A 122,970-nucleotide genomic window follows, 5' to 3' on the forward strand; every position below is an offset into this window, starting at 1 on the left:
AATTGATGGGATGCAAATTGCCATTGAATAAATTTGCATACTTAACAATAAAAATTTATAGTGCATCATGAAATTACTAATAAAAAAGATATAGGATAAAATTTAATTTACTTATGTCCAAACTAATTCACATATAAAGCACCAATGAATACTTTCAACGTTTTCTCATATTTTAAAAAGGTATCTGAACAACTCAAAACTATCTTAAAAAGTCTTTTTTGTAGCTTTAGTAATTTTAGTAATACATGATTTATGTAAATAAAAACTAAACTAATCACAACAGTTTAATATATCACATTTTATTTAAAAAAAATTATTTGCTAAAAATTAGTAATTTGAAGATGTGAAAATACTTTTACTATATTGTCATTATTTAACTCGGGGAAGTAATTTGTTAAAGACATTAGTCATTAAGCATAAATGGTATTGCATTTTGTTGTAATATTGGACATCTGATGCATAATATCATAAAATATTTTACTTACGTTATTTCACTGAATAGTTACGGATAGATTTAGGTAAAATTAAAAACTTTTTGTACACACAAAATCTTAATTAAAAAACATTCTGTAAGCAATTAATAATAATTATCATAGCATACTTATTATTTCCAGCCCCTTTACAAACAACTGCTCTTTCAAGGATACCTATAAGTTTAAATAAATCTTCTTGGCAGTATAACTTTTGAATGTTAAATGAAACAGCAATTCCTTTAATAGAGGCCTAAAAGAAAAGTCAAACAAGCTTTATATTGATCTACAGGTTACAATTTTCCTAAAGAGTTTGGTACAATATTGCTACTGTCCAGTGGCGTAGTTTTGATGAATGTTCGGGGGGGGTTATCTACTTTTGACACACACATACAAATTATATATATATATATATATATATATATATATATATATATATATATATATATATATATATATATATATATATATATATATATATATATATAATATATACCTATCAGGCAATATCTCGTTTCAATAAATTATAAGATGCATATAAAGCAAAATCATTAAAATATATAAATATTATCAAGTACTAGTATATGGTACATATATTTTAGCAAATAAATTGATAGGTGTTACAAAAAGATGTTTCGATGTTTAGATTCTGAAAAGATGTTAATAACATTATTTATATCTACTTCAATTTCCCGATGTATGCTTAAATGAGCCAGTCCGTTCAAACGAGTTTCTTTTGTGGAGTTTCTCAAATATGATTTAATTCTTTTCAAAGTCGAAAAGCTGCGTTCTACACTGGCAACAGTAACAGGTAAGGTAGCTCCTATTTTTAAGATGTTGTAGACGTGTGGAAATAAAAGTTCATCACAGAAGTTTATTGCGTCTATAAATGAATGGGGCCTTTCTGCGTCTGAAGGTTGAGTACAACGTTGCTTCCACAGTAAAACTTCCTTAACAATAATATTAGCAGCTGCAACTTCTGATATGTCCGGCCATGTCGTTAAAATTTCTTCCAAACACCCTTCAATTTGTTTTTCACTCAATTTTACTACTGAAACGGGTAAAATGTTTTGAATACTTGTGAGTACTTTTCGATGGGCAGCAAATCTTATATTTAATTGGCAAATAATGTGGTCTAAAGCAGGAATAAATATCAATTTCCTGTAATAATCTTCGGGAGAACATGCAGGATAATTTCCTCTATTCCTCTGTTTTGCTGAAAGGCGGGGAATTTTGAGCTCTTCTCCAACTTCGTCAGCAAATTCAGTCGCATTTTCAAATAAAGATTTAAATTTTGATTCGGCGTTTTCACGTGCACTCTTAAACAGGTTTATTAAATCATCTGCCATATCCACAGCGGATACTAAATCAACCTTTACTCCTTGTAAGTATGTTGATAGCCTGTGAGTAAAGGAAAAAAGCTCATGGATCACTATCAAAGAAATAATAAAATTCCCACCTTTTAAAGACTGTAACAAAATGTACGCTTTCTTTGAAGACTCGTTGTCTCCTGATTCCTGAATTTTTTCCAGAGAGTAAAATATTGGAATAAAAAGTTCTTTGAACGTAATAACTGCATCAAGTCTTTCTGTCCACCTCGTCTCACACAATTTCGTTAAACGTTGCTTTTTAACCTCATTATTTATTTCATTAATTTCATTTCGTAAAATGGCTTCCCTTTTGCATGAATGCCTGAAAAAGTAAATCACTTCTTTTATAACGCCTACGGCATTCCTCAAATAGGAATTAGCACATGTATCGCTTAAGGCTAAGTTAAGAGAATGGCTTGCACAATGAACGTATAAAGCTTGTGGATACATCTCCTTAATACGAGCTGCACACCCTTGCAACTTTCCGCTCATTGAAGACGCGCCATCATATCCTTGACCTTTTAAAAACTTCAAATTTAAATTTAATTCTTTGCAAGTATTGATTAATTTATTTGATAATCCTCTTCCAGTGACGTCATCAACTTGCACAAAAGTCAAAAAGTCTTCTCTCAAAACTAGTCCTTGCTCGGTTTTTTCTAAATATCGGGCACACAATGATAATTGTTCAACCCCGCTAACGTCTGGAGTTTCATCAGCTAATATGCTGAAGCATTCAGACTTGTTGATCTTAACAACAAGCTCTTTTAAAATAGTCCTTCCACAAATTTCAATGAGCTCATTTTGGATTTGAGGACTTACGTAGCGGCTTTTAGAAGCGGCTTCCCTTCGAGCAAAATGCTGCCTTAGACTTTCATCCCCCGCTGCCATTCGAAAGCGCAGTAGAGATCTAAAATTTCCATCATTGTGGCATGGAGCTTTCATCGTTATCGGTCCGGAGTCACAATGACCACGGCAAGCTAATTCTTGTTTGCCTATTAAAATTATAGTTTCGATGATTGATGTTAACACTTTTCTATTTTCTTTAATTGTGACTTGTTTCGCAGTGTCAAGTTGAAGATGTACGTTAGGAATTTTATTTTCATTAATGCTTATAAAATGTTGCCCAGACACGCATGCATTTTTGTGATAGACTAAATTTTGATGATAATTAAACTTCTCTTTAGCGTTTTTCCATTTATTAAAAGGCTTTTTCACAAGAGAATTTGGCACTGTATGGCTCCCCTTACCTACTTCTTCACTACAGAAGAAAAAACAATATCGACAAAATGCACCGTCTAAATTTCCTGAATATTCTAACCAAGGGAATTCTAACAGCCATTTTCTTTGAAATTTTAATTTTCTTTTTCCACTAGTAGGAAACTTAAATGATTCATTTGGCATACAACGATTTTTTAAAATTTCCCATTTTTCTTCATCAGTGTATTTTTTACTATGCTCTAAACGCGAAATATCTTTTAACATCGGATCACTTCCACTTTCGATAACTGATTCATTTAAAACTGCAATGAAAATTATGTTTTTAATGAAAATGTGAAACAAAGGAAAGTTTTAAAAATTAAAGCAAATTTGAAACTTGAAAATATAAAAAAAAACTTTTAGTATTGAATAAGAAAAGCCGTTCATACGATTCGCATTTAAAATTGCTAACAAAGTAAATAATCACCTCAAAAACGAAATGGGCAAAGCTGTTAGAAACGGAAGAAAAGAAGCACTATTTATGTATACGTTTGAAAAAAAAAACGATTTGTAACGCTTATAATTTGGAAAAAATATTTGATGGGTAAATAAAATGTTTATAATTTTGTTTCAACTCGATATTTAAGTGTATAATTGAAGGAATCTAGAATAGAACTATACATATTTATAAGAATAATTGAAATGTAAAAAAAAAATATTCTGAAAGATAATTCTTTCAAATATGTAAATGTTTATTATATACGATTATTCAATTATTTTATATCTTTCGGCATGTCCAATATGAAATAATTTTAAATCAAGCAAATAGAACAGAATTAAGTGTAATAAAATAATTTAAAGTCAACAAAAAAAATATTATTTTTATTTTGCTTTTCTTTATGCTGAGGAAATTAAAATTTATAATAATGAAAATTCTCTTTTCAAGAAAATACGTTATTAGCAAAAATCAGAAGAAAGTTAAACTGGAATAATAAAATTTGACAAAAAAATATTGCTTACCTGCTGTTTTTGAGTTATTTCCTGAACTCGAACAACATTCCATATTAGTGAAACAATCGTTTATCGAAACGGAGTCAATATCTTTGTCATTATTTGTTTCAATTCTTGGCCTTTTAATTAGCCAACGATCCATGATTATAATCGAAAGAATCAATCACTAACATAAACTAAAATTCTTTTTTCCCATCTCTTTTATTTTTACCCCCTAACGCTGGAGATTGGTTGAGACAGCGGCCTTGAAATTGATCTCGTCAGCAATATTACTCGCGTGGTCACGTGGAAAATGAAAAAGAAACTAACAATTGTTTTTTGCATAGAGAAGAATATTGATACTATTTTTATATTTATTATTAATTTTTATTATTAATTTTTATTTCTTTATTTAAAAAAACACTTGTAAATTAAATTGTATTTATTTTTATAGAGTTGTCCATTTTGATTAAACAAGTTACGAATAATTTCGGGGGGGGTTTTGTCCCCCAAACCCCCCCCAAAACTACGCCACTGCTACTGTCATAAATAATCTAAAACTGGTAAAATATTTTTTTAAAAAAGTCAATATAACACTTGACATGTAAACTAAAAATAGCATGAAAAGCATGTGAAAAGAAATAGTAATAAGTAAACAAAAGACTGAGTCTATAATGCTTTTTTGGAAGCTGCGCTAAAAAATACTATGCAGACCAGCAATTAAAAGTATTTTAGAAGCAGTTACTTCAGCCATCTACTTTTTTTAAAAATTTTATTAAAAATTAAAGCACACTTGTATAAAGAATTAAAGCACATACTTTTGGAATAAGATCCTCTCTAACTACTATACTCTTCTCTACACAGTCATTATTCCAAAGAAGAAAAGCAACAAAATCTGTTGCTATTGATGTCGACCATGAGGAATTTGCAAGTGGAGACTTAGCAGCCTTTTTCAGTTCATTATAAGAAAAGGGCACAACATCCTCAGAAATTGTACTGATATTGTTTTCATCTAAAATTAACATTAATTATAACAAAGTATATATAGTAATCTAAATTCCAGGCAATTAAGTTAATGATTATTTAAAGCAAAATGTAAAATTACCAGTTACTGAAGATATCCGCACCAAATTTACTGGCAATGTTTCCAATCGAGCTCTTTTGGATGGTGGCTTTCTAACACTTGTGGAATCAGACAAATAATGAGGAAGATTGGGAAAAATAGAAGGTACAGCATCCTTCTTTAATAGAGGTCTATCCCTTTCAGTTTTCCATATCTACAAAAATAATGCTTAATAAATAAGAAGGGTACATTAAAGTACGAAAATGAAATAATTTAAATATGAATACGAACTGAGCCATCGGCCAATTTCACTTCATAATGAGTTTCAATTTCACTTGTTTTGAAGTGTAAAGCACAAACAAAGTCCTTGGAAGTTAATTCTCGATCACTTCGTGGAATAGATCTCTTCCACTTATCTAGTAAACCAATATCCTATAAGAAATGTAACAAATAAAATGTTATACCACAACTACTTCTTAGGGAAAACATGAAATTTTATACAATAATTAGGATGACAAAGAAAGAGCCTGAAATGCTATGCCAATGAGAATATTTTTTTTTATCTCTTTAGTATTGGCCATGAAGACTTGACACTCAGCTTTATCCTTTTTTTCGAAATTTGAAATCCTAGGATAAGTTTTGCTGTCAGAATGAAAGGAACTAATTTAATTAACCAATCAACTACTCAACTACTCAAAATAACTAAGCTATTAAAAATCATAATAATTAAGCACTTTATTAAATGTTGCTTGCATGATAATGATAATTCGAACAATATTTTTAATAATAAAGGTTATAATCACTATTGATTGATTTATCTATTCTGCTTTAAAATACAAAAAAAAAAAACTACTGAAATACATAAAATATGTATTTATTTTTAAAAAAAGGCTAACTTAATATATAAAGTTAATTCATTTTAACAAATATAAAGAAACCTGAATTAACTGAAGATTGAACTCAAAAGGTGTAATAAATTTAAACTTGTCAAAATCAAATTAATTAATTTAACAATTAAATTAACATTGAAATTAACAAATAAACAGATTTATAATTTTGATATTTAACAAATAAATTTGTCAAATATCAAAATTACATTAAATAAATTAATACATAAATGAGGTAAAAATGCTGTGTTTTGAATATGAATGGTTTAGGTTAATTTAAAATATATATAAAAAGTATGAAATGAAATTAAATTTAACAAGATTTACTGTTCTAGAAAAGTGGTATTAAAATTTAAACAGATAAATAAATTATTGCATAATAAATATTAAATGGTAATGGACAGAATGTTTCATGTAGTCAGAACAATTTCAATTGTGATGTAATCAAGAAATTTTTATGAAAACAACATTTTTCAACAACACATGTTTAAAAAAAAAGTTAATAAAATTTTTTTCAACACTCAGCAGAACATAGAACCAGAGGATATAAATATTTTAACGAAAGAAGTTTACAAGGATAAAATCATAACAGCCATTACCTGATATCATCCTTTAAGAAAAGGCAATATAAAGAAAGCAAATTCATACTTTACCAATTCAAGTGATAAATCTGATATTGTACTGAAAGAATGAAAACCCTATCAATAAACTAAATTATATTAAATGAGCTATTAACTTTTATCATTCTGTAAAGTTATTAAGTTTTATTATTTTAGTACAATTAATAGTAAATTAAATATAATTATTGAATTTTATTTAATTTAAGCTACTATAAATACAAAAATATTCATTTACATACAAATGTTTTAATTTAAATAACATTTATCTTATGTGCATAGTATATATTTTCCTTAATTAATCACTTCTTCGTTATTTTAATTTTGAATCTAAGACATCTGATCAGTTTATCATTAAATGCAACATATTTGTTATTTTGTATTTTTCAATTTTAAATTATATTATATATATATATCGTATTGTATTTAACGTCAATATATATATTTTATTTTTCAAAGAAGTTCATCACAAAACAATCATAGCAAAATTTTAAACAACAGCTTCGTTTCATCTCCAAATGCGATACAGCTAATAAAAACAGTTTTGAAATCGAAACTACATAATGATTAATGATCATCAATTCATGACGTATATACTATATCAATATATGACGTATAATCATAACTAAATACATATTTAAATAGCACGTGGACATACCCTTGGTGCTTGAAAAAGACTGGGTACTTTTTTCCCATCTTTTATTGCTTCTCTTCGTTGTTTCACATACCCGGTGTTACATCCTGTAGAAAAACACACTCTCGGCATTTTGAAATTGTGAATTTTATTTCAAAATTTAAAAAAAAAATTCAATTAATAAAGAAATTATATAGTAACACAGCGACTATTCAACGCTAACGCATGGAAAGAATGTGTGGAATGTCCTTTTCTTGATCCCTGAGAAGTAATCAGCGCCACTTTTTGAGCAGCAAACCGGTTTAAAAATGGCCAGCTGCTTTTCAAACTTCCGGAGGGGAAAGTAAACTGTAAATATCCGAAAGTAAATATCCGACAATGAAAAAATTTCGGCAAAGTCGGGATTTTGAAATGTAAAAAAAAAAAAAAAAAAAAAAAATGCCGACTCAACCTGAATTTGCCGACTGGATGATATCGCTGGGGGGGTGAGACACCCCTCTCACCCCCCCGTTAGGGACGGGCCTGCTGATAACCCATACAGATAGTTCCAAAATTTGGCTGACCAATGTAGTGGGATCATAAAAGAGATTAAGATGATGAAAACTTACAATAGATCATGGAGTAGTTAAGATGGTGAAAATAGCGGAAAATACACGCTGATGATTTTATCATTACTTATGATAATTTTTTTTAAATTTTTCGTATTAAATTTTTTTTACGCTAGTCCATTTCAAAAACTATACCTCATACTTGAAAATATGCATTATATTTGCCCATCTCTAAAAATATACGTTATACCTAATGTTTTTTTAAAAGTTTTTTTAAAAATGGCAGTTAATGATACAATAAAAAAAATATCTAAAAGTTTGCTCTAAACTGGTAAAATAAAAGATTTGCATCAGAGAAAAGATTACAGATCAGATTTATCAATGGCGTTGTTAAAAATTGTCAATGGCATTATTTTTTAATCAATGGTATTGTTAAAAATTGTCAATTGAAAAGCTAAAAATTGTCAATGGTGTTGTTTCTTAATCAATGTCATTGTTAAAAATTTATAATTTTTTTAAAATCAATTTTAATGAATGTTATTTAACAAAAAAAAAATCACAATACGTAGGGATTCATAAAACGTTACTTTTTTTTTATTAAATTTAATTTATCAAAAAAATTTGCTTCTCGATGAATATTTTTGATTATTGTTCATCTTTAAAATAGTACCTTACTTTCATGGGTTGTGAAGTTTTCTAAAAAAATAGACTGACCAATTAACAAGATTATTTAAATTAATTAGTAACCGGGGGGCTTTTTGTTTTCTTAGGCAAATATCTTTTTATTCTATTCGATTTTTAAAATGGTATCTTTATCTTTAACTTTTTTTTCTTAAATGGCTGTGGTATTATTTGTGGTGAAAAATTATATGAATGAATAATTGAATATAATGAATTTGGTAAAAAATTGGCTTACTAAGTTAAGTTATAATGATAAATTGAATAAAAAAAATTTAAAGTTTTTATATAGATTCAAAACAAAAGCATTTGAGGAAATATGTTTAGATTTGAGGCTTTTTACCTTCAAACAGGTTTTGAGGACAACTGCTGAAATTCAAGAACAGTCATCCAGAACAGGCATTCAGAACAGGCAGCATTCTCACCGAATATGATTACTGCATCTCCGATTAGCAGGGGGGAAAATATGAGAACCTCATTGGTGAAAGGTATTTTCGCATGAAAAACTCACCAATTAAGTTAATTTTTCTCTCTCTGGTGATCGGAGGAGCGACAACCGCATTTGGTGTGAGTGCTTCGTTATGAATGGAGAACGCAAACTGAAAATCTCGTAGTTGCATGGTAATCAGACTGACTAGATTGAATGTAGTAAGAATAAGTTCCATCCTTGGCATACAAATAGCTAAGGATCTTCTTATTCTGGTGGCCAAGGCTTTATCACATGTTTTTAAATTTTGTAAGGATCATTCCCACTGCATTGTCAGCGATGTAAGCAGATTTTATCAGATTTTTATAGTATAGCGTGGAGGGCCATTTCCAGAGGAGCACGAGCATCAAGGGCCAGTCTCAATGCATGCGATTTTTCGCATGCATGAAACAAAACAAAAAAAAAAAAAACGATCCGCATACTGAAAAAAAGCAGTTGAAAATTTTAATAATGCTGAGAATCTGAATGAATCACTTCTATTAATATGTACTGATCAGATTCACGATCTTTGAAGTTTCTCTCGCAAGTCCACTGTGTTCTTTTCCTGCTCAGTTGTATGTAAATCGTTAAGCAAATACAACAACCTTTTTCCTTTCATCAATAGTACCGGCGTTTGAATGACCACATGTTTTAAATTTTCAGAAGTATTATTTTAATTAGCCACCGATTGCAGTTTTTCCGCGTGGAACTAAATCTGCGAAAAAAGAAAAAAAAAAGTTTTATAAGTTTGTTTGATGTCTTCCCTTCAGATGTTATTTTTCATTCTTGATTTCATTACAATCACACCTCGCATAAAAATTATTTTGCTGGTGCTTGTTTATGATTTCAATTATTTGTCAAATTAAATAGATTTGACCAGACGCAAAACTTTATGAACTTAAACACGTGCATAGTTTTAGTTTTAGTTTTGCTATCTCGAAATTTGACACCCCACCATAAGGCTAGATGTTTGTGTCTACAAAAAATAATTTATTGACTGTAAAATAAAAGCTTTAAGAACCTCTAATTATATATCAAATAAAAAATAAGTTTATTATTCACTTGAAATATTAATTTTTTGAAAACACTATTTAGTCATAAGAAACGAAATTTAAAGGTGCAATTTGATCAATGTTATTTAATATTTTCAAAAAAGAACTTTGAAAACGACTACCCTTTTTTTAATTTAAATTTTACATTGTTTTATATCAAGGGTCATTGATATAAATTTTATTTCCCTTAATTTTATAAATTGGGGTTGACGAATTCTTCATCAAATTGCAGAACAGGACCGCATACATTCACATCCGGGACATACACTGTAAAGATTACTGTTATGGCGGCGATGTGTTGGTCATAAGTATTAATAAACTTTATATAGTGATCCATACTTTTATTTTCAAATACATTGAGGCTTTTATTTTCCAAAACCTAGTGTTAAATGTCTTCAAATAATAAGAAACATGCAGAATGTAGTTCACAATTCTAAATGTGATAGCCTTAGAGACAGTGAAATAAACGAATCTATTAAAGACCATTCTAGGTCTTCGTCACCTCTAAGTGGTAATCTAAACGTAGAAAGGGGACCAAGCGTCACATCTCTTCAAACTCATTTTATGGCCGAAGTTTCCGAAAGTGAGGAGGACGATGTTTCGGATGTAAGTTGATTAAATAATTGTTTTTACATGTCGCGATGAACCTAAAACGTAATACATATAGTTAGTAGGCTTAAGCTATGTTTACACTCCTCACCGTAACAGATCAGATGTTTTTAAGCTATTATTAAGTGCCTTGAATAAGAAATCTTACTGATAATAATCTATAATATTCAATAAACATATATTCTTTCAATTATATTTACTTTTACATGTTTTCATAAGGTGTGACGTAAGCGAGCACAGCCCTCATTGTAATGTTGACCTCAACATTAAGTAGTTAAGTTAATACGTATTGATATTTAGAATAACATTCCTTCAAGAACAATATATTATACGATTATTTCCCTGTATCTCCTTCTAGTTATTTTTAAAGTTTTTCATCTTAATCAGTTCTTAATATGTTGATGCAATTATATTTTGTTGACATAAGCTTCCACTCAGCTTGTTGTTTTTTTTTTCTTAATAAAAGTTAGCGAATTCAGTTTCTTTAAAAATTTTCTGATAAAATCTCGTAAACTAATCAGAGTTCATTTCCTGCACTAAATGAGGTTTGAATATTAAAATACATCATTGGTTCTCAAGTGTTACAAACATTTTACCTTATTCACTATTTCATTTACAATTCGCTTAAATTTTAAAGATTTATAAATTCTATGAAATAAATATTTTATTGTTTCACCAGGCAAACACTTTTTCGTACTCAAATCACAATAAATAATTCTTTAATATTTTTACACACCCTTGTGATGACCTCACTTGTTGTCTTAAAATTAAATGATTACTATTCATTAAACTGATTTCTGAATAGGTTAAGAATGTTCTATAAGTCTAATTACAGTACTAGCTTGAATTTAAACTGAATTAAAGATTGTTAATTCTTATAAAATTACTTTTTTTAAAATATAATCTGTGATTGTACCAATTGAATATTTAATTAGTCAATAATTATGTGGAACCAATTTGTAACTGTAAAAACCATGAATGTTTTACACTTATGATAGCAATTGATAAGAGTATTTTGTAGACAAGGCACTAAATTGTGTAATTTGAAAATGTTAAATCATTGTTACTAAAAATAGAAAATATTATTATTAATTATTGCTAGTTTAATAATTATTGTTAATTTAATAATTTATTGTTAGTGCCTTTAACATTTATAAATTCAGTAAAGATTTTTGTTCAGGTAACTGTAAGGGAGGGCAAACCTGAGGTTTAGTTCTTAAGTTCTGGTTCGAAGGGGTTGCAAACTTATAATCAATATTATTGTGTATAAACTGTGTAAAGTGCATGAAAATCAGAGTGTAAAAAATCATGGATATTCTTCATTAATTTAAATTTTTATTTATTTTTATTTTTTCTAAACTGAATTATTGTGTGGTATTGACTGTCATAATATTTATAAAGAAAGTTTGTACATTTATGTTGAATATTTATATAATCATACAATAAATAACACTAAATTGTTTCTAATATAGCAGAATGGACTAAATTGTTTAAACACCTTTCCTGAAACAGTTTTGTTAATAGTTTAAATAGCTCTTAGAGAAATATTACACTATTAAAAATTCACTGTTTATTCTTTGTTATTTGTTGTTAGTAAATGTTTATCACTTTTAATTTGAATTTCTTTTCAAAAGGTTTTCAGATTTTTTAAATAAGTCTCTTTTTACTGATCTTAAAAAAAAATTGTTCCTCTAATTATTTTCAAACGCCAGTTTAAAATCTTATGAATAAATTTTGGGGAGATTTCCGTACCTTGATCTGTGGCAGAATAATTGGCAAGTCTTGGAAACTTCCGGGCAGCGGTCCGCAAGAAACTTAAAAAAAAAAATCACAGAATGGGACCAACTTGAAAGGTATAACTTGTAACAACCCCCAAGCAAAGATCTACATGTTTTTTTTTAAAAGAAATTTGCCAGTTTAAAATCTATTTGTAGTTAGCGTTACAGATCTCGATGCAGAAATATCCCCTAAATTTTAACATAGGTTAAAGATAGCTAAACATTTATACTGTTTTTATGAGCACATGTTAAGAATTTTTTGAAGTACAAAGGAACGGTGAAAGGAAAACAAATTTCAAAAAGAATATACTATGAATATTAATAAAGGTGACTTTAAATAACATTGGAAAACTTCTGCAGAGAGGTTTTGTTTTGGTTCAAATTTTAAATGTTTTTATTAAAATCTACTAATTACTATCATTCTGCAATCTTTATATTACATAGGATTTTCTTTTCCAATTTAAAGCTTGTTTTTTAATGTTATTTTTATCTGAATATCTGTGCTCTTTACATCAAAAATAGGAAGAAGAAAAAATGGGTGTAATATTTCATTCATGAAAGGGAAAATTAAATCCTCTGCCCACTTTTTTAGCATTATTAGTTACATTTATTTTATTATACTAAATATGCTCTTGTTAATTAAATGTCAATTAAAAAAACCCATTATGTATAAATATTGTCGACATTAACATTTTTTAAAAATCATTTTAGTATGGTTTGATCTTTGTTTACCTTAAAGACCTATTATCGGTATAAATCTTGACAATGCCAGATACAGAACTTACCTCTGTATATTATGTGTCACTTTCAAATTCCAATTACTATATTATTTTTAATAATTTTAATATGGTAGATGATTGTCTCAACATAAGGAAAAATTATTTAAATATGTAATCTTTAAGATTATTGATATTTGGAATAAGTTAAAAGGTTAACTCTTATCTTGATAATTTTACCCCCCCCCCCCCAATTAGTTATAGGTTGTTAAATCAAATTGGGCAATATCTGAAATTTTTAGTCATATTAACCCCTTGACGTACAAAGACGTAATTTGTTTCTGATGTCAAAATAATAATTGACGTGCCTTAGACGTCTTCAACACAGAGATGCCAGCTTGCTCCCGACAGCAAATAAATATTTTAAAGTGATAGTTTACCAATTGTGATTCTTGGTTTAATAAATTCAATTTAGTAGATTTTTATCGACCACTATTTCTAAATAATTCGTAGGCTTATATAATTTACCTCTTTTTAGTAATAAAATATATTTATTTTTTGTTGTAACACTAAGTTTGACGTTTTGTTATTCAAATAAAGTATTTTGAACAAGATACAAAGCTACATTTGAATGCCATAACAACCGATAAATAAATAGTATTTCTAGGTGCATTACTTTTGTGTTTAATGATATGTCAAGGAGTTAAGTGGCTGTCAAAGAAATCCATATTTTTTTAAAATTTTATAAATGTACAGTACAGAACCCTTTATCCGGAAATCAGAAAACCGGTAAACAAAAAAACCAGAAGGAAATTCGATAAATTTTCCCGCCATTTAAAAAAAAATTATTTTTTTTTTCCTCCTATGATTTTAGGATTTTTCTTTCTTTTTTGAAAAATGTTTACGTTACCATCATTTTAGAAATAATCATTAGTGTATTACTTCATCGTTTATTCTTCTTTTTAAGATTATTTCTAAATATGTATTTTTTTCAGTTGGGTTTAACAATAAAAAAACTGCTTTTTGTAACAATTCAGAAAACCAGAAAAATCAGTTATCCGGAATAGCGGTAGTCCCGATCGTTCCGGATAATCGGTTCCCTACTGTATATTATTATTAAAGTAGAGAAGTGAAGTAAATACTCATTGAAGTGCATTATATAAAGACAAATTCTGTTGCATAAGTATATAGTATAATTGTACATTTTGATTTTTGCATGATTTCTCATAAGCCACTTCAGTTATTTTACGTCTGACACAAAAATGCATAATTATTTGTTCTGAGTAAATATTAGAGTTAAAGAAAATGACTTTTTTGGAACCACGTAAAAGAAATATATAAATAATTACCAAAAGTTAACTGTACAGTTATGATCCAATTATCTGGGATTGATGTGATATATATTTTCTGGGTATCTAGTTTTTCTGGATTACTTGAAAACAGCAATTTATTATTTACAAGTCTGATTTTCTATGCTAGATAATATTTTTAAAAAGGACTTTCTTTATTATTAATTCAGGGACGGCCATTTCTGCATGTCTGATGTGCCGTTTTTGAACGAATGAATATGAAATACATAGTAGATATATGCAAAGCAATCTCACAACAGTGTATAAGTAGGGTCAGTGAGGTTAGGGCTCTACAGTTTTGTAATTAATAGCATGATTATGGCAATGTGGTTGGTATTGTCCTTCGAGCACTTTTAATGTAGTATATTTATTAGAGGTGCACAACCTTTTACAGAGAAGTGCTTATAGCGCAGAAGGTTGACAAACGAAGGGCCACGCTCATGTTAGGTAGTGTTGGCAGCAAATATAATTTTTTATGTAAATATCGGTGTTCTAAGAAATAAATTTTTTTATCAGTTAATCTCAGTAATGTTTTTGCAGAAAATGAAATACGTTTAATGATTAGAATTTATTAAAAGATGAAATAACATGCTTTTTTCCCTTTTTATCAATAATTGATATATTAAAAAAATATAAATTCTAACAAGGGGAAGAAAAAAAACTAACACTTACAAAGTGAATGAAAGAGTAAAAAAAATGCATACATATTTTGATGAATAATATAAAATTGAATTAAATATTTTAATTAGGAAAATTTATAGGGTTTGAATAGAAACCAAAAATTAAAGTACAATATAAGATTCCATATTTATTTAGTATATTACACTTTAGGCATTATTTTTATTTCTTGAATTTTTAGAGGTTTCATGAATTTTAAATTCAACTTTTTCTTTTTATAAAAAAAAATTCTCTTAGCTACAGACATTTTAAAACCAAAATACAAACAATGACCAATTTAAAAATTTGAGTTTTGCTCCACTTTTCTAATTTTTCTTGTTGCAATAAGAAGAAATATTGGATATATTTTATGAAATATTGGGATTTCAAATACGATGCCATCAGTGCAAATGGATGGCACTGACTGCCAAAAAGAAAAACGATGGAAAAATAACTTATATTTATGTTTTATGTTGAAATATGCACAAATAAATTATGTATAAAAGTGATTATTTAAATGCATGATCAATAACTTATGTGTCATAACATCATATTTAAAAATAACGGGATCGTCAAATTCTCACTAATAAGCATCACAATTGCAAAAAAAGCTTTAATTTATGATTTTTTAAAGCAACTCGAATGAATCATGTCTATAAGTAACTATTTAAATGCATGATTTAAAACCACCAATGAATGTATCGTAAAAACTGCTAATAAAAATAATTGAAAAATAACTTGGATTTTTGATAACATTTTCTGCACACATAGGTCATGGACCAAAAACTTTCTGCAACATGTCACTGTATAAACTCATTGATGAATAAAAATTTCAAAGCAAAAAAATTTTTGCACAAAAATATTTTATACTTTTACTGTTATTATAAAAATGTCAAAAGGAAAAACTAAACCATTGCAACAAAGATATGATGACTTTGTCTCGACAGATTTTAAAATAGTGGTTTTTCTTTAGAAGTGATGCAATGGAGAAATGCATCTGAATAACTTTCAAGTAAGAATAAGAGTTAGACTTTTTGACAAAACATTGCTACTAACTGTATATGGTATATATCATAAATGCCTAGGACGAGTAAATACCTAGTAGACAGGGCATTTATGAGTGGGTATTTCCCCAGGTATTTACAGTAAATACCCAAAAATTAGGTTTTTTTTAATTTTTTGTTTTTTTTAAGCATATAAACCTGATTTGTCTTGCTTCTAGTTCTGAGAATAACTACATACAAACATTAAATTTTCAATAAAGTTGAGAATTTTCCAGGCATTTATGAATTTTGGGTATTTACCCTAATTTATTAAGACCTGGGTATTTTACATCTATATCAGTGGTTTCCAACTTACATGAGGCGGGGGACTGCAATTAAAAACACCAGTCAAATGGCGGTCCGCAACTTTATTAAAATAGGACTCTTTTTAAATTCCTAGACTTTTCAGATATTTTCTTAAAATTGTAAAGATTAAGTAATAATATTGAAGAATTATTATTTTTAAAGTTATAATGGGTGAGTGCCACTTAGGGATGTAACGAATATTCGGCCACTATTCGGTATTCGGCCCTTTTGCCGAATATTCGGCCTAGCCGAATACTGAAGTTATTCGGCCGAATAATGAAGTATATGCTATTATTAATTATTTAGATTTGTGAAAGCCTTATTGTTGGCATCAAGATATTTAAAATATTACAAAAAATACATCAAGTTGTTAAATTTTATTTAAAATATGCAAAGTTTAAAAAAGCAAATTTGTTAATATTTATTTCATTTTTAATTTAAAATTTGAAAATTATTTAATTACAAAATTAAAATTTCAAAAGTGAAACTTTTAAAAAGTTCTCAATTTTCTGAGTTTTAATAATTTTTCTGACAAAAAAAATAGTTAAGAATACATTTAACAGTAGTAAGTAATGACTTCTTATCTTAAATAAAATAGCATATAAATTACAAGTATAACTACAACTAAAATATGCTATTATTAATTATTTAGATTTATAAAAGCCATATTGCCTTGTTATTGGCATCAAGATATTTAAATTATTACAAAAATAAATCAAGTTGTTAAAATTTTTTTGAATAAACAAAGATTAAGAAAGCAATTTTGTTAATATTTATTTAATTTTTAATTTAAAATTTGAAAATTACTTTAATTACAATCAAAAGAGAAATTTTTAAAAATTAAGTATTCGGCCACCGAATATTCGGTATTCGGCTATTCGGCCCCATCACTATTCGTTACATCACTAGTGCCACTACATATTAGCTACTCTTGCATTAGTTTGTATTAAAAATTTTCTAACTTTAATTAAAAAACTTTAAATTTTGTTAACTGTTTTAGGTTGAATCATTCATTTTAGAACAAGGAGATATCGATGAAGAACCAGGCTTAGACTCCTCCAAGTTTCTTCTTCGTGATGATGTATCAGAATCTGGCATTGATGTTGAAACTCAATGTCGCATTGAAGCTTTATTAGAAGCAAGTAGCCATTTGTTTGAAAATGGCCAATTAGATGCAGCTGGTATGTTTTCGTGCATATTTTTTTCAACTGTGTAAAAGTTATAAAATTTAAACTTTGCAAGCTTCAGAATTTGTTTTTCTTCTGTTCAAAAAAATAGAAAATTGCAGTTTGAAAATATATATATACAGTGGAACCCCGATTTTACGTTGTCCGTTTCGTACGTTATCCCGCTTCTTACGTCATTTTCTGCTGATCCGTGAAAATTGCCTATACCGATAATGTTAAAAAATCCCGGATTTTGCGTTGCCCCTTTTATGAAAATCCCGCTTGATGCGTCTTTCTACAAACAGATCAAAAAATATTTTTTATTCTATTCGAAATGGTTTTACTCATTTTTCCGTGCTAGCATACCAAATGAGATTTTCAGTCGGTTTTGTTTGAGTTCGAAAGCTATAGCATTTTTTCCCATTTTCGAAACCTCAGTCATCATGTTCTTTTCTCGAAAGAAGATGTCGAAACGAAAAAACTTTTCTCTGGCCGAAAAGGCTGAAATCATCGAAAAAGCTAAAGAATTTTACGGCACTAAAGTTGATCGTGCTAAATCTTTGGGTATTGCTTATTCAACTTTGCAAATGATTTTAAAGCAAGAAGCTTCAGTAGAACTAAACTCTGAAAAACTCGGAAAAAATACCAAGAAGAGAAAAACCCTTAAAACATCTCCGTATGATGAGTTAGAAAACATTTTAATGAACTGGTTCAAGGAAGCCAGAGCAGCTAAGATTCCTATAAATGGATCCATCCTGAGAGAAAAGGCGCTTGAAATTGCTGAAAGGCTTAAACTCCAAGGTTTCAGTGCATCAAATGGCTGGATCGATCGATTAAAAGAAAAGGAACAATTTATGCTTCAAATCTATATGTTGCGAATCCGATAGTGTGGCTTTGACAACTGTGTAACAGTGGAAAGAAGAAATTATGCCAAATTTATTAAAGGGCTATAATCCAAGTGACATATTTAATGCGGACGAAACGGGATTGATTTTCAACCTATTGCCAAACAAGACATTGACAATTAAAGTTGAAAATTGCCATGGAGGAAAGCTTTCAAAAATGCGCTTTACTGTTTTGCTCTGTGCAAATGCCGATGGAAGCCAAAAGTTAACGCCTCTTGTAATCGGTAGAGCAGAGAAACCACGGTGTTCCAAAAATATCAAAAGTTTTCCTACCGATTACACTTCAAACAAAAAAGCATGGATGACACAAGCATTATTTAAAAATTTTCTTCGAAAACTGGATAAGAAAATGAATTTTCAAAAGCGCAACATAATTTTATTCCTAGACCAATGCACTGCTCATTTAAACCTTAATTTGAAAAACGTGCGAATATAGTTTTTTCCAGCTAACTGTACGAGCAAACTTCAACCACTGGATTTAGAAATTATACGATCATTTAAAGAGTGTTGCCGGAAGCAACTGGTTAGAAAATCTCTAATGTTTCTTGATTCTGGTGACTTTCAGGATGCTTCTAAGGCAAAAATTAATGTTCTTGAGGCTCTTAATTTGATATCGTCAGTTTGGAACAGTGTCGACCGAAAAAGCATTATCAATGGATTCAATAAAGCAGGATTTTCAATATCGGAGGAGGAGAGCGCTGTTGTTTTAGAAGAAGAAGAAGGTAGCGTGTCTGAAGTTGAGGACCTTCCAGAAGTCGATGAAGCATAACATCGACTGTGACACAGATATCATTACTTCAGAAATCCCTTTCATAAGTGATTTAATGCCTGATTCCGACAATAGTGCTGATGACGATAAAGATGAAATAACAGAAGACGTGCCGACAGCTGATCAAGCGATATAAAGCATAAAAACTCTAAAACAATTTTTACTTGCAAATGTAAATCAAGAAGCAACTTTGCAAAGAATTGTTAGCATTGAACGAGCTGTATACGAAATTGTAGCTAAAAACGAAAAGCAAGTAAAGATTACTCATTTTTTCCATTAATTTAACTGGTAGGTGTCAATTTTTAAAAATATGCATAGATTTTTCTTAACCCCGATTTTACGTTATTCCGCTTCGAGCGTTTTTTATCGCTAGTCCGACAAAAAACGTAAAATCGGGGGTTTCACTGTATATATAAATTAAAAACTATTAATTTTTATGTATATCTCCATTTCTCTATTATCCCTGGGAAGCATCATCAAATCATACAGCATATCTACTATTCAGACTGATTTGCGGAAAACTTTTTGAATTTAGAGTATTCTTTTCTTTTTTTCAGAATTATATCTTCTAGATTTTTAGTTATACTATCTAGTGATTCTGCTCGTATGTTTTGACTCATCAAATACACTAAAAATCGTGGTGGGGACGCGAAAAATAAGTTACGACACATCCCTAGTGCCATGTAATTTTCCAGCATGAAAAATACCCGTTAGCACATTTATAGAGGCAAAATTAAAATCTAACTTTGAATAATTGAAAAGAATTTTTTCCCTTTGTTATTAATAACCAAAAGAGAAAATTATAATAATTCTGAGTATCAAATTGCAGCTTTGCTTTTTCTTGCAGCAGATGTTTGAACAGTCCTAATTTAAAAGCGTGATGGTTCAAATATTGATTTGAATTTCTTTTGTCTATCAATAGATAAAATATTATTATGAATATAAAAATTTAAAAGAGGGATTAAGAAGCTAAGAATTCATAATTTAAATGGGGTTCTACTTGTAGTTAAATAGAACTCAGTAATATAGTAATATTAACTCGTCATTGGTCAACAGTGTTTGCAAGTGCAATGACGGGTTAACTCGTCATTGCACATGCATAATCTATTTTAATTTATGAAACCCAGGACGATATATAATATTGTTCATTCATTAAAATGTTCTACTTTACTTCAATATTAAATTGCGAAATGAAAACCAAATACCTGGCAAAGTTACTGTGTAAAATTGCAGGTGTGTTAACAAAAGAATATATCCTCTTTATTTTATATATAAATGTATTTAAATTTTTTATTGGATCAATGCTTGTATTGCAGCAATAAAATGAACTCCGTGAATAAAAGAAGAGGTTAGAAAATGTCTAGTTATACTTTTTAATTATATAATTGCAGAATTTAATTTTATAATTGCAGAATAAGTTTTTGGAAAATTTTGATAGTGAATTAAGTGATTAAATGTTTTAATATTTATTAATAATACTGATAATATGAAAATGATTAACCAATTCTTTTATTATAAAATTTCCCTCAGAGATATCTGTTATAGAACTGAAATAGACTTTTTGCAGTTAATGTAATTATCAATTTAATATATCAGGATATCTCGTGATATATTGACTACCTATTTCTCCAAATATTACTTAAATAAGTAGCTGTATTCTTTTGAATTATGGAGTAATATAAAGGTGATTGAAAATGTAAATTATAATTAAAAACAATAAATAGTTAAAAGTAAAAAAAGTTTAGTTTTGCGTAAGTGGGCAAATGTGTGATAAAATTATAAAATGAAGTATCTTTCTTAATTTCAAATGAATGTCTTTTTTGTTTATTTATACAAATGCTTCTAAGTTAAGACGAATACAAATGTTTCTCTTAGATTTTTGTAAATGCTCCATTTGTTACTCATCAATTATTTTCAGGCCATTTGAAATCTTAAATTATTGATTATTAAAGTAGTGTAATAAATTAATAAATTTGTTATTTTTTATTTTAATTTTATAATGTGCAGTAAAATGTAATTCAAATTTCTTCCTGTATTCTTCCTAACGTGAAAGTTTCCACTACTTTATGCATCTTTCATATTTTTAAGTTTGGGTGACCACAGAACAGAAGAATTAGGAACAAGAAATATCAGAGAATGTGATTAATTTGATCTTTAATAAAATAATTTGATCTTTCATATCATTTTATTTTCCCTGAATAATTCCTTTTAGCATTTCAATTAAATTTTCTGAGGTAACCTATAAGTCCGTATTTTATTTTTATTTTTAAAGTTCTCTTTTAAAAGTTTCTTTAAAAAGCTGTTTTTGACAATTATTTATAATGAACAGTATTAATATAATTATATCAGTCCTATCAGACCCGATATCCTGATAAAATTGATTAATGAAACAAAATGAAGTACATTAAATTTGAAACTTAATTTAATTTTTAATAATTTTTTTTTCATTTAGAGGCGTTGATAATTTTGAACATTTATTAATATTTCAAAAAGTTGATTTGCACAGTGAACAACTTATGAATAAACAGTATAAAAACATTAAACAAAAATTGACTTATAAAAATTAAGTTTTGGCTTTATTGCTTTGATATACAAATTTTGAAAATTTAATTAATACTTAAAAAGAGAAAAGGGTATTTTTCTGCATTACTTAATGAGAACTTTGCATTGTTCTTATATTTATACCTATTAGGAAATGAGGAAAGCCATAAATTTAGCACATTAGCTATAGATCTTAAACAAAGTAGCAACAATGAGGGACCATTGTATATAGTAATTCAGAAATAAAAGGGTCTGTATGCTAGAGGGGACAGCTACCATATTATATTTTTTGTGACCAGTAAAAACTTGAACTATTCCAGGTTATTATTTTAATTGGTCCCAAACTTAAGTTTCTCCCTGAAATTGTTTTGGTTCTAATTTTGATATTTAATGAAATAACTTATAGGTTAAGTAAGTCAATTTGCATCAAGATTCGAGTTTATCTCAAAAATTTCGTAACGAGTGAAAATACTCGTAAATAGGGTTCTTAGCTATCTTGGTATTGATTTTCCTGATAAAAAATATATTCTCCTAATTGCCTTTATTATTAGCTTATTGTATTGATATTCCAGATTTTTGTGTCTCAAATCTGCATAGGATAGTTTCTTTTCTTTTTTTAATATTCACAATTATTGATTTATCTTTCTTCCGATTTTAAAAATGATTAATTCCTATCATATCATAGAATTTTAATCACAGATTTCAGTAATCATATCATAGAATTTTCATCACAGATTTCAGTAATCATATCATAGAATTTTCATCACTGATTTCAGCAATCATATCATAGAATTCTTTTTAATGACGAATAAACTAAATTCCACTAAATTACACAACTGTAATCTGGCATATTCCCTGTAAAATTAATTGTAATACACTATAATGCAACTCCGCTTTAAAACTATATCATTAGAGAGGTTTTAAACTAGATTATAAATTTTAAATTTAATATTAGTATGAAGACTTTTAATAAATTGATAGATTATTTAAAAATTATTAAGTGTTCAATGCTTTATTGATAAAGTTATGCTGGAATCTTTTAAATTTTTCTGTTAAGTTAACCTTTCTATTTTAAATTTCACTCAAAAATTATTGAGGAATGAATTTAGTCTCTATAATTTTTATTTGATAACACTATGAGTACGAGCAGTATTCCTTATATGTGTTTTAGCTCTGATTATTTTAAATATTTTTTAATGCTTAATATCTTATATTCTTTTATGTTGTAGTTTAGTATGTGAAACAATTTTTATATTTAATTATTAAAAATTTTTGAAAAGAGCAAATAGCTTAAGAATTAAGTTATTAAAATAATTGATTAAAGACTTATTTACTTAATAATCTTTCCTCTCCTTATGTATATCATGTTTTTTTTTCCTGAGAACAGGTGATGGTCTGTGTGAAAAAAATTTAGAACATTGTGCCGAGAGGCTGTATTGGGGAAAGTTTCGAACAAGGTATTAAAATGATTAGTTTTTCTTTATTTTTAACATAACTTTTATTTCAGGTTTCGAAATGATTGCTTTTTCGGATGACTTATTAACAAATCAGGAGGTTTTGAAGAAGTTGTCTTCCACTGTAAATTGTGCTTTAGACGAAGCTGCGGTTATCCTTAGTCGAATGAGACCATGGTAGGTTGCATTTGTTAATAAACATGCATTCATGCGAGGGTTCGGACAATGCTGTTTCGTTTAAAGACAGTTTTGTTATCGTGAATCAAATTGGCTGATTTGTTTTTTCATTCTTAACAGCATGCTTGTAATTATTTTAATATATTTAAACAAATAATGAATGTGTCAGGACATTTAATTGATAGGAAACTACATGCCAACTAACGAGTTTAACTGGAAGACTTAATCATTTATTTGATTGTGAAAAAAATATTTAAATAGATTTTTTCATGGTCCGGTTATTTAATTTTAAAAATTATCGCTTTAAAGTTAATAACTATTTTACTTTAATTTACAAACTACATGCTGAAGTCAAATTATTCCTGGCTTAATTTTTTAAACGTTTTATGTCCGGAAACTGATTTAATTTTTTTAAAACGCTTTATTATACCTTATGAAACTGGTTGTGAGCTTGCGTTCATTCTATGCTTTACAGTTTGTTTGTCCCCATGTTTTTTTTTTTAAACTGTAAGTATTGTTCAGAATATATCTTTCTTAAACCTCATCATTTATACATATATATTTAACTCAAGATAACTAAGGAATTGTTTCATAGACTACTATCTTTTTTCAGTTTTGGGTTACTTTAACATTTTAAGTTTCAAATATTTATAACTTTCAACTTCCATCTATAATTTTAAAAAATGTAAGTCTTTCCCATCATCCACATTAAATTGCTTTGGATAATATATATAAATGTATAAAATAAAAATTTTCAAATTGTAGTCTATGAATCAAATGATTAGTTAAAGAGTAACTTATATTCAAGTTCAGTTATCTAGGATCAATATGCTTCTCAGACCTCTCATACATCCTTCTACACTGGAAAACTTTTTTAATTTCTCATTAATAATGTTTGATCTAATAATAACAGCGTTTGTATTCCATGTAATTTTTGTGCTTGTTTACAATGCTTGTAATGTATATTTGCATTTTATTTTTTTAGTAGCTGTGAAATTTGTGTGAAGTCTTGTGTTTTTGTCAAAAGAGTGATTGTGAGAATTTTTTTTCATAAATGCTTACTAAACCAGTGAATTTTCTATGTTTAATTTTTTATGCGAAATTAATATCAATAAAAGAAATGCATTTATTCTTGCTCAATAATATAAATTGCTTGTTATTGTAGCTCAGTAGAATAAACTAACTTAAAACGTTGACTTAAAATGCTAAGCGTAAAATCAAAATGCTATTAAGTATCTGAAAATAGTTTATTAATTATTTGCTAATTTCACTTTAGGTAAAATGATATGTCTGTCAAACTTAATGTTTAGAAAAACTAATGACTTAGAAACAGAATTTATTTTTTACAGACTATACCACCACTCTCTGTTATGCTTTTCATTAACTTTTTTTTTCTTTCGTATATGCTTTTAGATATTGTTTGATTAAAGCACTGTTCTAGAAAGTGATAATTTTTTTAATTGTTTAAATATATTTATCTCAGCTTTTGTAGCTTTTCTTTAAGTGGAAAGGGGTTCTGGCGATTTTATTTTTCTTAAAAAGACAGCAAGGTACACCACAGAACAATGAAATCCTCTGCAGAAAAATTTTCATTTAGAGGTGAACTATTAAGATCTGTATCCTTGCAGAATAACTTATAACCATAGCACAATAAAAATTTCATATAGTGTTAATAGTTTTTATTTTTTTTATGTTGACAATTACAATTATATATTTTTTGCAGTTTGTTTGTAAAATAAAATTATTTGACATTTAAGATAAATGGAAGTTTCTTATTAATTCTTGATAATACCCTCAAAACATTTGTCATTATGGAATTCTTGTAACAGTACATTGAGTATATTACCAATATTGACTTAGTCAGTCGTTGGCAGAAGTGAGTTATTAAGTCTTTATATGTCTGTCCCCTTTTTTTTTTTCAAAAAAAAATTTCATCTGGTCTCATGTCAATATAGCATTGGTATGTTGCTAAAGGCTATGTGTATTAGATTCAGCTCCCTCTTTTCCCCAAAAGACTACATATGTTTAAATGACTAACACATAATCTTTTACTAGATATTGACTTGGTCACTTTTTCCAGTTCAGTCACAATATGTCTGTGCATTTCTTGGTGATTTTAAACAATTGTCTCTAGTTAAATTATTTTATTAGCGTTAGACACCATTCTTAACTTTTCTTCCTATAACCGAGTTTTTTTTTTTTTTTAAAAATCTTTTTTCAATTAAATCTTGTCTAAATTCTTGTCTTATCTTTTCTAATCTTTATTCAGTTTGTAAAATAATGTGTAGAATTTTTCCTGAAGTATATAAATTATATATAATATAATTATTAATTATAATATGAAATTATATGTTATAAATTTTTATGTAAAACTGTATTTGAGACAGGTGGTGCAACTTTTAGAGACATTGTATACACACTTTAGTATGGCAATTATGCTATAAATCTCAAGGCAGCATTAAAAAAAAGGGGGATGGATTTTTTTAAACATAATTTTATTTAATTTCTGTCATTCTTATTTTTTAACTTTGGATATATTCCTGATGCCTTTCTAATATTTCTCAAATAGGCATATAACAATTTATTTTAGTTTAGTTAGTTTTTTAATTAAATTTGTTAGTTAGTTAGGTAACTTTATATTTCTATTGCCTTTTAATCTCCCCAGTGCACTATTTCTAAGTTGACAAATCCTATCTACCAAAAAATATGTTATATATCAGGGATGAGATTCTTCCGCGGATTTCCGCTTTTTTTTAGATTTTTCCATTTTTCCCGCTAATTTCTGCTGAAATTTTTTTGAACAAGTTAAAATATTTTATGAGGAATTTAATTTTCCTCGGAGCGAAAGCATTGAAGTCCTCATTCCTCCCTCTGAAGTTTCTCAAAAAATCATTTCCTTGGGATAAAACTGGTTGACCTTTATACAGAGATGAGAATTTTTCGCTTTTGCCTTTCGAATTTCAGCCTTTTTATCAAAAACTCGGATTCTCTAAAAGTTTTTTTTTTTTTTTTTTTTTGAAAATAAATATCCCGCGTTTTTTTTTTTTTTTTTTGAAAATTCAATTGTTAAAATAAAATAATCATATTTATTTACAATTTTCAAAGATAAACAAAAAATTCAAACTACATTCTAGCTGCTAACCCACCCTTCCGTATTTTTACTTATTTTAGCTATTTTCTCTTCACAGAAAATAAGATTTTCCGTATTTTTATTCGTCCGCCAGATACCTCGTATTTTTGCAATTCAGCCGTCATGACCCTGTTGTCTGCCGTGAAAGCAAACAAAAAATAAATAAATAAATAAAATAATAGAGGTGGATTTGGGGTGCAAAAAATTTATTTGCTCATTCACATAATCTTGTAAATTTTTATTTCTTATGTCTAAACAAAAACAATACAAACAACCCTTTTAGAAATCCCAAGTCCAGTCCCTCGCGATTTTAATATCAATCATCGATTTCGTATTTACCTGATTTAAAAGTTGCGCTATGCGATTCTTATTTACGCTATTCAAGCATCGCACATTATGATTCTTAGTTACGAGATTTAAAAATCCAATATCGCGTTTTGCATTTATGCATTTTTAAAATCGCTATTTTATTATCAAACATCGATTTTCATGTTTGCCTGATTTAAAAATTGAAAGTTGCGAGTCTTATTCAGGCGATTTAAATATCGTACATTGCGATTCTTATTTACGAGATTTAAAAATCCAATATAGCGATTTGTATTTACGCTCTTTTAAAACCCTATGTAGCGATTCGTATTCACGCAAGCTTAAAATCCTATGTCGTGACTCGTTTTTGCGGTTGTAATATCAAACATCGATTTTCGTATTTATACGAAATCCAATCCAATAAAGTAATTTGTATTTACGCTTTTTAAAACCCTATGTAGCGATTGGTATTCATGCGAGCTTAGAATTCTATGTCGTGATACGTTTTTGCGGTTGTAAAATCAAACATCGATTTTCGTACTTTAAACGTGTTTTAAAAATTAGACATTGTGATTTGTATTTGCGCGGTTTGAAAATTATGCATCGTGATTCGTGTTTACGTGCTCTAAAAATTACGCATCATGATTTGTATTTCTGCATACTTTAAAATTCTATATAGAGTTTCATATTCACGTGATTTAAAAGCCTCATATCGGGATTCATATTGTCTCAATTTAAAAATAAGGCATGTGATTAATATTTATATATTCATACAATTTTAAAATTAATCATCAGGATTTATAATCACATGGTATAATCACATGGTTTAAAGATCTCACTCTTTTTGACAAATTTTTGTGTGTGTATATATATATATATATATATATATATATATATATATATATATATATATATATATATATATATATATATATATATATATATATATATATATATATATATATATATATATATATATATATATATATATATTCATTCTTGGATTTCCTCTTTTTTACTTTCTGACTACTCTCATCCCTGTATATATGCAACACAAAAAAGGTGACATTTCAGTTTAAATGTATTGTGTTGTCTTAACCTACTTTTATTTTGATTATGCATTTTAAATTGATTAATTTTTAATATAAAAATAACACATTTTTATATTTTGTCTATTTTTACGCATGTATTAATTACTCCAACTCCATGCTAAATTTTCAACTGTAATGAAAGTTACTTTTGAGATGAGCATACTTAATGGTTCACTATTTTAAATATTATGCTAGATAAGAAATATAATCATGTCATCTGTCTATATCACGCATTGGTTTTTTACCAATGTCACTCTGTAAAAATTAAAGTTAATTTGCGTATAACACCTACTTCAATCCTACCTAAACTCCATTTTTCTCCCCCTCCTATAAAAGAGTAAAGGAGAAAAATAGAATAAGTTCATTATGCTTTTCCTTCAATGTATAGTATTTTCAACAATAGACAATTATGTTATTTATTTCATTTATTTTCTAGTATATTTAAAATACAATTTTAGTGTGAAATGAAAAATAATAAATATTGATAAATGAACATCACTTTAGTTCTACACTTGCTGAAGCTTGCAGTCATGGTGATATTACAACTGTAAAAAAGCTGCTCAGTGAAGGCAAGAATATTAATGAAGTGACTGAAGAAGGTGAAAGTCTATTGTCGTTAGCATGTTCTTCTGGCTATTATGAACTTGCTCAGGTAAATTTTTATTTCATTTTGGTTTAACCTGTACTGTCTTTTATTCTATTTTAAGCATGGACAATACTCGAGCCGCATATGGTTCTGTTACGCTAAATTGTCCATCTCAAGGGATAATTTTATCTTTCTATTTCAACTTTCATTTGTAATTGCTTGCATAAAAAATGCAAAATAAAATTAAATTTTGAGGGAACAATAGAAAAACCATGTAAGAAATGTATTTGAAATCACCAGTAAAGATAATTTCACCAAGATGTAATTTTGGTCTTTTATTAGAATAACTAGTCTATGGCTTGTATGATGTAGTTTTGGTCTTGTATTAGAGTAACAAGTCTATGGCTTGTATAAACACTAGTCTGGTCCTTCATCATTATGTTGTCCAGTGCATGAACAGTTTACAAGACAACGATAAAATAAAACAAAACAAAGAATAATGATATTTTTATGCTTTATGACATCAGATAGATTTTCGAATTGAGGATATTTTGCACAGTAAGCTGAAAGTTCATTTGAATCTACAAATGTTTGTAAAATTGGTGAAGTTTATATAACTGAGTTTTATCTAGAATATATAGTGACATTTTTCACAGTATAGCAAATTTGGCACTTGACCACTAAACTCTACAATTCAATTTTAAATATAAGGTACCCCAATCTTTAATTGAAATAGTTTTTTTTTTTTTTTAAGAAATTAATTTTTATATTTTTGTGAGAAGAAATTCATTACAAAATTTATGTATGAAGTATTTTAAAAGGAGTGCACTTGGAAATAAAAAGTAATCATATATTTGTTGTGTGGAATTTAGACTCTAAGTCCTATTTGCTGCCTCATCGTGGCGCATGGATGCCACTAGGTGGAATGGACATAGTACGTCGGAAGTTAAATCCTGGTAGGGCCATCCGAGATCTGAAGGCCTTTCCATTATGCCCAGCTAAAGCATATAGGCAAAGGAGCTAATCAGTCTTCTTTCTTCTGGTCTTTTGAACTGAAAACACTGCCCTCCTCTCATCTTCATGAGTTCATGATCAGTCTTGCAGATTTCTTAGTTGTATGAATCTAGAACTCAGACTTATCATTACACGCGCATTTGGTGCTTGAATTTGATCTAGCTGGTGCTGGATTGAGAAGAATTGACAAAACCTAGGATAAAAATTTTTAAAAAAATTGCTGTTATCAGTATTTTTAAAGCATTTGTATAACACCACAAGTTAATCTTTATTTAACTCAGCTTTTAATAGTTTCCAATTTTGCCAAAATTTGTTTTCTTCAAGCATATACTAAATCTTAGATATAAGACACCAATGGTTGTCCTCTTAGTTTGCTTGATATTATCTGTCATTTATTGGATAAGCTATTTTGTTTTATAATTTCTTTATTTATATTTTAATAATAAATAATTTATATTATTAGTTACTGCTTGCGATGAAAGCTAATGTGGAGGATAGAGGTTTGAAAGACATGACACCTTTAATGGAGGCTGCAAATGCTGGACATCTAGATATAGTTAAGCTACTAATTCAGCATGGGGCTGATGTTAATGCCCAAACATCTCAAGGTTCTAATTTAATTCATTGTTTCTTAAATATGTAAATACTGTTCAGTAGTAGGTAATAACACATGCATATGTATTTCAGAGAAAAAATTGAAAAGTTCCAAAGTAAAAAATCAAGAAATCAACATGAAAGCTCAGCAGGAGATGCATGGTGCTATGCCACCTATAGTTTGTCCGGAAGGTAATACGCCGCTGATGTTTGCATGTGCAGCAGGCCATGAAGATATTGTGAGGGTTTTACTTGATGCTGGTGCTAGAGTGGAAGATCACAATGAAAATGGTCATACACCTTTAATGGAGGCTGCCAGTGCTGGTCATGTAGAAGTTGCAAAACTTCTGGTTGAAAGAGGGGCTAGCATAAATACACATTCTAATGAGTTTAAGGAAAGCGCTCTCACTTTGGCCTGTTACAAAGGTTTGCTGTTTCTTATTTATTCAGTTTTATAATTAGATATTAATACATTAAAGATTTTAATGTTACTGAAATGTGAAATGCATTTCAGTACATAGACAGACATATACATTTCATACATAGAAATGTATAGTAGAACCTCCAAAATCATAAGTCAATTTTAAAAAATCAATGGAATCAACCGTTTAGATTTACATGCAGCTATCTACAAATAATTTTTTCACATTGGTAGCAAAGGAGTACAGCTATCTAGAGAAACTTTTTAGTCAGAGCTCTTCCTAGGAATAAAAAAAGTCAGGGCACTTTCTCACAGAAAAGGGCACTCACTTAACACTGTAAAAATTAATTAAATTGTGTAATATTATGTAATAACTGAATTTGATCCTCAATAATTTTTAACTTAACCCTTTTTATTTTATATATATATATATATATCTCAAAAGTAATTCTAAAACATCATAAACAAATATTTTGTAGTTTATAAAAATTATGTTAAAAGACAATCTCTGAGCAAAAATTTTTTTCATAAAAAAGTAAACTGAAGAAAAATTTGCTAATTGATAAACAACTTGAAAGCTTTTTTTATAATTCAATCTGAAAATTATGAAGAAATAAACATATAAAAGTGCATTTTTTTAAAAAAAATATTTATTTAAAAAATAATTTAAAATAACTTAAAATAACTTAAAACATTCATTAATATACTCCTTGAAAAAAAGAGAAACTTTTGAAAATTTAACCAATTAAGAATAACCCTAACAAATAAATATTTGCAATAGTAATCAGAATTAAACCTATAATCACATATAATTTTACCTGTCTGTAATTATTATTTAAACAGTGAGTTATTAATTTTTAAAAATGGAATATGAGTAAAAAGGCAGTTCTTTTAAGGGATAGCGCTTATTTTCACAAAAAGGACACATTTATAGGGATCAAAGGTCAGATAGGACAGGTCGCCCTATTTAAAACATTGTGTTAGTAATGTAAGTACTACTTTATGAGTACCACTATCAAGGTAAAAATACTAGGGAGCTTGAGCCTTGCTCTCTCTTACTTGCCAACTAAATTTTCAGTTGGTAACCCCAGTGGCTGATAGATTCCAATGACTTCATAGTCACTTTTTTTTTGAAACCTAATTAGTTGGTGTCTGATCCTTTTAATTTAATTGCCACTTTGCAAAAAAATTTTTTATATGGATTAAATTTGATTAAAAATAAATAAATCCATATTAGAAATAATCTTTGGCTATAAAAAGTTAATTCAACAATAAAAGTAATATAAATATGTGTCAAAACTTAATTGAACTTACTGACAAAATTCATTTAATGTATACATTACAACTTTTCATTCACCTTAATTTTACCACCACAAATTGATAGATTCTGAAGGATCAAAATTTTGAATGGTGACAGTGGTCATTTTAATGAAAATTCTGTTTTCCAGAGTCTCTTTCTACGTTTAAGTAATTTTTATCATTACACTATTTCTCAAAGATATGCCGGCAAAAAGTTACCTGTTTATTTTAAGTCTCCAATTTTTTGTGTTGACTCGCCACGTGGTGAGTCGTTACTTTTAGGTCTATTGCTAAGCAATAAAACTGCTCAGGTCTTTTTAGAACACTTTGCTTGCTTTCTCCTTAGTTGTTTAATACTCCAATTTTTATAATTAATATTTTTTATTGATGATTTTCATTATATTAGAGGCTACACTTTCTGCTCTTTATTGCCTGCCAATCCTCGCATGAATATTTATGAATGAATAACTGTTCATGTTGCTTCGCTTGCTTGTTTAACCTGCTAAAAGACTGACTATTGAAAAGCAAAATATTGGAGTGGATTAATATTCACTCTTAAGGAACCACAATTTATTTACTCGAAAATATGTTGAAAAATTTAGTTGGACTTATTGTTTATAACTTTGGAGAACATAACTGTAGAAAAATTATAATTTTTCTTCTAATATATTTTTTTAAATGAAATCACACAGTATTAAAAATATCCTTGATTTTGGCATAAAATAACTCAAAAACTAATGTTCTCTTGTTTAAATTATAAAAAATTTATTCAAATGCAAATTATTTTCTAATTCAGCATTTGTATTTCTCCTATTTATTTTTAGAATGAACATTTTGATTATGTATATTGTTGTATTTTTAATTTTGCTAAATAACTTGAAGTTTAGTTGAAAGAAATACTAAATGTTTACTGTCTTTTAACTGGGACTTGTTAGCTGTGGGTGATTAAATTTTTTATTTGGATCAGCTGTTTTTTTTGTTTTTCACCTTATTTTATGAAGTTAATCATTTTAATGTATGTCTTAAATTATCTATTTTGCAGCTCGATTAAAGTTCATTTCTTTCTACAGGTCATTTAGAAATGGTTAGGTTCCTTTTGGCAGCTGGTGCTGACCGTGAGCACAAGACTGACGAAATGCACACAGCATTGATGGAGGCATCGATGGATGGGCACGTGGAAGTTGCTCGTCTATTGTTAGATTCTGGCGCGCAGGTTCGTTATGAAGTTCATTATTAGCTAAGTTAATGTGCTATCTAAGACAAATGAGGCAACTTAACTTTCTGCACTTGTTAGTAAAGTATATTTATTTGCATACGTATTTGCTCCATTTGACCTTACTACTATTATTCCTATAATTTCATTATTTATCAATAAGTAATAATGCAAGTTTTGACCTTTAACAATGTTTTAAAATTTTGTGATTTGTAAGGTAGAAAATTAGCTACAAAAAATATTTTGAAAAATAAATAAATGCGAATTTTGCATTTTTTGAATATTTTTTAATAATTAATCCTAATATTGAACTTGCAGATCATTTTAACTTGATAATTTTTTTTCTTCACACAACTTCTTTGAAAATTTACCATCACATAAATTTAAATGTAATCGTATCTGTATTTTGTAAATTTAATATATTTGTTTCACACTAGTAGTGTAAACTTTTAAATTTAATGAGTTTAAGATTAGACAATTAAATGTCTACTTTGAAAGTACAAGATCTACGAACTGTTGCACAGATAATCCATACTGTATATATTGGCTTAAACCAACTAAGAATGCTAGAATTTAGTTATGGCCAGTTAAAGTTTAGTTATTCTGTCTTGTATTAGTAACTATGGATAATTGAAACTTATGGGTAGCTCATCGAATTAACTTGATTTAATGTTTATAGTTTCCTTTTCTGATATTAATTTTTATGATGATTAAATTTTATGATGAGCAAAATAATTGCGTTTTTTAGGTTAACATGCCTGCTGACAGTTTTGAATCACCATTGACCTTAGCTGCTTGTGGCGGTCATGTCGAGCTTGCAATGTTGCTTCTCGATAGAGGGGCAAACATTGAAGAAGTTAATGACGAAGGTTATACACCATTAATGGAAGCAGCTAGAGAAGGACATGAAGAGATGGTTGCTTTACTTCTAAGTCAAGGTGAGTCATAGAAAAACAGTTCTTAATAAGAAAAAAAAATACAGTTGAACTTTGATCCAACGTTCTTTTTCCGTAGGTCTATTCTTGTTTTAATGGCCCCGTCACAAATGTTACTCTTATTATGTTTTTATATCGTGTTCATGGACAATTAAATGGCCTTGTGTGCCTTCAAAACTGCATCCGCTAGCTCCAATACATCATTACTGTAGAGGATCTCACGAAGTTCTGACCATACCCAGTTGTAAAACATATGGGTAAGGGCTGGGCACTCGAGAATGTGATCTGGGGTAAGTTGGATATCGGTGCGGTTCTTGCAGGGAATATAAGTTCTTATTTTGTAGGGAAGAATTTTCATCCCTTAAAGTGGTTTGTTCTTAGTCTTGTAATTATTGATGTTAAGATTCTGAAACAATCAAAGTCGGTAATGAGGGGTTTCCTGAAGGAATGGGGCAGAAGTCTGTGTCTTGCAACTGCATTTGTGTCTGCAAGCGTGATGGTGGTGCAAGGTTGGTCGGCACCTCTGCCTTCCTTGGCCAAGGAATCCGCACACTCGTTTCCCTCAGTTCCCTATTCACGTGCGCCGGTATCCATTGCAGCAAGCAGGATTTCCCATTGCCGTGCAAGCCTTCAAGTAGGACATTTATAGCAGAGATGACGTTGATTTCACCGTTGTTGATTGCCTCTAAGGCAATCAACAACGCTTTTGAGTCAGAGAAGATTACCAATCCCTCAGTTGGGTCTGAAATCTCCTGATTGGTCATATAAAATGTGAGTGCCTTCTTAATCGCATGAAGTTCACTGGTGAAGTTTGAAGCAATTAAGCCTGAGTTGATTTTATGCATATATTTTATCTCCATTTGGAAGAAGGAAGAGGATGCCAGCACCTTCTTTGTTGAGGGTTTTATCAGATGAGCCATCCGTATATACAATTGCTAAGTTATCCTGGAAGAACTTCTTTATCGTCTCAAAGCCTTTTTGTCTTAATGTAAGTGGGTCTTCTTTTTTAGAGCATGGTTGTAGGAGGTTCAGATTAATCTTCGTTTCCTTTGGTGACTTTCTGGGAAAAAGAGGCTCCTGCAAGAAGTCCAGGGTAGAATATTCAAACTTTATTTGGCTCCTGATGTCTCTATCAAGTTGGAGCATTGAAGATCTTTTAAGCCTTTTCGTACCTTTCCATTCGTTGAACACTCTGGTGGAGACATGATTATTATTGTAGCAATTTAGTTTGTTGGTGAACTTAATAGTGGCCAGATTATACCTGCACTCCAGAGGAGGCAGGCCGCATTCCTGTTCGGCTTTTTCGGAGTTAGTTGAAGAGACTGCGCCAATAAAAATTTTTGCTCCGCGATGTCTTATTATGTTAACACCTATTAAGTTTGTGTTTTTTGGAACTGACAGAATCTTTGCACCTAGACAATTTTCCGACATTTGAAAAAAAAAGTTTTGAGAGAAGGTGTTAAAATGGACAAATTTAACCAAGGTCACTTCTGGATGTTTTTAATGTGATGCAAAGGTAAAAGTGTGTGGCGGTTAAAAGAGAAAATGGGTCATTTACACTGAAAAGGTATAAATAGACTAAAAAAATTTCTTAAATTTAAATAATTAAAAAAGCGATAAAAATTACATAAATGCCTTTATTTATTTTTGTTATAAGTCCTTATAATAATGGTCAAGTTTTCTATTTTATTTTTTACAAGATTTAAAATATTTTAAATTCTGCCTTGTCCACGGAGGAGATGTAATAGTCAACGGAGGAGACATTTTATGTTATAAAATATAAAATGTCAATGAAGACTAATTCATTAATTATTGAGCACAACTGATATGAGTTTAACATTAATAAGTAAATAATAAAATATTTCATTATTAGAGATAGAGCTACTTCCGATTAATCATGCTGCTATGAAAGGAAACATCCATTTTTAACCTAGGTGTACAATTTCTTAAGTAACTCTTACTGAATATTAATAAATTAAAATGTAAAGACTATTGAAATAAAAATTCAGACTCCACATGAAAGTTGAATGTTGAAGGGTACTCTTTTGTGACCATTTTATGCAAGTTAAACATACTGTCATCCAAATAACGTTTTTGTTTTTTCTCTTTTCTTGTTATTGTTTCTTTTTTCCCTGGGCACAAACGACTAGCTCTATCAATTTCTAGAAATTTAAGTACATTTAATCAAGATTTTTCTGTTAAATCTTTTTCTGATACAAAGTTTAAAGTTTCTTGCTCTTTTTTTTTTTTTTTTTTTTTTTTTTTTTTTTTTTTTTTTTTTTTTTTTTGCTTTCTTCAAACAATATAGGGTTTTCTTTTAATTTCTGTCTAGCTTGTCTCATACTAAGTTTTTTCTGTTCCCTTCTCTTTTGCATTTGAACATTTGATTGCTTTCTTTTCTTAAATTTTGGTTTTGCAATTTTCTTCCAAAAATTTGAAGAGAAAAAAAATGTTAAACATCACAGAAATTATTTAGAAAAATTGCCAATATTTACTTCTCCGATAAGAAAAAGTTAAACATAATTGATTTTCTTTAAAAATAGAAACAAATTAACGCATTTGTTCCATTTAAAAAAATATCAATTAAAAGAAAATAGTTTTTTAATTATTAAAATTTTATTATGGTTATCTAACACATTGTCTCTTACTTTGACTGTGTCTTCTCTTTCGTGGACTTGTTATGTCCACGGAGGAGACAAAAACTAATTCTTGAATTTCTCTGATTTTTAATTTTAAAGTTAGAAAAATGGGGCAGTTCTTTTTGTTAAATATACTATTTTTGCAATCTGAAATTCATCTATCAAAAATAAAATAATTTTCTCTTACCTTCTTTATGATGTCCACGGAGTATACGGTGTGAACTTTGCCAAACCCCAGTTGAACACAACAATCCAAAACTGACACCAAAGAGAACGAAAACAACTAATATTTAACATTAGAAAATGGAATTTTTACCCCTCCTAGCTGCTGTCTTATAGGGATTTCGCATATGCTGCCCTTTATTGCATATTTACAGAACTATATTAATTGTCCACGGAGGGAGACATCATTTTTGATGGACAAAGTTTACTAGTCATTTATTTTACAAAAATAAATTTTTTTAAAAAAATATTAAATAAAAAGTTACTACAAACATTTAACTAGTGTAAGATTTCAATTCCGTAAGATTATTAACTCTTCATTTTAATAAACAGAGACAGAAATAATTTATAACACTTATGGAATTAAGCGCGCCTATCTTGGCGAGTGGGGGCCATTTTTGGGAGAGGAGATGTGGAGTTGGGTCGAAGAAGTTGAAATGAGAACACGGACTTTTGAACGTTCTCTCGCTCGAGATTTTTATATATTATTTCATGTGTTGAATATGTGTGTGTGTGTATTTGTTTGTGTTGTGGAAACGAAGAGTTTGAATAAATAATAGTTTCCAACCTGGACTATTTATTTGTGCCACACATTACAGACAAGTATATTTATTGGAGGTTCTACCGAGATCGGGAGAAAGAAGGTATGTGTTCTCAATTGTTTCACATCCCAGGCCATAATATTTTTCATGAATATTGAAATATTTTCGAATAATTTTTCCAACCTGGAAAAAAAATTAACACACCAGTGTTGCAGAGAAGGGAATGTATTGTGAATGTTTATTTTTCATGAATATTGAAATATTTTCGAATCATTTTTCCAACCTGGAAAAAAAAAATTAACACACCAGTGTTGCAGAGAAGGGAATGTATTGTGAATGTTTATTTTTCATAAATATTGAAATATTTTCGAATAAATTTTCCAACCTGGAAAAAAAATTTAACACGCCCGTGTTACAAAAAAGGGAATGTATTATGAATACATGTGTATTGTGAATGTTGATATTACATGGATATTGATTAAGTTTAAGTTATTCTTATCATAAGAATTAATAATATCTTGGTATTCTCAACTTGAGAATTTTTGTTTTTATATGGTATTTGTTCTGATATTGTATGTTACTAAAAATAGTGATTTTCATTGATATGAAGGGGATGTGGATTTGAATTGTTTATATGTAGGAAGAAAATGGTTAAGAACGTCAGTTCTAAACCTATTCGTTTGACATTGATTTAGATGAAATATTTTAACGAAATCTGGTTTTCATCTAGTGTAGATTTATTTTATTGATAGTAGGCTCACATTTGTGCAGCAGAGATATATATAAATAGTTATGTAAAGCTATATAATTCAGTTTGAGTGCTTTTAATTGTTCTTAAGCGAAACTCATTTTAGAATTAAGAAAACGAAATATAGACTCTTTGATGCGTCAGCCTTGTTGGCGCCAGCAGAAATATATGAGAATTCGTTTTTGTTTTTTCTTTTCCTCTATTCAGTTGAGAGGGGGAGGAAAGGAGACTGTTTATGTTAAGAGTAGCCGATTGGCGAAGTGAGTTATTTATGTAGTAGAATTGAATTCATTTTTATAGTTGTAAAGGAGAAGAGCATTAATTTCTTTTTATAGAATTTAATATTAAGCTGTGATATTTTTTTCTTTCTCTCTTACGTTCAAGTGGAGAGATAAATGATCTTTTTCCTCTTATTTTTGTAAACCAATTATAGTGGTAGTTATTAGAATTTTTAAGTCTTACTTTTTGAATTATTTACTTGATTTATTATTGTTATAGTAAGATCTACTTATACATTTGTAAAATGTCTTTTTTAAGTAAGGCTAAAAAGTGTGATCTGTTTGTGATCGCGGAAGAATTGGGAGTAGAGGTTTCGGAGGACCTTAAAATAATTGGTTTAAAACAAAAGATAGTTAGTAGTGAAAACTATGAGGAAGAATTTGTTAAAAATTTATGTGAAAGTACGATAAATACTAGGATTGAAAAAGAAAGGTTAGACAAGGAAGAGAGAGATCGGGAATTTGAATTAAAGAAACAGGAAAAAGATCGGGAATTCGAATTAGTGAAACAGGAGAAGGACAGAGAATTCGAATTAGAAATAAAACGGTTTGAACTCGAATGTCTTAAAACAAAACAGGATACCAATGTTTCTACATCAGTTGTAGATTCTACTTTTAGTCAAAATTTTCAAAAGCTTATGCCAAAATTTAACATAAAAACAGATGATATAAGTTTATTTCTCGAACTGTTTGAGAGACAGGTTAAGGTGTTAAAAATTCCTGCAGACAGGTGGGTGTCATATCTTATCGGTACACTACCGACAGAAATAAATAATTTAATTGCTCGAGAGTCAGAGGAATTAACTCGTGAGTATCCAAATGTTAAATCTTTGTTACTAACAAGATTTAAATTAAGTGCCGAAAAATTTAGGCAATTGTTAGTAAAATCACAAAAGAATCCCGATTCAACGTGGTATGATTTCTATCACGAATTAAGCACTTATCAGGATGGGTGGCTTGCAGGCCTTAAAATTGAAACTTTTCAAGAGCTCAAAGACTTAATGTTAGTAGATCAGATTAAAAGAAGGGTTCCGATTGAATTTAAAGAGCATTTTCTTGAAGAATGGGCCTCTATAAAGTCGCCTAAAGAATTTGTAACAAAGATTGAGGAATTTGAGGATGCTAGGAAAACCATTAATGGGAAATCTAAACCTGGCGACCCTAGAAACAAAACTATGTATAAGTCCAATAGAAATAATAATTTCGGGGATTATAAATACAAAGATAAAAATTTCTCTTGGAGGAAAAATAATGAAACGCGTAGTTCTGCAAGTAAACCAGATATTTCTTTTGACCAAAAAAGGAAGTTAAGATGTTATGAATGTGGTTCTATGGAACATCTCTGGCCACAATGTCCTAACCTTAGAATTCCGAAATCTGAGGCAAATAGGATCGAAACAAGATCAGATAAAAACTTATTAGATCCGTACACTTTTGAGGGTAAAGTAAATGGATTCAAGATGCCCATTCTCAGGGATACAGGAGCAACTGTTGATGTTTGTCAGAAATATGTCAGTAGGGATAGAATGACAGGAGAACACGTTTGGGTTAAACATGATAACAACTAAAGCTGTAGTTGTCGGAAATGACTTAGATCAGGGACGTTATCTTTTAGGAAACGAAACTGCGTCTCTTTTTGAACAATCTGTGGGAAATGGTGGTTCAAAAATTGAAACTGTAAATGCCGTTATTACAAGGTCTCAAAATCAACAGATTAAAAATCAGGAAAATTTAGTCGACAAGGAGTTAGACGTCGAAGAGGAAAACGTTGAACTTGAAGAGAGTGATTCACAAGATATGGACGTTTTACCTCAGTTAGATAAAAATGACTCGACTCTAGATGTTATTAAAATAGACTCTAGTACTTTTATTGAAGAACAGAAAAAAAGCAAAGAGTTAGTACCATTATTTGAGTTAGCTGAAAATGAGGATAATCAAACTGATTTTAAAATAATTAATGGGGTTTTAGTGAGAAAAAAAATAGATAAACTGGGGTTTGAAAAAAATCAGATCGTTGTTCCGGAAACACTTAGGGAGCAAGTTAAAAAGATAAGTCACGAAGACACATCTTGTCATTTAGGGATCAATAAAACGAAGGGCAATTGTTATAAAGATATTAAAGAATATGTTAAGTCGTGTGATGCTTGTCAGCGAGTAGAAAAACCATTCGACCAAAAGAAAGCACCGTTAATGACTGTACCTATAATATCGGAAGTTTTTTGTAAAATTAATGTGGATGCATGTGGACCACTGCCAACGTCTACACAGGGCAATAAGTATCTTATTACAGCAATGTGTTTATCTTCGAAATACCCTGATGCTATTCCAGTACAAAATTTAACTTCCAAATCAGTTGTAAACGCTCTTTTGTTGATATTCAGCCGGATGGGTTTCCCTAAAGTAATTCAAACCGACCAGGGCAAGTATTTTACGAGTGCTTTAACGGTAGAATTCCTTGAGAGGTTTGGGGTGAAGATTGTTAGGAGTTCTGTTTACCATCCACAGAGTAATCCAATCGAGCGCTTCCATCGTTCTATAAAACGAATTCTGAAAGTTTTATGCATTGAAGCTGCTCCTGACTGGGAAAGTCAAATACCTCTTGCTCTTTTTGCATTAAGAACTGTAACGCATGATAGTACCGGGTTTAGTCCTTCTGAGCTTGTGCATGGAAATAATCTTAGGACTCCCAACGCATTATTGTACGAAAAATGATTAGATCCTTCCGACGAGGAGAATACGGTAGTACAATACGTTTTTGAGTTAATAAATCGCTTAAAACGAAGCCAGGATTTAGCTAAAGAAAAAATGGAAGAAACTAGGGACAAAAGGAAAAATTGGTACGATCGTAATGCTGTTAAAAGGGAATTTCAGGAGGGTGACTCAGTGCTTGTCTTTACCGTAAATCGACCTCATAAATTAGTTCCTCAATGGAAAGGACCAGGTCGAATTGAAAAAAAGTTATCAGAGACAAATTATGTAGTTAGTTTTGAGGGTAAACAGGAATGAAATAAAGTTTATCACATTAACATGCTAAAGTCTTATTGTAAAAGACCTGAACTAGTTAATATAGTAGATCTTACGAAGAATGAGTCCTTTGAGTCTGAAATTGATGCAGACTTCCCTTACATGTTATCCGATCCTAATGTGTATGATTTTAACGAAATAGTTGAATCAAATAATTTAAATGCAAGGCTAAATGAGGAACAAATCAACCAATTAAAAAAATTGTTATTTAAGTATCGTAAAATGTTTTCCAATATTCCTGGGAAAACGCAGTTAGTTGAGCACGATATTGAACTAACTAGTGATAAAAGAATTCAACAAAAACCCTATAGAGTGACACATCGTCAAAATGAATTGCTTAAAGCGGAAATTGAGAAAATGTTAAAGTATAATATTATAGAACCAGGCGATTCTGATTATATATCCCCAATGATCTTAGTTGAAACTCCGGGTAAGGAACCTAGGCCCTGTATAGATTATCGTAAATTGAATGAAATAACGCTAACTAAATTTTATCCTATTCCGAACATTGAACAGCGAGTAGAAACTGTAGCAGCTGCCAAATACATCAGTTTAATTGATTTAACCAAAGGATATTGGCAAATTCCGTTGAGCAGTAGTGCTCAGAAAAAAGCCGCTTTTGCCACAATGTTTGGAACTTATAGACCTTTGCGTATGCTGTTCGGGCTCAAAAATGCCCCATATCACTTTAGTAAGATGATTAGTGACATTTTAAAAGGGTGTGAGGATTTCGCAATTCCTTATCTTGATGACATTGCGATATTTTCGCAAACTTGGGAAGTGAATAAAGAATGCTAACTTGACTATAAAAATAACTAAGTGTAAATTTGTGCAAGAGGAAGTAAAATATCTTGGGCATGTTGTTGGTAAGGGAAAACATTCACCCGCGGAACTTAAAGTGAAAACTATTCAAAATTTTCCTATACCCACTTGTAAAACAGAAATTAGGGCTTTCTTAGGTTTGGCTGGGTATTACCGTCAATACATTCCTATGTTTTCGGTGATAACTGCGCCACTCACGGAACTGTTAAAGGGTAAAAATAAAAAAGGGAAAGTTGTGTGGAATGAGGAATGCACTCAAGCATTTAATTCTTTAAAGGACAAACTTGCGAATAAGCCTATTTTACATGCGCCAGATTTTTCAAAACCATTTATTTTGCAAACAGATTCGTCAGATTTAGGATATGGGATTATCTTAGCTCAAAAAGATGATGAGGGAAATGAACATCCGATTTTGTACTTAAGCAAAAAATTCACATCAGCTGAGCGAAAATATTCCACAACCGAAAAGGAATGCGCTGCAATCTTATACGGTGTTAAAAAGCTGAAGGGATATATTGATGGGCAAACAGAATTTTGTATCCAAACAGATCACAATCCTCGTGTTTGGCTGAAAAAGAATGCCGGACAAAATCCGCGACTTCTTCGCTGGTCTTTGGCATTGCAATCGTATAATTATACGATAGAACATAAAAAAGGAAAGGATAACTCTAACGTTGACTGTTTAAGTCGAAATCCTTTATACAAGGATTGATAAGGAATATTATTTTTTCTTATTGGTTTACATTCATTCTAAATTATGTTTTATATTGTTTAATATTCATATTAACATGTTTTGTATTCATATTTAATTGTTTTGTATTTATAATCAAATGTTTTGCATAGATTTCTGTATTTAACTAAATTGTTTTATGTAGTAAGTGCATGTACATAAATGTTGAAAATTTTTGTTAGCAAGATTTCATATGCATATTATACTTATATCCTTCTATATTCTACAAACTCTTGAACTTATAGCTACATATGTATATGAAGAACTAAACGTCCCTTAGATGGTAAAATTTTATCTTATGGCCTGGTGATGATGAGAGAACTCCCTACCTTACTTCACCAAAGGGAAAGTTTTTCTTCCTTTGCTTTCCCCTATGTATCGGGAAAGGCAAAGTCTGGTGGTTGGAGGAGTTTGTAAGATTTCAATTCCGTAAGATTATTAACTCTTCATTTTAATAAACAGAGACAGAAATAATTTATAACACTTATGGAATTAAGCGCGCCTATCTTGGCGAGTGGGGGCCATTTTTGGGAGAGGAGATGTGGAGTTGGGTTGAAGAAGTTGAAATGAGAACACAGACTTTTGAACGTTCTCTCGCTCGAGATTTTTATATATTATTTCATGTGTTGAATATGTGTGTGTGTGTATTTGTTTGTGTTGTGGAAACGAAGAGTTTGAATAAATAATAGTTTCCAACCTGGACTATTTATTTGTGCCACACATTACACTAGGTAAAACTACAAAAATGATTAAAATAACATTTAAATTGTTTAACAGGCATTAAAAATTATTTTGTGCTACAGACGTGGGGACGTCCACGGAGGGGATTTTGAAGTCATGTTTATTAAAAAATAGGAATGAAATATTAAATACATTTAGCAGAAATGCATATGATTTGTTAGTTAAGAATTTCACGAAAAATGATAAAGAAAAATATTAAGAAATCTGCTGTATTTCCTAATATTTATTACTAAGGGACTTAAAAAAATCACCTTTTTGTGAGAATGACCCAAATAATTTTCTTTTTTTTTTTTGGGCAGAGTTTTTTTTGTTTGTTTTTAAGTTGCAACTAAAAGGAAAAAACAAATTTATACTGTTGAAGAAAGAATTCACATATCATTGAAGAAGTAGAAAAGCATTTATTTGAGAAAAAGACTAAAACATTTAAACTATTTGCCATTAAATTCTATAATTTCTAAAATAAAAAAAGATTAAATAAGGAAGCAGGTTGAGAAATATGGAACTTTTGCACAAAAAAAAGAAGAAAAAAAAACTGGTTAAGAATAAACATACTTCTTCTTCCTTCCTTATCCCCAAAGTTAGCAGGGCTAAACAATATCCATGAAACTCATAACCCGGAGGAAGTCGACCACCAAAAGTGGGTTATTCAGAATGTCCCCTTTGTCTAGACCAAGACAGTCCAGGATATGTTGGGGAGAAGCCTGCATGTTGTGGCACCTGGGTCAGTTTGGGTAGGTTTTAACACTACCCTCGAAAGAAAGGGACTTAAGGTGGCTGCTGATAAGCCTGGTAAGTGCCGTCTGTTCCTTGCGATTGCACCGAATGTTGAGTGCACCTCCTGGATGGGTGCTCTTGTACCAGTGATGTTTAGGGGGTATGAGCCAGGAAACATTGACTTCTTTTTTCTTTTTTGATGCCAGTTCCATGAAGGTGAGTGAACTTGGACTCATCAAAGTTTCTTCTGTCCCCTCCTTAGCCAGTGTGTCGGCGATGTCATTGCCCAGTACCCCAACGTGAGAAGGGATCCATTGGAGGTGGACTTCACGCAATCGTGAGAGGGTTTTAAGTTTGTGCAGGATTGAAGCTCCTGTTTTGTCACTCATCTTCCTCCAATGCGATAAATACTGTATGGAACTGAGACTGTCAGAGAGAATCCAGAATAAACATACTAAGATATAGAAACTCTTCTGTACTAGTATCAGCAAGTTCGAGGATCATAAATTCCAATTGATGGAATGATTCTTCAAGGAAAAGCCTTAGAAATCGCTGCTCTGAAAGTTATGAAACGTTTCACAGTGTGTAATATATGGATTTGATGCTTTAAAGAGTGACATGGGTTAAAATTTAAGAAATTGTGTTGTGAAAGTAGATCTGTTGATCATAGTGTTATTGGTTGTCTAGTTTACTGGTATTAATTCAAGGATATAAAACTCATGACATTTATATTGCAGTTAATATTGGCCTTTTTTACTAATACTTGTCATACTGTACTCTGGTACTGAAAGGTGAAGCTTGTCACGGAGGCAAAAATTCTAAAGGAAGAGTTTTATTATTACAAATAGTGATGGGAGTGATAAAAAAACGCTGATTTTAATCGGAAAGTTGGTAAAACCGAGATGTTTTCAAAGCATCAGAAGCTTAGCAGTGACTTATCATTCTAATTCAAAAGCATGGACGGCAAATAGATTTTTTTCTCTCAATTCCTGACTGATTTTGACCATTTAATTGGGGAAAAAAGAAATATTATATTAATTGACAACTGTTCAGCACATTCTTGTTGTTAGTCAACCCCATAGGAAACCCTACATCAGGTCCAAAAGACATAGTCGCCTGAGAGCATCGTAAATCTTTTTCTGCTCAACCAACAGAGGCACCTAAACAATTAAGAAGGTAAGCAGGACTAGGGGGAAGGGAACAGAAGCAAGGAGAAAAAAAAACTTTTCCCCATTCTAAAACTTCATCGCACTTTATTGATGCTTTTTCCTTAAGAAATGTAAGTCATTTTCTTACCCCTAATTGCACTAGCCTGTTTCAATCGTTTGAATCAACAGCTTGAACGGAATTTGAAATCGAAATAGTTTTAAAAAAAAAAAATTTTCCCTACCAATTCAGAAAAAGAGTGTCTGCTTTGTAAAGATTAAAAACGCTTTAGCGTACTGTTCCTTTCCTGTTCAGTTAAGAGTGTTTGCATTTTGAAGAAGTTACATAATTATTTATTCATAGTAGATTCACAGAGAGTTAAAAGAAAGGCATCCTTTTAGTAGGAGTGTCTGCAATGTGAGGTTCCATTGTACAAGTGATTAAAAGAATACTTTTAATTTTAGGTGCCGATATCAATGCTCAGACTGAAGAAACACAAGAGACTGCTTTAACATTAGCTTGCTGTGGTGGCTTTTTAGACGTTGCTGATTTCCTTATCAAGGCCTCAGCAGATATTGAATTAGGGGCTAGCACACCACTAATGGAAGCTGCACAAGAAGGACACATCGAGTTGGTTAGATACCTAATTACAGCCGGCAAGTTTCAACTATCTATCCTCTTTTTTCGAATCGTTGTTACTACAATAAAATTAGTGTGTACTGAATTTCAATTTTGTTTGTAGGTGCTAATGTTAATGCGACAACAGCTACAGGTGACACTGCATTGACTTATGCTTGTGAAAATGGCCACACAGATGTAGCTGATATGTTACTCCAAGCTCATGCAAAATTAGTGAGTATTCATAAACTCAGTAAAAGGAAAATACTGCTTGAAAACTTTTTCTGCGGCAATATTCGTTTGTAAGTCTGAAACTTTTCTAGTCAAAATTTTAAAATCAATATTAACTTCTATCCCGATTTTTCTTTTCTTTCAATATGGATTAGAAAAAGAAAAAGCTGAATTAGTTTCATACTTGAAAAGTTTTGTTATTATGAAAAATTGCTTTGAAAAATGTATAGAATGTCAAAATTGCTTTGAGTTTACCTTAAATTTTTTACTGTATAGATCATTTTTTTTTTATTTAGATAATATTTATTCCAAAAATTAGGTATGAATATAAAAAATTTCATGGTATGGGTTTGAACATGAAAAATTTATAAAAAGTTTCATTCAAAGGAAGTTATTTTTTGAATTATTTATTTTCAATACGTTTAAAAAGTTCACTTTAGCAAAACTCATGTAACAAAGTTTTAATGGAGAAATTACAATTAGGGGTAATTTTTTTATTTTTTTTTTATTATTATTACTCAATTGAAGTAAATCTAGTAGACTGATTGCAATCTAGCAAACTTTTTGTTAAGTCTTTTTAATCTATTGATTAAGTATGTCCATATATAGTATTAAATCTAGTTTTTCTTATTATCTAAAGTTAGTGCTTACCCTGTTAGCAGAATTAATGTGAACTGGTAGCAGATATTGCAGATTTATTTTTACCTTGCAGAGTAAAAAAAATTGAAACATACAAATATTTAATCGTGGGCTCTGCAGATAACTCTTTATTTTTCAATGGTGTTCCAGATCTGCAGATTTTTGAAATTGTGGTTCTTACCTGTTATTTATGTATTTTAGCTGTTTTCAAATATTAGTGCATATTGAACTAACAATACTTCTTTCATATTTGTATAATATCAGGTTTAATAATTGAATTATATCTTAATGCATATACTTTTTATTTCCATTTAGGAACATGAATCTGAAGGAGGCCGTACACCTCTAATGAAAGCTGCTAGAGCAGGTCACCTGTGTACAGTGCAGTTTTTGATATCCAAAGGTGCCAATGTCAATAAGCAGACCGCTAATAATGACCATAATCCTCTATCTCTGGCTTGTGCTGGTGGCCACATTTCTATTGTTGAGCTTCTTCTGGCTCATGGAGCTGACCCAACTCATAAGCTTAAGGTAAATTATTAGTTTTTATGTCAGTTTCTTTTAGTTTGTCCCACTGACAACAATTATTAAAGCCATTTATTAACCTGTCAGCAAAGTCTGTAACAACCATAAAGTATTATAAAGTTTAAAATGTGTAGAAGCTAAAAGAACAGGGAATAAACAATGAGAAAAAGCAGAAATCTGCCTCATCCTTGATCATATTCAAAAAATTAATATGGGAATTTTGTATTTTTTAAACTTGTTTATCTTGTTTAAACTTGTAAATGTGTTTATTCTTTGAAATGTTATTTTTCTACCATTTTTCCTTTTTTTTTTTTAAGTTTTGGAGAGTTTATTTTTTTTTCTCTTTTAAAATTATAATTTGCGTTCGATAAGACATCGATAAACAACACTTTTTAGCTGATCGAGAAAATCTGGAAATTCTGATACCCGGAATAGCGATGGTCCCAACATCCTAGATAATTGGTTCTCTACTATATACAGCAAATTTGGACTTGCAGGTCTCTGAAACTAGCTAACTGTTTTTGCGACAAAGAAGACTTATTTTATTAGTTCTTCATTAAAGAAATAAATTTCTCAGTTAAGAAATTTTTAAATTTTTCGTTTCAGAAATGATTAATTTTGCACTGAATGTTTGTTGACCTTTCTTTTTTTAAAAACTTTTCAATCAAATTTTCTTTGTATATGTAATAAATAAGTATGTTATTTTAATACTCAGGATTTTATTCAACAATGTTCTCATTTGGATAAAAATTACTGTATGCTTTGTTTTTAATTTATTGATTGTAAATTTTTAGGACAACTCTACAATGTTGATTGAAGCTTCAAAAGGAGGTCATACTGCTGTTGTGCAATTATTGCTAGATTATCCCAATAATATGACTTCACCTCCTCCACCTCCTGATGTATCGCAGATTCCTACTTCACCTCTTGAAAATTCTGAGGTAAAATTATCATTCTCTTTTATAAATTATAATGTTAATATAAAAAATTGTATTTTATGTGATTTACATAGGATTTATCATATATTATTAAAAATTTACTAGTATGGACAAAAGATTTATTAATGTGGAATATATATAATAATTTATCATATATTAATCAAGATAGACTAATATGGATCAAAATCCACTACTAATTTTTCACATCTTTGAGATTATGTTTAATGATTATATTAAGTTAGATGTTCAGAATGCGTTCAAAATTCATTGAATTTTTTTTTAATTCAAATATTTTTATTGATCATGTATAGCATTATTTTCTCAGCACTTTTTCTCTTTTGGGACTATATGAAAATTTAAATTCAGTAACTTTATTTAGGCTCTAGATTGAAATCTGTAAACTTAAAGTGCTTTTAAAACTTCCAAATGCTCAACCCCTATGCAAATGTGCATTGAAATTTTCTTACTATTCACTACTTCTACATCGCTGCCAACTATTCCGGTTAGACTGTATTTGTTCAGATTTTTTAGCCTTGTTTCGAAAATATGATTTTAGATCAAAATGTTCAGATTTTTCAGTATTTTAGTGCCTTTTTATTCCCTATACTGATTTTCTTTCAACCCAGGGCTGATCTTGAAACTAGACACAGGGCATGATTTCTCTGTGAATATCGCAGGAGCTAATTTTTTCTCTGACTTTCGTGAATCAGAACTTTATAATCCGATGAAATTTTGAAACTTTAGCTAAATCCTGTTAACGAGGTATTGATTCTTTTGGTTTGGCAGGTTTTCACCATTTTGAATGTTTGGAACTGCGCTGCAATCTGCTAACATGGCAACTTTTGTATCAGTCCTCAATTTTCATATTTACCTGATTTAAAAGTTTCGACTCATATTTACGCAATCTAAAGATCATGCATTTTGATTCACATTTACACAATTTGAAAGCTCAATATTGCAATTTATATTTTCACATTTTTGAAATGCAATATCTTGATCCATATTCATACGATTTCAAAATCCAATATCACGATTTTCGGTAAGAAGATAGTTTTTAATTGAATTAGTTACTTTAAAGGTGTGATATTCTTCATTAGTAAGTAATTTAAGTTGAAAGTTAGTTCAAAAAATTATGTCAAATGTGAAACATGTATGCTTTATTAATAGATATCTTAATTTTGATTTTTTGCACATTAAATTTTCAAGGTTTTGCACTTTCTGTCACAATTAATTGGTTTATTGTACTTTGTGTTCCTATTTTCGTTTTTAATAAGTTGACAGCTATGATGTTTTGTTGAATAACTTGGAGAAAACCAATGTTTTGATGTAGGAAAGTCTGCAACTTTGAAAAAAACTAGAGCTATCACCTAAATGGTTAAATTTGGTAGCAATCTAGAGAGTATCAAAGAAAACTTGTTTAGAAATTTAGCATCTTCAAAACTAGTTTTCTACTTCTTTTTTTTTTTTTAACTATGCCCCTTTACTTAATGGCCGAATTCCGTGAATCAAAGAAAATGAGTGCTTTTTCAGTTGTTTAAATTTAAAAAGTTCATTTCATGTAGTTTGTGAATAATTTTTCTAAAGACTAAAGATATCCCCTATATCTTTTTGAGTAAAAAAACAATTAAATGATAAATGAATTTGTACTAAACTTATATTTGTAATATATGTTATATACTGTGCTGATAATACAAGTTCAATTTAGGTAGACAGGTAAATCCATTAGGAATGTTCTTTAAATGCTAAATTAAAAATTGTTATTTAAGATATAAATCTTTATTATAGTTTGTTTCATATTATAGAATCATTTTAGTATTGAAAAAGAGAATTATCCAAATAAGAATCATGTCACATAGAAACTATAAGGGAACAATCATAGTTCCATGTGACATCATTAAAGCTCACGATGTCACATGGAACTGGGATTATTCGAAAAGTCAATAGTAGAGAATACTTATGAATTGAAAATTGAAGCACTCACCATTAGTTCTGTGTGATTAATTTATTTATGTTTAGTAGTTACATTGAATTGATTTTTCAGTTCAAAGCAAGATTTTGAAAATATTTTTAAAAATACTTTGCAGGCACCCAGAGTTCCGCCACATGGAATTCCAATGTTCTGCCCTCAAGACTCTGAAGCTACAACTATAGCAAATAATTCATATTTAGCTAATGTGCAAGCTGGTAATAGAATTTTTTTTTTTTTTTTAATATTTGAAAGTGTATTTCTAAATTTAATGTTTATTCTTTTTTAATCGTCCTAATTTTCATTTTAATTACATTTCTATCTATGTTCTCCATAGACACTAAGAGCAAATAAATATTCATGCACACTCAATATGTGATGTAAAAATGATTAAATGGTTTCCAATCAAAATAAGAAGATGAACTTAAGTATCGAGAAATCACCTAAGTTCATATAATCTAATCATGGGTCTACATATTACTTTATTCAATTTATTACACGAGTAAAATTTATGAATTTGTGGTATAAATATTTCATAAAATGTTGTTGTGTATGCAATTTCAGTTTTAAGAGTACTAGGCATATTATGGATGAAAGTTTCTGCTTACACGGGTATGTACACTCCGGGAATATCAGGAATTCTGAATTCCCATAGTGAATTCTGAAATTTATGAATTTGTGGTATAAATATTTCATAAAATGTTGAGTTGTGTATGCAGTTTCAGTTTTAAGAGTACTAGGCATATTATGGATGAAAGTTTCTGCTTACACAGGGTATGTACACTCCGAGAATATCAGGAATTCTGGGAAAAGGAAATAGGTTTTTTAAGGAGTTATGGGAAAACTGAATTTTTCTTTCTTTTAAGGTTGCACAAAATAAACATTAAAAATTATTAAAATCAATGACTTAATAGACAATTACGTTGTAGGTTACCAACTCCACATTTTATGACTGACTTGCTATTTCTAGTTTCATCTCTCACCTTCCGAAATCTAGCCAAAGAATTCAACTGAATGGAGGGGCGAACTTAAAATTGCCTTTTCCTCAAAAGTATATTTTGTTATCCTTTTTTGTTTCCCCCCCTTTTTACGTCAATCCAATCCATTATCATTGCGTCTCTGGAAATCTGATTATCATCTACATATCGTCATAAAACTCACTAATATTTAATTTCCCATAGCAAGCTGATGAGTGGAAATTTCATGTCTAGTTGTATGTTGTTACGAAATTCTTAAAACATAATTTTCTTTAGCTATTACTTTTTTATTCTTTCTGAAAAATAAAATTTTAAGTTTCTCTTTTAAAATGCAGAGCTATTAAAAAATCATATTTTCATATTTACTAATTTTATTTTGTGATATTTTTATAGCAATGAACAAGAATATAAAGAAAATAGTCCGGTTCAGAGTTGATAAATATTCATGTAAAAATTTATATGTTAAACGTTGAAGCTAAAAAGCAATTTGGTAAATGAACTATAGGATTTCAAATCTTTCAGTTAAAACATTTGCTGCTACCATGATGGTTAAAAGATGGAGTTTCAAAAATAGGGTTAGGGGCTTTGCCTTGTTTGGTTAATGTGTACTGTGATCCGCATAAAATTTATTCCATTTTTCTTATTTTTTTGCAAAGCTTATTATTTTACATAATTTCTTAAATTTAGCATTCTTTTCTTTATCTCATGCTTTGTTTCTGCCCATCTTTCTAAATTATATTTGTTTGTGTGCTTAACTGGTTTGTGAATTGACCTAATTTAATCTTTTTCTGTTCTAGTTCCCCGCATTCAAGACCTGTTGCGTGAGTCTTTACCAACCACGACACAAGCTATACCAAAACGGAAGACTGCTGAAAGAAAAACTACCCTAGTTAAAAATAATGAGGCCCCCTCCTCCTCGTTTTGTGAAAATGCTCAAAGGTACCATTATCGGAATAAAAGTAATGCAGCTGCTCAAGCCAATTCTTCATCAATCCAAGCAGAAACTAATTCTAAATGCATAATGGAAAATGAGCTGAGTTCAATAGGGGGAGGGGGAAATATTGATACCATTGAGGAGACTGAATTAAAACCTAGCGAAAGACTCGAAAACTGTATAAATGCAATGATGAAGAAGGCTGAAATGTTACATCCTTGTCCAAGTGAGCAAATAGTACAGAAGCAGCAAATTCTTGAGGAACTTCAAAGGGTTGAAAGAGAACTCCAAGAAAAAGCTCAAGCTCAACTCTTACTAACTCAGCATCATCAAAATTTGCACCCAATAGGTGCTACTATCATTGGTGCACCTTTAACAGCTGTAACCAGTAACTCTGTGAATTCATTCACAGCTGTTCCTGGTTCCCGTACCCAGCAACTTTTAATTAATAGCGGAACTGTAGTAGACTTTGAATCATTAGCTTCTCTTACAGATATCTCTTCTGTTTCAAGTCAGTTAGGTTTAAATCTTCAATCCACTACTGCAACAACTAGTGTTCCTTTTTCACCCGCAGCTCTTCATGCTCAACAGTTACTGTACCAAAATCAGCAAAAAGCTCTCCAACAACAACTATCCAATGCGACTACAACCACGACACCAGCTGCTGAGTATTGTAAAGCCAGAGTTGGCAAACCAGTAAAGCAAGTTAAAAACAATATCCCTAAACAAATGCAGCAACAGGTACCTCTGCAGTCACAGCCTAACCAAATAGGACCAAATGAAATAAAGTCTGAATCTGAGACAAATTTGGTAGAGGATATGGAAAAAATGAACTTGAGAAATATTGTTTTGAATGAGCAGCAACAGCAGCAAATTCAGTTACAACAGCAGTTGCTTCACCAGCATACACAACAGCAGTTTGTTCTCTCTGAATTCACTCAGAATCTTACCCTTAAAGGCACTCAGTATTGTGAAGGTGCCATTGCAGGAATAATGCATGCCATGGGAGGAATTAAACTAACGTCAGATAGTACCCAGACTCATGCTATTCCAATGTACGACCCGGTGACTGTTGGGAAAGCTCTTCTACAACAACAGCAGCAGCATTTAGTTCAACACCAGCAACTAACGCAAGTCATTCAACAAGAATCTAAAAGACAGCAGCAACAATTACAACAACAGCAAACTCTCCAACAACAGCAGCAGAATCTACAGCTACAACAGCAGCAGCAACACTTTGAAAAAAATATTAAGCTGATCAAAGCTAAAACCAACCAAGTACAACAGCATTCTCTGTTGCATGTAAACCCTTCTCCTTTAGCTACACTAGTTCAAGCAACTCAAAGTCATCCGAATTTAAAGCAACAGCTTACTTCTCATTGTGGGGGAGAAGCTTGCACTCTTGTTGGAAACATTCCTATTGACGGGTCTGGTTTTTTGGCATTAAGTGGAACTACTACTCCAGCTTTTCCTGTATCTATAGCAGTACAGCCTGTTAGTCATACCCTTCCAATAACAACTAGTTGTGGTGAACCTTTTCCTCATAATTTCCAGTTCACTAGTGACAGCAGTGGATTGATGGTTGCAGCACCTGCCAGAACTCTTCACGATACCTTAGGAGAAATCATGTCTGGTAGGTTTTGTTTAATTTTATTTCAATTTATTCTATGAACCATTAATTTATTCTATCCTCTATCTATTTCAGCATGTCACAACTTGTTGGCAACGTCTGTTAGACGCTGCAATATAGCGATACATAATTAAATAACATGTCTTTGAATATTGTTTCTTTTCTATCAAAACCATTTAATCAAAAAATTTTAGATCAATCTAAAATATATATAAAAAAATAATTAAAAAATCTATAAAAAAATAATTAAAAAATCTATAAAAAAATAATTATAAAAAAACTGCTTTTATAACATTAAAATAATGTAGATAGACTTAACCGTTTAAATGCCAAATTATGAAGTGGGTGGAATTGTTATAAATCCTTCTAAATAATCAACAAATTTTAGCAAAAGGAAATCTGTTACATAAATTTTTTAAATGTTCATAAGTCAGAACATTATTGTCGAAAGTCTAGCTACTTTCCTTATGTAATTTTAAGAAGAAAAAAAAATTAAATATATTTTGGTAATATTTTGGTTATATTATTATTTAGAATATGTTTTTCTTATAGGTCCCACTACACAGCTAGCAGGGACTCACATGAATTTGATGCAGCAATCTGTACCTTGTGTCGAAAGCTGTGTAAATCTGACTGCAGCTGGAGGCAAGAGCCGTAGCTTATCGATGTCTTCTTTACCTAGTGTCAATCCATCAGCTTCCTTGCCAATGACCTTCCATTCAGTGACGCCATCAATTATGCCTTATGTTCCAGCTCAAGTGTCTGCAACGAGTGAATGTATCTCGCATCTTCCACATGTGCATCCAACTGTGCCTCCCCCTCAACCAACATCTCAAGCACCCCCTACCTACCCTCCTCTCGATTTAAATTCTCAAACGGATAGTAATCATGACACGGCACTTACTTTAGCGTGCGTTGGGGGACACGAAGACCTCGTAAGTTTACTTCTTACGAGGGGAGCCGATATTGAACATCGCGACAAGAAAGGGTTTGCTCCTCTGATGCTCGCTGCAACTGCTGGTCATGCTGGAGTTGTTGAAATTCTTCTGAATAATAATGCCGATATCGAAGCTCAGTCTGAAAGGACGAAAGATACAGCTCTGTCTTTGGCATGCTCTGGTGGTAGATATGAAGTAAGTTAAATGTATTTATCATTAACTTCCCCACTTAAATTTATTGATTCTTAATAAATTTTGTACAATTACAATCGCCTTGAGCCGCAATGGCTCAGGGGATAGAGTGTTCACCTTCCAATGAGGTGAACCGGGTTTAGACCCCGGCGATGACTGGTCCATGAGAATTCCGCATCCGGCTTGCACCGACCACAGTGCTGACGTAAAATATCCTCAGTGGTAGACGGATCATGGGTTAGAATCTGCTTGCTGTCAGGCTAACCGTGGGAGTTTCTCGTGATCTTCCTCTCCATGTAATGCGGGTTAGTTCCATCTAAAAGTCCTCCACAAAGGCAAATTTCTCCCCTATACTTGATCCTGGAGTTCCCTTGCCTTCTGGATTGGGTTCAAAATTACAAGGCTATGGAGTTGAACATTAGTAGTCGTAAACCCAAAAATTGGGTCAGCTATTCAACAACGGTTATAAAATAAAAAATAAAATAAAATTACAATCGCCTTCAGGGTTGCACCGAAATAAATACTGAACAATCTATTTTCGGCTTCAGTGCAGCGGAGTAAGAAGATAACTACATCCAAGAATGAACAATGGTTTTACCAGCCCTAGAACAAAGTTTATTATGGGTTCCTTTCTTAAAGAACAAAAAGCCTTATTTAATATTTGGTAACATTTTTTAAGACCCTTTATGCAAAATAGTAGTTTTTAAGTGGATGTAAAGAAATTCTCTACAATTTTCCTTTAAAAAAAATAATTAGTCTATAAACTTTGTGTAAGGAATTTTGATCTGGCTTTTAGCAGTCCTGTTCCTCCGGACAATTGTCAATCTCCTACCCCCTTGAATACAGTCTTGACCACATCACATGTAAATTACATGTGTAATTTTCTTAACTTATTGTAAAATTTAAAAATCTGCTACTTTTTCTCTGAAATTCTAGTTTCCAAATTTTCTGTTGAGTGTACCCTTCTTACTCCAATTTTCTTGATTCAGTGTAACCATTTATGCATAATACATTTTACTCAAACAGGTTGTTGATATTCTACTTGCGAGGGGAGCTAACAAAGAGCACCGAAACGTATCCGACTACACCCCATTAAGTCTGGCTGCTTCTGGTGGTTATGTTAACATCATCAAACTCCTCCTAAGTCATGGTGCTGAAATCAATTCTAGGTTCGTATTTGTTTCTGTCTTGCACTTACTTTTTTATATCTCTTATTTTATTTAACCTTTTAACCTGCATGTATTTAACTGCTCGTTGTTTAAAACGGTTTTCTTGCATTTTAATATTTCTCACTTCAAGGTGCCGAAATTGTCTGTTTTGCAGAACTGGAAGCAAACTTGGCATCTCTCCCCTCATGTTGGCGGCCATGAATGGACATGCCCAAGCTGTCAAGCTTTTATTAGACATGGGCAGTGATATCAATGCCCAGATTGAAACAAATCGTAATACTGCCCTCACACTAGCCTGCTTTCAGGGGAGGCATGAAGTTGTCAGTTTGCTCCTGGATCGGAAGGCTAATGTGGAACACAGAGCTAAGGTGAGTATCAACTTTTTATCTATCTGGTCATTGCAAAACTTCATGTCTAATTTGAAATCAAATAAAATAGAACACATTTTGATAACAAACAAAATTATTTTGAGGGATAACATATTTTCAATTTCTATAACTACACAAAAATTCTTTTTTGAACAAACATTTTGAAATTTTTGTTCAAAGATAACGAACCATAAATATTGTTTTTTCCCCAGTTTGATTTTTTTTAAACATTATTTTGCTGAGAACAAAATATTTGAAAATTTGAGTACAGATAATTTTGGTGTTTTAGCATTAATTTTCAAGCCAAAATTCATTCAAAAAATTTTTTTGTTTATGCCTATGTTTTTGCAGTGCCTTTTTTATGTAGAAAAACTGATGAAAAAAAATGCCATTTTTATTAACTAAATGTGAAGATTTAATTTTGATTTTAACACTAAGTTGAAAATATGAGCTGCTCACATTACTTCTTTGCAATACCTTGTTGCTCCCATTCCTCTGCAGTTTAAATTGAGTGCAATCATCTCATATGACATAAAGTTAAAGTGTGGCTATTTTAATTTAATTAATTTTATTAGTTTAAAATAATTAATCAGCTTCCCTCTAATGGTTTATTTCTAACAGTATTGAAAAAATTAAATGTTTGTGACTAAGAAAACATTTAAAAATTGCTATTAGCAATCATTGCATAAATGCTGTTCTTGTTTAGTAACATCTTCATTAACAGATGCAAAGTAAAAAATTAAAAACAAACAGGATGCATAGCATTTTTAAAAATTGCTTAAAAGTGCCTATTTTCGATTTTAATTTTTTAAAAGTGTGTTATTTTTTTTATTTTCCAAAAGGATATATTTTTACCCTAATCCTAATTATATTTTTTAAAAGTACTTTAAAATTCTTTTTAAGTGCTTAAATGGTGCTTATTTTTTGTTGAAAAATTTGACTATGCACCCTGACAAAGGTATACGGTGTGCATTTGAAAAACAGTACTATATTTTTTAGAGTACTTGCTTTGCCTTCATGAAAAATTTAAAAATTAACTGATTGTAGAATTTTTTTTAAAGCCAAAAAATATTGAGCCCTTATATTATCTCATCCTAAGTGCAATGCCCTGATAAGTTATAATGCTATAACTTCAAAGTTTGAAAATAAAGTTTGTAGCATTTCCCAATCCATCAAAAACTACGTAATTTTATGATATCAGAAAGTTTTAAACCCACTATGGAGATGTTTTGCATTAGCTAAGTAACTGTTGTTTCATGTGGATGGTAAATTTTTTTCCCCAGCATAATTTGTTGTTTCTATCGAAACCCAGTTTCTGAAAATAGGTTGTAGTCTTGTGGAATTTAAAATTGCAGTACTTAAATTTAGGTGGAGAGGAAAAGTAACCAAGTATGAGGTGGAAAAAAATTTGGAATCAATATTGTTTAACTATGTAATTTGCAAACAGGCTCAATTCTTCGTCCTTGATTTTTTTAAAGTTAAATCACCAAATCATTGACATAAATATTAAATGAGCAGCTGCTAACAGCCCTTTGACATAGTCCTATTTTGCTCTGTTTGTATTTGGAATCTTTTTCATTGAGAGTTTGAATACATCTTTGGGTTAAAAATCTTTTATTCTAGTTGATCATTTTATCTCTGATACCATAAACATGAAGTTTCTCAATAGCTTCCTTCTCCATATAGTATGATAGGGCCCCATTATAATTGACATATATTGCTAAGGATCTATTGTTTGAGATTCCTCATCTTCCTCACTCAATGAAAAAAGAAAGCCTGCACCCAAAGTTATTACCACCCAGGAGGCACCTGCAATTTTAAGGTTTCACGGACATGAGTAACATCAAGACCAAAAGAAAAAGAACACTGAATGAAGCACTGAGAACATTGAACGATTGGTCAAAAGACAATAATATGTGTATTAATGTGTCAAAGACAACTTACCAAACTTTTTCCTTACCACACATAAATTTTGATTTTAACTTCTATATAAATACCACTCTCAGTGAGAGTAATAGCACCACTTACTTAGGAGTGATCCTGGATAACAAACTGAATTTTGGAGAACATATCAAATACATTTTAGAAAAAGTAGAGGAAAAAATATCACTTGTGAAAAGACTTGCAGAAGTCTTATGGAGTTGTACTCTAAATAGAACTTATAACGCATACGGAAAACCATTCCTCAAATATGAAAGAAAAGTACTAATCACAGCCCCTAAGACTAAAATAGTCTTTGGAAAGGGTACAAAACAAAGCACTCTGAATTATCACAGGTGCAGTAAAAACCACTCCAATATTGGCCATGCAGAAATTGTACCAGCAACTTTCCTATTACCGTAGAAAGAAAGAGACAATATCTAGGAACATTCCTTAGATTAAAAACTTCATAGAAGGCAAGCTGGATCACAGCTAAAGGAGCAAGCACATTAAAAACAGATCTGCAATCGAAAGTTCTAAAAAAATTGCTGAAGGTAGAAAAATTAATGGACGTAAATACAAACCTAGTAAACTCTCTTAGCTACATGGAAATAGACGTATCTAGAAATAGACAATTTGAACAAGAAAGATTCACTAGATCCAATTTTGAGAGCCACTTCCTTATGCGTGTTGGATGAAAAAGACACAGAACCTGAATGGATTAGAATTTTCACTTATGGCTCCAAAATAAGACCAAAGCTGGAGAATATAGCAAACTGTTTTCAAGCCACACTGCCGTAGGAAAACCTGTCTAGTTTTGACGCTGAAATACATGCCATCTCACAAACAATGAACAGCATTTTAGAAAATGTCCTACTTCTTTACTAAGGCCATAATTTTGGTACACTCAATAGCTGCAACACAAGCAGTTACGATGAGCCATCGAACCGAATCTTGTATCATCTCTCATTTTAAACAAACAATCATGTCCCTTAGTAATAATAAACTAATAGCATTTCAATGGATCCCGTCACACGTATAGATGGTAATGAGCAGACTCTTTACCAAAGATGGGTACAAAGAAAGACCACTTAACCTTGCCACTTTCTTACAAGTTCTTTAAAGAAGCAAATTTACAATAAAATTAATACAACACACAGAACAGAGCAAGAATTTCTATCCAAAGGAAAACGTTTGAAAAAGCGTTGAAACGTTGAAACGTTCTATTGTCATGCATCCTGTATGGAATCTATTGCTAATTTAATCTATTGCTCTTGAAACAGGTCAAGATTGTTTAGCTAACATCTAAACAGCACTGGCATCCTTCCAACAGGTGAATGTCAAATCTACAGAGTAGGTAAAATGAATGCGGAACACATATCATGTTCACGACTCTATAAAGAATCTCAAAGAAGAGGCAATATTCTCAAGTTATATTCGAACTTCAGTGAAGTTCACTTCAATTTTACTATTCTTAATATCAAGTGTTCTCTTTTATTGTTCACATATTTTTATTGTTGTATATTCTTATTATTCATGGATTCTCGCTTTTTGTATTTGTTGGAAGTATTTTATATAGATTGATTTCTACTAAAGCCATATGTTTAATAATCTATGTATAGTTCATAACTGAAAATAATGAATTTTCTGTTATAAAAAATTCATAGATACTGAGAAATATTTGAATAAAATAAATAATTCATAGATACTGAGAAATAATTGAATAAAATAAGAAATAATTCATTGATACTAAGAATTAATTCAAGAAACTAAATTAATTTTGATAGACTTTTTTTTAATCCGTTTCAAAATAAGCATGTTAATATTAAAATAAATTTGAATGTATGTTAGTGTATAGTGTAATATTATTTAAAAGAAAATAACATCACTGATTTAATGATGTTGTATTAATAACATTCTTTTATCATTATTTAGCTTATTATGTACAGCATTTTAGTGGAACCTAAATTATGCTAATTTTTCAGTTAGTTGTCAGTGGCCGGAAGACACTGACTTAGTAGCCATTTCCCCCTCAAACCCATTGAGTCGTGACGACCAATGTCAATAGGCCCTTTTAATTCAATAAAGAGTTTTTGCAAACTTTTCTTTAAAAAAAAAAAAAATCTTATCATAATCTACGGCAATAAAAGTTTATTTTAACAATAAAAATAGTATAAATGTGTAACAAAATTTAGTCAAACATACTGCCTTTAAAGAACTCAATGTACATGTATTTGGATAGGCAAAATACATTCATTGTATACATTACAACTTTGAAATATGTGAATTGTTAAAGAACTCTCTTTCCACATGAATTTTTCCACTAATTAATGGATTCTGATTCAAAATTTTGAATGGTGACATTGAAAATTCCGTTTTCCAGAGTCTCTTTCTGCATTGATGTAGTTTCATCTTTAAGCTTTTTTTTTTCCAAAGCAATGGAGGAAAGTGACCAGTTGTTTATTTAAGTCTTCTTTCTTTTTTTTTTTTTTTAACTTGCCATATGGCAAGTGGTTATTTTCAGGTCTAATCTTTAGTATGTCCTGTTCTTTAAATAACTTTTTTCTCTCTCTTCTAGACTGGATTAACACCTTTAATGGAAGCTGCATCTGGAGGTTACGTGGAAGTAGGTAAAGTTCTGCTCGATAAAGGAGCTGATGTCAATGCTCCACCTGTGCCTTCTTCTCGAGATACTGCACTAACAATTGCTGCAGACAAGGGCCATTATCGATTTGTTCAACTTTTACTTGAAAGGTAACATTTATTTATTGTGTCTAACTAGGACAGGGTTCCCACGGTGTTTGAAAAACCTTGAAAAGTCCTTGAATTTTGTTGGAAAAAATCAGTGTCCCAAAAAGTTCTCGAATTCCATGATAAGGTCCTTGAAAAGTTTTTGATTTTCTCGGATTAATTTTGAAAATAGTAATAATGTTTTCTACTGAAATAGCGAGAAAGAAAGAAAAAGAAATTTCAAGCAAAATGATAGAAATCTTGACCACTCCCCCTCTTTTTTCCGTTTTCTTTACTGTAAGAATAATTCAAGGTCGGAGCCTCGGAGTCTGATCTAAGTTTAGAAAATACCCTTATCCTTATTTATTACCGCTCTCCTGTGACTGGATTACAAAATACGAGCAGGGTGTAGGGATACCAATGGGGAAAAGTAAATATTGAACGACACAATGTCTAATATTAGGCTCGTTCTAACCTTGTGTAGAATGCACTAATTTTGAATTGTGTGGTTTTTGAAACTTTTATTCTATTAACTATCATATGAAAATGAAGTCTTATTTCGATTTGTAGAAAACGAAAGGAGTTTGCCGAAATTCGGATACTTTTTTCTTTTCCAATTCTGAAAATCGGGTAATTTCTGATATATACAATTTAAAATGCTATCAAATATGAAATGGTAAAGAAATTTGCACTAATGCAATTTTTGAAAAGCTCCAATGAGTAAATTCTTGAAGGTGAAAGGTAAATACATTTTTTCCCCCTACATATGTTTTTTACCCAGATTATTGTTCACCTTAATGATTAGTAAATCGGAATCCCTAGCAAATAATTTTTGTTTTTGTACGTAGTTTTAGTTACCTCTCTATGCAGCGCTTCTTCGAATTTTAAATATGATGGTTACATTAAATTTATTTAACTTTTTTGTTAATTACGTTCAGATTTTTGCTTTTCATTTTTACCTTTAATAGGTAAAATTTGTTCTTCAGATTCTGTTAATTATAAATCAAACATAGTGATTCGCATGAAAATGATTAACAAATCACATGTCTCATTAAAGTTATTTGTAATAAAGAATCATATTGTTGAAATCAAAATTGTATTTAATTATTGTATCCAAATTTCACTCTAAATTTATGATTTATTTAAGGTGTGTTTTCTGAACATTATTGTTTATCATTTTTTTTTCTGCATAACAATCTAATTAAAAACTCTTTTTAGGGACGCTACTGTTGAAGTAAAGAATAAGAAAGGAAATTCACCTCTGTGGTTAGCAGCTAATGGTAAGTAAAATAAAAAAATTTCAGTTGCAAAATTTCAGTTGCAAATTTTTTTTGTGTTATTAACATTTTTTTAATTTTGTTTCTAAATGCATAAAATTAATATTAAGATTAATTTAACTGGGTCCCCATTTGTATATTTTCATTAAATTAAATTTTCAGTACATCTCATATCTCTAAACATCCATTTTTAGGTGGGCATTTAGAAGTTGTTCAACTCTTATGTGCTAACAGTGCAGATATCGATAGCCAAGATAATCGTAAAGTTTCCTGCTTAATGGCTGCTTTTCGCAAAGGGCATGTCAAAGTAGTAAAATGGATGGTTAAGCATGTGTCTCAATTTCCATCTGATCAGGAAATGGCCCGATATATGAGCACCATCACTGATAAAGTAAGTTTTTTTTTTTAATCCTTTTGCCCTTCTTAAATTGCAGCAAATTATTTTGCTTCAAACTGAAAATTTAGCTGAATTTAATTGTTTAATATGAATAAATTATTAACTGATATAGATAATTGATTACATTGTACCTCAAGTTATGGCAAATAATCTTTGTTTAACTACAACATTTTAACTGTCTTAATAACACCCTTTTATTTTATTTTGTGATGGTTGTTGAACAGCCGACTGAATTTTCAGTTTACGATTACCAATGTTTAACTTTGTAGCCTTGTAATTTTGAACCAATCCTGGAGGCAAGGGAACTCCTGGGGTAGAAACTTGCGTTCGTGGAAGACTTTTTGATGGAACTAACCCGCATTTGCCTTTTTACGGAGAAGAAAACCTCCCGCGGTTAGCCTGACGGCAAGGGGACTCTAACTCACAATCTGTCTACCACTGAGGATATTTTATGTCAGCACTGTGGTCTGTGTGAGCCAAATGCAGAATTAGTGTAAGTCAGCCATCGCCGGAATTCGAACCCGGCTCAACTCATTGGGACTCGAGCGCAGTATCCCCTGAGCCACCTCAGCTCTGATAACATTATTAAAAATATATTCTCACTCCATATTGTTATCACAAGTATATTGAGATGTCAATGAAACATGTTATATACATAAATAGATGGGATGCGAACATGTTTAGTCTCTAGCATATTTGCATACAATTTTCTGTAGATGGCACCCCAAAATGGTTTTAAAGAAATTCTCTAGGATACTCTTGCCTTAATTAGCTAAAGTGCATTGGCATGACTGATGTTCTATCTGTTTTTGTTGATAAATTATCTTATATCTTTTAACATCATTTATATCATTCTATTTTGTATTATTTATGTATTAAATATCTGGTGAATTGAATTATCTTTAACTAAATTGCCTGATTGATGCAAATAACATATTTTGGCATATTTTTGTAACTGAATTTTGCATATATCCATTTCACAGAAAAAATTATTCTATTCTGACCCTTTACAGTACTGCTTTCTCATTTTGTTGACTTACGTGTTCTCTATAAAATTGGTAACTTTTCTAAGTACTCTCTTCACTATCATTACATGTTTTTCATTTTTATTTGTAGGATCTTCTTAAAAAATGTAGCCAGTGCGTTGATACGATAAGAATCGCAAAAGAGAGGCAAGCAGCTGAAGCCAATAAGTTTGCTAATAGTCTGTTGGAAGAAATAGACCTTGAGAGATGTCGTGAAGAAAGCAGAAAAGCAGCTGCAGCAAGACGCAGAGAGCGTAAAAGAAGGAAGAAGAGGGAAAAGCAGGAGCAGGTAAATGTTTGTGTTCAGATCATCATATGCTGTACAAAAGAGATTGGGGTATTTTGGCAATTTGTTGAACTTTTCTGTCTTTGAACAATATTTCACATTAAAATATTTATTTTCATTATTTGCTTAAAATACTCATGAGAAATTTTTAAAAAAAATATGCATATGACACATTTTGTATTAAAATTATATTTTTCAAAAAATGAAATATAGGTAAAATGTCATTATTGCCCTATGTCCCAAGTGTTAAAGATTAATGCAAACATATCCTGATATGGTATGTCTGTCTATTTGAATAAGTATAATCAATATTCTTAGACTAATTTGTATGCACACATCATTTTGTGTATGGATCCATAACTTTTGTGTAATTACTGACACAAATATAAAAAGTGCCAATAAAACACTCTAAGCACTAGTTGATAGTAGGGGCATAGCCAGTTAACACTAGTTGAATGAAATATAACTTTCAGATTACAAAAAATTATCTTCTCTACTGAACAGTTAAGCTTAATTGTAATACCATTACTTTTAGTGTCAATAAGCATAATTTCACCTTAAAAGAATCCGATGGGGACTTAACTGAATACAAATACTGGTTCTGATTTTCTTCTAAAATATGCCTAGTAAGTACAAAATTTTCGATTTCCACTAAATATAATTTTTATAAAACATGAATGATTAAATGGAAGAAAAAGGAATAGTTTTTCATCTATTTGTCAACAACTATCATTTTATGGTTAATGTCACTGTAATTACTGTCTCTACATGAAATACACTCAAAGGGGATGTTATTTACCTGAGGGTTTATAATTACTTAACTATTTGAATAATTTTTAATGTTTTTGATTATGTTATAACATATTTAGTTTCTTTCTTTTTTGTCAGATTTCACATAGTAAAAGAACATAATTATTTGACAGCAAGAACATTGTTAGTAAACATAAGAATATACAATTTTAAAACTCAAGTGCAAATTAATGGCTTATTAATGTTATTGAGATAAAACAATCTACTTACAAGTGTTTAGATACTTATACTTTTTGTATTCTGTCCCAACTTTTGATTGATTCAGAATATCAAAATATAATTTAAAAAATAAAAACAAGAGTTTTAGTTTTTAAACTGTTGTGTGTTTTTTTTTTACAAAATCTGGTTCTAAGGCAATATAATGTTTTTACAATGAAAAGTAAAGAAAATTCTTAATGTTTCTTAAAAATTCTAGATTTAATCTATTTTAAAAAATACAGCGGATTACTTTATTACACTGTTCTATTTATAGATCAATATCTTATCTTGACTTTGGAATTATATGCTGATGAAGCATCTTATTGTGGGTCCAGAGTAGTCAACGATCATCGAGCTATATCAGTCCCAAAATTGTCTTCCATTTACTCATTTAGTTTAATAAAGATAAAGATTAGTTGATAAAATATTTAAAGATAAAATTAGTTCAAAAATGTTTGATTTAAAGATCATGTTAATAAAATTTTTTTTAGTTGAATTGAATAAGGAATGTTTTTTTTCTTCTTTTTTTTCTTCTTTTTTTTTCTTTAAATCACTTTCAACAAACCCTGATTCCTACATAAATTTTTTTAAATTTCTGATATTCCCATTTAACTCTGATATTCTCTGATAGTCTCATTTACGTCTGATATGATTGTCCTAAGATATTTTTTAATTTATTTTCTTATCAACCAATTTAATTTTAAATTAATTCTAATATTTTATGTACATTTTGTGATTTTATTTATTTACTGAAGTTAATATATAATATAACGATCTTTTACTTAACACTATTAATTACATTTGCACATTGCTATGGAAACTTATATGGTTTTGTGCATTAAAAAAAATTAATTGCATCAAAATTCTTTTTACAGAATTGACAGTAATGTGCTGTTGCAGAATTTTTACACTTATTAACTAGTAGGACAACATTTTAAGTTTGTGGGATCTGAAAAATTCAAAGTGATAAAAAGTCTTTAGATAACAAATTTCAGTAAACTTTAAATTTTGTAATACTTTAAAAAATTCGATTTTTAAAATATGCATAAATTAGTGCTTGTAAACCTGAATTAACAGTCAAAATATTAAATTCTTCTTAAAATGTTATTATTTGCTTTCTTGCCATTGATTACTCTTGTACTTTATTGAGAAATCCACTTATTTATTCTAAAATTTGTGTGTAGATGCGAGCTGCGAAAGCTGCTGAGGAGGAGTCGAAAAAGTCCGAAAAGAGTGATTCTCAACACAAAAATCAACTTAACCATCAAAGCGACCAGTCTGATGTAGAAGATGAAGAGGATGAAGATGATGATGAAGAAGAGGAGGAAGATGAAGAAGAGAAAGATGATGAAGAGAGTAGAGTTGTAAAACCAAGCACAAGTAAGAAACCTCTTCATTAATAAGAGTTTTTATTTGGTTTTTCTGTTCTGAGATGTATATTTTGAATAATTTGATTTTCTTATTCTTAAGAATAGCAAAACTCATTAAAAAAAAAAACCCTTCTAATATCTCAAAACTGTTATAATCATTGACTAAATGTGTAAAAAAGGGGTTCTAAAACAGTTAAAGGTTAAAATTGCAATTCTAATCATATTAAGAATTACCCTTTTATCAACTTTTTTTCATTATGAACTTAAAAATTCTTATTCTTATCATTCTTACACAGAAACTTTGTTATGTCAATGGCAATTATTTTGTAATTGAATATGGAAGTAAAGTAAAAGGTTCTAAATATTGATTTCATAGCCACATTGTTGACCACTGACAAGTATCGTTTTTGGTTAACTGTGCGACAGAATTTTTTCAAGCTTTCTGCAACAAATCTCTGTAACACTTTAGGATATTTTTAATAACAAATATGTATATTACTAACTTAAAAAGATTATATTAATTATATTAAAAGCACTTTGTGGTTACACAAAGAAAAAAATTCACCACGCCCAGATTGAAATTTTATGTAATTTTTTTAGTTGTAAATGTAAGATATTTTTGATCTACATGTAGAAGAATACGTATTCTAACATTATGAGCCATATTCACCCTCTGAGATGGGGTCTGTTGGCATGTTATTGACAATATTTAAAAATTTGATTTTGATGACATTGTCTTAAAAATTAAAAACATAACTTGTGAAATCGCTGACAGTAATAACGAAAAAAGATTAACAAGAAATCACACTCCTCAAAAAGGGGCTACTTAAATGTGTGTTTTATTTCATGTTTCGCTTATCTGAATCTTTAAAAACTATGTTTAACTTAATATGAATAGCAGTAAAAAAAATTGAAACACCTCATGGATTTACGATATTATCGATATAAATGGAACAAGTAAAGAAGTTAAATTTTTATGACTCTTGAATTTGTTTCTGAAGTTTTATGACTTGGTTATTATAAAAAATAAAAATTTTTGTTACGAAATTTTAATAGGGTTAACTAGAAGTCGTATTCTTATTTATTATTTTTAAAAATTAGTAAATAAGTGTATATGAGTATATAGTGAAATATAAATATATAATATAATAAGTATAAATATGTAATAGTGAAGTATAAATATCTTATTTATAAATATGAAGGAGATAATTTGTTTCAGGGATTTTAATTGTTCTCTTTAATCAGTTTATTTTAAATGATTTTAGTCCATATTTAATATTCACCTCTTTGTGTGCTTTGTAACACTTCGCCTATGACTGGGGAGCATCTATTTGATTGCCCCTCTCTTGATATTCGTTCCTGTGACGACTTTCGTGCCCTCTCTCTTTCTGGAGCTACACTTCACTATTCTATTGGACTGCAAGGCGCCTTATTTCTAAGAAGACAATGGCGGGCGTAATTTTTTTTTAAAAAAATTTATGTGCACAGAAAATGGTAAACCAAGAAATCATTCAAAAAAAAAAATTTTTTTTTAAAAAAAAAGTTAGTTACATTCAAAACTAGAGAAACACTTTATTAAGTACTGAACCAAATTGTAATTTTCAAGAGAATATTAAATCTTAAGATATGTTCTTTATAAGAAATTATACCAATTTAATAAGTAATGGCATTTTGAAATAAAGGAATCTTAAAATTCGAATTGAAATTATTAAATATATTTATAAATAAATATTATTTTTTTTAATTTGTAAATTTATATTTTATTTAATATAGTAATTCCTTTAAATTGGTATTGTAATTTAATTCGTAATTTTGAAAACCTGCTTCAGTTTTGTAACTGCACAAAGTTAATTTTTTTTTCTGAAACTGCTGTGACATTTCTGCAAACTATGATTATACGTATTTGTATACATTTTATTAACTTCCATTGTCACTTTTTTTCAGATTTTGAATCGTCAAAGACAACCCTCAACAGCCCAAGTAAAGGAAGAATTACAAATTTACCAAATAATGAAGATAAATTAAAAGAATCTATCTCAATTAGCCAATTCGATAATCAGAACCAATCAAATCAAAAATCGGGTAACGAGATGTCTAGGTCTGAAAGGCGTCGTGAAAGGGAACGAACCAAAACTCAGGATAAAAACAAGAGAAATATTGTAAATAAGTCCTCAAATTCTGATAGCAACAAAAGCTCAAATGAGATTGTTGTGACGGAGAAAATTATACCTAAAGTTACTGAAACAGCTGTGATAAACATTTCCTCAATTTGTTCTAGCAACCGAAATAGTAAAAAACGGAATCAAAAGCAAGATGTCACTGTGATCTGCACAACTATTGTAACTGTACCCTCTGTAACTACCTTGAAAAATTCCACTACTACTTCAACGCCTCTCAATACTTCAAGTTCTAATGTGGAAGTCAAGAGCCAAACTTCTAATCATAAGCTATACAAGTCCAAAGATGGTCTTATGAATGGCATAAGTAGCAATGCAGTTTCTGAATATGAAGAACTTAGAGCACTATTTTCTTCCCCACGTCTAAAGAGCAAGAGTGCGGTAGAAAAGCTAAGTCTGTAAGTATTTTTTAATTCGTGAATGTAAAGTGTTTTTTTTTCTTTCTTATTTTAATGATTTATTCAAAAATATTCACATTTCATTGTTTGTTAATATTTTTCTGAAGCACCCTTTTTATTTTTTATAACTGTAGGCTTATTCATTAATTTGTATGTTTATTATGTTTTATTTCTGTATATTTTCGTAATTTTAGAGAATTTTTCTTTTGTAGTATTATTCTATATGTTATCTATGACTAACTATGTGAAAATCAATTAGCAATAACTGCCAAAAAAAATCTATTGAATCGTGATAAACATTCAAATATGCAATTTGAATTTTCCATATTGTCAGATATAATTGGATATTTAAAAATCTGTTAAATTCAATATCAATGAAAATGCAATCGAAACGCTACATAAATTAACGATTCTATCTGCATAAATTAAGCGTGTGAAAAAAGTTTGTATTTAAACTGTATTCAAATTTTGAGTATAGAAGTAATATCAACTAAGAAATAGCGCATTTGAAAAGTATCATGGAAATTGGTAGAGCTGTCAAGTAAAAGAATAAAATATTATGAAATCGTCACATTAAAAGTAAATTATCAAATATGTTATTTGAGTTCCTCATGTAATAAAATTGTATAAAAAGTATCAGGCTTTGCTTTTTTATAAAAATGAGAAAATTTGTAGCAATAACTGTTAAAATAAAGTTTGATACATCGTATAGATTAACGAGGATATCGGCAGAGTCTGAGCGTGTGATTCTTTTAATTTGCAATACAAACTTTGCATCCCGTAATAATATCAGTATTTTTTTTAAAAATCGAGAGAATATCATAATAACTAAGCAATAAAAGAGTTTGGGATTTCAAAAAAATCAAGTAAAAATTGAAAACAATAGTTGCTGATAAAAATTATCAAAACACTACATATATTTACGATGGAATCTGTGCCAGTTGTGCGCAATAAAGTAAAGACAGATGCTTGATTTAAAATTTTCATTAGCGTAAGAAAATAAAATTATTGGATCGATTTTATTTCAACTCAATTTTAGAAAAATAGGAGGGTCAAGTGTATGGAATTGATTCATTAATTATTTTGCTACAAATGGGAATTTGCAACAAAATCCTCACTCACAGTCATTTTTTATTAAAAGTAAAATATGGTGTTCATGAAGGAAAGAACTATATTTCTAGAGCAAAATATCTTTTAAACTTTCGCAATTTCCATTTTCTTTTATATATCTGTATATTATCTAATCGAAATTCTAGCTAAAGCTGGTAAATATAATTTTTTTTATTCTCAAATAAGAATAGAAAAACCACTAGCATTTCTTTCCGTTCCGATGCACAAGAAAGGCTTTTATGAAACGACTTCAGCAGAAGAAAAAAAAGCTGCAGCAATTTTTATTTTATTAATCTTTAGTTATCATTAATCTCAAATGAGAATAGGAAAATTACAAGCATTTTTTTCTCTCCAAAGCTCAAGAAATAAATCTTTTGAATATAATTCTGAAGAAAGAAAAATCTTTCGAAAATTTCTTTAGAAAAGAAAACCAAAGTTTTCTTTTCTTCATTATCCTTTATTTTTCATTGTTATTAAATGAGAATAGAAAAATGACTAGCATTTCTTTCCCCTCTGATGTGTGAGAAAGGCATCTTTTGATTATAAATCCGAAGAAAATTTATCTTTCAAATTTTTCTGCAGGAAATTTGCCAATTTTGTTGCTTTTAAAGGAAAATCTTATTGCCAAAATTCTGCAATGTTTTGAATCAGTGTCACTGAGTGAAATCTAAAGTTAAGGAACGGAAATGTTAAATAATGTAAAATGAAAGTCCTTAAAAAAGTTATCAGTTTTATTTACCTCTATGATTTCATAAAAAGAAAAATTAGAAGGCTAATTATTAAATTTTATGATCAATTAATTATTTTTATCATCGCTGACCATCCTTACCCCTAACACTTTTTTAATTACTAGAATACCAATGTGACAGTTGTGTATGTTAAATATACAAATATAAACAGATAATTTTAGTCAAATTTTTTTTTAAATAAACGTTAAATTTTTATGCCTGTCAATATATGAAAATTGTTGTAGGGACTCTCTGGAAGAATTAGCAGCACTTGATCTTCCAACTGATGTAACTCTCTCAGCTGGCTTAAGGAGTCCATCTGCACCCAATCTGCCATATACTATTAAATCTTCCCTAACAAGTAGTGCTTCTCCTAAAAAATGGCAAAAACGTGATGAAGGATGGAAAGAAGTTGTTCGCAGGTAAGTTAATACCTACTACAAATGTCTATGTTTACATTAGTACAGTGTGACCACAGAACTGGGTGAACAGGAAATTTTATCTATCTGAAAAATCAGAAAATTTGATAAAAATGCCACTCCAACTCGAAAAAGTTGCAGAAAAGAAACTAGCCGGTAGAGTTGATTGTATTCCGGATTTACCCCGGAATTCCGGTTTTTTTGTAAGATCATTTCAAAGCATGGGATTTTTTAACATATTTCGTGTAATTCTGCGCATTTTAAGGCCTGCCGAGTTTCACAATCTAAAATTTCAATTTAGAAACTTTCGCTAAATTTCGTTAAAGAGATGTTTTCATAAATATTATTCTTCTGCCAATTTTTTTTTTTTTAGGTTTTAATGTTTATTTGAAATTACATCAGAATACGTGATTTTAATATCTAACATTAGTAATCGAATGAACCGGGATAATAATACTAATGTATTATTATCATGTGATTAGTATATATTCACGTGATTTCAAAGTTACATATTGATATTTGTTTTTACATGCTTTAAAGATTATGCATCGCAATTTGTAATTTCGCGTTCTTAAAATTCAATATCGTGAAACATATCGTGATTTTAAAATCAAATAATGAGATTCTTGGAAGAACTAAGTTTTTCTTAAATTAGTTACTGTAAAGGTGTAATATTTTTCATTGGTGAGTAATTTAATTATAAACTTTGGTTTAGAAAAATTATAATAAGTAAATATAGTTTGTATTGTGGTATCGAGCTTTTGCACGTGAAATTTTCAGAATTTTTCACTTTGCCTTACAATCATCCCTGACTAGTTTAATTTAAAGTACCTTAAAGTAGAATAATTTTTTCAGAAAAAATTTTACGAATTCTAAAACAGATTTTTTGATGTCCAATTTTAAGATCAATTTATTTCTTAAAATGCATACCTTTGTTGACTGTATGAAACTATGTAAAAAAATTTCTTTTTTTTTTAAAAAAAAGTTTTTTTTCTTCAAAAATTGATTTGAAGGTAATTAGAAAATACTGTATTATTTAAATTAAAAGTTGTTGTTCAGGATACAGTATTTCATTGGAGATATTAACTTAAAATGACAATGTTTCAAGCTGCGATTAAAATTTACTCTTACAGTTACCTTTATTCCATCTTTAGTAGCAACAACATGAAAGAAATGCTCTCGAATGCAAAAGTTCGAAAAATTTGTCAAAATCACTCATTTTCTTTTTATTGTTTTAGAACTTACCGTAATATTCCCTTTGTTTGTTGTATAATTTTGTTCTGTTTTCTTTGCTGTAATTTAAAAAAAAAATATTTTTCTTCTCCCTAGCAAACTGTTTAATAGATCCAAAAAGGTCACTGTTCCTGCTAATGCTATCAGCAGAGTCATCGGGCGTGGCGGAATGAATATAAATGCAATCAGAGAACACTCAGGGGCCCATATAGAGGTGGAAAAGCAAAAAGGACCGGGTGATCGTACCGTGATTATTAGGTAAGTTGTATATTAATAAAGGACCCCATTCATTTTATACGGGAATTAGATTACTTGGTTGAAATTTTTATATGTTGTTGTTGAAATCCTTCCGCATGGGCCAAAGAAAAAAAACAAGTGTTGAACTTCCATTTCACATAATTTCTAATTAGTCATTCAAAGTGATTGGGTCAATTTTCAAAACTCCATATTTCGAAATTAACCTGATTTTTAACGTGGAATCCATGAGAACTTTCAATCAGGAGGATTTCAACTATGACATTTCAATATTTCGGCCAATGCGACTGAATAGACTCCAGCAGAAATGACTGGGACTTAAAACTTATAGAAAATGGGGGGGGGGGGTGGCTTTCAGATTTATCTGAAATATCACTTCTCTTTTCATGACAGGTAGACTTTTGACTTGGCTTTTTACAGTGTCCAGCAATTTTGAAAACCCGGAATCATTAAGGATTTTATTGATTCTTGAAATTTTAGGAAAATGTCAAGGAATTACTAAAACAGGCTTAAGTTTTAAAACGACAAACGAGCTTTCACCGAATGCTTTAATCATTCGTGCATCGCTTCATAAAGCAAGTTTTCTCCAACATTTCTACTTAGTGGTCCTGAAGTTTCTGATTGTTTTTTCTGTAATAAATAATCATTTTTAAAGATGGTTTTTTTTCCCAGAAATTATTAATAATTTTTTTTAAAGGTAGTATTTTTTCCTTCACAAATTATTAATAATTTTCATTCGTTTCACATGGTTTTTCAAATTCAATATATTTTTGTTAGATAAATAAATACTAAAGTGGTTTTTCTATTTTTTTATTGTATTTTGATTGATTGTTATAAAGTTTTGATTTTCTTCAATTTTGTAAAACCGGTTTTTGATGACATGGTGTTCTCATGCATTCAACTTACGTCGCTAACTTCATAATCTACAAGTGTTCTATCATTGTTGTTTTTTTCTTCTTTTAATTTGCTGTTGATTGATTACGCATAGCTCATGATGTCACCCCTTATCTATAGTATGAGAGCACTTAAGTTTAGTTGAAGATGGTTATGTTGTATACTTACTTTTCGTTGTTGTTTTGTTACTCTGTTTGTCAGAGTTCAATGTGTCTGATAATTTTAATATGTTTTTAAATAAATAATTCACCATGTAAACTTCGTTTTTGTTTCAATGAAAGTTAATATTTAGTTGCACTGATGTTTTAGCGACTATTTCAATTCCTCCATAAATCCACATCTTTTCCCTATTGTTTTTTTTAGCCACTTCTGCTTTATTCTTTTTCTTTCTGAATCTGAAATTCTTTATGCAGTGCTATTACAAGAAGCTTTTTGTTTCGCTCAGCTCACAACAATGCTAATGTAAATCTACATCATTTATGGATTGTTTTTTCGTCAGACATTTGTCTCTTTTTCGGCTATTTCTGTGTGATTTTTTTCAAGTTCAATATTTTTAAGATGTTATGGCTAGCAAATTTCGATTGCTAAACGCTCCATTAGATCTAAAATCCACATTAAATTCCAATCACTTTTTCACTAGGTTGGTTAGTTGTCTTTTTTTCACCCAGCCATTTTAAAATCTTGATGTTTTTAACACCTTATTATTACGACAAGCAACATTTTCAAAATATCAGAATTAAGCTAATTTAGAAACTGGTTTATAGAAAGCACTAATTTTACTGAGGAACTTATTTTAAGTTAAGCTATCTCTTTGAAAATAGGATTTTCTTTTAATTATAAAATTAAGATATGTGTATGTTTTGGGATGAGATACTTTAAAACCTTATGTAATATTCTTCTTTATTTCAGATATTATAAAATCAAGAAAGTTATGGATTTAAGTTTAAAAACATATTCAAAATGGAAGCATGTAAGAAAATAAACTCAGTATTGACATTTTTTACGCTTTTCAGTTATTAACAGCCAAATAATACATATCTTTTTTTTCCGAAGTTGAAGTATAGGTTTGGGACTTGGCATTAGTTGAAAATGGCCTTATAAGGGTTGTGAAGGTTCCAACATAAGTGGATTAAAAATTACTTTAAATCTGTAATTAAATTAGTTGTGTTGTCATTTATAAATTGTGTGTTCTAGTCTTGATACATAAGATGCATATTTTAATAACTAGGGTTGATTCATGTACTTATAGGGGCTCTCCTGAAGCTGTACGCCTAGCTCAACAGTTAATAACTGCCTTAATTAAAGAACCTGAAAAGGATTTATCTGAAATACTATCTAGGTGTGGCATAAATCGCCTCACAAATTCATTTCCTGAAAGTTATCGAACTACTGCAACTATTGGTGTTATGAGCCAGCCTCTTCCATCTGCTGCACAGGTTTGTCTTTCTGCATGCTTAAACTATGCAATCTATATGTGCATGTTAAGTCTGTTCTGTATTTTAAAGCTTATGTGAGATTTGTCTAATCTTGTAGGGTTAGTCTGTGTAAGAAATTTTTTACTTTTGCGTCAACTTTATTTCTCTTTCATTGCCATAGTTGCATAATAACATTGTTGCTGAATATGCATTAAATCTTATATTCAGCCTATTACAGCAAATAGAAAATTTTCATTTCAGTGATAGGAAATGCATCAATCTATGATATTTATCTATTGAATGTCATTATTTATTTAATCATATATGCCTTATCTATTTTATTTTACTGTCAAATTTTTATCATTAAAAGAAAGGGTAATTTCATACCTTAAGCAGAATACAGTGGGGCCCCTATTTACTGAATTTCACAATTTAAACAATTTTACTTGTTCACTGATCAAAATAAGCGTATAAGAAGCCCTAAATTTATGAATTATTTCAAAAGCTAGAAAAAATAATTTTCAGCTTTTTTTTAATAAAATTATTATTTTTTAATATTTTTTTTTTAACCTTTGATGTTTTTAAACAAGTAAATGAAGATACAAAAAAAAAAAAAATTCTTTATTTCTCAATAACCTACAAATCTTCCTAATAACTATTTAAAAATCTCAAAGTATAGATTTACCTGTGAAATTGTAAAAATGTACTTCTGCCACTAGACTTTAGTATCATTTGTTCAATAAGAATAATTTACAGGAAGTTACTCACGAGGGAGATTTAGGTGACTGAATAATGCAGATGAAAGAAACAAATCCATTGTTTTGGTTGTGCTATATGTTTAGTTAGACTTTCTTGGACCAAGTTTCTAAAAATATAATGAAAAAATTTTGTCATATTTTGTTATTATTGAAGCATTACAATGTTTAAGGGGTCACAGTATCTTTGCAACAATTTTTTTAAATAAAGGTACAATTATTCATTTTGTAGATGCTTTACATGCTCATTTAACTTATAATCAATAATTTATCCTCAAAAAATAATTGAATTGTTTTTTAAAAATTTTTTTAAATGATTCACAATTTTTAAATCCTTAAGGCTTTTTTATATAAAATATATTTTCAAAAAGAAATTTTTTTTCTTAGTGCTTAAAATATTCATCTTAACAATTTTGTGCATTCACTTGCTGATATATCAATTAGAATATTTTTATAGATTATTTTGTAAAAAAGTAGGGGGAAAAAAGGTTAAAAATTCCTGTTAGGTATATATAACATGCTGTAAAAATTGCAGTACCTCATAAAATGCTTATTCCATTCACAGTTTAAATAAGTGCATTATACTCGAGATAAAAAAAGTTTACTTCAAAGCTTTATCTTAAATTAAAAAAATTCCTTAGGGATTTAGTTAAGATTAGAACACAAAGTTATGATCTATGAGAAAAAATACTTTAAAGTCTGTCTGCTGAGTAAGTTTCTGTATTAGGACAATCAAAAATCATTCATGACTTTTTTAAAAATGTAGATAGAGGTGATTTTTTTTTTCAGTGCATTTGAAATAGTTTGATGTTTTATTATAACCAATAAAAAAAAAAATTCAATATTTTGGTCATTTTTTGGGTACTGTGACCCCTTAAATTTTGTACCAAAAGATAACCTTGAATGTTAATATCATTTTAATTGTCTAGCTTCAAAATTTTTTATTGTTTATCCATAATTGATCGTTTGTATTTTTACAAGAAATGAAAACAATTTCTGTTAAATAATTACTAATAAAAATAATTTATTTTTTCACAAAAAAAAAACATATGAATTAAAAATACTAAAAAATAGATTTCTCATTTTTTAAATTTTTATTTATTTATTTATTTTAGTAACTAATTGTGGTAAAAGTATATTCAATTTTTGCTTACGCAATCATGGATGATGAAACTTTATAAATTCCAATTAAATGTCTAAAATTCTAATTATAGTACTTCATTTATTTTTGAGTTAATCTTTTCTTTTTTCTGTACCGCTTTCAATTGTAATTTTCATTGAATTCGTGAGAAACATGATTATGCTTTCTTTTTTAGGTATCTACTGCTTCTAATTTAAGTAAAACTACAAGGCAACAGATTGTTACTAAAACATCAGGGACTTTCACTGTATCTGTTTCCAAGACAACTTCCATTCCACCTCCTAGCTTACCTGCTAATGCTACTCCTCCATTTACTAATCAAATTAGGTCTGTTTTATCAAATGCTCAGAATATTAGGCCTGGTATTCCTGGCACCAATACATCTACAACACCACCTTTTCTTAGTAATGGACAAAATGCCTGGACTGGTGTTGTAACAGGTAAAGTTCCGACAAATATGCCTCGACCGTCAGTTCCGATTTGCTCACCGTCGTCATCCATGAGTGTAACACCAGTAGTTACAAGAATTACACCTGATAAAAGTCCTGTTGCTAGACAGCTTTTCAATCAAGATAAAAAGAATAGTAGCTTACCCCCTGGTACCACTACTTCAACAAAAACTACAGTATCTTATACTATGGCTGTAATTGCCCAAGGAAAAGCTTCTAAGTCAGTACCAGCAAATATTGTCTCTGTAGCTTCTAAAGTCACTGCAGCTGCAGATACAAAAATTTCAACAATATCTCCGATATCTCATGAAAGAGCAGGTAGTGCCCCTCCATCCACTGCAGTGATGCATAGTCAAATAGCTTTAAGTCATGGTTCTTGCTCTGGGCCTTCTCCGGTTCAACCTTTTACCACCAACCAATCACCTAAACTTCCTAATGGGTCAACCAATTCTCAACAGGGAACGAATAGCATTGTTGAGCCAAGAATATCTATCTCACAAACACCTATCCAATCCAAACCATTTGTAAATCCAGTTGCAACAACAGCCCAAACAAGTTCTGTAACTGTTTCTTCATCTGCAACGCATGCTACCCTAAATTCTGCATCATCTGGTCAATCTACTATTGCACAAGAGTATTCACCCTTCAGTAATATTTTTGCCAAAGTTGCTCAAAGTGTATGGGGTCAAAAAGATAAAGAAAATTCTAAACCTAATTTTGCTAGTGTAGCAGCATCCGGTGTAACTTCAGTAGCTGCCCAAGTTCAAAATTCAAATCCAGTTCAAAGCTCACTAACACTTACTTTGCCTCAAAATGCCGAACCAGAGTTAATTGTAGATGTCGCAAAAGCACCCGGTTATCGGGGTAATCTTCATATATCACCCAGTGCCTCCTCTAACTCCTCAGCTTCATCTAACCCACCACAAATAGGAATACCTCACAGTTCCAATTTTGGTCCTATCGGTAGCGGACCTCGTAGTGCACCTTGTACCCCACCACTGGGTCCCATAGGACCTCCGTCCTCGGCTGCACAGAGTGCACGTCGCTCTACTCCTCCAATTGCTCCTAGTCCACCACCATCTGGACCCCACCTCTCACGTTCATTACCTGAATCCCAAAATTCTACATTAAGTGAAATTCCCAGGTCAATGTCAAGTGGTGGCTGCTCTGTTCTTCCATCAGCCCCTCATTTGACATCTCAAATGTCAGAGGTTATGTTTCATCACCAAGGACTTGGTTTATCTTCTCATCCCAGTCGCCTGCAATCTTATCCAATGGCTTCAACGCTTTCAAGTCCTGGCGGAACAAATACCACTTTTAGCCAGCATAGTCCTTTGTCCTCCGTGGGTTCCATTTTACCTGAAGGTGCAAATAATGGAAACATGCAAGTCGTGCAAAGTAATCTTAATGCTAATGCACCTGAATTCGCTAGTCGAAATCCCTCATTGCTGATGACTCAGCATGGTCCACCTATGCATCATTTGCAGCGTTTGCCATCTGGTGCAGTCAACTTCCAAGAAAATTCTGTGCCGTCACCTTTAGCCACTCAGTTTAGGCCAATGTTACCGAACACTAGTAATTTAAATCCAAATTTCAATTTACATACCTTAGCTTCACTACAGCAAGCTCAAGCAGCAATGACAAATAGGTTCCCTTACCAGCATGTTCCAAATCATCAGCAGCAACAACAACAACAACAAAGTGGAGAATTCAATCCGAATAATTCTAATGGTGGAATGAGTTCTGTAGTGGGTGGAATGTCTCATGATGCAGACTCATTACCTCTTTTAAGCATGGTCGCTGGATATCATCCCTCTGGAGTTGTTCCTGGTGCTGGAAATATTCATTATCCTGGGATGCAGCCTATGATGGGGATGAGACAAAGCCAAAGGTCATCAAATAATACGCCTTCTGTTGGAACATCTTCAAAAGGTAATTTATTTTAAAGGATTAGATGAATTAGAATTTTCTTTTCTGAATTTGCTTTAAATAATGTATAATTTTTCCTGATATTAGATAATAATCATTGCATTAAGTAATTTTGTTAATGTTTATTTTTCACGCTTTTTTTAAACACATTCAAAATATGGTTCATAAAACCTGAAACTCTCTGATTCCATTAAATTTTTTATGATCCTATGATAGTCAAACATTACCTTTTTCTGCATTAGATTTTATTTTTAATAAATCAAATAATTCATTTTGCCATTTTTTATATTCCGAGCTAAAATGTCTTCGTTAAATTTTAAAATTAAACTTGTAACCATCAGTTAAGTATCTTGACTTATTAATTTGCGTAATAGATCACACCATCTAGTGCATTTTTTAAAGCTATTTCTAGAAGATTTTATTAATTCAATTTTATAGGAGCATATAGATTTGCTCTGAATCAATTATAATTTTCTGTCTTTCATTAGTGATTTATAAAAAAGAGTCTTACTTATTAATTTAGTCTAAAAATTGTATTGTATTAAAAAAAAAAAACTTTTTTAGAAAGAATCGAGCTGGTTGTCTATTGTTACTTTTTAATATTGTTCCAAAAAAATAAGTGCGATAAGTTCCACAATTCACGGGGTGGCCACCCACCTGCAAAACCTGAAATTATCGGAAAATTTTTTAATGCTTGAAAAATCAGGGAAATTTGGATAAAAACCTGGAAAAATGAGGGAATTATAAGGAAAAGCTAGAATTTTTTTCTTAATTTAAATTATTTTTCCATCCGTTTTATCTACTTTATTTAGACGGAAATTTATTCTCAAACAGTTGAAATATCATCAATTTAGCAATACTTTGCTTGCATTAAAATTCTTTCTATTATCTAAATATAAGTTTCATTTAATTGTTGTTAATATACACTGCACAGTCAAAATTAAAATTAATGATTTTTCAGCTAACTTTTACAAGATGGAAAATGTTATAAAAGCACATTGTCCATTCCAACAGGAAATAGCAGAAAATTTAAAGAAGCTATTTATTTGAAAAATAATGTTTATAGTATTAAGTATCTGATCAGTTTATAGTATATAGTTTTACATTTTTATAGTATCAGATCAGTCATTATAATGGTTATCATTAACTTAAATTTATATTAAACTTGAAAAATTTACATATGGCATTAAAGTAAAAAATTTTAAATTTTTTATATATCATATTTTACAAGTGCATAGAATTTTTTATTCAAATGTCAACTTCAAAATTCAGTCAAGTTTACATTTAAATTACAAACAATTTGTAAATGAGTTATCATTTTTTGCTTTCGTGTTTATACATCCGACAGCTACAATTTAATTTAAACTTATAAACAGTTTTTATAAAACAAATTGTTTTTCCATAGGTTATGATGTATTAAATATTTAATATAAAAATTAGATGATTAAAAACTAAACTTATATTTTATACGATAGTTTTTCTAAGAAATTTATGTTCATTTTTTTGCGTACAACATCATGGAATTGCCCAATATCTAGTTTTTTCTATAAAATAATATGCAACGAAAAGTTAACAATTTTGCCTTTGCAAATACTGAGTATCTCTTAAAATAATCGTGTTAATTCAAAACAAAAAACATTATTTAACATTTGACTTTAGATATTGGTTTAAAGAAAATTATTATCAATGAATTTTATAAAGAGCACTGTTAGGATAAAATATGGTATATAATATTCAATGTTGAAATAAAAATAAATAAAAAAATTTATTGATGGATAATCATCTAAAATTATTTTCTTTTGCTAAATGAAAACTTATCCAAGTTTTTTTTTGTGTGTCACTCTGTATTTGCTTTAGTACATTTTGTGCAAAAACTACTTAACACTTTAAAACATTTTTTATTCATTAAAAGCAATATATTCTACAAGCTGAACACATTTTCTTCACATCTATTTAAGCTGATATATTAAAAAAAATAACATTTTCAATAAAATACTTTATATTGACACTTTTTTAGTATCCCTGACCTGGAAATTTTAAGATTTTTACTGAAAAAAATCAGGGAAAATTTAAAACCTGATTTGAGTGGCCGCCTTGTCAGTAATTATAATAAAATGAAATTTAATCATAAAATGTCATGTAAAATAATGAAACTGTTACAGGAGGTCTATGTTATTTAGAGAAGATGGATTTTCAGCAATCTTTTTATAAAATTGGTCTAAATTTCCCTTTACAGTAAAAATAATTCCTACCATTTTATAAGATTTTACAGTAATTTCAATTTAATAGGACTTGCTAGAAATTGGTATCATCAGAATCATAACGTCTAAATTTACTACAATTGAAAATGTCTTCAGTTTTAATATTTTCTTCAGTCTACCATTATTAAAAGTTTGTGGATTTTTATCATTATTTTCTAATTGGGAAAACTTTTGGTTAATTTTTATTTGTTATTTTCATTCGAATGCTTATAAAAATTTTCATCCATTTACATCACCAATTACTTATTAAAAATGTTAATTTGCTGTAATCACCGACATTAAAGAAAATCTTTTGGATTGATACTGTTAAAACTACTAAGTCTGATCTAATGTAAAGTTATGTAATCTAAATTTTTGAATGAAACAGGTATGTTTATTATATGTTTTTCTTAACTATCTTTGTTTGTGAATTGTGCATCTTGTTGTATATGTAATCTGTGTGTTCTTATTTTTATCCTTCCCTTCCCTTTCCCCCTAATTTCTGATAAGTTTTTATTTGTTAAACTCTTTTTTATTTAATTTCAAAATTGACTCAAAATGTTCTTTTACGAGTCGAAGAATCGATATCCATCATTCTGGAGACCAAAATTAAAGGAAACAAAAAAAAAAAAAAAAGAATATTTTGGGAGCCAAAATTGAATTAGGGGGAAGCTATTAATTCTTACTCCTGTACTGATTAGAAGGTGCCAGGCTTTCGTTGGCGTTCTCTTATCAGATTGTTTTGTCCCTTTTAAATTTAAATGAGTGGAAAACAAAAAGCCATTTTATTTTCAATACTTTATGTAAGACGTTCTGAAATTCTAATCTAGATGAGGGGTCTCCAATGGCATCAATGTCTCCCAGTGCTTCACCTCAAGGAAGCAATTTACCTTCACCTACTGGTATGAATATGCAAGAGAATCCAAACCCTGCTGGCACTATTGGTGAGGATCGCAAATTACCAAGGCCGATTGGTACGGAGCGAGCACAGCGAAAAAATCCTATCTATGGAGGTGTGTCAGATCACACTACTGGGATCTGGGCCTTTAACTCTGCAGGCAGATGTAAATAGTTTATTTTATTTTTCTGCATTGGTTTTTCTTTTTATGTTTTTTTATTGCTAGCTTACAAAACTCTGCCTGACTCTTTATTTTCTTAAAAGCATGCAGTTTTTGTCTATTTATTATTTAAAATTATCTGCTTTTTTTTTCATTAGTGCTGATCCTTTTTTTTAAATTTTATTTTTGGAATGCTTTTTTTTTCTTGTAAATCCTCAATTACTCCATCCCCAGCCAGAAATGAATGTCTGCTCACCAATCGGTAAGCGAAAAAATTTCTGAGTGGGGTTTTGCTGTAACTGTTGGGATATGTTGCTGAAAGCTTTGTTAGGTTTGTTATCTTTTTATTTGTAATTTAAGTTAACTTGATTTAAATAGCCTTTAAAAGGTATCCTGGAACTTTTAATGTAATACTTCTCTAAGATACCTTTTAAAGGTTAAAAGTGTGATGTTTTGACAAGTTTTTGTATATTTGTAGCTTCTAAAAGAAAGAAACGTTTTTAGTGATATGTTTCGACCCATTTCATTGTATTTTTTACGTAATATGGTTAATAACTATTGAAATTTTTTTTTAATCTAGTTCTTGTCATCTTATATTGACCTTTTTTTCTTAAACCAAAGATGCATAGACACATTTTTACTAATGAGCCCCAATGGATGAGGCTGCATTAACATTCTAAAAAATGAATAGATTTTAATTTGATATTTTAATGTTTGGTTTGATTATTACTATTTTTTTTTAATATTTATTCTTGTTTTTTGGTTGATAACTATTACTCATCCAGATTTTGAAAACCTTGAAATTACTAAAGTGTTTTTTTAAAAAAAAAAAAAAAAAAAAAAAAAAAAAAAACGAAATTTCGCTTTTAAGTAAAACATATTTCCTTTTAATTGAATAAGAATTCCAAACTAAATCATCATTTATATCCCGAATATAAAAATTGCATTTAAAATAGATGATAAAACCGGAAAAAGTGTGTGCAGAAAATGATGTTACAAGACATTCAGTAATGTCTACTTTTATGATAAACAATTGTGTTTTTCAAGTAATATTCTAATACAAAAATTGGTGAGTTAGAATTGGGATTTTCAGAGCATTTTTTAAAAAAGTTTTTGCATTATATTGTTATTTCAATTTTTTTTAATGTTAACTATTTTTTATTTACAAGTATATAAAAAAATCACAATTTTAAAATTGTTAAGAAATTATTAATTTCATGTTTTGCTCTGCATTGTCTCTTTAAAAAAAATACTTTAATCTTAGAATAATTTTTAACATTCTAACTTTTGGAAAGGATGCAAGCAGCCAACAAAAAGTTTTATCACGCAAAGCAGTATGAATTTTCAAACTTCAGTCACATTTTTCTGACTCTTCCAATCAATATCTCAGAAGTCATTATTTCGATTTCCGTTTTGTTTTTGCAAGATTATAAAAAAAATTAAATGCTCTACAAATATCTTTATTTTTAAGTTTTAAAAGTTTGCTTTTATGAGAAAAAGTAGAAATTAACTTTCGATGCTTTAACTAAAAATCAAGTATTTTAAAAAGAAATCATGTGCTACTTATGAAAAAAATATACACAGTCCAGTCACATTAATGGGACCACCCCCTATCTTCGACGTCAACGTGAAATAACCAATCACAGAAGGCAGGTGGCATCATATTACAGTAGAGTGCATGTAAAGGATGTCCTAGGGCATCGGAAAGCATTTCAAGCGTTGGTGTAATGCAAAAACGTATCGATTTATCCGACGTCCAAAAGGGTATGATTATTGGCTTTCGGACCAAGTGTGGAAGCATTTCGGAAACGGCCAATATTGTGAACTGTTTTCGTACCACCGTGTTGAAAGTATACCGTGCATAGTAAAATGGCACTATCCAAAATCAGCGGCGTGCCACATGCGGTGCACCACGGGCTATAGATGGCAGATGCAAAGGAAAGCTACGGAGACGCGTTCGGGTGAATAGACGTGCAACTGTTGAGCAACTGACCGCCTAGATGAACCAAGGGGCTACCAAGTGTGTATCCTCAACAACGGTTCAGCGAATGTTGCTGCGCATGGGCCTCCGTAGCAGAAGCCTGGTTAATGCATCTATGCTGACTGCTGTTCATCGGCGACGAAGGCTGGAATTTGCATACCAGTACCGCAACTGGACGTCCACAGAGTGGCGACAGGTGGTTTTATTCGCTGAATCACTTTTTATGCTCCATCGGACGGATGAACGCTGGCGTATACAGCATGAAACGTCCGAAAGCAAACACCCTACAACAATTGTCGAAAGGATCCAGGCTGGAGGAGGGAGCATTATGGTTTGGGGAATGTTTTACTGGCATTTACTGGGTGCACTCATCATTGTGGAAGGAGCGATGGATCAGCACAAGTGCGCATCTGCCCTTGCGGACGGTGTCCACCCCTACATGCGAATGATTTTTCCTTAGAATGATGGCATCTACCAGCGGGATAATGCGAGGTTTCATACAGCTCACAGTGTGTGTGCGTAGTACGAAGAGCCCAAGGATGAGTTTACCGTACTTCCCTGGCCAGCAAACTCTCCGGATTTAAACCCAATCGAGAATCTGTGGGACCACCTCTATCGGGTTGCTCGCGCCACATATCCTCAACAGCGTAATTTAGCGTAGCTGGCCAAGGCACTGAAGTCGGCATGGCTCAACATCCCAGTGAACACCTTCAGAAACCTAGCTGACTCTCTTCCTGCACATCTCACAGCGGTCCACTCTGCCAAAGGTGGTTATTCTGGCTTTTAACAGGTGGTCACATTAATGTGACTGGACTGTGTATATACCTGCTTTATTGGTGAAAATAATTTGCGAAATTTAGTTTCTTGGAAAAGGTGATTTTAGTTGGAAGATTTAACATTTACTGTGTGAAATGCATTATGATCGATAACCTTTTAATCCCCCCCCCCCAAAAAAAAATAAGAATTTCTCTTCAAACTCCTTGGGTTTGGATGTAGAACTTACTTATACACATATGAGTAATAAGGGATGTAAGATGAACTCCCTTTTCTTGTCCATTCACGCACCATAATCCCTTGGTTGAACTGTTTGTGTGATTTATGACAAGACAATTGAAGACAGCCTTGGTGTTACCTTTCATTGCTTATCTACGTAAAATTAATGATACAAGTAGTTTAAATTATAACAAGAAGTAAAATATTTTTCATTCTGGCTGCTTCAATAAAATAGGCTGGTGCAAGTCTTGCAGCTTAAAAAATTACTCATTAAATCTTAAGTTGTGTGTCGTAACAACAGAGCTATGAATATATATATTTTTTAATGTTATGTTTTGATGTCCAATCATTTTTTTTCTTTTTAAATATCTTCATTTCACCCAGAATCTCATCAAATTTGGAAGCTATCTACTTAATGTAGCTAAGCTCTGCATTTAAATGATTATATTATTTAATTTTCTCTCAGAAAAATTTTAAAACATAAAAGCTCTTGTAAATGTTAAATTATAATGTTTAGATAATCTATTATTGTTCAAAAGTATGCGTAACAGTTGAATATTTTGCTTAATTTTATGAAATTTAGTCATTTCAGAAGTTACAATTTTGTGAGCAATTTTTAATTTATTAGAAATTGTTCTTTTTGCATGCAATAAACATTTCTTTATTTTTATTATCATTCTTTAATTGCAAAATTAATAATAGATATAAATGTAAAATTATTTTTAATTTAGTTTAGATAAGAGAATTTTAGACTCATGCAGGTAGTTCCAGAGATATGTCATAATACAGAAAAGGTTAAACTAGCAGTAATTGATCCAAACATTAGTCTAGTCTCCTGGTTTCTATTTTGACCATTCTTCCAAATTATGGTTAAGAGTCGCAAAGCTTAATCTGTTGACGATAAAAAATTCTTTTATTTCTTTATTACTTATTGATAAGCCCATAAGCAGAATATTTTCAAATGTTCTGCAACAGGACTTATTAATTATACAAATGTTATGCAAGCATTTCACGGCGAAAAAAAAAGTCTTACTTTACGTTAAAATACTATATTTTCATTTATTAAAATGCAGGATCATACACAGATAAGCTACATTATTTTTTAAACCAAAGCAAACATTCTTGATTTGTTACTTTTTCAAATATCATTTAAAAAAAACTTGACTACCTGTATCTTCAATAAGGGACAGCCTTTTCGCAGGAAAACGCTGTCACTTATTCAAGATACAAATTGTTCTGCAGGACTTCGTTTGTTCTGCGACGTGCGTCACAGTTTTAGGCACTTTCTGCTTCTGGGTTGATAAGCATGTCTTGAAGCTGGTGTTTTAAATCATGAAGATTGCATCCTACTATGTGAAAAAAAAGTTGTAATTAAAGAATTAATAAATCTAACTTTCTGTGTAAACATTTCTGATACAAACATTGTCTTTGCATTGGATTCACGTTTAATTTGTATTCAATAGGTAGTTTGTTAATTGTATTGAATAAGGAGATCTGATTTGTCACCATTTTTTAATTTATCACACAGCACATCATGGAGTTAAAATGGAAATAATTTCTATAAATAAATGTGGTTTAAAATTATTTTGACTACCAATATAATTAAATAATTTAAACATATGTATGGTAGCTAGCTCTTCAAAATTGTTTTTAAATGTTAGCTAAATTTTAACGTAACACCAACATGCAATCTTAATTTAATTGGCTTTTCTCTACTTCAAGGAGATTACTTTTTTGAAGAGCTTAAAAGCTTTCAGGTATATATTTAGAAACAAAATTGTACTATTTCTGAATTATCTTTTTTAAATTTTTAACGAATTCAGTTTTTTTACTCTCAAAATACGGGAAGTAAAACAGCAATTTAAGAAAATTTGGTCCCAATAGTTAAGGATAGAAGCAGTAAAAAATTTGGGCCCTTTAATGTTAATTTCACGTTTTACAAATTCATCAATGTCTCAGGAATTTTTTAAGCGAGTCAGTAAAAATCCTTTATCCAAAAATAAATAATTATTTAGAATTTTATAAAAAATTTTGCACCATTATAAAATTTGCAACTTTAAATGACCAAATACAAAATTTTAATAAATAGTTCTCAGGAAATCAAATTTTTTTCTTTGCAATTTTTTAAAATTTGATAGCTTTGAAATTATTTTTAAGAATTCTCTTCTAAGAAATTATTTTATTTAGAATCTTAACCCATTTAAAAAAAAAAAAAAAAAAGATTTGTTTATATAGAGAAGTACATTTTCGTGTCTGATTTCTTAACTTAATATTTTGTCTACTCTAATTAATCAGCATATTTAAGGTTATGCCCTTGAATAATTAAGATTAAATCCTAGTTTGTGATCATAGTATCGAAAACCATTCAGGGTGTACGCTTTTTTATTTTGCACAATTTACAATACAATACTGCAAAACTTGAAAATTATAGCATTGAAAAATAAATTCCATAAATGATGTATGTATTGATTGATTGATTGCATGCAAAAGTCATATAAGATTTTGTAGTTTTTTTTTAATTAAAATAAATATTTAGCCTAAGTTATTTCCCTTTATTTTTTGCTTTTTTAACTTTCTTCTATTGCATCAACTTTCTACCTGATTATTTTTAGTATCTAGTTTTTATATTTTGTGAACTTGTAGCTTAATCATTATAAATGTATGTTAAAAGGAATATTTTGTTTTTTCAGCTGCAGCAGAAATGCCCGGTACAGGAGATTGGATTCAAAATATGCAGGGGACATTAAATCCTATCCAACAAGATGATGTAAGAATACCACCTGCCATGCACAATTTCAGTAATAATAGGTTTGCTGATATGATGGCCATGGAGAATAATCATCAGATTGATCAGTCATTCCAGGTAATGTTCTTTTTATTTGATCCCAAATTAGAATTTTAATATTTGATTATTTCCTATATTAACTGTTAGTAATAATGTGACCTTGTTAAAAATTAAACATTGCTTCTTTTTATGGCTCATGGCCTTTTAATTGATCGTTTAACTGGAAAATAACTAAAGTTTTTTTGTTAAATTTTTTCTATTTTATTCTGCTAATGCTAATTAAAGAAGATGCAAATTTGTGGCACAATTATTCTTGGAAACTATGAACCAATTTTATTACTAATTATGCAATGATTAAATAAAATTTGTTAAAATTCAATGGAAAAGCAAAGGTACAAAATAAATAAATTATATTTTGCAAGATTAGAGACGGTTATGAAATTTTTATTTTTAAGAAAAAAAACTACTATTAAAACTAAAATCACTTTCAGAATCTGATAAATCATTAGGAATATATACTCTGTTAATTGCTGAACGTTTTCTAGCAGCCATTTCTGATTAGAAAACGGCGACAATCATAGTGAAGTTAGAGTGATAAATATTAAGTACCTTCAAATGCCACCATTTAGTGAACTTGCTAACAACATCTGTCGCTCAAAACCCAAGTTAAACGTCAAATACTGTATATAATTCATTTCACTGATTAAACAGTGAAAAGGCGGGATGCGCTCCCTAATAAAGGAAAATAAACACATGCCCGCTAAAATTGCTGAATAAGCTAATTTTGCTACATTTGAGTTGCCGTGGAAATCGCTGGATCAGCAGCCAGATGGTCAATTGCCTCGCCGTTAGGCATTGCCAAATCACTGTTCTAATAGCTTTGTTGATTGCCACTTACAACTGCTCTATGTTTCTAGAACATAATTTAAAAAATTGTATTGAAATTAAACTATTTTATTCTAGGCCATGACTGGTGGTGGGTTCCCTTTCGTCAATGGACTACCTCCACATTTGCTAGCGCCTCACTTATATCAAAATAATGCTGCTGCAGCTGGACCTGGACAAGTGGATCCCCAAGTAGAGATGTGGGGAATGCACCCCAAAGTACCCTCTGGTGATGGCCTACCGCAAAATGTAGATCATAAAATGGTATATTAACTTTTTCTACTCTTTCGTTACTTTATTTCTGTACAGTTTTTTTTCCTTCACCAAAAATACTTTCATCTATAATTTAAACTTTGAATTTTTCTTTTCACCTGATTCACTGAGTAAATAATTTTTTTATAATTTCATCTGCCAGCAAAATATAATGTTTTGCTGACATGTTTCTAAACCTGCTGTACTAGAATGGTGAGAATTAAACTATGGCGACCCCATTTAGTCATGAATCATTTATTGATAAAGTAAATAAAGCACGTTTTTCTTTATATTTAAATTTGTTTGATCCATCTCAACCTGTTTAATGCATACCCTCATTCACCCTGGTTTGTTCCTTCATCTAGTATTATAAATCCACTTGAAAGAAAGTCGTGTATTTATTTTTCCAAATATTTTCTATAACCAACTTTTAGGCAAATTCAACCTTAAGGCACTGGTAATGGTACCATGTGCTATGTGACTTGAAAAATAATTTGTACTAAGCATTAGTATTGTTTATGATCTTTTTAAAAGATAAGTACAAGAATCTTAATTACGAGCATTTAATCAGAATTATGAAAAAACTGCGCCATGCAACTGAATGCACCCAATTTTTATTTTTTAAGAAGGATTAGTTTTCTTATTGACGTGTGTAACTTATGACATTTTTGTTGCAACATCTCTATATAATTTCCCCTACTATTTGCCCAGTACATATTTCAAGGCTTCGAACTTTCCATTCATTAAAGATACAGTAACACAGCAAAAAAATTTATCACTGTTTGATGCATCATTTATTCAGTAACTATTTCTACTAATTTAAGTATTTTAATCTTTTTTGCCTTCTGCTGATGTCCTGTTGTAGACAATAAAAGAATAAATATTTTCTTTATTGTATATATTGGCTGCACTGAGTTATGTTTTTAACTTAAAAAAATCCCCAAATTTAGTGATGAATAGCATTACTTTGTAAAACCATTAGAAAAAAGCATATTGAAGCTGCCACGCAAAAGTTCTTGTCCTTTTCGTATGCTTTGATAAAATCGCCTGCTTTCTGTTTTGTAGGATAATTAAATTTTAAAAAATCTTATGTTTCCATGGCAATACTAAATTATATTTATTGATTAATAAGCGATTGTTCATTAACCTTCCGTTAGTCGCGCACTTGTTTCCGACATGGTTAATCGCGTTGCACCTATGAGGTGTTTCTGATTTTTTGAAAGCCAAATGAAATTTAGTCTAGTTTAAATAGTTAATTGTTACCAATTTAAGACTCTTTAGAGAGATAAATATCAAAAAACTTATTTAGCGAAGTACCGAAGATAAATTTTTCTTGCTCCCGCGTCGGATCTCTTCCTCCATCACAAGATTTTCAACCAATTGACGCAAGAAGGTTCTGCGGTTTTTTACTCCGTAACCATTTTCTGTGTATATAACTTGACCATTTATACCTGCTACGTTGAGAAGGACAGAAAATGAGATAAAATATATATATTTAATTCATAAAAATATTATATCCATAATTCTTGCGTCAATGGTCGCGCTGCACCAGAGGGGTGATTTGAGCGGTTCCAACTCTCCATCGACATGTTCTAAGGTCGGTTTTACGCGGACATTTGAGTAATCCAAAGTTAGGAACATAACATAGGCTCGACCCCCGGAAAAATCTATTGACGGCAAAGGAGGTGGAAATGCAGTAGGGATGCACCTGTGAGGTGCGCGCGACTAACGGAAGGTTAAAGGGTTGCTTACATAGCTGTACATAGTTTATTTTGAACATGTCATTAATGTTTTGTACAAAACATCATTGTAACTTTTCTTAGTTACAAAATTTAACTATTTTTACTAAAAAAAAGGCTGTACTTCCATATTTTTTAATAACAATGTTACTGTCTTTTTTGTTAAAATGTAAACGATGTACAGTAGGGAACTGATTATCCGGAACAATCGGGACCATCGCTATCCCGGATAACTGATTTTTCCGGATTTCTGAATCGCTCTGAAAAGCCGTTTTTTTTTTTTTTTTTTTTTGTTAAACCCAACTTAAAAAAAAAAAAAAGAATTTTGGAAATAATCTTAAAAAGAAGAAAAAAAGATGAAGTAATTCACTAATGATTATTTCCAAAATGATGGTAAGGTAAACAGTGTTTTCACTACAAAGCGAGAACGCGAGAATCTCGCATATTTTTTTCTTTTCTCGCATTAAAAAATGATTAACGCGAGAAGTTCTCGCACTCTATTAATGAATTTCAAAATGAGCGAATCTCGCGAATTTTGGAAAAAATTTCGTCTTCCACTATTTTAAATGAAATACGTTTCTCAATCCTTAATCTCTTGATCTTTCCTTATTTTCAACATCGGTCCTTGTTATCAAGCTTTCCTATTTACCAGTATTGTTCAGAACCAGTGCGAACAGCAGAACACAATGCCCCCCACCTCCGAAACCCTTTCAGAATACATTTCTCTTCAACCACGTGTTTACCGTAGGTAAGGTTTGTTCATGTAAGACGTTTAAATTTTTTGAGCTTTAATGTAAGATGGACAAATACCTTGTTAAGGCAACATTTTCTAGTCCATAACGCACAAATGAAAATGAAACAAATGTCGGTAGGAACTGTCAAAACAAAACAAGTACAGATATTCAATGGATACGGATCAAATACTAGCATGAAGTAAGAACATGAAAATAACTTCGCTATTCTATAGCAGAAATAATTGAAAAGCCTATGCTGGCAGGTGAAGAGGATAGGAAAGTGTGTGCACAATGCTACAAATTTACTTAGTGGTTCCGAATAGTTCAGCATCTGTTGCACCCAAAACCGAATTAAGACAAAATATACTAACAGATTGACTGATAAGCATTTGAGCAACCTAATGAGAATAGCTGATGAAAAAGTAGATATAGAACATTTTCCATGTGATAATGCAGCAAAAATATCCAATGCTTTAAAAATTAGAAGATGTTAAAAATGAAATATTTCTTTTCCAAGTCTATTCGTGTTTTTTTCATTTTTAGAAATCTCACCTAACTTTTTGAAATCTCACCCAGCTTTTGAGAAAGGGTGAGAAATTCTCACCCACTTTTTTTCTGTAATGAAAACACTGGGTAAACATCTTTCAAAAAAGAAAGAAAAATTCTAAAATCTTACAAGGGAAAGAAGAAAAAAAAAATTTTTTTTAAATGGCGGGAAAATTTACCGAATTTCGTTCCGGTTTTTTGGTTTTCCAGTTTTCTGATTTCCGGATAACGGGTTCTGTACTGTACTATTAATGTGCACTTTAAGCAGTAAAAATTATTTTTTCTGTGTTGTTTATTTGTGCAAATTACATTTATGTTCCTTAGTGAATATTGTTTTAACTTAAATTATACATATTTTTAAAAACTTCCATTGAGTTTAAGTAATGTTGTTCAAAATTTTTTTTTCTTCTCTCATACTTTTAGCATTATGATAATTTTGTCTTGTTATTTTTAGTTTGTTAAAGTTCTTTCTTTGTTTCTTTCAGACCTGGCAGAATTGGAGCCCACATCAAGCCTGATGAATCCTTTCTTTTCTTCCCCCATTTTCCTTATCACTTGAAAAACTCGCCCTGTAGTTTAAAAAAAAAAAATTATTAAACCATGGCTTCTACTTTTGCTCTCAACGAAGAGGTTTGCTGCTGCTTTAATGGACTTTGTATTCAGAGACTTCTTCATTTATCTGTTTAGTATAATAAACTATGCAAGCAAACTGGTGGTTAGAGGAATTTATTGTAATAATGTTTATTCGCTGCGATTGGGTAAATATAATGTATACAGAACAGAAAACTTAATTATAAAATTTTATTGACTTTGAGATTTTCAATATACTTGGAAGTCGTGAGAATGTCATTGAGAGATGGAATGTGTATTGAAAAATTTCGTGTATGAGTAAAATGTTTCCTACCTGCTGTCCCTTGTGTTATTATTTTTTTAATAAATATATTGAGAAATGTATATGCATGATATGTAAATTTAATCAACATAAAAAAATATATACAATGCAATAAAATTATTACTTAGTGATTTTCTGAAGTAATTTATGTTGAAGTTAAAAGCATATAATTAGAGGCAATTGTGATGCAAGGAAATTCTAAGATTTCAAAGGTTTTGGCAGAGAGAACTTTTACAACGGCCAGTTGTTGTTGACCAGGCTCCTCTTTTGCTGCAGACTATATGATGGTGGCAAAATGGTCAGTTTTGATATTGACCACCTCTACTTCCTACACTAGCTAGAGTCTATCAATCTGAAGCTGAGTATGATTGATAACACTATTATAGCTTAGCGCCTAAACCACTGAGGCATCACCTACAGAGTTGAATTATATGCTTATTGAATAGAATGTCTTTGAATTTCTAAGAGTTATGCCTAATTTCACATTTGCCTCTGGCATAGTATTTTTCTGATAGTTTTTTTTTTCTTTCTAATAATTAAAAAAATAGTTTTTGCATATTCTCAAAAAATTAACTCTCTTAGCAGTAATATTACAGCATTAATTTACAAATGTTAATGCACACTTAGCGTTTAAAAACAGGCATTCTGCGTGTTATTCCTTTTGAGAAGTATCGGAGAAATTTCAGTTCAATTTTGCCTTGGAGTTCAATGCGTAGAGCACTAAATTTAACAGTTGATCGAAATAAGTGATATTTTTAAAAAAATCTAAAGGAAACAGAAGTCAATACTAAATGATATTGTAGAACTTTGAATAATAAAGAAACAATTAAAAGTACATGTTTATTGGTGGCAATTTGCCCCCCCCCCCAAAAAAAAATGCAACATAATTCTTAAATCCATTCTAGGTAAGATAAAATGAATGTTTGAGTCTGCAAAAACTAATTTTGAAGAAAATATAGTAATAGAAAATTAGTTCAACTCCCCCCCCCCTTTAAGAAAACATTACCACATCAATACAAATCATTTAATTTACTGAAAGAAAATGTATTTTTAACAAAAAGCTAAAAAATTTCTGTAATTAAAAGGGCACAGTACCAAGCACTATTGACTACTGCAAAGAATGCAATACAATACAACCTCTAACAATTTGCCATTTTTGAAGACCACAGTTTTTTGCACTTTCAAGTAAATTCCTCCCTCTTCTAACCCCTCACTTTTCAAGGACCTAATTTAAATATTTCCTTCAAGCCAATGAATGTTAATTTCATCACCAATATAAGTATAAAAACCAAAACTGTACTAAATTGTATCTTTTTCCTTATTTAAAAAAAAAAAATTAACCAAATAACTTTAAATTTGATTTACTACTATAGAATATCTTGAGAAAATAAAATTGAAAGAACAAAACTTTAATTGTATTTTTCATGGTGTTCTATTTTTGGAACATTTGCGTTTAATAGAAGCTTTTTCTACTGATGGTGGTATCCACTTAGAAGTTCAAGAAATCTTGAAATATTTTTTTGGAAGTACATCAATAGTTTAAGTTTATTCACGAGAAATTCAAAATATTTACCAAAAATAGTTTCATAGGAGTACAATTCCTGTATTCAGGACATTTTTGCTAAATTATTTTCAGCTTTTCAAATTCTTTTGGTTCATTAAATTTCAGTCTCTTACTAGACTTTATAATTGGGTGTTTACTTTTTGGTTTGTCAATTGTGCCCGATTCCTGGGTTTTAATTTTCCACTTCATCTACTCAAATTTTATTTTTCAAAACAATATCCACAATTCCTCATGTATCGAATGGAACAGGAGGTTCTAAATTATTTCCATCTATGTTTTGCTCATCAATTAAGTTTTTCGAGTTGTCAGGAGGATCAACTGACCAATATCCTCATCTTCAAAATTTGAATCAGAAATAGTTTCTAAGAGGTCTATTACTTCTTGTATCATTAGGCACTTTAGACAGGATAAGAATTTGTAAATGAAACAACTAAAAAAAGCTCAATTTTCTTTTACTCATTTGGCAAGAGCAAATGCAACTCAGATGTGATATGAATCACAAGAATCAATTTAATACTTTTGTTGATACCATATTAGAGAAATCTGTGATGTTTAACTCTATCATTGTCAAAACAAGAAAAGAAAGCAACCCTGAAAGCCCAAGCAAGAAAATATTTATTTTTCAATAGTTAAAATTGCAACTAGAGAGAAAAATGCTCACTATGAATGTATTCCTATTTTTTATTGCTTTCTAAGTCATGCCTTTGCCATTAACACTCTTTTCTGATCTTCATGGTCAAAATAAGATTAATCTAGACATATTCTAACCCTCTTTCTATTAGAACATTATTAATTTTGATCATGTGGCATAATTCCAATTGAACGAAATGTACACAACATAACTCAATGAATCACTTGAAATCTAAAAATAGAATCCTTGAAATGCCAATGTTCATTCAAATTTATAAAAAATCTAATAATTATGGAAATTGCACCAAATTAAATGCAAAACATGCTTCATAATGTAAATTTTAAATGTATGAAAAATAATATTAAGTTTTAATTGCTGATTAAATTCAAAGTCGATGTTCCATTTTATAAACATTGACAAGCAAATGGTGAAAGAAAAATTTAATTCCGAAAATGACCAAGACAGACAATCTGTTTCCTAGATTACTGGATTGCAAATTTGGATTTAAAAGGAAATTATAATAGGAAAAGTTTATAAAAAATATTTAGGTTTTCAATTCAAGCTAATAAGGTTTAAATTAGGTAACTATTAATTAGGTTAATTTACTTAAATTAGGTCAGGTTTAAGTTCTAAATTTTTAGGTAAGAAAAAAGTTTTAAAACAAACATTAACTATGCATTAAAAAAATTTTACAAATTTTTTAGTGTTTCAACTAGAATAATCTTCAGTTTAAAAATTAAGGCCTTTTGAAGGTTTTAAGAGAAAATAAGGACTTATATAGCAGTTTAAACCCCAAAGTTTAAATAAAACCTCTTGGAAAAATAATTTTTGAAACTTAAAGATATAGTTTTGGGGAAACATAATGCTTGAATTATGTTTTCCCTAAAAGCTGTTAGCTTTATAGATTTGAGAGTGCTGCTTCCAACTCGACTCTGCTAATAGTTCACATTAAGCAAATAAATTTTACACTTTGTATGCCAGCAAAAGATTTCATATTATCTTCCTCTAAATTAATGAAAGTACTTATCAACAATGAAAGTTCACTAACCCCAGCCAGCACAATCGTTGCATTCCTCACAGCTTATACTATGCTTATTTCAATAAATTTCTTGTTGAATTATGTATAGTTTTGTGAGAGCCAAAGAGTTAATCATTTCTGTATGACCCTAGTAGCATAAAGTTGGTAGCATATTAATTAAAAGTATACCCTTCCTGCAAACGCTCATAATAGGTCAGGAGGTTCTTGGGAGCTAAAGACTTCAGTTTCACGACTGTGGCAATGTGGTCAGCGTTGCACACAAGCCATCACTTTACTTCTCAGACAACCTGGTTTTTATTTTATTCTATAACCGTAACTCTCTAGCCTTATAATTTTGAACCTGATCAAGATAACATGGGAACTCCTCGATCATGTATAGGGAGAAATTTGCCTTAGTGGCGGATTTTTTTTATATACTAATCCGCATCTGCGTTACACGGAGAGGAACACCACGGAAACCTTTCACGATCAGCCAAACGACAAGGGGACTCTAACTCAAGATCCGTCTATCACCGAAGACATCTTACGCCACCACTGGGGTCGGCGCAAACCAGATGCGGAATTCGTATCAATCAACCATCACGGAGATTTAAACCTGGTTCACCTCACTGAAAGGCAAACGCTCTGTTCCCTACGCCAGGGATGGCGAACCAATGGCACGCAACACACTATTCTGGGCACGCCATTGATCACAAAGTTCACTACGAAGCATATTAATAATTAAATTAAAAACAAACAAAAGAATTAAAAATTATCAAATTTTATTTAATAATTAATGCCAAAAAAAATATTTTTTAACCGTAAAAAACAAGCTAACAATAAATAACCAGCAAAAAGAGATTTAACAGTTCTGCCTAAATTAACATCTTACAACCTAATATAAATTATTTGTCATCTAATCTGCAACAACAGAATTCTCACTGATGTTACTTTAAATTGAATTACACTTATAACTGAGACACTGCAAAACGTTTTTTTTTTTCTTTATAGTAAATAAAGAGTTTTGATTTGATAGTATTTAGTATTATTATTTTCCCAATAATCAGAAAGTCAAAATTATTTGAGGGCACGTCTATGACCTCATTAAACAATTTTTTGAAAAAAATGGCAGGTTGGTGCAGAAAGGTTCGCCACCCCTGCCCTAAGCTATCGTGGCTCCCTGGTACTCATTGATTGGAAACGAAGTGGGCTTAAAGCTGCTTTTAAGGATTGAACCCCAGTCCTTCACAAGGACAGTTTAGTGCCGTAACCACTAAGCCACACACAATGCTAAAAATATTATCAATGATCAATCAATTGCAAGCCAGTGTGAGAACTTTAAAAATAAAAAAAATTGCTCAGGCTGGATTGTCTAATTGTGTTTAGCTGTTTTATATGATTTATTCAAAATTCCTGGGGGGAGAGAACACTGGATATGAAAATTAAACACTAATACACTACTGTATTCAGATGCAAATATTTATTCAAAAAAAAAAAAAAAAGATTCACAACAGAAAAATATGGAATAATTATTGCCTTTAACCACTAATATACAATTTTCAAAAACTCATTTATATAATAAATAAAAGCTTAATTAGTTTTCTAAATGCTAACAAATGATGTAAAATGAAATCACATATTGAGTACTACTTGGATGTAAAGGAGGAAGGAAAAAAATATTAATATTTTGATTTTATAAAAATTTAATGCATGAATATTATTCCATTTGTCTCTCTAGATATATAAAGAGTTAACTCAATAATTGAATTTAAGCTAGTTAAAATCAGTTTCAACTATGGACTAAAACGGAAATATCACCAACCAATAATTTTATTTTTAAATAAAAAGATTAGCTATTCTAAAGACAGATGGTCAACAAAAATTATTTTCAACGAATGTTAGAATTATTAAAAAAAATGAGAAGAGTATTATAATTTAAGGCATTTACATAAAGAACACGTAATGTTAGAAATAAAAGAAAACATGATTTAGAAAACAATTCAGAATTGAAGTAATTAAAAGAAAAAACTAAATTTAACTGAATCTAAACTGAGATCACTTTAATTAATAAAGTATAAGGGGGGGGGGGGGGGAACAGGTCACGCAAAATTCTTATGTGATAAAAAATTACAACTTAAGCCTCATAATCTGTGCTGGCATTTTACTTATTAAAAAAAGATTAAATTATAATACATCCAGAGATACTTTTTTAAGCATAAACACATTTTTCTTTGGTAGTTAATGAATATTTTATTTTATTATTTCTTTTTTAATGGTAACTCTAAACAAATTCAGCATTTTCAGTAACTGAAAAATAAGCCAACAATTATCATAGACACTTCCAGATTTACTAAACACACAATTTACAAAATACATTACTTATCAACTAAATCTTAGTTTAAAATTTAATTTCATTAAAAAACACAATATTAATTAACTTTACTTCCACATTTTCTATAAATGGAAAAAATGGATGAAAAGTCTGCTTTCTTGAAAACATTTTATAAGCTTATGCAAGATAAAAGTGAATTTAACTTGAATAAAACAATAAGTATTTTATACTAACTTAAATTCCACTTAGCAAAGTCTAGAAACTAGCACAAATACTGTTATAAAATTTACGAGTTAGTTTTCACAGAAATATAGGATGCAGCAACAACAAAAAAATTTCCAGCATATTATGCTTACCATGATACGTAGCAAAATATAAAGCATATTAGATACATTTACCCTTTGTTGCATTTTATTTCATCTGTACTAGTTTTGAAGATTTTAAGTAAATCAATTGTAATAGTATAAATACATTTTTAATATCTAAAAGGATTAACTATTAAAAAAAAATACGATTTCATTCATTCTATTTAAATTTGCCTCAAAACGAAATGAATTCGTTATTTTAGCAATATAATGAAACTAAAATATAGGATAAACATTTGTGCTTTAATTATTTAACAGCTTTATCTAAGTATAAAAAAGTAACACACAGCATAAAATAAATTAATAAATACTGAAGGACTTAGAAGCAATTTTGATGATATAAATAACAAAATATTTATAACAATTTAAAACTGATAACAAAAACTAAAAAAAAAAGCTGGGAAAGTTAATAAAGAACTTTTTTATTTACCAGACCAATTGAAATTAAAAAACAAAAGTCCGACTAAATAGTTAATATGCAAACAACACAATATTGCTTCTAAAAAATCGGTCACAGTGTACCAATCACCAATTGCATATTCAGTCTATTTTAACAAATAAAATATATAAAAAAGAAAAAATAATCACATTTTAACAAGAATGCCCGCCTAATGGTACAGTCTAGAGTCATGGTTACATTATGGTAAGGCATAAACCATAATGAAGTAAAATCTGTCTTCAAATGTACCATTACACTCAGAGTTGGTGGTCTAAATAAGAAAAAAATGCCTTTTAAATATTTATAAATAATTAGTTTCTTTTTTCGAATCCTCATATGGCAACAACATTCTCTGAAACGTTTGTTCAACTTCTATATACAGCAGGCAAGTGCTCAGTCTATTTTCACAGTTGAGTAGATTTTTCTTACAAATATGCTGGTTCCAACATACCCAAATGTACCTAAAACATTAAAATACAAATTTAATAAAAGAATGACTGTTTAATTTTATGACATGTTCTTTTAAAAAAAATAAACAATTTAAGCATAACTAATATAAAACAAATATTTTTTTCTTTTTATAAAAGAAAATATATATATATATTTTTTTTTTGAATACTTATTTCTTAGATTTATTCTGTGATTATGAGTTAAGGCAAAAACAATTGCTATGCGTTGTGTGGTCTAATTTAAACCAGCCAACAATCCAGCTTTTTGAAGAAGAAAAAATTAAAATCTAGTTTAAACGGACAGAAAAATTTTAAATTCTGGATTTAATTATATCCAGAATAATTTCTTTCAAAACAACCAAAAATCATTACTAAATACCTAAACACAAACACTTTTAAAATTAACTTCAAAACAAAGCTGATTTTCTAATACTGATATTAATTCTGCTCCTTAAAAAAATTAAAATACAAAAAAAAAAAAATCATAGCAATGCAATAAATTGAAAAAGAAAATTTAAATTATAATTTTAAACAAGGAAGGAATAGATAAGAAAATATACCCAACTCAAATGCTCATCAAGAAAAACATTTTCACCTACATTTTATGATTAAATAATTGACTAAATTTTAAAAAAAAAAAAAAAAAAAAAAAAAGGCAAACATAAAACAAGATTAAATGAAACCAGATTATGATAGAACAAAAAAGAATTAACACAACAAATTTAAAATAAAAAACTAAATTAAAAAAAAACTTTCAGTTGAAACATTTTGGTCAGTAAAAAAGGAAATTTTTTAGAAGTTCCAGAACTTTTTTACAAATTTTGTATATTTTTTAGAGATTTCTCAGGCTTTTCCAGAATAATAAAATTATTAGACTTTTAAATATTCTGTGTCACGCCTTGTTTTTGAGTTGAATTCTTTAAATTTCGATTGAGATTTGGTCTGATATAAAGTAAATGCCAATGAAAAACAATTTCGATAAATCAAAATGGTTTTACACCAAAAGATAATTGAAACATCAAAAGATAAATTAAGCAAAATAAACTTTTTCCTAGGTTATAATGCTCACAAATTTGTACTGCCTCAAACATTACAGACGCTTAAATGTATAAAATTAAATTAAGCATAAGTTATTTATTTTTGTGTTCTTAAAGGATATCAAAAAGAAAATTAAATTATAATTACCACACAAAATTCCAAGTGCGCAACTAAACAGTGCCATGTATCCAAAATAGAAAGTAGTTTGGAATAAGCCATACATTCTAAAAAGAAAAAAAAGGAAGTTGTCAATCGAAACAAATACTTAAATAAAAGAGAAAGAATATTAGCAAACTGTTATTTATAAGACTTACTTAGTTTTAAAGAAATAGTAGTAAAAAGAATACATATATACATATCCAGCAGTTGAAGCACCAGAAAGAAAACTAGTCCATTGCCTAAAAGTATAATAAGAAAATAAAATTTTAAAGTTATTTCATACTTTTCACTAAATTTGGAAAGGTTATTCATGAAATAAAATTTTTATATAATTTCTTAATTTTATATAGAAGCATAAAACATAAAGGATAGAAAACAAGAAAATTCAACATATCTCACCATCTATAATCTTCTGCATTCAATAAGAAGTAAGTGCAAACAATTGTGACACAAACAGTAACAATAGCTAGGATTATGAACACTAAGAGCATAAAGCCATACACATAGTAGATTTTATAAGCCCAAAAAGATGTGAATATGAAGTACCTGTAATAATATTATACATTAAATTCATAAAATACATAAGAAATATTCAAAGATATTTTGTTAAGATTCTTGATGACATACATTTCAATGAAGATGGAGCCAAATGGAAGAATACCGCCAAGACTTATGATAACTCCGGGTTCCATAAACCACTTCTTTTCTGGTATGGGTCTTGGAACTGCATTGATGCGACATGGGTAATTTGGTTGACCAGATATGTTTCGACCTAAGACTGTGCCAACTAATGTTAAAGGGAGAATGACAAAAAGGCAAATGCATGTTACTGCAACCTAGGGAAAGAAACATTTTAAGAATAAATTTAGTACACTTATTATTATTGTTTAAAAATATACATTACATTACTTAATACAGCGAAACTTCTCAAGAGCGAACATGATCCCTTGCGTAAGAAATTGGTTGTTAAGGGAGGTAATCGCTTCTAAAACTTTTTAAAAACAGTTAACTCAAAAAAAATATTTAAATTAGTAGTCACATTTTGTATTCATAAAAAGAGAACAATAAAGATATTTGTGATGTTATTTATTGACTACTGCATAATACACGAAATGTTCTACATATTTTTTAAACTTTAAATATTTGTAAAGTATGTAGAAATTTCATATTGCTTAAAAAAAATTTTCTTAACAGATCATTCTTTACTTGCACTTGTTAAAAGTAAAAAATTTATGTGTGAAAACACTTTAGTTTAGAATGGGTTCTTGCTCTTACTTGACCAAAAAGAAAAACAATAAAAAGCTTTAATAGGGTGGTCAGTAATCAGTTGCTCACACAGGTTTTCCTGATGATACTTTTTAACTTTATATTGATAGAGTAAAAAATCAATACATTAAAAATGCTGTTATTGAAAGAGGTAAGTCTCTCATAGAAGTAGATCTGTAAATATATAAGTGATTTTGCATACCATGGTTCCAAAAGGAATAGCTCTTGATGCATGATAATAAATAGCAATGAAATTTATGAGAAAAGCTGTTCCACAAACTAGGGAGGGAAGAAGAAATGCACTCATAACCATTTGTCTGATCCATCTTTTACCTGAAATTTTAGAAAATGTTAAGTAAAAGAAGTTCTCATTGACAGCAAATTAACAACAAGATCATTAAAATACAGTAGAACTCAGATTTAGTGTCAACCGTGAATAATAATATCCTGCTTTTAACGTCTTTACAGCTTTGTGCACTTTTATTTCTTACATCAATATAGTAAATACATCCTGGTATTTAGACCATTCCCTGAAATACCGACAAATTGGACTCCTGTACAACTTCTAATATCCAACAAAGAAGAAAAATAAATATGCTAGCTTCAAACTTAATATTGTCAGCCTGAAAAGAAGTTTCTAAAGACTGCAATGTTAATGGCTTCAATATAAGTAGTTTTACATTAGTTCTGGAAGAGGAGAATGTCCATGCCGACTTTATAGAGAGTTCACAATGTGATAATAATCTAACTAGTGAATCAAAGGCGATTTCAATAGCTGAAATTATAGACTCCAGTAGTGATGGAGACGGCAAGTCGTCAGATCCACCAGCATAATGAAGCAGCAGCTATGCTGCTGAGACTAAAAACTTTTTAAAAGGTAAACAAAGATGTTTATTTTTTTTTTAACAAAATGCTTTCTTTTCCAAATGATGCATTTAAAATTTAGTTTTTATGGGAATTTTCATGTCCCTATATTTACACCCAGTCCAACAAGCGTCGTTAAATTGAGGTTCTACAGTATGTACGATCTAATATTCAGTAAATTAAGAAATGTTATAAATAAAGAAAATTAGTATATCTAAGAAAGAACATATTCATGTTTTTTTATTTTTAAAACAGTAATATTTAGTTGGTTAAGAAATGTAATATTAGAGTATAGAACTACAGTTAGTATAATCCATCTTATCTCTCAACAATTGTTAATAAAAAAATATCATTGATAGTAATATAATACTAGCATAAAAAGTTGGTATTTCAATATTTTTGCTCTAAAAATAGTGCGAAGTTAAGAAATGTAATATTTGAGTGCTAACATTTTGAATATCATATGGCAGTTATAATAAATAATCAAGTGCTTGATTTTTAATCAGAGATTTCAAGCTAAAAGGTCCCAACTTGGTTTCTTAAATAACTAAACTGTATTTGTAAATTCTAGAAATTATATAATACTTGATAAATATTTCAAACTTTATGAGTTAGATTTAAAGACTACTTCTAAATACATGAATGCATTTTCTCTTTACAATAATGAAGAAGTGTTTAGATTCTTTATTGCAATACAAGTAATAGAAGTTGGCATTCTAGCAATATATTTAATCCTTTTACTACAATATATACACAAAATTTTTGTCAAATACTATTTAATTACTTATAATAACATATGTGAAAAAATATATAAGTATGTCTTATAATTGACATCAATATTTTAATTATAAAGATCAATGCTAACACGTAGCAATACTTTCAAGAAGTCATGGAATTACGTTTTTTTATTACAAGATAATTTATTTAGTAATATTTATATTTAGTTTAAATTCAAAAAGTAAACTTCTTTGACCAACAATAAAAATAAGCTTCAATACATTAAATTACATATTGAATAACAGTCAAAGTTTGCATAAGTATTTAAAAAAAAAGTTTGCTTCAAGTTTCAAAATTAATATTTGCCTTCAATTCATTTAAATGCATAACAAATAACAATCAATATGCATAAGCATTGGAAATTTGTTTTAAATTATAACTCGTCCAAACAGAAAGTTAAGAAGTCAATTTTCAAGGAAAAACTGCTATAACTATAGATAAAAAATATAGAAGAAAACACTAACCATTTTTCCTTAAGGTAAATCAAAACATGTTTTTGTCAAAATGAAAATACAGATGGCCAGAATTAATATACTTTGCAATAATATACCAAAGCATTTGATAAATATTATGATTCGATTAAAATGTGAAAAATTAAAGGAATAAAACTCAGAAATAGTTTTTTTTTTTTTTTTTAAAGATTCTTTAGCACATCAAATTTGCCTTGTTTAACTAGAAATTTGTGTAATTTCATCAAATATTATTTTTATACTGCTGTTATTTTTCAATTGGTAGTATTACTGCAATGCATTCAATTCACAATTTATAATGATAAAAAGTTTAATACATAATATTAAAATGTTTCCTTTGATTAGCTTACTTTGTAAACCTAGATTTTTTAAAAGATTTTTCACCACGGAAAATAAAAAGTCACAATTTAAGTTTTTAAATTCAAAGCTATGCACTACATATATACTACCTTGTAGCAAAGAATTATTTGGACTTTAGTACTAAAAAACAAGTTAAATATTTAAAAAATATATAATTTTTTTTAAAAAAAAAACATCACTAATTTGGCAAGATTTTTCTGTCAAGATGAAATTAAATAATTTTTAAAAACCTGAAAATGTAGCATTGAAGTAACTTTTCAAATATTAAAAAATTAAATCACTAACATTCATTATTTTCACAAAACTGATATTTTTCTTCTTATTCACATTTTGCACCATTTTCATAATGAGCATAGTGAGCACTGGCACTTAACAATTATGAACAGCAAGAAACTCACAATAGTTATGAAAAATTGCATTATTTGCAAAAAAGTGTTACAGAGCCTTTGAAAAACAACCTTAAATTTGCTTTCAAATCAAGAGAAATATAGAAAATGTTGGTAGTTATATAATACAAGCTATTGTAGAAAATAATCTAGGAAACCTTGACATACGTTTGAAAGAAATCAGAACAATAAAATCATTTACCTCCCATTCTAGCAAAGAGACTGCCACCAAAATAGCCATTTACAGGAGAAGTAGTAGCATACACAAAGATTGATGTACTCAGCAAAGAACCTCGCCTAAAATGTTAATTTACATTATCACGTTTTACTTAAGAACCTACAAAGTTAAAGATAAACATTAACTTTCTTTTAAGCTTAAAATAGTTAAGGTAGCATAAAAAAAGTTAAGTTTTTTTTAGGCTTAACAAATACAGACATTTCATACTAATTTAAACCTGATTTTAAACATACATAGTAGTCATTAAAATATTAACTTATGTCAATATTTTAATGACTAACTAAATATTTATAAATTTACTACTTATTTTAAAGTTAACTAAATATTTATAAACTTTAAGTGAAAATAAACAAGAATCTCATGTTAACATATTAAATCTCTATTATATCTCATTTTAACATATTAAAAAAAAAAAATCTGTAAATAACCATAAAAATGAGGCTAAAATTTACAAATTATTATATTTGAATTTGTGTTTCATATAATTGTTCAATTAAACTTTTAAATAAAGGCAGAATTTTATTGCTTTCACTTATTATTCACTTCACAGAAATAAAGATTTTTTTCATGTTAATACACTAAATATATACACAAAAAAGATTAATTAAAAGGATTCAAATATGCATGTAATAAAAATTAATAAAACTATGCAAAAACATATGTAATACTTTATTTAGAATTCAAACAAAGTGTATACAAAAGAGAATGATTGAAAAAGACAATTACTTACTCAGTATAGAGTTCACCAAGAATTGAAAATATAATCACACTTAAAATGACAACAGTTATTTGATATCCTGATCCAACAAGAGAAGTAAAAAGAGCTGGATATATAGGTGCCCGAAAAACATCACCATGCACTTGTTTCCAACCATACTCATCACCCAAATCTCTTTCCTACAGAAAAATTGAAATGATTTTAAAGGGAGAAATAAATAAAAATGAAAACAAAGTAAAGAGATTTAGAAGAACAACATATTTCATGCTGTATGGATTTCATAAATTCAAAAATCATATGGAATAAATGCCAAATGAAAAAAGATTTGTTGCATACATAAAATTAAAATGTATTATCAAAGTCAATACTAACACTTAAAGTTTCATAATAGATTTTGTTTTATTTTAACATGCACCATATTATTTAGACGTCACACATGTGAAGAAACAGAAAAGAATCGTTGTACTAAAACATTTACAAAGAAATTGATGGTGTTGGATTGAGAAGTGCATATATTTTGAGAGTTTTAAATACTATTGGATCATCTATTTTGAACTTGAATTATTCTCAAATTATTCCCTCAAATAAGTTCACACTGTATCATCATTAGGAATGTAAAACAGATTGTATCGAATGCAAAATCTTAAATATACTTACAATGCATACTAAGAAGGCTTCATAGAGAAAAAAAATCGGGACATACTTTGAAGCAGTAAGCATATATCAAAATATTTTTAATTAAGGGAAAATAACAAACAAAAAATAGGAATAATTTGCTCTACTAAGCATCCCCAGAGGCAGAATTGCAGTGACACGGCGACATTGTTGCAGAACGTTACAAAGTTCTTGCAGAAAGAATTTTCTTTTGAAAAGTAAGCAATTTTAGTTTTCTTTTCTACAGAAATTTACACATAATATTTGAATCAGCCATTTAGATAATCACTTTTTGATGCGCTTAGTTTACGTTGATAGTATAGTAAATCGATGTAATGTTTCGATTGTATTTTTGGCAGTTATTGATATTGCTTTTCACATGGTTTTTAAATATTTTAATATATTTCAAACAATCTGGAAAATTCTCACTTTGCATTTAGGTATTTACTTTTTAAGGCAATAATTTTTGGCAGTTATTAATATTGATTTCTCAATAGTTTCTGAATCCGATATTTTTTATACAATATTAAAATTATTTATTATTCATTTGAGTAACTCCTTTTTGAGGAATCCAATTCATGTGATTTTATCGTCGATCATTTTTTTGACAAAGGATTTCAAGTTTTTAATTTTTTTAAAATTGTGATGATTATTTACAAAATGTGAGGGAAATAATTTGTGATTTTGAATTTAATTTGGAAATAATTTTATAAGGAAAACTAGAAATATTAGGACAACTAAAAACTTCGTAAAAAACTTTTATTAATTATGAATGGAGAGTGATTCGTTTCAGAACTACACTGATTTCAAGAATTTGTCCATGGCAAGCTTGTCTGGTTGATGAGCTGCGATAAGGTTAGAATAAATAACTTCCTTGATATAATAACAATAACTTACTGACTCTCCACCTACAACTTCTTTTAGTTATTACATTTTACAAAACATTAATTATAAAACAGAATAAAAATGAGATACCATGTCATCCATTTCTTCATCTTTGCTGTAACGAGCATAGTCTTTGCGCAAAGTTCTCATGAGGATCATGCTCACAAGGCCGACCAGGAAAATAACCATCATGAAAGAGTTGAAAATTGAGAACCAGTGGATCTGAAGCAAATATCAATATTTAACATGAAATATCACATCAAAAAATGAAAGAAAAATAATCATAGTTTATGTAGCACAAAAATATATCCTCCTTACTCTGTGTTGGAAGAAACTGGGATCTAAGTACTTGTCAAATCTATCATCATATTTTACACTTGATGACTTCCAATTTACCTAAAAAAAAATAAAGAGATAAGATTCTATTAAAACAAAAGCTTTAATAAAATGAAGTAAATATTTAATTTTCAATAAATTATTCAGCTTGATTTTAAATAGAATAAAAATGATATGGTGGATAAGAGATATTGCGAAGTAACATAATATTTCAATGACCCATAATGTAAGGAGAATATTTTGATCCATAATTAAAACATAATAAATTTTATGAAAATCGAATATTTATTATTATTTTTAATCAGTTATGATGTTTTTAAGTGTGCAATTGTTTCCAGGAGTTAGGACTAAGTTTATTTGTGTTTAAAATAATATTTAAACACATGTTCACCATATGTGAATGATCAATAAAATCAGTCAATTTTCCTATTGCAGCAAATGTGTTTTTACATTTATATAAGAAATTACGCACATTCATAAAAATGCATAAAAGACATTAATTTATCAATCCATTAATTTTCCTCTAGCAAAACAAAATGCTTAAAGCTCACTGTAACATAGGCATTTCAAAGATGTACTTGGCATAAATAGACCTACATCTAACGTAAAACTAGCCATTATGTACATGTGTTCCATTATATTGTTTTCTGCTTTTTTACCCTTCATTGAACTAAATTCTTTTTGTATATTTTTCAACCATCCTTCTTTTAATACTCATTGATTTGCTGCGTATTAAAAAACAAGACCAAATGTAAATAATAAAATCAATTTATTATGTTTCTTAATAAGTAAATTATACTATATTTTCAAGTAATAGAATATAAGAAATAGAGCTCAAAATTCACAATGGTTCTTTGGATCTAGACCAGGGACTTGGACCACCAAAAATAATTATCGACATTCTCTGATCAGCAATCGATGTTAAGGTATGGTATGCTGTTTTGATTTCCAGTTTCCTGTTTTATTTCACAAAAAAGCAAATTTTCTCATAATTGCGAATATTACACATTTTTTATATAGTAATTTTTAATTTAAATTCCACTACGCACAGTAGGAAAAATAAGAATTTTTTATATACTATGCCTATAGTACAAAATGCCTGGAGATTTTTTATTAGTCATTTTACCGAATGCCTAAACAATGATAGAAATATTCACTCATTTTATAAGTTGCCAATTGATTTTTGGTATTCTATACAATGACTAGACAGACATCTAATAGAATACAAGATTTCACATATTGGTATTTAATATATAAGTCAGTTTTCAAAAACTGTTAATAACAAAGTAAAGTATCTTCCAAAGATTTCAGTAAATAATTAATAAAATTGGGACTTAACAATATTGTAGATATATGCACATTTTCTTAAAGTACTCACAATTTAAAATAGAGGATACCCTTTGATAAAACCTATCTCATTTATATAGAAATCATCAAAATTATTGCTCTCCAAACTAAAATATTGTGGCCAGTAAACTAAAAAAAGCAACTTGCTTTAAATTTATGCTCAACACACTTGAAATACATAACATTAAATAAGTCATTGTGTTTTCACTTTAAGTATCTAAAGAATTTTAAACAATACTCGTTTTGTAATCATGAATTTCAATAGGAAATTAAAAGATAACAGACCCTCCAATAAATTCATATTCATGAGCAGATAAATTCTAGACCAATGTCACTGATATAAAGAATACTGTCATACCTCATATGTAAAGGTTATTTTCTTTCCTTTCTCTAGTTTAACTTTAGCTTCACTAGTTAAATTCACATCAACAATCTGATCACCATTATAACCAATGTCAAACTTCTTATGAGTCCACAAATAATAACTGTTATCAGATTCCTCATATTCTCCAACAATACCTGTGCAAGAAGATAATAACTTAAATTAAACTTAGGTGCATATCATTAATTAAACATGTAGAATAATTGTTAATAATAACATCGAGTTATTTTATCAAAGACATTATGGAGTTTAGAATTATAATTCAAAAACTAAGAAAGAACGTGGAACTAGAAAACTTACCACAAAAGAACAAGGAAAACTTTAAATATACATTAATCACTCAATGACTGATTTAATACAAGAAAACAATATTAAAAATATTAAAATTTAGGAAAAAAAAATACAATACGAACTCTTTAGTACAGTACGAACAAGAGTATATCAAAATTAACTATGATTGAATGAATTGTGAAAAAGTTAAATGGAACGTTCTGAAAACGGTGCTTTTTGAATTATTCATGATAACAATCCACATGGCAAAAAAAAAAAAAAACTCATTTTGGAAAAGAGAAAATTAAGCACTTTTTATAAACACCCAATGAAAAAAAGTATTTTTATAGGCTTTTAAAAAATGAAAATCAAAAATATGCACTTTAAAGCAAAATGCGACACCTCCTTGTTTAATTTTTTTTTCTAAGAATATGCTTCGTTAAGACATAGGATCAATTATCATGATTTCATCACATTAATATTTAAAAATTAGCATTTCTGAAATTATTTAATAATAACAAATCCAGACCTAAAATATAACATTATTATCTCGTCAAATCAATTTCAGCTATCTTAACTTTTAAAAATTTTCCGACATTACCTTTTAAAAAAATAGTAATTCATACAGTACTAAATGTGATATTAAACAAACAAAGCTACACAAAAAAAATATCATAGCCTTTACATACAAGACAGAAGTTTTATAAACACAGGTAGATTGTCTTGAACAGTGGGGTGGGGGAATTGATTTTAAGTTTTACCTACCCCAAACTGGTAAATCATCTAGATACATTTGATACCAATAATGATTTTTCACTGCATACACAAAGGCTTGCAATTTCTCTTCATTTAGATCAACATCACAGTAGGGATTTTTCGGTGCATTTGCTACAAGAAACAAAAACAGATTTGGTACTTGTTCAATGAAAATTAAGAAAGACCATAACATTAAAAAGAACAGCAACTACAAATATTTCATAAGCAAAATAACATTGCTTAAGGCCGTTGGCACCTGAAAAAGGAAGTGAACTGTCTATGGGGAGGAAGAGTGGAGGAAACCTTAGCCCCTGGTGGTCAGTAAAACGGTTAAAACTCCTCAGAAATCTGGGAGGATTGAATCATTATAGTGAGGGTTTCGATTGGCCTGAGGGTCACCCCCTCCATTCAAATCCGGTTTTTTTCTTTGGCAAGTTATCGCTACTTTACTTTCTCGAAATCGCAACTACATACAAAATTTAGACTACCGTGAAAGCGTATACAACAGGTTTTCTTTCTTCTTTTTTTTTCGTTCCTGCTGGTTCGGTGTGTTTTATTTTAGTAAAGGGTCTCAATGAAAAGGCCAAATGTGATCTTCCTTCTATGTAATTCCGAAACTGGTGTTTCAATATGCATTTTTATTTACGCATATAGTTTAATTTATTCAAACATTAAAAGTTAAGCTAATCTTACAAAGAAACACGGGAATGGATTGCATGGGTTTATAAAATTAGTTTGGCTTAATTGTGTGAGGAAGAGTTTAAAATTCAATTTAAAATAAATTTTAATTTTTTTAGGACTGATGTCCAATAATTGCGAGATTATATAGAATGCTTAAGAACATTTATTGAGACAAAAAAAAAAATGCGAAATGAATATTTTTTTTACATTGTACACAAAAAATAATGGATTTGGAATCGTTTGATTTCATATATTGCCTGTCATGAGCATCATTTTGCGCTACTATGGTGTTAATTGACTACTCATAGAAATTAAAAAGTCAGTATTTAAAACGACAAGGATTTTCATGACTTATTATACGGCGAAATAAAATATTTAATTGCATTCTTAATTACATAGGTCATGTTAGTGTTTGACGACAACTTTATCAAATCATTACAATATTGTCACGTAGAATAACTAGGACTTAGTCTACAAAGTTGGAGAGCTTTATTCAACACCTACAAAGTACAGTGAACAAAGTAACTGGGACCTCGGCTAGAGACATCCAGTCTTTTATAGGAATAATAACAGGAAGTGACAGGAACGATATGCTAGAACATTCTAGAAACTTCTAGAAGAAACATAAATAATAAATAAAAGCTTATTTTAGAGTTTTATATTTTCTTACAGTTCTACGGATCGAAGCCTGAATCTCAGTCTTTCCAGGACGACTCCGACCTCTCGGCCACACTGACACGTCAATATTTTGAATTGACTCACTATCCGCTTACCCCTTACTAAAAATTTCTAATAAATTTTCTTTTTCTGTTTTATCTTTTAGTTTCTCTGATTAAAGACTAAATCATCTCCTTTTGTGTTTTCTTATAATTATTGACCAATTGTTATTTTACTAACTCTATTGGAAGATAGTTCAAAATTAAATTAACATAAGTTACTATAAGTTCAAATAATAACACGTAAGTACAATTCCTTTTTAATATTTTATTATTCTATTTTAATTTTCAAAATATTTTTGTTACTACATCAATGAAATATTCTTTATACACATGATCATTATTATTATATAACGCATACTATGCATATATAAATCTACATATCAAAAGTTTGTTTACCATACTGATTTACCGCATATTTCTGCCTTACATAGAACACAAAAAATTACTTTTTATTTATTCATTTAAAAAATAAAATTATTTCCTCAAGCAAATTTTATATTTATAACAATTTAACAATGCAAAGTAAATTTCGTTCTACAAAATAAAAATTTGAATAGAAAAATTTTAACACTATAAATAGGAGAGAGATGGGTATAAGTTTCAAATATACTATTTTTGTCTTTAGTAAAATTAAAACTTGCGTGATTAGAAAACAATTATAATAATTTCTCTACTCCCAATAGTTCTCTGTGTGTCGAAAAAATACTATCTTTGTTTTATTCGCTAATTGTATTATTCTGCAAATATTTATATTCTGTGCGAGATAATTCTTTATTGATATTTTGGAATCGAACAAAATTAAAATCTAAATCAAATAAATATACCTTGTTCATGTTGACTTACTTTCTTTTGCAATTTCTTTTTCTATGTAAAGATAACGTAATAGATAAAACGCGTGTGATTATAAAAAACAGAATTATTTTACAAAACAACAGAAAAACAGAAGATTTTAAGAGCATATATACATTTGAATGAAATTTATATAAAAACATCGCATGAAAGAAAAATAATTGGAGAATGGGGGAGAGCAATGTGTTTTAGAGCCTTGTAAGGAACAAAAACCTTTAGCGATATAATAAAAAAATATTCTAAATATAATATAAAAATATTCTTAAAATATAATTAAAAAATATAATTAAAAAATTTTATCAAAAATGTTCTAGTAAAAAATATTTGAAGTAATTAACAAATATTTTAAAAGTAAATAAAGCACTATTAAAGATTATTTATAAAAGTTTGAAAAGTTTTTGAAGATAATTTCCGAGAAATTAAAAAATGGCCAATGAAAACTTTTGGGTGGGGAAAATTTGATATAATGTTTTCTCAAAAAAAGTAACTGCTTTTTCAAATCTGAATTATTATTTTTTCTTCAAGTAAAAGTTTTCAAAAGTACAAAGGGTTTGTATTGGGTTACTAGTGATGAGAGTACTATAACAAAAAAACAATATTGTCCCCCAATCCGATGAAATGCAATACTTCGTTTCAAATGTATTTAAATCATTAATTAATAATAGACACGATATTTTTAAGAGCGTCTTTAATTTGTGCGGTTTAATTAAAGACAAGAGTAATAAAAGACTTGAACTAATCTGACTCGTCACTACTTCTTTAAAAAGTGTCTTTTGTGAGCAAGCGACGCGAAGAAAGCATATACATAAACAAAAGAAACTAGAAAGCTAAATCTTCATGCTTTTCTCTTTCGAAAGCCACTACCTTTAGGTTCTCGACTGAAAAATAGTAGATTTAACTGCAATGTATTGCACAAAAACAGCTGCTCTTACACAAAAGTATTTTTTCAACAGGTGCATAATCATCTTGCTGCTAATAGCTTGGTCTTCTCGCCGACAATGGGCTATTTTACACCTTCTCTCCAGTATTCACTTTCTGAAATAGCCAAACATCTTTACTCTTATTTACAAAAGAATAGGAGAAAGCGTTTGTGTGAAGCAAGGGTTGTCCGAGAGGTCAACCTTTGGATTGACCTCTGGATGGATTTCTTTAGAGAGCTGACTCGAGTCGCTAATAATAAAACCTCCTAAACTCTGAAATAGTTTTAAGATTCGTATTGACTCAAAATACTTAAAATTTATATATTTTATAGCAAATACAATTTTTATTACTTCTCGTAATAATGCCAAAAAAAAAAAAAATCTATAAGAAATTTAAAATCAAAAGTTTCTTAAAATAACCATATGCTCGTGATAAAAGAAAATATTGCGCAACGTAAAATTAAGTTAACTGTACGATACTGCAAAACAGAGCTCTCTCATAATTTCTATCAAACTTCATTGAGTAAACAAGTTTTTAGTTCGATTATAATTTTCAGAAGAAAAAAAATTTAATTTTGTTTTCAACTTGTTTGATAAAAAATCTTGTTCCTCTCTTGCTAGAAACAAATTTAATACATATTTGTAAATTTTAAATAAATATCATTAGGATATCATTAACTATTAACAATTAATTAATAAAAATGAAAAGATTATCAAGCATCAAAATTTAAAAACGCTTACATAAATGCCAATTTCATCAATGGAATTTATGTTGGGATTATTAAAATGATTGATTTTAAAAATTTAAATTATAACCTTATTTCTCATCCATAATTCATTAAATAAAAAGGAAATGTCACTTTAAATAAATAAATGTCATGGAACTTCAAACTGAGGTAACGTAAAACGGGACACTTACGTTTTGTGATGCTACGTTACGTTATGTTAAATGTTTTCCAGAAATAAAAAAAAATAAAGATAGTATTTGTCTTTTCTGTAGAATGCACACGTTGAGCAACAATAAAATCTATCCAGCCCATTGTGTTTCGTATGCTATCTGCGATGTCAAATCTTGTCTCAAGTATATTTTACTGGTATTAATGTCGATAAGTTAAGTTGACATTCAGATTCTTAGTACAATGAATGCGTTTTATTAGCAGTTAAAAGCTATTATGTCTTTATATGTTGAAATAATTCATAATATTGCACTTTGGATAGTGACTTGCAGCAGATATTTGGTTTTGTTTTGATCAAAACGAAAGCAGTAGGCACAAATGTGTAGCTAAATAGTTGTAGGCGATGTTTGCTCTGAGATCAGAATATCAGTGGAAGAGTTTAAGATAATTCAGGATTCATACAAACCTTAAAAAGGACGAAAATTACGCATCGTTATAAGTTTTATCAACAACTACGCCTTATAATTTCAAATAATTATACATAGTGACGAAATATGACAATTTTAATTTCAAAGGGAATACTAAGTAAAAAAGTTGTTTACTCTTTTTATTAGAACATTGACACCCCTTTTTAAGTATAATATGGACCGTATGAGCGTTGAAAGATGCAATAGCCTGATCCAAAAGCACAATGCATAATAAAGCACATAGAAAACTAATTTATAATGTTGCACTATGTTGTCATGCGGGAACTTTATGCCAAAAGTGTGTTTGGAGATATCAATGTAAGTAAAACGATACTAATTTTCTTAAGGCAAAAATAGGGCAATATATTGAACGTAGCCGAACTATTTGTTCTAGTACAAAAGAAATTAAATAAGAAAATGTACGACTTTCAAACAAATTTTCTATTAGTTTGATTTAAAAATTTAATTTCAAATAATAATAATATGATTAATAATAATATCAATAATAAAATTCCTTTCATTGATAGAATTAATAATAATGATTAAAGTAATACTTATAAAATTACTCATAACTAACAATAAATGTAATACTTTTATTTCGGATTTTCTATTTTATCCCCCCCCTCCAACAAAAAAATTTATACATTAAAAATGATAAGTTATGTATCTTCAAAGCTACTTCATCCTAAGTTCATTGGTGGTAACTCTTTACAGCAGTAACATTTTTTTCCTTTATTTTTCTTATTTAGAATAATGTTTTAAATACCTTTTCGAAAAAAAATTGTGAAGATATATTTTATTAAATATTTAGATAGTAATTTAAAGGAGATATTAAAAAATTGCCCCGAACAAACTATTTTTAATTACTAATTTTCAAAAAAATATAGGAAGAATTTTGTAAACGAAATGATCTTTTTCCCAAAAATTGAAAATGGCTTTAATGTTCAATTTATTTAAACGAGTGAATTATTTGTTAATTACTCTCACGGTTTATAGTTAAACATTATTTCAATCTTGAAAAAGATATTCTTAGGCCGGAAGGAAAATAAGATCTGAATCACTCATTTCAGTAAATGATTACTTCTTGTCAGGGACTATGCTTCTTGTGAATGTTTGTTTCTTGGCGACCATTGAAATCCACCATTACGAAAAAGATCGCAGGTTTATTTACGACAACCATGAAAATTCACTTATGTCCCCCTCTTCATGCCTGGGGGATTTCTTCACGGTTGAGTGATAGCCTCCTGGAGAGAAAAGGAGGAACTGAAGAACGATTTCAGAGTAGAAAAATGTTTCATACCCCGGAAAAAATCATTTTTTAGCAATAGTTCCTAATGTATAATTTCATATTGTTTACATTACGTTTAAACTACGTATTTATATGTTTTTTTTTAAAAAAATTTCGTGAATTTAGCTAAAAAAGTAACTTTGTGAAAAACGCTTGAAAATTACTCTAAAATCACATTCAAACTTGTTTTAAAAATTATTAATAGAATTTTAAAATAATTTTTTACAGTAGTTATGTTTGTTTAAATGAGATCTATACATTAATATTAAACATTGAGCTGTCAGGTTGTAAATTATTGAGAAAAAGTGATTTATGTTCTCCCATAGAATAACATTGAGACGTCGATTGGAGCTGGCAACGGTGCCAACGGCCTTAAAAACTAACATCCGCTTTACTTACTAATTGCTAAAAGTTAAAGGATTTTTTAAAAAAATTACACATATCTACACAGTTCGAGAAGTATTATTACCTTTAAAATGAATTTCAAAACCACTTATTTCTAATTCAACTCCCAATAATGCTTCGCCAAGAGTTTCATGATAATGGTCTATGCTTCTTTTAGGGCCAGCACAGAATGGCAAAGAAAAGTAAGCATAAGTTTCTTGACGATTGTGATAAGGCCCCACTGTGTTCATCCACAGTACTACTTCTTCATTATCCTCATACTGAAAATAAACATTTTTAAAAACATTAAAATATGACACAATGACAAAAATGAACCAATAACATTGAAAAAAATATTAAATATAACTCATTAATGACCAAAACAAAAAAGTTATTCTTCGACAACTATTCCAAAGTAAGACGTCTCAAATTGTAAAGCACTGAAAACTTAACAATTAGTTAGAATTTTTCTATTAACCTTAATAACCATGAAATTAATAGTGTGAATATTCAGCTGTTTAAATATAACCAAGTGAGGCCTGGTGGCTGAGTGTTATCCCTTTGAGCTCACATACAAAAAAGTCTGGGGTTCAATCCTTGGAACGGGCAAAGTTGACTCAGCCTTCCAGTGGGTCATTAAAATGAGTATTAAGCATATGTGTGGGCTTAACACTGGGGGTTCCACATTCAGCTGACCATGAAGCGGATCATTTGCTCTCTTGGGGATACTTTGGCCCTCCATGGGCGTAGCACCACAAAGTTTAGTTTTTTTTTTTTTAAATATAACTAAGTAATTTTTATTTAGTTATATGAAAAACATTAAATGTACAGTACAAGCTGGTAAATGCTTATTTTCAAATTTTTAAGCAATGAAAATTTAGCAATCTTTTACTTAGGAATTGTCTATTACCTTTAATGATCCTTAAATTAATAACATAAATATTCAACCACGTAAATGTAACCAAGTGACTCCTCAGTCGAATAAAAAATTTTATAAATGTAAACTGTGAAAAACAATACAATCATATCACCCACAAACAGGAAAATATGATATAAATATTGATCAGAGACACAAAAGTTTAAGCCATCTTAATGTTAAGTATATTTTTTGTATATTTTGCCATGTTCATCAAACAATTTATGCAAACAAAAGTATTTTTCACACTATTTTAAAATGTGTTTATTTGAAAATAATTCCTAATAGAAAAATAATTTTAATAATGATTAAATTTTCTAAAAAAAACTTTAAAAAAGTTTGTTTTTCTTACCTTTACTTAAATTGTAAAGAATACAAATTGTTAATACCCCCTTAAATATTATTATTTTTTAAAAGAAGATATCAAGAAACATGATCAAATTGTTGCTGAACAATAAAATTTTAGAAAAATAAAAGGTATATTTATATTCTTTTATATCAGACATTCATAATTTTTTTGGGGGGGAAAAAAGTAAAATTTTGCATTTAAAAAAAAATGCATTTAAAAAAAATATCTTTAAGCTTGTACATTTAAAAAACTATTGAATTTCGTTACACTAAACCTTCAAGTTAAGAATGTTGAACTTTTGATTATTTAAAATATTTTCAACACAGATTGTAAACAAAATTGGAGCATCAAATAAGAAGAGATTAACAAAATACCCCCAAAAAAGATTTTTTTTAAAAAGGTGATAGACAATTTCTGTTTAGTTATTAATTCAATTATATAATTATAACAAAGTATGTTCTGTATGATTCTGTTTAGTTATTAAATTAATTATATATAAGTATTTTTTGTTAAAATATTAATAAACTGCACAAAATACTTGAAAGTTTTAATTTTTTTAACAGAAATACTTTACATGCCTTTAATTTTAAATTTAACCTTTAATTTTTAGGCAAATTAATTTAATTACTCTTAATTTTATGGAAAAAAACAACTCTAAAAATTCTGTAGTCACCTTTTGATGTATCTTTAAAATATATTAGAAAAATTAACATACAAATCAGAATGAAATAAATTTATAACTAGATATGGATAACATACATGAACGTGCAAACTTCGTTCTCAGAAAATATTTTAACATGCTCGTGAAAAAAAAAAAAACATTTATATATTTTTATACAACAACATATTGATAAATTAATAATGCAAGAAATTTAAGGGAATAAATGTTGATGTATATAATTATCATAAAGAGCTTTAAAATGCTTTTTAAAAAATCATTGATTTCCAAATGAGTTTTGGTAAAATTAGGTGGCTATGAAAGGGTAAAACTAGTTATAAGAGTGAATAAATTACGTGGAGAAAATTCTTTAATTGAGATCCTGTTTGCAGAAAGCTTTTTATTTTATAAGTCTGTATATAACTTGATCTACATAGCTAAATTTAATCCAGTTTAATATAATTTTTGAAAATACTTAAAATAGAATAGATTTTCTATAAAAGATTATTAATAATTTTTGAATATGAAGGATAATATGCAGAAAATATTTTAACATGCTCAGGGAAAAAAAAGTATATATATTTTTATACAATATATTGAAAAATTAATAATGCAAAAAAGCAAGATTACTTTATAGAAAAATATTAATATTAAGGATAGGTTTAAGATATAAAACATTAATACCCTTTTTCTACAAAATGATTAAGAAATTCAATAAAATAAATTCAAATTTTTGTTGCTTATAAGAGCTGTTAATCTACTACTAAATTACAACAGAACACAAAGCTTTTACGTAGCTGCTATTAAAAATTTATTATGTTCAGAATTTTAAATATTAAAGATTTCTATTTTTTTAAATTTAAAATGTTTTTAATTAACTGTAAATAAATGCAAAGCAAAAGGGTAAGACACACCCACACTATATTATTTTTTATTCTCATATAAATTAAACCTGAAATACAGAATTTATGTGAAAGTAATTTCTTAAAAAATACTTAACACTGAATAATGATTTTAAACAGCATCAGATAAAAATATATACAATTAAATACAGTAGATAAATACTTTTATAAATATCACACTTCTTAAATTTGCTATTAGAGATAAATAAAAAAATGTTTGAAGTTACGCGGAATTCATGAACAAAATATTTCGTGAAATAGTTATTTTCTAAGTAATTAAAGAACTGATTTTATATTAATATGTGAAATATCATTACATTGACAGCATTTATAATAAAAATCGAATGAAGGACACTGAGAAAACGAGCAAAATCAATAAAAAATTAATTATTGATGAATGCAAACATAATTTAGTAAAACCATAATGCGAAAGAATCGAAAACTAAATAAAATTCGATAATTATTAGAAATTATAGTACATATTTTGACATTTGAGCAAACAAACTTACTTTGTGAGTGTGTTCATCACTTGCTGTTAAAGCGAAACAAAGTATAAAAATCAAAACTCTGTGATATATTGCTGTCATAGTAGTGTGCGATCAAAACATATAAGGTATGTAGCTTTAAAAGTATGAGTTGTTATTAATTATGCCGGTATAATGAGCAGCCTTTCTCACGTATTCATTGCAAATTTCAGCGTTACGTTTCATACGAAAAAGAGAAAACAATTCACAGCATACAAATTTCGATTACGATGAAAACAAATACGCCCTGCAGCCACGTCAAGCTCAAATATGAAGATTTCACTAGAGAGTTAGGTTCAAGCCAATTCATGTCTTTTAAGTACAACGTGAAAAGCACGAAACTCATCACTTCCTTTTAGTTTTAATATTTTTAAAGTATTTAATTTTAATTGAAATAAAAGTAATACAGTAATTAAAAATAAACAAAGAACAGACAGCGTGCTTAGTTTGCCCTTTTCGTGTCTACTTTTCTTTTTTTTTTTAAATATACTTTAGTTATATTTATTTATTTTCTTTTTAGCTGTCGCAATTTTTAAACTGTGGCTTATAATTATTGTTACTTTCGTGTTATTTTAATATAATAATTTAGTTAAATATGGCTTTATTAATTACTGGCCTTGAGTAACTAAACTAAAAAATTGTACAAAGAGACTAAAAAGAAGTATTTTATTTCCTTATTTACATCAAACAATGTAATTATCCAAAGATTCAAAACTCTACCGCAACAAGTAATGAATTAAAAAAGAAATTTTTTTTTAGGTTATTTACTCTGCACTGTAATAAGTTATTTTGCACTGTAATCAAAAAAGGTTAAAAAAATTTTATTAAAAAAAATAACTCACGAAATTCAAAATGTTTCAACAACACATGATGCGACTTAAAATAAGGGTTAAAATAAAACTTTTGCTTTTAAAAAAGTTTTTTTTTTCTACTTTCAAAATTATAGCATGTTTCAATATTTTCATAGGAATTTATTATGTAAGCTGATAAAAAGTAAAAGTAAAAAGAGGCGATTAAAATTTCTTTTGAATATATTCCGTTTATTTTAAGTAGGATAAATGAATTACATTGAGTATACACAACTTTTTTTAAAACTTATTTTGTCTCTTTAAATAATTTGGTTTTTATTCTGTTTTATATTGATTTTTTTCTAACTTAATTAATTTTGAAGCTTTAATAGTGTTTTCCAAAGATAAGGATACATAATTAAACGAATGATTAAAAGTTCAAACATCAGCATGGAATTTTAAGGAAGTGGGATATTAAAAGTAAAGTGAAAATATTGTTAATTATTATTTTTTTTTTTTAATGTGTACATGATTTCTAATCTTGATAAAAACTTAAAAATTTCATTTTCTGTATGGTAATATTAGAAAAACATTTCGTTCTATTATTATTTTACTATGTACTATCTTTATTTTATGCGATTTCGTGTGAAAATTTAAATTATCTTCATCATTACCCAGATATTTTTAATGGCAATGTTATGCTTTTAGCAATATTACTTTTTCTGTTGCTTGTTATTGGAGTTCAAAATTCAAAGTTCAGGAGATCAAAGTTTCCTCACAGAAAAATCTGCTGTTTTTTATTTATTTATTTATTGTTTGTCTGTTTTTTTTCTTCTTCTTTTTTCTTTTTTGTACATTATTATGCAGCCAACCAATCGTATTACAGCGCATTAAATGTTAAAGAGCAACACATTATAAAAATCATATTAATAAGGCGAATTTCAGTAATTAATCATGTGCCCTCCTCTGACGTTTTTTCTAAATCTTCAGAATAGAATTTAATAAAAATTAGAAAAAAATTAGGAGTTTTTTTAAAATGCCTTGGACTTGGACACAAAATTTTGTGTTACGTGTATTACATATCCTTTAACAATACTAGTTGTTTTTACAATGCTATTTAATGTTTTTTTTTCTTTTTAAAG

General features: G+C 29.3%; 2 protein-coding genes across 9 annotated transcripts; one reads left to right on the top strand and one right to left on the bottom strand.

Annotated features, from left to right (window-relative positions):
- Nucleotides 1-10,197: 10,197 nt before the first annotated feature.
- On the top strand, nucleotides 10,198-93,799 carry mask (multiple ankyrin repeats single KH domain). Of its 8 annotated transcripts, none has more exons than XM_087160890.1 (31): nucleotides 10,198-10,578; nucleotides 17,431-17,611; nucleotides 23,199-23,268; nucleotides 28,474-28,621; nucleotides 30,033-30,177; nucleotides 30,257-30,589; nucleotides 32,954-33,096; nucleotides 33,845-34,034; nucleotides 46,102-46,293; nucleotides 46,380-46,489; nucleotides 47,441-47,656; nucleotides 48,445-48,591; nucleotides 50,673-50,772; nucleotides 52,329-54,098; nucleotides 54,648-55,228; nucleotides 56,252-56,394; nucleotides 56,525-56,762; nucleotides 61,261-61,436; nucleotides 62,631-62,692; nucleotides 62,884-63,080; nucleotides 64,203-64,400; nucleotides 66,590-66,785; nucleotides 68,720-69,350; nucleotides 71,434-71,610; nucleotides 72,937-73,098; nucleotides 75,239-75,425; nucleotides 77,476-79,681; nucleotides 82,749-82,982; nucleotides 88,641-88,813; nucleotides 89,699-89,884; nucleotides 93,377-93,799. In XM_087160890.1, the coding sequence occupies exons 1-31, from the start codon at nucleotides 10,384-10,386 to the stop codon at nucleotides 93,407-93,409; spliced, it is 9,720 nt and encodes a 3,239-aa protein (XP_087017016.1). In that variant the 5' UTR covers nucleotides 10,198-10,383; the 3' UTR covers nucleotides 93,410-93,799. The 8 variants fall into 8 exon arrangements, with proteins under 8 accessions (XP_087017016.1, XP_087017017.1, XP_087017015.1 ...); XM_087160891.1 differs by having other exon boundaries at nucleotides 56,549-56,762; XM_087160889.1 differs by lacking the exon at nucleotides 23,199-23,268 and adding an exon at nucleotides 23,319-23,442 and having other exon boundaries at nucleotides 10,201-10,578; nucleotides 56,549-56,762.
- Nucleotides 93,800-100,099: 6,300 nt separating this feature from the next.
- Nucleotides 100,100-121,297, bottom strand: TM9SF3 (transmembrane 9 superfamily protein member 3). Its single transcript, XM_043049252.3, has 14 exons — nucleotides 121,026-121,297; nucleotides 117,777-117,972; nucleotides 111,497-111,619; nucleotides 110,438-110,598; nucleotides 108,715-108,792; nucleotides 108,487-108,618; nucleotides 106,870-107,036; nucleotides 106,104-106,198; nucleotides 103,247-103,377; nucleotides 102,406-102,614; nucleotides 102,178-102,324; nucleotides 101,934-102,017; nucleotides 101,767-101,843; nucleotides 100,100-100,593 (listed from the first exon to the last, which is right to left on the bottom strand). The coding sequence occupies exons 1-14, from the start codon at nucleotides 121,101-121,103 to the stop codon at nucleotides 100,526-100,528; spliced, it is 1,746 nt and encodes a 581-aa protein (XP_042905186.1). The 5' UTR covers nucleotides 121,104-121,297; the 3' UTR covers nucleotides 100,100-100,525.
- Nucleotides 121,298-122,970: the final 1,673 nt, after the last annotated feature.

Source organism: Parasteatoda tepidariorum, chromosome 4 (assembly GCF_982258835.1).
Source record: "Parasteatoda tepidariorum strain Cologne lab strain chromosome 4, Ptep-v5.0, whole genome shotgun sequence".
Lineage (NCBI taxonomy): Eukaryota > Metazoa > Arthropoda > Arachnida > Araneae > Theridiidae > Parasteatoda > Parasteatoda tepidariorum.

What these genes read in the sequence shown, in the direction of transcription:
- mask (XM_087160888.1), top strand. Translation starts at nt 10,384, where the DNA reads ATGCAGAATGTAGTTCACAATTCTAAATGTGATAGCCTTAGAGACAGT. An exon ending in GCTATTATGAACTTGCTCAG is followed by an intron (nt 28,622 to 30,032) that starts GTAAATTTTTAT and finishes TTATATTATTAG; the next exon opens with TTACTGCTTGCGATGAAAGC. An exon ending in CTTAGGAGAAATCATGTCTG is followed by an intron (nt 54,099 to 54,647) that starts GTAGGTTTTGTT and finishes TTTTTCTTATAG; the next exon opens with GTCCCACTACACAGCTAGCA.
- TM9SF3 (XM_043049252.3), bottom strand. Translation starts at nt 121,103, where the DNA reads ATGACAGCAATATATCACAGAGTTTTGATTTTTATACTTTGTTTCGCT. An exon ending in GTGATGAACACACTCACAAA is followed by an intron (nt 117,973 to 121,025) that starts GTAAGTTTGTTT and finishes GTTTATTTTCAG; the next exon opens with TATGAGGATAATGAAGAAGT. An exon ending in AGATGATTTACCAGTTTGGG is followed by an intron (nt 110,599 to 111,496) that starts GTAGGTAAAACT and finishes CTTCTTGCACAG; the next exon opens with GTATTGTTGGAGAATATGAG.